The 144,179-nt window shown below is 48.6% G+C and overlaps 1 protein-coding gene and 1 long non-coding RNA gene across 2 annotated transcripts; one reads left to right on the plus strand and one right to left on the minus strand.

Annotated features, from left to right (window-relative positions):
* Positions 1–45,375: 45,375 nt before the first annotated feature.
* Positions 45,376–119,339, minus strand: LOC144110839 (uncharacterized). Its single transcript, XR_013309933.1, has 4 exons — positions 119,202–119,339; positions 49,563–49,621; positions 46,835–46,933; positions 45,376–45,491 (listed from the first exon to the last, which is right to left on the minus strand). It is a non-coding gene; the product is annotated as an uncharacterized LOC144110839 (long non-coding RNA).
* LOC144110817 (uncharacterized) lies at positions 64,072–67,813 on the plus strand. Its single transcript, XM_077643910.1, has 3 exons — positions 64,072–65,389; positions 66,131–66,388; positions 67,761–67,813. Exons 1-3 carry the CDS (start codon positions 64,072–64,074, stop codon positions 67,811–67,813), a joined length of 1,629 nt encoding a protein of 542 aa, XP_077500036.1.
* Positions 119,340–144,179: the final 24,840 nt, after the last annotated feature.

Consider the following 144,179-nt stretch of genomic DNA (forward strand, 5'->3'; position numbering starts at 1 on the left):
ATCCCACCGGCGGCATGGTTGTTTTTTCTGCTGCTTTATAAGTTATTTATGTTCATTGGGTGTAAGCGAACCCTCGACCATAGCGGCGGACGTAGCACGTCCTGTAATACCGCGAGTGTGACGTGGAACGTAATCTAACGGCGAGGGCGAAAACTGCGAGAAATTCCACGTCACACTCGCGGTATTACAGGACGCGCTACGTCCGCCGCTATGGTCAAGGGTTCGCTTACACCCAATGAACATAAATACCCACGAGAGCAGCAGATTGGACAGCCGTCGCCGTAGCTCAGTTGGTAAGAGCACCGGACGGGATATTCGAAGGTCGTTGGTTCGGATCCCACCTGCGGTATGGTTGTTTTTTCTGCTGCTTTATAAGTAATTTTCTTTAAGCGATTTATTAATCTAAGTACTATAATATCCCCCTGGTAAGCACAACACATAAAAAAACATTATCTATGCACCTTGGTTTCGGTGACTGTTAGCTCCCTTCATAACTTTGTCAAACGGGCCCCTCATTTCATTTAACTTATCTCCTAATAGCTTAACGAGGGTCTCGGTTCTGGCAGTCTTGATGCCATAGGTACCTTCAGAGGGCTCTCGCACAGTTTACGCCCTCGCCGTTAGATGACGTTCCACGTTACACTCGCGGTATTACAGGACGTGCTACGTTCGCCGCTATGGTCGAGGGTGCCGTTGTTGAACACTCTCAAGGTTCGCTTACACCCAATGAACATAAATACCCACGAGAGCAGCAGATTGGACCGCCGTCGCCGTAGCTCAGTTGGTAAGATCACCGGACACGATATTCAGAGGTCGTGGGTTCGGATCCCACCGGCGCCATGGTTGTTTTTTCTTCTGCATTATAAGTAATTTTCTTTAAGCGATTTATTAATCTAAGTACTATAATATCCCACTGGTAAGCACAACACATAAAAAAACATTCCCCTGTGCACCTTCGTTTCGGTGACTGTTAGCTCCCTTCACAACTTTGTCAAACTGGCCCCTCATTTCATTTATCTGCTAATATATATATATATATATATATATATATATATATATATATATATATATATATATATATATATATATATATATATATATATATATATATATATATATATATATATATATATATATATATATATAAGAGGTAGACGAAGTGCAGCTGTGATTCTCGAGTGACGCCTGTGAGTGTGTTCGTCGTGCCGCCCTCCGACCAACGCCTAACGACCTGCAGTTCGAATAAACACCTTTACACTTGGTGGAGGTGCCTCGGTTCCCGTCCCGGTCTTCATCCTGGAACATCGAAGCGGAACGCTTCTCGTTCCCGCAACCATGCCAGAAGGTCCGCGCGAAGCATAGCAGCCCGTCCCTGCCACCGTCCTCTGTTCCGAGGTGCATCGCCAGCGTGACCCTTCTCCATTTAGTGGCACCGACGACCAGGACGTCAACGATTGGCTGGCCTCCTACGAGCGAGTCAGCACTTACAATCGGTGGGACGATTCCATTAAACTTAGCAACGTCCTCTTCTACGTAACGGACGCTGCCAACCTTTGGTTTCGCAACCATGAGGCTGATCTTCGCACATGGTCCTCCTTTAAAACGAGCTTCGCCGACGTTTTTGGCCGCCCCGCCGTCCGGAAACTACGCGCCGAGCAACGTCTTCGAGCTCGAGCTCTGCTCCCTGCCGAGACATTCACTAGTTACATCGAAGATATCGTTGACTTGTGCAAGCGTGTCAACCCGTCCATGACCGACGCTGATAGTCACCCACATCCTTAAAGGGATCGCCGATGACGATTTTCAGATGCTCCTGGCGAATAACCCCAGCTCCGTCGCTAGCGTCATCCAGCTGTGCCAAAGTTGCGACGAACTCCGAAAGCAACGTGCAACTACGCTGCAGTCCGGCGCGCCTGCAGAGGGTCTCGCTGGCTTGGCCCTCGGTGGCTCGTCTTCTGAGCAGTCCCTGTTCATGCAGCAGGTTAAACACTTCGTTGGCGAAGAAGTCGCTCGCCAGCTTTCTCTGCTGCATCACATTCCCGCCCTCCGCCCGACTTGGCGCCATCCCTCGCGCCCACTATCCGCCGTGCTATTCAAGAGCAGGTTGCTGCAGTTCAGCCACCCAGCTCCCCGCCTCCCCCTGTGGCATCCCCGCTCACCTATGCTGAAGCAGTCGCCAGTCCACGGCGCTCGCCCACCGCTGCCGCCTACCGCAGCAGCCCGGCCTTTTATGCTCCGCCGCCGTCCATGCCATCGCCGCCAGCCCAGTATCGTCGACCCCGCCGACACCCTTCGAACCCTTGGCGTACCGGCGGCAATCGACCAATATGCTACTCATGCGGCGTCCCGGGCCACGTCGCACGTCTTTGCCGTCCGCGATCTCCTCGTTCTGGGGATGCCGTGCGCACGTTCCGCTACGATTCCGAGCCGCCCTTGCATAATATCTCTTCTGGCACATCTACGCTTCGCTCCCAGTACCCTACTCACCGCTCGCCTTCACCTCGACGACGTTCCATCTCTCCGATGCTCCGCCGCCCGGACCCCCTCCCAGAGGAAAACTGAATGCCGCAGTTCCGGAGGCAAGAACTACGTGTTTTTCGAACTCGACAAGTCCTCCGTTTCCTTCTGCTAACGTCATTGAGGTGTCTGTTGAAGGCGTCCCCGTTCTCGCGCTCGTCGACACGGGTGCTTCCGTGTCAGTAATTAGTGATTCCCTTCGCCGCAAGCTTCGTAAAGTGACAACGCCGCTGTCTGACTTTTCACTGCATTCAGCGCATCCACCCCAACGCAGCCTGCACGGTCCGCGTTTCTATTAACGACGTGCCTATACAATCGAGTTTGTTGTGCTCGGCGCCTGCTCTCACGATGTCATCCTCGGCTGCGACTTCCTCTCGACCCCCCGAGCAGTGATTGATTGTGCCCGTGCTGAACTTGAGCTCTCTCCCGTGTGTAATGTGTCATTGTGCGACATACCTGTGCGCTCCGCTAAGCTTCTAGTAGCCGCCGACGCCGACATACCTCCCTTCTGTTCTGCCCTCGTCCCGCTCCGCCCTGACTCTTCCCTCAGCAGCCCTGTTCTTTTCACACCCACCGCAACTGCCACCCGCCATCAGCGCCTTTTGATTCCATTCGCCGTTCCCACGATTTCCGACGGCCACTGCGCCATCTGTGTCACCAACCCATTTTCATGTCCGTCGTCTGTTATTAGCGGCGAATGCCTAGGCTTTAATGAAGAACTGGATCCTGCTCTTGCGTCCGAGTTCTCCGATACCCGTGCCTGTCTCCCAGTTACTGCCTTAGGCCGTTGTGCGACTGCGCCCAATCCGCTTCCCTCCGACGTCTTTCATCACGCCATGGCTTCCGACCTTCCGTCCGCTTACCTTGACCAGATCTTGGTACTTCTCAACCGTTTTCGGAACTCTTTCGACCTTTCCCAGCCCTCCTTGGGGCGCGTGTTGGCCGTCTCTCACCCAATTGACACTGGTACGCACGCCCCCTTGCGCCAGCGATCATACCGCGTCTCGTCGAGTGAGCGCCGCGTCATCCGTGACAATGTTGACGACATGCTCCAGCGCGGCATTATACAGCCCTCTCACAGCCCTTCGGCCTCTCCTGTTGTCTTAGTGACGGAAAAAGATGGGTCAGTCAGGTTCTGTGTGGACTACCACCGTCTCAACAAGATCACTCGCAAGGATGTTTATCCTCTACCCCGAATCGACGACGCACTGGATTGCTTGCAGGGAGCGGAATATCGACTTTCGCTCCGGCTACTGGCAAGTGCTGATGGCTGCCGCTGACCGGCCGAAAACCGCTTTCGTCACACCAGATGGCTTGTATGAATTCAATGTGATGCCATTCGGCCTCTGCAATGCTCCAGCTACATTCGAGAGAATGATGGATAATATTCTCAGCGGCCTCAAATGGGAAACTTGTCCTTGTTACCTGGATGACATTGTCGTTTTTTCCAAAGATTTTCCTTCCCATCTGCAGCGCCTCCAGCGCGTACTCACGTGCCTTACTGACGCCGGGCTACAGCTCAACTTGAAGAAATGTTACTTCGGTGCTGCGCCGCTGACAATATTATGTCATGTCATCTCCAAGGACGGCGTTCTTCCTGACCCTGCCAAACTTCGCGCCGTCACTGACTTCCCCAAACCGACCACCATAAAAGAATTTCCCAGTTTTATAGGCTTATGCTCTTATTTTCGCCGCTTCATCCGCAATTTAGCCTGTATCATTGCCCCTTTAACGCAGCTTCTTGCCGGCAACCCGAACGTCTCGTCTTGGTCACCGGCCTGCGATACAGCGTTTAGCACTTTACGTCGCCTGCTGGTCTCTCTTCCCATCCTTCGCCATTTTGATCCCGCCTGTCCGACATCAATTCACACTGATGCGAGCGGTGTGGGTTTGGGCGCAGTTCTTGCCCAGCGAAAGCCTGGGTATCCGGAATATGTTGTCGCTTACGCCAGCCGCGACCTCACCAAGACGGAATCGAACTATTCTGTCACAGAAAAAGAAGGTCTTGCCAAAATTTGGGCGATTGCCAAGTTCCGACCTTACATTTACAGCCGCCCCTTCTATGTCGTCACAGACCATCATGTGCTCTGCTGGCTATCTTCCCTCAAAGATCCTTCTGGCCTACTCGCCCTCTGGGCTTTACGTCTCCAAGAGGTTGATATTCACGTATTTTATCGCTATGGCCGGAAGCAGTCGGACGCCGATACTCTTTCCCGTTCACCGCTCCCATGCGATTCAGCCTCTGCCCTCGTCTGTGCTTACGATTTCTCGCCGTTCGACGTCCATGATATGCTCTCCGAACAACTCAAGGATCCTTGGATCACCTCGCTGCTCACCTTCCTGAACAATTCCTCACCGCATTCTTCGTCCCGGACCCTTCGCCGCCAAGCCCACCACTTCGCCGTTTGTGGTGGCCTCCTATACCGCCGTAACTACCTCTCCGACCGGCGGAAGTGGCTGTTGGTGATCTCTCGACACCTCCGCGCTGCCATCTGCGCCTCTTTCCACCCCCTCGACAATGCGGCCACGCTGGGTACGGAAAACATATGCTCGCGTTCGTCTGCGATATTACTGGCGAGGTATGTACTGCTACATACGTCAGAAATATCGGCCTTGCACCGCCTGCCAACGTCGCAAGAAACCTCGTCACCCCACCGCCGCTCCTTCGCAGCCGTTACCTTGCCCTGACCGTCCCTTTGACCGCGTCGGCATTGATCTTTATGGCCCGCTTCCAACTACATCGGCTAAAAATCGCTGGGTCATCGTGGCCGTTGACCGCCTAACACGTTACGTCGAAACGTCGGCTCTCAAATCTGCTACCGCAAACGATGTCGCTCGCTTAATTCTACACCGTCTTGTTCTTCGACATGGTGCCCCGAAAAAACTCCTAAGTGACCGCGGTCGCTTTTTTCTCTCAGACGCTGTCGAGGCGCTGCTAAAGCAATGCCAAATCGTTCATCGCTGCACCAGCGCCTATCACCCCCAGACCAACGGCATGACTGAGCGGTTCAATCGCACACTCAGTGACATGCTCGCCATGTACGTTGACACCGCCCACTCGAACTGGGACCAAGTGCTCCCTTTCGTCACGTGCGCGTATAATACGGCTACGCAGACAACGTCGGGGTTTTCTCTTTTCTTTCTCTTTTATGGCTGGCAGCCCACGTCTACCATGGACACCATCCTTCCTTATCGCCCTGAGCTTTCCGAGACCACGTCACTTTCCGAAGCTCAACTGCAGTATGTCGAAGAGTGCCGGCAACTCGCCCGCTCTTTCACCACAGAGCTCCAATGGAATGAGAAGCACCGTCGGGATTCCTCGGACCCTCAGGCGTCATACCCATCTGGCGCCCTCGTTTGGCTCTGGGTGCCTTCCTCCAATCCCAGCTTCGCCACAAAACTGCTTTCTCGCTATCACGGACCTTACCGCGTGGTGCAACAAACTTCTCTCGTGAACTACATCTTTGAGCCGCTCGCCCCCCCTCTGCGTACCACCGTCGCCGGAGGCGCGAAACTGTGCACGTCGAGCGCCTCAAGCCTTATTATCATCCTCCGATGCTTTACTCCCCGTAAGTCGCCAGGATGGCTCTTTTTTGGCGAGGAAGAAACTGCAATGGGACCGACTGGCAGGAGTTCAAGCAGCGCAGAGAAGAGGTAGACGAAGTGCAGCTGTGATTCTCGAGTGACGCCTGTCAGTGTGTTCGTCGTCCCGCCCTCCGACCAACACCTACCGACCTGCGGTTGGAATAAACACCTTTACAATATATTTATATATATATTTGTACCTTGCCGATTGTTACTGGTTAGCAAATCAGGTGTTTGGATCTTAACGAACCTCTTCACTATGGAAACCCATAAGGTGATATCAATAAAATGAGAAGTTTGAGCTTGTGGCACACGCAGTTAACCTTATGACAATAGGTCTACCTTTTAACATCTTACAGACGCAGCACATTGCATGCGAGCAGCGTTTTCTGCCGATATATTTCCGTGCCTTTTCTGTTTGCATTCACAAGTTAACAAAGGTTGCTATCTTTGCATGGACGCCATCATTGAAAGTCCAGCACCTAGAAACAGTGCCTCTGAAATTGAAACAAGTAGTAAGAGCAAATAAATAACTCTTCTTGCACTTAGAACCTTGTCGTTCGTAGACACGCTATAACTAAGCATTCCACTTTATTCATTTATACGTACAGGGGTGGTCAAAAGTTTCCAGGCAACAGGGTCCTCTTTTGAACTGTGTACTCGTGAAATTGCGAAAACCCCCGAAGCTCTGAATCTCAGTACAGGGAAGGAGAAATATTATTCTCACTTCTGAGAGCTTTGATAGCTTTATAGACATCCTAAGTGTCAGGATACAGTGCTGAAAACAGACCCTGTGACTTCATAACTTTTGACCAACCCTGTTCATGGTGAGTCCAGAGGTGTTAGGCCACTAATTCTGCCTTTGAGCAGTGCAGTCGGGCATATACAACCGACTTAAATTTGAAATTCTCTAAGGCGGTACGACATGTGTCGTTTTAACTTGTAAAGAGCACAATACTTTCACAGCTGTCGCAAGTGCCATAAGGAACTGCTGAATACTACACCCTCGCGCCTGGGAGCTTTTGGCGCACCCTGTACATGATTCCCAAAAGACACGATCGCCTCAGAAACATCACTGTAGTGCAAACCATGCAATCGAAATCTCATCACACTAGAAGCAAGCCGGATTTTAAGACCAAACGCCACTCCATTATTTGGCAATGAAAGCGTGGTTGGTTCAAGAGGGATTGCCTTCCAATAGTAATAATAATTGGTTTCTGTGGAAACGAAATGGCGGTGTATCTGTCTCATATATCGGCGGACACCTGAACCGCGCCGTAAGGGAAGGGATAAAGGAGGGAGTGAAAGAAGAAAGGAAGAAAGAGGTGCTGTCGGAGGGCTCCGGAATAATTTCGGCCACCTGGGGATCTTTAACGGGCACTGACATCGCACAGCACACGGGCGCCTTAGCTTTTTCCTCCATAAAAACGCAGCCGCCGCGGTCGGTTTCGCATCCGGGTGCTCCGGATCAGTAGAGTCAGTTTTCTTGACAAAAATAGCGGCCGTCCTAGACTGTAGATGGTGTCTCTAGGCGGAGCTTGTCTTTTATTCCACTCCATTATTTGGCAAAGAAAGCTTGGTTGGTTCATGAGGGAGTGTCTTCCGAGAGCGCATAGCGGAACTTCACGCCGCCATGACCCTTATCAACGAGCCCTCTATACCATCTGTTTTAACTGCATGTGTGCACAGGAAATCTCATATTGGCAAAATATATTATCGCATTAATAAAGGGATGATGCCAAAATAGTAGTTATCACTAGCTTCTCTGTTTGCAGTTTGGTTATAATCACAAGGCCTCTAATAGACCCTCACATGAAGAGGTAGTGAGTCAGTGCGTGTTGGTGCAAATTGGCTGACATCGACACGGATTATCAATAATCGCTTCTCATTCAAACCGCAGCTCACATATTTTGAATCAAAACAGGCCATGTTTCATTGCACTTTTACTGCATATGCACTCCTCTGATCCATTATTCATAGCAGGACGTATACGAACCATTTTCTTAATCATGACTTCATGAACAGTGCCATGGTTGGGAGCCAATACATGCTGACAAAAAATAAATACCAACCAGCCGGTATTATCCCTGTTCAGAAAACTATTACATCATTGACCGGCAACATCGGAAAGGCTTCTGGTTTTCCTAATTAAACAAAGATTTGACCTTTATCTTTATTGAAAGAGTGCTGAGGGTGGTGCTGGTGAAAACTGCAATGAACACAAGGGAGTTTAGGACATGCAGGTCCCTGGGCCGCCGCACAGACAACTCCACTCAAATGTTCATGTCCCGGAGGCTCATGACGCTGGCAGCCCAGCCTGTGGCGATGGCTTGCTTGGCCGGGCCCTTGGAGCGCAGTAGGGTCTCCCAACCCTCCCAAGTGGTGAGGTGCTCCTGGCCACGAAGGGGGATCCGCCGGGCATAGGAAAAGGATATGATCGAGAGTGGCTTTGGGGTGGTGGCAGAGGATACAGAAGGGGTTTGTGTGGACTTGGTGATAGCGCGAGCGTATATAATGGGAGGGAAAGATGCGTGTTTGGAGCCGCCTCCAAAGTGTCTGTCGAAGGAGGGTTGGGGTGGGGGTTAGAGCCGACGTTCGGCTTTGCAGGCCTGCGGAAGTTCTCTGAATGAATGCATTCGCTCCCGTGAAACCCTAGATCGGAGGCTGCCGGTGCGCGGTTGAGAGGACTTCTGGCTGAAGCGTTGTCAATCTCGTTATTTTTGGCTAAACTGTGAAGCAAGGCGCTCGTCTGCTGAGCTGGAGTACCCGGATGCGAACCCGAACGTGGCGGTCGCGTTTCGATGGAGGCGAAACTCAAAGGCGCCCATGTGCTGTCCGATGTCAGTGCACGTTAAAGATCTTCTTGTGGTCGCAATTTTTCCGGAGTCCTCCACTATGGCACCTCTTTCTCCTTTTCTTCCCTAACACTTCATTTATGCCTTAATTGCGGCGCGGATAATGTGCACACTGAGATATGTGAGACAGTTACTGCGCCATTTACTTTCCTAGAAAGCCAGCTTTGATTTTCATAATCGATAGTAGTTGCCGCCATGGTATACGCTCGCTACTGGGCATGCAGTATGCAGTCTGCGGCCGTCATCGCCATTTTGTTTTAGATGGCGTCGGGAACGAAAAATGAACGCGGTTCTTTAGGAAGGAGGCGACATTCAGCGAAACGGCATTTTCCTGCTGTAAAAGCACTGATTGATGGACTTCATCTACTATTTTTCTCCGTGCTTCGGCGAATGTGATCATCAAAAGATTTCCTGCACTCACTGCAATGGAGCAATGATAAAGAAAAAAATTCTTAATTCTGAAAAGCTAAATAAGGCGCCTTACTTCACTTTCTGGATTAAACAACCCAGCGAGAGAAATCGGTTGGAAACGAACTACTCCATCTCTTCAGCAATAATGGCCATCTCGGGCCACAATGTGCCTTTGAAAAAACGTATTTATATTAGATATCCGTCCTATAGAAAGTGATTTATGGATTGTTTTCCTACACCGATAATTGGCGTGGCCTTGAAGTTATTTGAATTTCTTTTATGAATACGAATGAATTTGAAGATTGAGCGCGTTAAGGATAGAAGAAATCTCCAAAATATCAGGTAATTTGCCAGCTGAGTTGCATCCACCTCCTTTCAGCTTCAAAGTGACGCTCTAGAAGTGTATCGTTCGTTTAGCTGCCATTTCAAAGTTCTTAAGACAAAAAAATTCGTTATGACGAAACAAAAAAATGGATAATGAAAAGAAGCGTTGTAGCATTCCGTGCGATTGAGAATACGATTGAGAATCCCGCCTCGTGGGTATGTGCCATATACCTGGGGTGAAGAAGAAGAATTTTCTGTTGGACAGACCGTGATTATTCACGTGGCAGTGGCGCGTGCCTGCTACAGGAACAGCAGAAGAAGAGGTGCCGCGCAACCGCCGCGGAAGATTAGGCCCCGACGGCTCTGCTCTGCTGGGAACGATCGGCTAAGTTTCGGGTGTCTGATTGTGGCATTTTCTCTCCGCGTCTTTGCGCGGTAAGGCCGTAAGCCCGGACTATGTCCACCCAGTCTCCCGGCCAGGGGAGTTCCCTCTGGTCGGCTTCTCTGTCAACTGATCTCCTACCGTTGGAAGCTTTTTTGCGCAGTGGTGTCGGCAGTATCCCTGTCGCGCTGGCGCCTAAGGATGGTGGTGCTATCAGGATGAACAACCCTGGTGCTGTTCGGGCTGCTCTCCAGTCGACGACTTCTCATTATGAGTCAATCTCAGAGGTTCGCCAGTTTGGACGCGGTGGGATTCTGTGCAGATCGGCAGACCTCGCCTGTGTAAGAGATTTACTAAACTCCTCATCCTTTGCCTCCCTTCGGATAAGTTCTTTCATCCCTTCTCATCTGGCGTGCACGAAAGGTATTGTACGAGGTGTAGACTCTTCCCTCTCTCCGGCAGAGACTCTTGAGCTTCTGTCGGCTGCAGGTGTTGTTGCTGTGCACCGCTGTAGCCGGGATGTAAACAACGTGCGGATGCCCACTGAATCAGTGATTGCTACCTTTGCCGGCACTTCCTGCCCATCTGAAATCAAGGCATGGCCTCTAATTTTTCGGGTAGACCCATTATCATCTCGGCCTCTGCAGTGTAACAACTGCTGGCGTTATGGACATAGCGCTGGCGGTTGCAAATCCAACTTGAGGTGTTGCAACTGTGGGGATGGTCATGCAACAAGCACCTGCACTGAGAAGAATGAGAAGTGTTGCCTTTGCGGTGGTGCGCACTCTGCAAACAACTCAAATTGTCCCTCTCGAGCTCAGGAAATTCAAATTCTGGAAATAATTGACAGGAAACGCCGTTCGCGCCGTGACGCAATTTCAGAGGTCAAAGAACGTGCCCGCGGTTATGCCGGTGTGACCGCTCGGCAAGGTGGCATGCTAGACTCAACGCTGTCCCAGGCAATTGCGGCTGCTGTGGAGGCTTCGATGTCTAAAATGGTAGAAAAGATTGTCGCAAGTGTGTCGGAGTGCTTTACAAATGTTCTAGCGACTCAGATTACACATGCCGTGCAGGCTAGTTTGGCACCTCTTTCGACAACAATTCCCTTTCCTCTTATCCGGTCTCAAATTCCAGTAGCATCACAACCCCAGGAACAAACTTCTGTCACTTCCGCTGTACCTACCTCGGGTACTTCGAGGGATGTTGATATAATGTGTGATTCCGAGATGGTGGAGCCTGATGCGCGGCTTCTTAAGCGCAGTGGGTCCCCCATGTCTCATTCGTTGTCTTCTCAGGGCACCCAGCCCAAATCAAAGAAGAAGCAGCTTGGCACTAAACCCAAGGATACCATTTTGGAGCAGGCAGTTGCTGCTGCTAGACTTTCGCAACCATAGCGTCGTTGCGAGTTCTGCAGTGGAACTGTCGCTCTATTCTTTCCGCTTCCACAGATTTACACTGCCTTTCTACTCAGCTTAATCCGGATGTCATAATTCTGCAAGAAACGTGGCTTTCAACCGAAAAACATTTTATTATCAAAAATTACCGGTCATCTCGCCTAGACCGCCAGTCAAGAGGCGGGGGTTTACTAACTTTAGTCTCTTCAAAATTTTGCCACAGGGCTGTGGTATCTTTTCAACAAATGTCTCCTGACTGTGAGATTTTGGCAATAGACTTTGTACTTCCTGGGTGCTCTCCATTTTCAATAGCAAATTGTTATATCCCCAATGAAGTCCAGGATGTTAGACCTCTGGATTTTTTATTCGTAAACTGTAAAAACCCAGTTCTCGTGGCTGGGGACTTCAATTCTCACCATGTGTCTTGGGGTTTTAGGACTAATTCATGCGGCAAGCGCCTTTGGGACTGGGTTTCTGATCACAACCTGATGTGCTTAAATTCAGGATCGGCCACTTATCTTCGCTCACACACTCAATCTGTTTTAGATCTCACGTTCATTAGTCCTGGAATTGGCGTAACGAATTGGTCGACAGTTGATAGCGGCACTTCAAGTGATCATATACCTATTCATTTTGATATCATATGTCGTGTTACTCCGGCGTCTTCTCAGTTGCGGTCACATGTAAATTATGACAGATTTCAGACGGCGTTGCGCTCTGCCCTTGCTCCAGTGTCTAACATCGCCGAGGTCCACCAGTCAGCAAGCATATGTCTGGCTATTGAGGAAAGCCGTAAATAGTCGGAGTTCCTTGTGAGGTCAGTAAAAGCGAATTCTTCTAACTGGTGGAATGCGGACTGTACAAGAGATTACAGGCGGAGGAAGGCAGCATGGAAAAAGCTTCTTCATAACCAATGTCCGAATAACTGGAGTGATTATAAATTTATTGCAGCCACCTTTAAACGCACAGTTTCTCGCGCAAAGGAAAAATATGACTCAGAACACTTCGATTATCTTTCAAAGGCGGGCAACCGACGTGCACTATTCGGTTTTCTGCGGTCTAGGAAACAGCTCATGTCCTCTCATAATTTGCAGTCATTAGTTCTGTCACCTGTAGAAGCTATCCAGGCGGTTGAATTAATAGCCACAGGCCTGCAAAAGCGGTTCTCGTCTTTACTACCTATGCGACCATTGTTGTTTGCACCAGTCGTACCAAATGATAATGCCTCACAAGTAAATCTATCAGAGCTTTCACAAGTTGTCCAGAGATTGCCAGCTGCTGCTCCTGGCCCTGATGGTGTTACCACAAAGATGCTCAAGATTTTATTTGAAGAGTCTTCCAACTCCTTATTGCACCTAATAAACTACTCTCTCAAACACGCTTGGATACCTTCTGAGTGGAAGCTGTCCAAGGTGATCCCATTACTTAAAAATCAGGGTGGAGGCTATGAATTGGATAATATTAGGCCAATTTCTTTAACATCAAACGTGGTAAAGTTGATAGAAAGGTTGTTACTAATTCGGGTGTCAGCCATTGTGCACCGCAAAAGTATACTCAGCCCGTGCCAACTCGGTTTCCGGCCACGGTGTTCGATATGGAATGTACATGCTGACCTTGAGAGCAGAATTCTCCTTGCTCGTCGTCAACGCCTGGTCGCGGCTTTGGTTTCGTTAGATGTCGCCAAAGCTTACGACAGTGTAGAACACTCCATCCTGATACATAGGCTACAGTCTCTTCAATTTCCAGATTATATAGTTGCATGGATATCTGCATTTCTTCATAACAGGGAATTCTTTTGCGTCCATAATGGTGTTCATTCAGAGAGGTATAGACAAACGCGAGGTGTACCGCAAGGAGCTGTTCTTTCTCCTGTGCTCTTTAATATTCTGTTAAGCTCAATTCCTCTCCACCGCCATGTACGCACTTACGTCTATGCGGACGACATTGCGTTTTTTGCTGCTGCGCCGGATATACATTCTCTGTATGGTCTGTTGCAGTCATATTTGAATACACTTGAGCACTGGTTGAGCGCATTACACCTGAAGTTAAATATTGGCAAGTGTGCTACTCTTGTTTTCCCTCTCTTCACTCCTGTAGTGGTCTCTCTCACTTGCCAGTTAAAAACAATACCGCAGGTTCAATCCCTAAAATACCTAGGGGTCATTTATGACAACAAACTCACCTGGCGACCTCACATTGACCATGTCGCGGCGAAAGGGGCTCGTGCCGTAGGTATGTTACGGAGATTATGTCATCACCGGTACGGCATGCGCAGAGATGCGCTATTAATGATCTACATAATGTATGTCAGGCCAATTTTAGAATTTGGATCAGTGTTGTTTTCAGGCTCGGCTACATATAAACTTCGCCCTCTCGTCCTTTTAGAGAGGGAAGCACTTCGCATGTGCCTCGGCCTTCCAAACTTTGTGGCCATTAATGTGCTGTACCTTGAAGCCCGCATTCCGTCTCTCTTATCACGACTTCAATTTTTAACTGTGCAAACTTACCTCAGGATCTATGAATCCCATTTCCACCGTTCCCAAAGCATTTTCTGTTCTCAGCCGACCTCCTTTTTTGGTGTCCCCTGGTCTCGTTTCAATTCCCCTCAGGTAGTGTTTGTGCAAAGATTACTTCAGCCTTTAGATGTAAACATTTATGATATCCTTCCTGCGCTTCGGAATGGGCCCACTATACACATTGTTTTTGACGACATATTCCCGAAAAATGCAAAACTTTTGCCACCGAGTATTCTAAATGGCCTTCTAGAAGATCATCTGAGGACCCTACCAACCGATATAGCAATAGCCACTGATGCATCGCAATGCAATGAAAAAGCAGGTGTGGGAATATTTTGCTCCCATTTAGACTGGTCCTTTTCTCTGCGCCTTCCAGATTTCATCCCTATTTTTCAAGCAGAGTTTCTAGCAGTTGTACTTGCTCTACGCAAGCTAGACCCCTCTATTACAGCAGTTGCAGTAATTACTGATTCTTTATCTTTGTGTTCGTCCCTCGCTGCACAGGTTGACGGTCCAATTTTATAAACTTTCTTATCCCTACTTCCTCCGCATTTGAGCCTTGTTCATATAGTATGGGTTCCCGGCCACAGCAGTGTGACAGTAAATGAGATTGCTGATAATCTAGCAAAGGCTTCCCTCTGCGGCCCCGTGTTGCCAATCATCCCGGCTACAGCCTACATTACAGCATCTAGATTTCGGCGACGTGCGTTTTTAAGCACGCAAGACACATCTCTTTTAACATCGGCGGAATATGAGCACCTTAAATATTACTGGAACAGGAAAATTTGTTGCTCTCGGCAGCTTGAAGTATCACTGACGAGGCTACGCTGCCGCATCCCCCCTCTAAATTTCTATTTACACAAGTCGGGTTTGGCGCTCTCTCCCCTTTGTGCATTTTGCCGTGAGCCAGAATCTATTGAACATTTTTGGCTGTATTGTCGCCGATTCAACTCACTGAGAAAAAGGTTGCTGGAGGAGCCCTTGCAGCATCTTGGCCTTAGTTTGAGCATCATCCGTGAAGTCCATCCCCCGTTTTATTCAATCCCCTGCATCGTAGCCAGCCGAAGCCATGTCCGATGAGCCACCCATTCCCGGAAGGTCGAGTCCAAAAGTTCACCAACGTAAGAGTGGCCTTAGTAAAACACGTTGCGGGGCTAGTTGGTTATGCATATTCTGCCCGCCCTGTCAGCGCCCGTCCTGTCATGTCTTCTGTGTATTCGTCCTAAAAGTTAGCGCTGCTTAAATTTTAACGAAAGAGTAAGAGTGGCCGAACAGTTGGAAGGTACGACGTGTTTATTTTCAGCCCGCGCGGGCAAAAGATTCGATCCCGCAAATAGCTGTCAGAATACCCGACCCTAAGAAAAGCTCGCCGACAATTTCCCAGTCCGAGGTTTGTGCTGCCAGCGAGTCGTATAGTCGCCAGGCAGGACCAGTGACGCGAGCGGCGGCTCGGGATCGGGCTTCGAGTGCGTCCAACTCCAACGACGCTCCGAACGAACCCAAGGCAACCAGTGGGCCAACGAACGGGCCTTGCAGCGCCGGTGAGTCGGCGCCGTCGTCGTCTCGTGGCTTGAGATCGGCAGGCCAGCATTAGTATCAAGCCACCGAGTCTGCTGTGCCTTCCGGGGGCCCCCAAGAGCAGTAGCCTGGAAGCAGCCGCAGGGGGGGGGGGGGGGGACAATCTGGAGCATTGCAGCAGTTGATGGCGACGGGAACGCTGACATCGGCGAGCGAGTGCCGGCGAGAGGACTGAAGGAACATGCGACAGCAACGAGAAGGCGCAGCGGCCGTCATGGTTCGCAACAGATTGTGTTTTGATCTTTTCGCAGGCAAAGAAGATTTATTGCTTAGTTGATTGATAGATTGATTGAAAGATTGATTGATACAATTTTTATCTCGACCAGAAAAAGGCGCCTCCTTCCCCGCCCCCGGAACCCAGGCCTGGGAAGGCGGGAGTCGTGCGCCCGCGGATTGGAGGCTGGCAGGCAGCTTTAGGATTGTTGCGGCCTATTTCGCCAGATGGATGGCGCGTCGCTGGATAGTAGGATCCGCGCTTTGCAGCAAGGTACCTAAGGCTGCTTTACTTACTGTATATTGTCCCCCCCCCCCCTGGGGATTGTGGCCAGCCCCAAATTATGTAGGCGGGAGTTCCTCTCACCCCGCAGTGTTTGAACTGATCGTTACCCTAAGCTATGGCAGCACGTGACACGCCCAGACCATCTCACGCCGCAACATAGAAAGTGCGGAGGAAGTTGCAACAGCGCTCGCTTGTGTAGGAACGGAAGCCACGTTTACAATTAGCGATAGCAAAACCACCGTCCAAAATTTTGGAAAGGGCAGGGTGTCACTGGAAGCGGTCGAAATCCTCACACAAAAACGCTGAATAGGAAAATTCAGTTAGTTTCGACACTCGCGCACGCTGCCGTCGCTGATTGATGAGGCGGCTCACGACGCTAGCTAACTTCCGGGTAGCCGTCAGACCCCCCACAATGGGCATACAACGAGCGCAAGCAAAACTGCGATGAAATCATCGACCATTATAAATTCGGACGTAGACTGGAACCCCCGCTAGATATTCGCCTAATTAATACACATGCTGTCTCGCGCAGGCGGCTCCAATGTAATATTTCCTGCCAACGCATATGTAGTTCTCCTTGCCTAGGACGCTGGAGAGTGCGGGAAGGCGTCGAATCAGGCAGATGCTTCCCAAACGCCTTCCAGTGTATCCAGCATATTATGATTCACATACAATTGAGTACTCAATTAACATCTTAACCACACATGAGCGACAGAAGCAGCCACAACGCTCTAAAGGCTTTCGCCTAACCTCACTTAAGTCAGCAAAGTGGCCCCCTGTATTTTTTGCTAATCCGCTATCCTTGTGTAAATGTTCATTTATAACGTTACTGATTCAATTGCACGTGTGTAAATAAACTTTTGTAGCGAAACCTACACTATGCTAGCCAGCGGCAAAACTCCGTTAAGCGTCACTAGTGTACTGGGCATTTGCTACTAGTTGCACCGAGCCGCAAGAGTTCCCCCGCTGTGCCGCGCTGCGCCTTTCCTCAAAATCCAGCTTTCAGTCCTCTTTCTTCTCTTCTTCTTTCCCTCCCTCCTATCTCTTCCTTTACGGCGCGTTTCGAGTCACCACCGAGGTATTTGAGGCAGTTACAGCGTCCATTCCTTTCCTCAATAACCAAACAAAACAAGTGAGCCGCCGGCGTTCATTGGCGTTGCCAACGTTGTAGAGGCCGTTCATTTTCACCAGTGGAAAGACACACAACTAGCTCCCTCTGGTCCCTTCATTGTTAGAAGGGAATGGCTCCCTGGGTTGCGCCCTGGGTCAGTGGGAACCTCAATCTCGCTTTCATGCACGTGGCACTGGTGTCCAACTGCAGAAACCTGCTTTTATTGCGTTCCGCACAATAAATGGGCAGGTCACCCATCCCTATCCTTTTGGACTACATTACCTGAGTCTTGCTTAAGGAAGTGCCACTCTCCATAAACTGGAAGACCGACTTGGTCAACTTCATTCTTAAAGCTGGCAAGGCGATCAACACGGAAAGCCTTTATCCGATCTCTCTGACTGCCTGTGCGGGAAAACTCACGAAGACGATGGTATCCGACAGGTTGTCCGAGTTCATGCTATCTCAGCACCTTTTCACAGACACCATGTTAAGGTTTCCCCACACAGATCTGCACAGGTTGTCGTGCTGCAACTCAGTCAGGTTGTCCTCGACCCCGTCGAATGCCCCCACAATGACAAGGTCGTACTCGCCTTCGTTTTGAACGGAGCATTCGACAACGTTACCCACAAGATCATTCTCAACCATCTGTTTCAAACTGCGGCGGTGTGGCTGAGTGGTTAGGGCGCTCGGCTACTGATCCGGAGTTCTCGGGTTCTGTCAAAATCCCTCCTCTGTCAAGCGAAAACGAAGCAGAAGAGCTCGCTTGACCTTGTCATAGTCTACCGCATCCGCTCCCGGCATGCGGCCAAAAACGCTCAACGCCTCTCCCGCAAGGCACGTGCTAAGGGCAGTAGCCCACTGGTCTCGCGGCCACTTCTGCGCCTCTGCGACTCGTTTGAACCGTGTCAGGTAGGCGTACTAGTCATCCGTTTTATCGTTAAACGGCGCCTTTAGCTTATGTGGATTGACGACCGTGAAACGCGATGTTGGTTCCCTTTGAACCGAAGCGGAATCTGAACCAGCGCTCCCGCCACCATCGCCTCTCGCGTGGAGAATTTGTAGTTCAGCATTCAGTTCGAGCATTCGACGAGCGGAGCGCGCCTTGTCCCTTTCTTCCTCCTCGAGCAGCCGCTGCTCTTCTTCTTTCATGCGCTCGCGGTGCAACTGTTCCGCTTTTTCCCTGCGCTGCTCTTCTTTCATTTGCTCGCGCTGTTTCGCGCGCTCATCTCAGAGGAATTCCTGGAGGGCGACCTCCTCGAAGCCTAGCTGCTTCCCGAAAGCAATTATTTTTTCTGAATCCGCCATTGCACCAACGGTTCTTTGTTCTCAGTTCTGACAGTACATGAGATATTACTTGAACGCTATGCCTCGCGGTCACGGCCAATCGTGGTCAGCAAGTCCTGTCGCGGACGCCAGTTTGTCAAGATATCGTGGGCGGCTGTGGTGTTGGTTGGCGCCGAAGTTACAATTAATCGGGCCAACCTGCCCACCACTGCACTCTCCGTAATTTCGGAGAGGAGGAGCGACAAACTTCTTCACCCCGCGTGTGAAAGATTGTGATTCGACTGCTGACCGGCGATAGGGGCCACGCCTGATTAGTCGCTGACCGGAGGCATGAGGCGTAGGCAAGTTCCGTAGCGAATTAATTTGATTAGGCAAACAAAAACCAAGTATTACAATATGCCCGACAAGGGAGCGCCGTACACTGACGTGACGCAAATAACACAAGCACCAATTGAACACGTTAACACAACAATTAAAACAAAGAAACATCAGGGCGATTGCTATACAAAAATGTTACGAGACGGAAATACAGTACAAAGGATTACAACCAGAAACACAGAAAGCAAAAATACAAAGATAAAAGAGTTGAAGTGAGTGGTGAGAAACAATGGATTAGCTGCGGAGTGGCAAGGTCCGGTCGCAGGTAGCGTCGGGCTGCGGTTTCTCGTCGCGGGGCTGATGTGGGCTTGCGCATACGGGCGAACTTGGGCCTCGCGTCTTCGGGACCACCGTTTCTGCGCTCTACTTGTCAGATCCCCGTCTAGGCTCCTTGCCGACCACTTCCCTGGCTGACCTCACTCACGACTGCACGCATCGAAATCTCCAGACCAACTGCCAGCGCGCGGTGTTCCCGTCGGCCCCTTCGCATGGCAAAGATTGAAAAAAAAAAACAACACGGGGAAAAAAAGTCTCTTAAGGAGCCACGCACAGAGGATTGCAGCTCCCAAGAAGAAAAAAAGAACACATGAAGGAATCTCGAAACAATTCGGCACAATGCATTAATCCCACGAGGAATCATTGGGAGCCGCGAACAGTGCCGGGGCATTCAATACGCTTCTGCTGTTCCCAACACGTGCAAGCGCTTGCCACCTGTATGGCAACAATGCTAGGAGGGGGTTAAGTAGTTTTGAGAGACCCCTGCAGCGCTATGGTGAGAATGCCGTTCCCCGGCGGGGGAAGGGGAAAAAGTCGTCGACGCCGCTCCGCGACTTGTTTCTGGGAAACAAAGGTCAAAGCTGTACAGGGCAGGCATGAACATTGTGACAGCACCTGACAGAGAAAAGACAGTATTCGTTACACACGATGGCCTCCACGAGTTCAATGTGATGCCGTTCGGTCGGTGCAACGCACCCGCCACATTCGAAAGGATGATCGATAACATCTTGTGGAAGTTCAAGTGACAGATATGGCTCTGCTACTTGGACGACATTGTTGTCTTTTTCGCAGATTTCACTACGCACCTCGCACGCTTACGACAGGTTTTGAGTTGCCTGACTGAGGCCGGCCTGCAGCTGAATCACAAGAAGTGCAACTTCGCCGCTCGGAAGTTGATCATCTTGGGGCACATCGTCTCCAAGGAAGGCATTCTTCCTTACCCGGCCAAGCTCCGTGCTGTGGCGCAATTTCCTATTCCTCTGTCGCTCAAGCAACTTCGAAGCTTCATAGGTTTGTGTTCCTATTTCCGGCGTTTCGTACGCACTTTCGCATCGATCATTGCGCCACTGACGAAGCTACTTGGCGGAAAAAATGACATGTCTGGCTGGTCGGCCAAGTGCGACAAAGCGTTCACTACCCTGCGCCATCTTTTTACTTCGCCGCCAATACTCCGACACTATGAACCAACAGCACCTACCGGGGTCAATACGGATGCGAGTGGGGTTGGCCTCGGAGCTGTCTTGGCTGAGCGAAAAGATGGGTTTGAAGTATACGTAATTCCGTATGCGAGTCGCGTGCTCACCAAAACTGAATGCAACTATTCCGTCACGGATAAGGAATGTTTAGCTTTTGTATGGGCAATAACGAATTTCCGGCCCTATCCGTACGGTCGCCGGTTTGACGTCGTCACAGACCACCATGCGCTCTGCTGGTTATCGTCTATTAAAGATCCATCCGGTCGCCTCGCTCGATGGGCTCTTCGCCTTCAAGAGTTTGACATTCGCGTCATCTACCGTTCCGGCCGTAAGCACATGGACGCCGATGCTTTGTCTAGGTCTCCCATTCCCAGCAACGCTTACTGCTCCTCGATGACAGATCTCGTTCTTTCGTCTCTTACCATCGCTGATATGCATGCGGAGCTGTTGAAAGACCCGTGCCTTGCTTCCCTAATAGACGCCGTGTCTTCGTCACAAAACGTTGCGCCTTCAAGAACATTACGGTGTCAAGCTCCGCACTTTGCCCTCCGGAATGACCTTCAATACCGCCGCAACTACATACCTGATTGTGGGCGGTGGCTTCTCGCGATTCCCCGCTATTTACGATCTCAAATTTGCGCCTCTTACCACAACGACCATCAGTGTGCGGACACTGGTGTGCTGAAAAAATTAAAAAAGACTTTCTCCGCGCTACTATTGGCGCGGCATGTACGACTACTTTCGGAAATACGTCCGATCGTGCTTAGTTGACCTTTACGGCGCGCTTACCTGTACGGTCTCTGGGAACCGCTGGATTATTGTCGGCGTCGACCACCTCACCCGATATGCCGAGACAGCCGCCCATCGTGCTGCTACTGCCCACGAAGTTGCGATGTTCCTGCTGCGTCATTTTGTCCTTCGCCGTGTAGAGGCCGCGAGTGGAGTAATGGCGCAGTATCTGTCTCATATATATATCGTTGGACTCCTGATACGCGCCGTAAGAGAAGGAATAAAGGTGAGCCTGAGAGAAGAAATGAAGAAAGAGGTGCCGTAGTGGAGCGCTCCGGAATAAATTCGACCAGCTGGGGATCTTTAACGTGCGCTGACATCGCACAGCGCACGGGCGCCTTAGCGTTAAGCCTCCATCGAAACGCAGCCGCCGCGGTCGGGTTCGAACATGGGCGCTCCGGATCCTGGACGGTAATGATTGAACTCGCGTATCTAAGAGAAAGCAACCAGTCCAAATACTGTGTAGGCAGCATAGAGACAACTGAGTGTTATTTTACCTATCGTCGGGCAGTGTTTATTTCTGTCAAAACAGTTGAATAATTAAACCATGTGTCTCTAAGAATATTTCTTTAATGATTAACATTTTATTCAGAACAACAAACACGACAGCATGCGTAACCAGCGGAGAACTGCAGCTGTCGCAACATATATCCTGGCATAGCTGAGCTAAGCCACCGCCATTTTTTTACAGTTTGATTATGAAGCGACGGTGACGAAGAATTTTGCAGTCCACCAAGTCCACGATGCTTCGGCCATTCAGTGATAAGCGCATCGACTGCTGCGCCAGAGTACACGCGATCAATCCAGTCGGCTGAGGCAGCTTTTTACGGAGCCGAAACGCAAAGGGGCTTGTGTGCGTGCGATGTCAGTGGACGTTAAAGACCTCCAGATGAACGAAATTATTCCTGAGGCCTTTACAACGGCACCTCCTTCCTTTCTTTGTTCCTCCTTTATCCCTTTACTTACGGCTCATTTCGGGTGTCCACCCAACACAATTGAGACAGTTACTGCGTCATTTTTTCTTCAAAAATGTAGATTGTAAATTAAATGTTGGGGAAAGGAAATGGAGCAGTATCTCTCATCTCAGCGGGAACATAAACCGCGCCGTAAAAGAATGGATAAAGGAGGAACAGACAGAAGAAAGCAACAACGAGGTGCCGCACTGGAGGGTTCCGAAATAATTTCGAGAACCTGGGGATATTTAACGTGCACTGACTAATTATTCTTTTCATTTTTCCCGTGTTTTTATGGAGGCAAAACGCTAAGGCGCCCGTGTGCTGTGCGATGTCAGTGCACTTTAATGATCCCCAGGTGGTCGAAATTACTCCGGAGCCCTCTTCTACGGCACCTCTTTCTTCCTTCTTTCACTCCCTTCTTTATCACTTCCCTTATTACATCGCGGTTCAGGTGTCCGCCGAAATAAGAGACAGATACTGCGCCTTTTCCTATCCCTAAAAACCAATTATTATTAATTGTTATTCTTGCAGTGTAATGAAAATTATAGTTTATAGGAAAGACAAGGCGCCGGTGTTCTCTGCGATTAAAGATACACGGGTGATCTAAATTATTTCAGAGCCCTCGCTACGCTACGGCCCGACCGCGGCGGCTGCGTTTTTATGGAGGCAAAACGCTATGGCGCCCGTGTGCTGTGCGATATTAGTGCACGTTAAAGATCCCTATGTGGTCGAAGTTATTCCGGAGCCCTCCACTCCTTCACCGCTATCTTCCTTTCGTCTTTCACTCCCTCCTTTATCCCTTCCTTTACGGCGCGGTTCAGGTGTCCAACGACTTATGAGACAAATACTGTGCCATTTCCTTTTCCCCAAAACCAATTATTGTTATTATTATTATCATTGCTACGCTACGGCAACTATCTATTTCTTCTTTCACTACCACTCTTCTACTTTCGGTCGCGGTGCGGTTGGGGTGCCCACCGAGATAAGACATTTCTTGCACCGTTTTCTTTCCTCTGACAACCCATTTTTCAAAGGCCAATTTTCATTGTACAGCATACGCGTTTTTTTTGTTGTGTCCTCAACAGGGTAAAGCAAAACGAAGAGTAAGAAAAATATCTCTGCTTCGCCTAAATCTCAACTTCTATTTTCACATTGATTAAAACTTCGATGCAACGCACCCAGTACACAATCAGCGTTGAAAGCAAGCAAGAGTTTCACTTAGACGTTAAGTTTGTGTAGCAGAAGGCTCTTACTAGACCACTGATGTTTTGTGCGCTGAATGCAACAGCTAGCGGTACCTAACCAAGTATGCACCGGATCCATTCGCAGTGTATTGCACCTGGTAATCACGAGCGCGATTTCTTTGATTGTCTCGTCCAGGTATATTATGTGCTCCACAAACACGAGCTTTACCACCTTGTTTTCTGATAGTCTCGCCAAGATATATTATGTGCACCGTGTACCCTTGTTTGTACACAATGATTGCTGGTCTGGCGGTCAAACTTCTCTTTTTGTATTTAATAAGTGGATGTAGCTAGTCAGCCCGTGTTGATATGTTCATGAACATTGTTAAGTTCACCTTGAAAATATGGGGCTATAATTCACCTTTACTCAGATATCGACAAGTTTTCACGTGACATCATATCCTGCTGTATTACACGTCATCGCATATAATCATTGCCGCTAATTAGTGGCCCTAAAAACAAATGTCATTTGCGCACACTGCTGCGTGATGGGCTTGTAGGTGGTGGTAGTGTTTTTTTTTATTAAAATAATTGTCACGTTTAATCCGTGCCTTCGCTTGCATAGCTAGGGTTAGCTGAGCTAAGCCGCAGCCAATTTTTTTCTTGGTAGCGAACCTGTTTTTCTACGTCACTACACACAATATACCAATCTGAATTTCCCAACACCGCCGATGCCGGATTTTCCTCCGATCGAGACCGTTAACGCTTTTGCTTTAATGGGTAATGCCTTGCTACTCAGCGCCTTGATGTCTTCTAAAATCAAGAAGTGCTGATATCTGTCGTATTTCATGCAATAGACAGGCGTAAATGTATTTCCTTTGTTTTCTTAATGCTGTTTACTAGTAGTGACAAGTAGATCCGCCTTAGCGTTTTTCCACCATAAAACACGCAGCGCGGTCGGCTGCGTTTTTTATGAAGGAAAAGCGCTAAGGCGCCCGTGTGCTGTGCGATGTCAGTGCACGGTAAATATCCCCAGGTGGTCGAAATTATTCCGGAGCACTCCACTACGGCACCTCTTTCCTCCTTTCTTCCTTTCTTTTTTCTTCTTGACGTTCTCTCTGTGAGGCAGCGCTCTGCATCCCTCATCGTAATCAAGCTGCCTGTCAGGTAGTGACGCGTCATAGAGCGCGCCGTTCGTGGCGCTGCTCACTGTGGAGCCGCTGCAGGTGTTGGTTTTAAAAGGATCCATAAAGAGCGCGTTGCAGCGTGTTGGCATTGTAACGCAAGGCTGCGGCGACTTGTTCGAATCATGTTTGGCTTTTAACTGCAACGCTGAAACATTCCGGGAGAGGCACTAAATCTGCTTGGCAGAAATATGAAATAAGAGGCTAAAGGTCGTTAGTAGTACGTTTTACTCTATTGATTTCCTATTCAATCATATTTAGTAAGGAAAATGGGAGAATGAAATAAAGGAATTATATATGTTCCCGAGAAGGCATCTTTCGAAACTCCCAAGTAGAAGAAGCTTTCAAGTCGTAGCTCTACTTTTTTTGCAGGCTGAGCTGTCATGGTTACGACAACTAAATAAAGGTTTTTCTTTGTGCCTGGCAGACTGCAGCTATGATTGTTCTAAGAAGCGAAAAGAACTCCAGCCGCAAATGCATGGTGAAGCAGCTGATACCGAAGCATTTCAGACGTTCTGCTTGGTGTGACCAGAACCAGGCGCTAGAATAACGATGCAAAACTAAAACAAGCGCTTGAACGAAAGGAGGCCGATAAATTTGAAATGAAGTCCGCTTGAGTACGTCTTCAGGCGCAGTCATCATAAACGACGAACCACAAGACAGCGTTTCTTCGGCGCAGCATCAGTGTTTATTCTGCCGTCGTGGTCGCTTCAAGACGCAGGAGGGGGCGATCAAACACACGAGGGCGTAGGAACTGGTTGTCCAGATGGGCTTCAGGTGTGTTTTGTTTCGTTTACAGTTGTTATGCTACGCTCGCGCACGAGATGCTTTGTCCTCGAGCGTACAAATGTGCTTGCGCTACAATGCATATTTCTTATGTCTGTAAATAAGTGTCAATGCAAGCAATTACCCGTATCTAGAAATGCAAATCGCTATAAACACAGAGTTGTAATGTATATAGCAGCAGACACATGCAAAGTGTTGTATAGGCTATTGTTGTAAAGAGTTGTAAATATATGTAAATATATGCACGTGAATGCCCCCGTCTTTTCTACAAACGAGCTTAAAATTTCGCCCTCTTCGCACAAGACTGAAAGCAGCCGTGCTTTCCATCATTAACAGGTGCCATTTTAGTGCTGCTGCGAGGACACCTAGTCAGCATCGCGGACCACACCAGTTATCCGTGCAAAACAATTTTCGTTAATCATTGTGCCACGAAACGAACAAACGTTACAACTTACAACGCTCTATTCGTCTGGCAAGGAACAGCATCCAGTAGTGGTAGGCGGAGCGAACGACGTGGATTAAGCGCCGTGGAATAATCGAGAACTACGCAAGGGGCACGAAGCAGGAATCTGACAGACACGTCTTGTAGGTCTGTAATGTAGAAGTGGAACAGGTAACGCCAGCACCGCGCGACCGTTGGCTAGCATGATGCAAGCCGTCGAACCATCTGAGTAGCGCAGCATGGTAGCGCCGCAGTGCGGCGACTAACTGAAGTGAGGAGTACCGACGGGTCTCATTGCGGCTGGCATTGTAAAAATAGAAGAGGCGCTGCCAGACATTATTTTTTTAATCTTTACCGTGTACTCACATCGCACAGCACGCGGACGCCTTTTGCGTTTCGATAATTATCGAAACGCGGCCGCCACGTGATGTGTCTCCTCGACCCTGCCGCAACTTCCAACTCTAAATTCGTCGTCTGTGTGCTGGCATTCTTCCTTATTCAGCTGCACCTCGTCCTCCATGTCGGCACCATCGCCTTGTTCACGCCACCCAGATCCATCGAACCAACTCCTAGTGGCCACAACTTATGCTCAGCTGGACGATGGACTTACTTGACGTTTTAGTGCCGCTCACTGGCTTTTTCTTAGAGCGTGTACTTTTTTTACTTTCTCTGAAGATTCAAAGTGCAGATTGCTTCCTCCTGTTTCGAGATAGTCACCTTGATCTTGATACATACATATAGAATAGCACTAGCGCTCCCACTTACCGCGCCCCGCTACTGCGCACGCGGAGATCGCCCTAGGAAGCCACAGGGCGCCACGTTTTCGCCAACAGCGTGCAAACATGCCGCGTCAGGACCAATCGCCGTGTTGGTACTGAGGGGCGCAGTACGTGCTCTGCTTAAAGTGCGCAAGCACTTCCCTGCTCATTAAGACTAAAACTTTGGGGTGAATCATATAAACGTTAGCGAATCATGACGGGCGCGCCTGATGCCGCATATGCAGATCATTGCCCAAACGCCGATGAAGACGTGGCGCCGGTGGAAGACGAAGTTTCGCCGCGCTGCACGAGATCGCTTGGTTTTTGGGCTGGCCGTCGGCGCTGCCCGCTGTCCTGCTCGCCGGTTTGTGTCGCCCGCCGTGAACTCTCCCCTGAGCTATTTGCGTACAAACCCCCTTTCACTTGGTGGAGGTGCAGGGCGCTGTGGCTGTAGCGAGGTGCTGTGACAGTGCCCTCTACGTACGCTGCCGTGGCTGCGTGGCCTCGGCCTGTGGCGTTTTCACCAAGTCCGCCTGTCCTGCGTCCGGCACCGGTCCCTCCAGCGGCCCCGCTTCAGTCTCCCTCTTCGCCACATTACAACCCTTGGCGCACACCGGACAATCGTCCTATATGCTTTTCGTGTGGTTGCCCCGGCCACGTGGCCCGCCACTGTCGTCGCCGCATGGTCGCCAGTCCACCGTTTGCGACTTCTCACCCCAGCTCACCTCAGCTGTTTCGGGCTGCTTAACCTCCGGAAGCGTACGCCAGCGACCAGCGTCCGTATACGACCCGTCGATCCCCGTCCCCACGTCGCCGTTCACTGTCGCCAATGCGCCGTCGCCCTACGTCCGCTGACGAGGGAAACTTAGTTCCGCAGTTCCAGAGGCAAGAACTTCGTGCTCTTCGAACAGTTCGTCTCATCGTTCTCCCACGAACATTCTAGTGGTGTCTGTCGACGGTCTGTGTCCACGCTTGTCGACATGGGTGCTGCTGTGTCAGAGATTGATGAGAGACTGTGCCGTCGCCTATGGGAAGTGACGACGCCATTTTCTAGTTTGTCGCTTCGCACATAACCCGAAGAGAGGATCGCACCTTTGGCCACATGCACTGCGTGGGTTGTCATCGCTGACATTTTGTAGTGTCGAATTCTTGGTCTTGCCGTCTTTTTCCCGCGACGTGATTCTCGGGTGGGACTTCTTGTCAAAAAATAACGCCATGATCGATTGCGCCCGCGCTGAGGTAAAATTTTCTGCATTGTGAGACGAACTGGCCGACGGCCTCCATTTCGTGTGTCCGCAGAAGCTCACCGTCACTGAAGACGTCCATATCGATTAGGAGGCTTCAGCTCTTGTATCCCTCTCGTGCCCTGCCACGCCGGCCGTCACCGTTTTATTTGCGCCGTCTTCTTCCTTTCTCCACTGCATAAACCTTGCCGCTGCCGTCTGCTGTTCTCGATGTTCACGGAGGTCTCACGAAGATGCTTATCAACAATCCATCTTCTTGCCCGCTTACCCTGCTACGTGGCGAATCTCCTGGTTCAATTCAGCCTGCCCACATTCTCTCTGACCTGGATGCCCCCATTACCTCCCGCAGTTCTTCCATCAACGCTCTTCATTCCGATTCGGCACCTGATCCATTGCCCGACGCCGCTTTCCAAGCCGCCATCGACGACGCTCTTCCTTGCGCCCACCGGACGCAGATCTCAGCCCTTCTGCACGCGTTTCGCTCCGCTTTCGATGTCGCCCACACTCCTCTTGGCCGGACTTCCACCGTCGGTCATCGCACAGAGACCGGTTCTCACCCGCCTTTTCGACAGCGGCCATTTCGTGTGTCGACAGCAGAGCGCCGCGAGATTAGTGAGCAAGTTGAGGACATGCTACACCGTGGTGTCATCCGTCCGACTCACAGCCCTTGGTCTTCTCCGGTGGTACTTGTAAAGAAGAAAGATGGCTCAATCCGATTTGGTGTCGACTACCGCCGCCTAACAAAATTGCCCACAAAGGCAATTACCCTCCACCCCTCATCAACGACGCTCTTGATTGCCTCGAAGGCGCTGAGTACTTTTCTTCCCTTGACGTACGTTCCGGCTACTGGCAAGTTCCGATGTCTGCACCAGTCAAGATATCGTGGGCGGCTGTGGTGTTGGTTGGCGCCGAAGTTACCGTTAATCGGGCCAACCTGCCCACCACTGCACTCTCCGTAAGTTTGGAGGAGGAGGAGCGACAAACTTCTCCACCCCGCGTGCGAAAGATCGTGATTCGTCTGCTGACCGGTGATAGGGGCCACGCCTGATTAGTCGTTGACTTTAGGCATGAGGCGAAGGCAAGTTCCGTAGCGAATTAATTTAATTAGGCAAACAACAGCCAAGTATTACAATATGCCCGACAAGGTAGCGCCGTACACTGACGTGATGGAAATAACACAAGCACCAATTGAACACGTTAACACAACAATTAAAATAACGAAACATCAGGGCGATTGCTATACAAAAATGTTACGAGACGGAAATACAGTACAAAGGATTACAACCAGAAACACAGAAAGCAAAAATACAAAGATAAAAGAGTTGAAGTGAGTGGTGAGAAACGATGGCTTAGCTGCAGAGTTGCAAGGTCCGGTCGCAGGGAGCGTCGGGCTGCGGTTGCTTGACGCGGAGCTGATGGGGGCTTGCGGATACGGGCGAACTTGGGCCTCGCGTCTTCGGGACCACCTTTGCTGCGCTCTACGCGTCAGATCTCCGCCTAGGCTCCTTGCCGACCACTTCCCTGGCTGACCTCACTCACGACCGCACGCACCGAAATCTCCAGACCAACTGCCAGTGCGCGGCGTTCCCGCCGCCCCCTTCACATGGGAAAGAATGAAAAAAAAACACGGGAAAAAAAGACTCTTCAGGAGCCACGCACAGAGGAATGCAGCTCCCAAAAAGAAAAAAGAACACATGAAGGAATGTGGAAAGAATTCGGCACAATGCCTTAATCCCGCGAGGAGTCATTGGGGGCCGCGAACAGTGCCGGGGCATTCAATCCGCTTCTGCTGTTCCCAACACGTGCAAGCGCTTGCCACCTGTATGGCAACAATGCTAGGAGGGGTGGGAGTAGTTTTGAGTGACCCCTGCAGCGCTATGGTGAGAATGCCGTTCCCCGGCGGGGGAGGAGGAATAAGTCGTCGACGCCACTCCGCGACATGTTTCTGGGAAACAAAGGTCAACGCTGGACAGGGCAGTCATAAACTTTGTTGCACAACCACCACGAAAAGAATGATATTCTCAATAACATTCACAAACAAAACACAAATTTCGTGCATGCACACACGCTCCTGGCGGACAAGCCACCTCAGATGAAAGACGCGCACGTCACAGTCACCAGATCGCACCACTTCGTCGTATCACCAGTTTTTCATGAAGGCTCGCAGGATAGCGCTCCGACATACGCCTCACGCACTGCCACACCTCACGCAGTCACGTCCCAGTTAGTCAAAAGAGTTCCACTGAAACACGAAGACACGCAAACATCTTGCGTTGCATAACATTTCAAAACACTACCAACAATGCACAAAATAACAGAAAAGAAATTTCTAGCTAAGGGTGAAACTGGGCAGTCGCAACGCGTTTAGTTAAGCCCATGGCTATTCACACCCGGCTGAGGTAGTCTGCGCCGACGTTATCTTTTCCCTTAATGCTCTCGACCCCGAAGTCGTACTCCTGTGGGAGGAGCGCCCAGCGAAGCAGCCGTGAATTCATAAACTGAGCCTCGTTCAGATATTTCAGTGGCTGATGATCTGTGTGGACGGTGAATCGTTTGCCGTAGAGGTAGAAATTGAAGCGCTTGATAGCCCATACAATGGCCAAGCACTCATTCTCAACTGCGGCATAAGCCTTCTCTCTGGGAAGTAGCTTGTGACTCGCGTACGCGACGGGATGCAGAAGTCCGTCCTTTTCCTGCAACAGTACTGCCCCAACCCCTTGATCTGAGGCGTCGGTACGGATTACAAATGGCTTGCTGAAATCCGCAACCTGTAGGATGGGTGCCTCTGAGAGCAGTTGTTTCAGGCTGTTAAAGGGTTAAAGGCTTTTCTTCGTTATCTCCCCACCTACTGCAATTTGGTGCGAGTTTTTTGGTCAGGTCTGTCAGAGGTGCGGCAACAGTTGCGTAACTCGGGATGAATTCACGATAGTATCCCGCTAGGCCCAAAACGGCTCGTACTTGGCGTTTGATTATCGGTCGTGGAGCTTGGAGGATCCTGTTCAGTGTTTATTCCATCGGGCCAAGGGTCCCCTTTCCAATCATGTGACCGAGAAAACACAGTGGATCGACGCCGAGTTCGCATTTCTTCGGGTGTATGGTCATCCCGGCTTCCCGGATTCACGTGAGAACCGGTTCCAGTGCATTGACATGGTCCTCCCACGACTCGGTCGCTACGAGCAGGTCGTCGTAGTAATTACAGACGTTGTCTATCCCGTCTAGGAGCTTCCTCATCAGTTTAGCAAAGACGGCTGGGGCGGTCTTGATGCCGAAAGGTATGTTCCTGAATTGGTAAAGGCCACTGGGAGCCGAAAACGCCGTCTTCTCTCTTGAGTGATCATCCAGGGGGACCTGCCAATAGCCCTTCGCGAGGTCCATCTTAGAGAAGAACTTTTTGCCTCCCACCTCCGCGATGAGGCAGTGGGCGCGGGGGATCTGTTCGGCGTCGGCGACCAGTACCTCACTTAATCTCCTGAAATCTACGCAAAAGCGGTTCGAACCGTCGGGCTTCTTTATCAGGACCGTTGGGGCATTATACGGTGAGCGTGAGTTCTCGATCACGCCCATCCGCAGCATCGCGGCAACCTCCCTCTCAACTTCCTGACGCACTGCGAAGGGAAGCGGGTACTGGTTGACCTGGATGGGCTTGTTGGTGGTAGTGGTCAAGTCGCACACGGCCCACGTGATGTATCCGGGCCGATCGGAAAACAGCTCCTTCTGTCGAGAAATGAGGGACCGCAGCTCCTGCGCCTGTGGTGGGGTCAGTTTCATGGACGCCGCGACATCGCGGTGGTCGGCTTGTTCCCCGAGAGCCCACACCAGCGCCCCATCGTCTATATTGGAGGCTACCGCCGCAACCACCGGCACGTGAGAGTCGGTTTCAGGGCTCGGCTCAAGTATTTCTTCAGCATATTGACATGGAATGTTTTTGGGTTGCCCTCAACATCTACCACGTAGTCGACTTCTCCCTTTTTCCCTTTAACCACATAGGGGCCCTTCCATTTCTTCGTGAGCTTATTGTGCTCGGTGGGGAGCAGTAAGAGCACCTGGTATCCAACCTGTAATGCCCTCGATTTAGACCCGCGGTCCTAATACCGCTTGTATCGCTCACCTGCCTCTTCTAGAGCCTCATGTGCCATCTGACAGGTCGTTTCTAGCCTCTCTCGCAGGTCAATCACATACTGGTTGGCCGTCTTGGTCTCCTCTTCCAGTTTGTTCCCCGTCCACAATTCCTTCAGTATAGCGAGGGGGCCTCGCACGTTCCGCCCGTACAAAAGCTCGAACGGGGAGAACCCAGTGCTTGCCTGGGGGACCTCCCTGTAGGCGAACAAAAGCGGCTCGATAAACCGATCCCACTCCTTGGGCTGTTCTGTGCACATGCGGCGCAGCATCTTCTTCAGCGTCCCGTTGAGCCTTTCCACGAGGCCGTTGGCCATCGGGTGGTAGGGCGAGGTGGTCTGCAGGCGAAGAGACAGCAGACGGCCCACTTCTGCCATGAGTTCAGAGGTGAAATTCGACCCTCGGTCGCTCAACATCTCCGGAACACCCACTCGGGCGAAAATTTGTAAGGGACCTCGGCCACCCGCTCGGTCTCGATGCTGGGCAGGGCGACAGCCTCTGGGAACCGGGTCGCATAGTCGACTAGCGTCATGATGTAGCGATTCCCCTTCCGACTTGTGGCTTGAGGGGCCAAATAATATCGATAGCCACCCGGCGAAACGGTGTGTCAGCCAGAGGCATTTTCTCAAGGGGCATCTTTTTGACTGATCCCCGTGGGGCTGTCTTCTGGCACGTGTCGCACGACGCCACAAACCGACTAGCGTAACCATGCATGCCGGGCCAGAATAAATCATCCACAATGCGGTCACAAGTCTTTTTGTGCCCTAAATGACCTGCAATCAGCCCGCAGTGCGCGAGGCGGAGAACCTTGTTTCGGTGCTGAAAGGGGACAACCAGCTGTAAAGTACCTGAGCCTGACTCTGGTAGGAACTGACGATAGAGCATGTCATCTCTTAGTAGAAAGGTGTACGAGCCCCCTCCCTCTCACCGGACCTTTCTCTCTTCCCTCTGCATCTGAAAACAACGCCGGAGGGTCTCATCCGCTTGTTGGCCTCGGCTAATCTGCGTCGGGGTGACTTCTACCATCACGGTTGGTACTCGTAACTTGCGGAACGTCTCCGACGATTGCTGCCTGGACTGTTGACGGTTGGTCACGGTCGCCGCGGGTGCGGGCTCGTCCGGGGTACTTGGCTGTCCCTGTACGGGATCCGATGCACCCGCTTCGGCCCCTTCGACACTCAGGGCTATTCCCCTCCAAGTCGCGTCGGGCTCGGACGGATGCCTGGCGCCGTCGATATTCCCGAGAATTAGGTCAAAGAGTGGCGATTCCATACATCCGGCCAGCACCTCTACCCTATAGTAAGGTGTGTCAACTTGAATTCGCGCCTCTGGTAGCGTACTGACCGAGCAGTCCACCAGGTACACGGCTCGGTGTCGGCCAGTAAGTTAGGACTTTGTTACAAGGTCTCGGTGGACAATAACGATGTTACACCCCGTGTCTCTCAACACCGTTATCCTCTGCCCAGCAATGATGCCACTGGGAGGAACTGGCCATCTTTCAGCTCTAGATAGCCGTTTTGAATGCAGACCGACACGTCCTTTGCTCCAGGGCGTGCCCGGTTGCCCTGCTCAGGATTTCTCCGGTTCTCCTTGCAATGCGTCGCGACGTGCCCCGGTCGCGCGCAAATGTAGCAGCGTGGTGTGGATGATACTGCCCCGGGTAGCGATTTTCTCTGGTGGCCCTTGCGGCCAGCGTCGGAGGACTTGTCTACGGGCCGGTCCTCACGTTTCAATTCACGCCGGCCAAAGTATGTCGACCCCCTAGCAGTGAAATAGTTATCTGTCCTTTGTAGCAGGTCATTCTGATCGCCCGCCGTTTTCTCCTTCAGGAAGGTAGCCATCGACGGCGTGCAGTTCTCTAGAAACTGCTCCCTCAAAAGGAGGCTCTTGATACCCTCGTAGGTCTGCTTGCATGAAGAGAGCTGTACCCACCGCTCCCTGCAATTATCTAATCGGCAGAGGAACTGGGACGTTGTTTCGTGCTCGTGGGGGACTTCAGTCCGGAACTTCTGTCACAATCCCTCCTCCGTCAAGTGGAAACGAAGACGAAGAGCTCGCTTGACCTTGTCATAGTCTACCGCATCCGCTCCCGGCATGCGGCCAAAAACGCTCAACGCCTCTCCCGCAAGGCACGTTCACACGAAGGTAAGCACACGCCACATGTTTTTATACAGCGAATGGCGCGTCACGCGATTTCCTGCAGTTGCGAAAGTGCCGTCAGCTCTGCAATGCAGCGTCACGTGACTTGATAGTTTCGATGTGTAGTAGTAGTAGTAGTAGAAAACATTTATTCCAAAAAGGTAGGATAGAGAGGCGAAAATACAGATTTTGGGTGGAGTCCTTATTTCAGGACCCCAATGTCCACCGCTGTTGCTCTTGCTTGGGATATCAGCTTTCGCTGCGTCGCCAAGTCAGAGCTGAGCAGGGCAGACTCCCACTGTTCCTCGGAGTGATGTTTGTCTAGTTCGGGGGGCTTGGGACAGGATCAGCCCCATGTTACATGATATGTTGTTGGAATTCCGCCACACCAGGGGCAGATGCTGTCATATCTGTCGGGGAAGATGATGTGGTACTTGTGTGATGTGGTACTTGTGTAGCTGCAGGCGAGGCGTAGATGTCGCGTGGCATAACGTCCGAGAGAACATTTTAAGGGGAAAGCCTTTCTTGGCTCCTTCCTGGCGTGGACGGAAGTTGTACACGGAAGGTGTGGACTGCAGTCGTCCGCACGAGCTGTCAATCATAAGTTTGGAGGTAAATAAAACAAAAATGTAAAAGTTGATTAAGCAGGAGTTCTTAAGCAACGTGCATGTAATGAATTAAACCAGAAATTGAAAAATAAAAACAAAAAGTAAAAGTAGGTTAAAATGAAAATATGAATGAAAAATAGAAATAAGCTGTAAATAAATATAAAAACAGGGAAACAAAAACGATTACAGAACTCACACAATGTGAAAAATTAAGGTAGAATGAGGACAGGGAAAGGCTTCCGCATTTGCACTCTTAGGCAGATTTATTTTTTCTGGCGGGAGAGTCACTGACGTCTGAACCAACCAGCGACTGCGTCCTTGTTCCCATCTCACGGGAAAATACGCATTGCTTCATTTTGTCCAAGAGAGCTATGGCGTGCTTTCTTTCGCATGTCAGGATGAAACAAGCTGTTCACCTTATTTAGCCATCTGAGACACGATAGCCATCCGCGCAGATATTAGACAACTTTTCCATACCGCGTGCCGTGCTACAGTTATCGGAGTATTGTGAGTCCGCGCGTCGTCAGTGCGCATGCGCAGATCTGGCGCCCTTCATACCCCGCAGAAGTGGACAGTTGACAGCCGTGCGGTGCGGACGCTTGTTTCGGTGCTCTTCGGATTACGGGTGGTGACCGGGACCTGGCGGACGGACGACTGCGAGAGCGCCGTGACTACGACTAATCGATGAGTTCTTTAATATTTTGAGAGCTTAGATCTAGGCTAGTTAGGTGAAGTGCTCGCGAAAGAGCAGGTCAGTGACCTAACGGCCAGGCCTTTTCCGGCCGACAGCTATAGATTTGCAGGGCTCATTTGTGAGTTAACTGGTTTAGACAGTTAGACAGGTAGTTAGTATTCGTTTCTAGGTGATTTGCTTTTGCGGTAGGCAGAATTTTATTTGAGCACGTGGTTGCAAGTGTTTTTTTCTTTTCTAGCATTTTGTGGTCGTAATAATAGAGTGCTGCTAAGATGGTCAAGCAAATGAAGATTATATGCAAGGAGTGTGAGGCGTCGGTGAATTTGAAAGAGATGCGGTTCGAATCTGTAGAGGAGGCCGAAGGCGCGGATTTTATGTGCAAATGTTGCGTATTAAGTGCACGCCTGGACAGGACTGACGAAGCGAACACCAGCCTGGCGCTACGTATGGATGCCCTAGAAAAAGAGCTGCAGGTAGAGAGGGCAGATAAGCGCAAACTCCAAGAGCAGCTTAGTGAATTGTTGGACGGAAAAATGCCTGACACCGCCAAGCAAAGCCACATTGGCGGACATTCCAGCGCCAGCCACGTGGATGGGGCCTGCGCTGGCATGGACAGCGATAAGGAATTAGGTAAGGCGGGTTCAGACAAGAACAGCTACGCACAGGTGGCAGCTAGGAAGTCTGGAGGAGATGGAGAGAAGGGGAACAAGCTAACTTCCAGGAATCAGGCAGCAGTCACAGATAACAGGTGGCGTAATAATCCGGAAGTTATGATGGAGGAAGGGAATACCGAAGTGCTTATCGGTGGTGACTCAAACATGAGTATGTGCAAAAGAACTATTATGGAGCTTGTAAATGGTTATAAGCGGGTAGCAGTCGGGGCATTCCCAGGCAGGAAGATGGACACAGTACTGGGAGAGACAAAAAACGAACTTTTTAAGAATGTTGCAGCGCGCAATTTTGTAGTGAAAGCGGCGGGACTAAATGATGTCCTGAATGGTGAAGCCACAAAAGTAGTGGAAAGATTAGCGGAGGGAGTTGATGTTTTAAGGGTGATAGCACAGCAAGTCCCGATCGGGGTGCGCACAGTGCCGGAAGTGCAAAGACGGAACGGAGAAATTGCCAAGGACGTTGTGGCTGTTAATCGGGAGATAAGAAAGTTAAGCCAGGAGAAAGGCTTTGAAGTGGCAGACATAAACAGGGAAGTGCATGGAGCAGGCTTTAGCGGAGGCTTTACATGAGATGGCATCCACTTTAATGGAAGGCTAGGAGCCGAGATCGGGTGGCGCCTGGGAGGCCGGGCAGTAGCTTTATTAGGGGGCCCACTGCGGCTCTGGGCACAGGGGCAGGTAGAACCAAAGTAGTAATTGGAGCAATGGAGGCTGAAGACATTAAAATGACCACTAATAGGTCCAGAAAGAAAACTACAGAAAAGAAATTTAACACCAGGATCCGGCACCTGAAGGTAGCAGGTCTTTCACCAAGCAACCCTGCTTCATACATTGCCTGGACGCAGGGACCGTACCATGGTTCTCTACTGAACTTCATCAAGTCAGGCAACCTTTTTACATTCATTTAATCTCTACTACATCATTCATCACACCGTCACCCATCATTGATGCCCTGGGGCAATAAATTTCGCTTAAAAAACACCAGGATCAGGTACATAAACATGCAAGGCCGTTGAAAGAGAGCGAAGTGGTTAGATATAGAACAGCAGTTGAAGGACGAAAAAGTAGGTGCATACGCGCTATGCGAGACACATCTCAGGGATCTAGAAGACCCACAATATATTGATGGCTACGTCTGGGAAGGGAGCAAGAGAACAACAACAGAGAGGAAGGGAGAAGCAGTAGGCATGCTGATACATCAAGGAACAAATTGACAAAGAATAAAGTCAACTTGCAAAGAACATGTCTGGGTATCGGGTACAATTGCCGGTAAAAGGACATGGCTAGGAGTAGTTTATTTAGGGACAGGGGACAAATGCAGGCAAGAGAACACGGATCTAGTTAAGTGTCTCAATGACGATATAAAGCAGTTTGGAGAAGGCGCCAATATTATTCTGTTGGGGGACATGAATGGCCACATCGAGGATCTGGATGGATACACAGATTATAACGGGAAGTTGATGCTAGACTTCTGTGAGCGACACAACCTAGTTATTTTAAATGGAGAAACTAAGTGTGAGGGACAAATCACGTGGGAATCCCGTAACAGGCAAACGACCATTGACTACTGCTTAATCTCGCAAGGGATCTGTAGCAAGCTCGCAATGATGGAAATAGACGAAGAGGGGAAGTACAGCCTCGGTAGTGAGCATAAGCGTATTAGACTACAGTTTGGAGCCCTGCTCAAAAGAGAAATGGAGTTGGGGTCAAAAAGAGTACGCAAAATTAAATGACTAACAAATAGCGCAAATTGCGGCGTGCGTAGAGGAAGCAATAGAGACACATCAAATGGAAAAGTGAGATTATATTAAGTTAGAACTACTCATTAGTACAAAAATAAAACAAATAAAAGGAGTAAACCGCTGGAGAGGAAAAAGGAAGCCACGAAGTTGCTGGAATAAAGAAATTAGGGAGGCCATCGAAAAACGACGGTTGGCATCACGGGAAAACACAGAAGCAAAGTGGGCGCAGTTATCCGAAGAGTAAATAGGCCAAAAATAGGTATCTTGTCGAAAAAAGAAAGAGCCAGGGCAGGTACTCGTCCAGGCTAAAATAAATCAGTCCTCTGATCGCTGGCAGGCTGAAGTTCGCGATGCAACTAAAAGGGGGCCAAGAAAATTTTGGAACCATATAAGCTGGCTGGGCAAAGCGAATCACAGAAAGCAGGAAGAGATTCACGATGCCTAGGGAAAATGTTTAGAGGGAGATGACGCTGTGAGCTACATTTCATCAGTTATAGCTGAGTCATTTGTAGAAAGACGATAGAGTACTCACCCAAATTGAGGGAGCAACACAGGACAGCACAATAGAAAACAGGGTGTAACTGACGAATCTTAACTGGAAAAAGGCGGAAGCAAATATTCCAAGATGTACGTCCGCGGGGATCGAAGAAATTCCAATCAAGGTAATTAATGAACTTGGCCCAAGCGGCAAGGAAACGATGATAAATGTATTGGAGGCAGTCAAACAAATCAACAAATTCCGCACAGCTGGAAACAGAGTAAAATGAATTTGATTTGTAAAGAGAAAGGCAATAAGACGAACATAAAATCCTTCCGACCGATTACAATAACATCAGTTACATACAGGCTGGCGATGCAGGCGGTGAATATAAAAATGTACAGTCATGGGTAGAAAGTAATAGAATACTCGGAGAACATCAGAACGGGTTCAAAAGTGGTAGGCGCTTACATGATTGCTTCTTCATGCTTACCCAGTGCGTACAAATAGCTAAGGCGGAAAACAGACCTCTGTATTTAGCCTTCCTGGACATAAGCGGTGCATACGACAACATGCACAGGGAACTCCTGTGGAACATATTAAAAGGTGAAGGTGTCGGTCATGAGGTAATCAATTTTATACTGAAAATATACCGAGAAAATGAAGGTGAAATAACATGGGAAGGACTTAAGAGTACAACAACTGTCCAGGTACACGAATGATTAAGGCAAGGTTGTACTCTATCCCCGCTGCTGTTTATGCTTTATATGATCAGTATGGAAAGAAGACTACAAGGAAGCAATCTAGGTTATGATCTGTCATACACATTAGGCGGAAAGGTTGTTGAGCAACGACTACCGGGTTTAATGTGCGCGGACGATATTGTAATGTTAGCAGATAGCAAGGAAGATTTGCAAAATTTGGTGAATTGCTGTGGAGACGAAGGAGACCGTCTAGGTTTCAGTTTTAGCGCAACTAAGTCATGTGTGATGGTTTTGGACGGCACAACTGATCAGGAGCTTACAATACACGGCCATGAAATACCCAAAGTGGCTGAATACAAATATCTCGGGGTATAGGTAAACAAAGGGCATATGCACACGGAAAAGCACGAACAGTCTCTCATAGCAAAAGGGCAAAGAGATGCCGGGATAATGAAACATAGGGCATTATGGGGGTACAACAGGTATGACGTCCTCAGAGGTATTTGGAAAGGAATAATGGTACCGGGGATTACTTTCGGGAATGCGGTTCTATGCTTAAGGGCTGAAGTTCAGTCGTGATTGGAAGTAAATCAGAGAACTGTTGGAAGATTAGCACTAGGTACCCACGGGAAAACCACAAACGAGGCAGTACAGGGGGATATGGGCTGGGCAACTTTCGAAGCACGGGAAGCTCAGAGTAAAGTACTATACGAAGAACGTCTGAGGAAATTGGACGATAACAGGTGGGCAGCTAAGGTATTTAAATACCTGTACAGAAAGAGCGTTGACACACAGTGGCGGAAACGAAATAGAAAGCTGGTCAGTAAGTTTGCCAGAGACGAGGAAGGAGAAAGAGTATTCAAAGAGAGGTGAAAAATATCCATGGTAAAAATTGGGTAGATTCAATGGAAAAGAAGCATAGTGTAGAACTATATCGATGCTGGAAAAGGCAGATCAGGAAGGAAACGTTTTATGATAACTCAAGAGATAGTGCACTCCTCTCTGAAGCTAGGTCAGGGTGTCTTAGAACGCGCAGCTACAAAAAGAATTTTAACGAAGAAGATGACACATGTGCTGGGTGTGATAAATCTGTAGAAAGAATAGAACACCTCATCCCTAAATGTGATAGTATTCATCCCGTTGTCGATGCAGGCACAGTCAGTCTTCCTGAGGCCTTAGGGTTTAGAGATAACAATAGTCATGTAAATAAATCTGCGGTGGAAATTAGGAAAAAGCGATTGGAGGATTGGTGGCACAAAAGCAGAGCTGACATAAGTTTTAAAGTGTAGGAAGACGTATTTTAAAGAAAATGGCGAATTTTATTAACAAATTAAAGCAGAGTTAAACAAAAATAATGGAAAAAACTGAGCATAGGGGCAACTACCAGTACTCCGTTTCAAAGGACACGCTCCTACCTTCCATCCTTCCATCGAGCTAGTGTTCCTGTATATGCTCCAGCAGGGAGCATATATGCTCCCTGCGGAAGCATATACAGGAACACTACCCGCAGCTGCGCGCGCGCCTGCCGCACCAATAAGCGTGTCCACACTGGCGATGGGCAGGCTGCGGAACATCAACACAGTGTGCTAAAGGTGTCCAATAGTTTCCAAATTCGACGGTCGCTACATCCACTGCGGAGGCACCGAGTATGAAAGACAGGATTTCCGCGTCTCTCGTCCGCGGGGAATTTAAAGTTGGCAATGAAACTCTGATTGAGCCTGGAAGGTAGCTGCGCAATCTCGAGAAATGGAGAATTCTTTCAACGTGAATGCGCTCATTCGAAATAAAACTAGCCACCTCTCGCGCCAGAATATACCAAAATCCGCTTACCGGCGGTTTTGAGCAAGAACGAGTAAACAATAAGAACCGTCGCGGTTCTGCATCCTATTCAACAGTGGATCACACGCTTATGAACGAAAAGAGAGGTGGGCAAAAAATTGGCCACAGCCACCTAATTCTTCTTACGTGTATGCATTAGGAAGCTCTATTGTCCCGCGGGTAAATTTTTTTTTCTGGGCCTCCTGTTCGTGCCTCTGCAGCATTGCTTCCGCTTCACGCTGTAGCAACTGCGGATCGTTATTTTCACGACGTTGCCGGATTGCATCCGCTCCACGTTCCCGCAACTCGACGCTGCCCGCACGCTTCTGTTGCTTCATGTCCACTTCTCTCTTGCGTATTTCAACGCCTCAATCGTTCGAAACAAGATTACCGCGCTCGTACCGTGGCGGGGATCGTGTGTGTTGCAGCCCGCCTCTGCAGCTGTCGCGCAGCACTTCTCGGCCACAGTGCTTGGAGCCGGTAGCGTACCTTCGTGGGCGCCCACGTCTTCCTGTCGCCGTAGACGCGGTCGCAATTCGCAGGTCGCAGACGTTGATGTCGTCGCCATTACATCACACTGCACCGCACACACACCGTCGACAAGGGAATCTGAGGAGAGAGTGATGCGCGCGCGGCTGCGAAACCCTTCGCAACTAAGTTTTAACTAAGCTAGAGGAAGATGTAGAAGTGAGAAATTATGACTCCTTAGTGATCGGTGGTGATTTTAATTTGCCCGAAATTAATTGGTTGCAAAATGCAACAATACCTAATGTGTCTAGTGCGTAAGCAAAAGAATTGATGAAGTTATACAACTCATTTGCGCTATCGCAGTTGGTGTGCCAACCTACTCGGGGAAGCAATGTGTTAGACTTACTTTTTACTAATTTGCCTTTGGATACGCAACCTGTGCTGATCTTGCCAGGCATAAGTGACCATAACGCTGTTTTGTGCAAGCTGAAATTGGAGTACAATAAAGTCGCTAATAGCGCAGGTAGACGGATATACAGCTATCGAAAGGCACAAGTCGATGAAATCTCGTTGGCACTCGACTCGTATTACGACGTATTTGAAACATTTTCAGAGTCGCTTAACGTAGACGAATTGTGGTGTTTACTTAAAAAGAAGATTTTTGAGTTGCGTGACCAATTCGTCCCGGCATGGGTACTGACGGCAAGGCGGGCTAGAAGTAAGCCGTGGTTCACGAGGGAAGTTCGTAGAGCACTGGGGAAAAAAATCAAGTATACAAGGCGTACAGGAAGAAGCCGACACCCCAGAAAAAGCAACAATTGCAAAAAGCCACAAATGAGGCGAATTCCGCAATATCACACGCGAAAGGTATTTTTTATGCTTCTTTTCATTCTAAGTTAAAAAGCAACCCTAGAGAATTCTGGCAGTTTATCAAGAAGAATAGAAAAGACGAAGTGTCAATTCCTGTGCTCGAACACAGTGGGTCTCTTGTGCATGATAGTCTAGATAAGGCAGAATGTTTTAGCTCGTTCTTCGGTTCTGTTTTTTCTGCGCGTGCAACAAATACTGATTCAATATTTCACTACGGGCTTATCGGAGGGGAACCAATGAATGACATCGTATTCGACAGGACGGGTATTCAACTACAACTTGAACGTTTAAGTACCACTAGTGCCAGCGGTCCCGATGGCTTGCCGAACTATCTGCTTTCCGCTTGTGCAGACCCGTTGTCTAAATACCTTTATGTGCTCTTTACCAAATCCTTGACATGCGGAATGTTGCCTATAGACTAGAAAATTGCCAATGTTGTTCCTATTCCGAAGTCAGGACCTCGAAAATCTGCGTTTAATTATCGACCGGTGTCCTTGACTAGCGTACCTTGCAAGATCCTTGAGCATGTACTTTTTAGCAATATCATGACTCACTTAAATGTGTTTTCCTTGTTGATCTCTCAGCAACACGCATTTCGAAGTGGTTTTTCTTGTATTACTCAGCTTACAGAATTAACTCACGACCTAGCATCCACTCTTGACAAAGGGGGCTGTGTAAATAGCATCTTTTTAGATTTCAGGAAGGCTTTTGACCTAGTGCCCCATTCTTTACTACTTGAAAAATTATCGTGGTACAACATAAATAAAATGGTTTTTGAATGGATAAAAGAATACTTAAATTGTAGGACACAACGCCTAGTCGTTGGAGGTAGGCTGTCGCATGGTGTTGATGTGGCATCGGGGGTGCCCCAAGGTTCAGTTTTGGGTCCGCTATTGTTTTTGTTATACATGAATGACATTACCGTTGGCATATCATCTTTCATCCGATTGTTTGCGGACGACTGCGTTCTGTATCGCGTTATGAAAGATCCTGATGATTATAATGAACTACAGAAGGATTTAGACAAGGTTGCAGAGTGGTGTGATAAATGGGGCATGAGTATAAATCTTGATAAAACTGTGCAGATGTGCTTCACGAGACAAAGGTCACCAAATGTATATACATATAGCATTAACGGGACAAATCTTGCATCCGTGTGCGAATATAAATACCTTGGGGTGTACTTGACCCCTCAACTATGCTGGCACCGTCATGTTAACTATATAATTGCTAAGGCGTATAGAGTTCTTGCTATGCTACGTAGAAATGCGAAGTGCTTTCCTTTAGAAACAAGGAACCTGCTTTGCAGGACTAACATAAGACCAATACTGGAATATGCTTGTACTATCTGGGACCCGTGGACTGCGACAGACATAAAGAAACTAGAAAGAGTACAAAGCTTAGCAGCCCGTTTCGTGGTTCAAAACTATACTCGGTATTTTAGCGCATCCCAAGCAAAGGAAACATTAGGCTGGAATACACTTCAAAATCGTAGAAAAGCATTCAGATTAAAATTTTTGCACAATATATATCATTCTAAAACCGGCCTCAATCGTGATAGCTACATAAGGCCACCGGAGTACACTTCTGGCAGGCGCGATCACCCACTTAAGATTAAAGAATATAGATGCAGAACGGAGCTTTTTAGGATGCCATTTTTTCCTAAGACGGTCAGTGAGTGGAACAGGTTGCCCGGCGATGTTGTATCGCTATCTTCAAATGATGCCTTTGCTTCAGCAGTATGACTTGCATTTTTTTTCTTCTTTGTTCCTTCTTTTTGTTGTGACGGCGATTTGCCCTGATCTGTATCTTTCATGTATTCTATATAAACTGCTGTTTGTCAATGATATATGTACTTCTCCCCCCCCCCCACTGTAATGCCAAACTGGCGCTGTGGGTACTGTGATAAATAAATAAATAAATAAATAAAAAAGACACTATGACTTCAATCGCGTGAACGCAGGCGCGACTAAGACATGCAGCAAGTAGTCTGATGCTAGCATCTGCTGCCTCCGACGCACAGCCCCTTTCCGGTACTTTTCCACTCGACGCATGCTTTGCGCTAAGTATTTCTCTTCCGACGTCACATGCCGTCCAATTTCCCTCTAGAGTTCAACAGCATTTCGACTGCGACGCCCTCTCCGGTAATGTTTCCTCGCTGCGAAGCTGCTCCAGTGGCTTCCCTCTCCACTTCTGCCCAGGTGTACTACATAGCCGCCTCTTTGTCATACAGCTACCCAAGAACCTTCGCGCTCGCTGGCCGACACGACGCGCGCGGTCAACACAAAGCCAAGTCAGTGGGTGATTTCTACCGTACCGACGAACGCGCAACACACGTGGACGCGGCAAGGCAAGGCGCAACCTCCTACGTGGTCAATGCAACCACGCCGCAATCTACCCTTATCTCCGCCGCCATGGTGCCCCCCCCCCCCCCCCCCACAGCAGCGGAAGAGGAAGCAATAGCGCTGGCCATCGCTGACCGCCGTACGCGCAGAGCCCTCAGGGACTCAATACGAGCAATGCTAATTACTCGGCCGGCTGCATCTGCATTCCTGCCGCACGCATCCTGCGCGGCCGGACTCCCGACCGCAAAATCACCCAATGAATGTACCCGCCCACGCGGGCAACTCTGGATACGAAGGGGCCGAGTGACTTGCATGCAGGGATTAACTATCCGGACACCTATAGCGCCACGGATTCAGGTGCCCTCGCTAAAGCCCACCACGCTTTTGCCGGTCCCTGCCGAAAATTTCCATACAACGGAGAAAACGGATCCATACGTACGGAATTATGGAACTACGGACTCCACAATGTACGGATATCCACATTCATCCGTACATGACGGATTCTTATGGACCTCCACCTGTTATGGACTCCGTACAGTTTAACTGAACGGACTCCAAAGCAGTCCGTAAGCGGTGGACTCCACATATTTGTGCGGACTCCGCACTACCATGTGGAGGGCGATTCAGCCCGGATTACAATTGCACACTGTCGGAATGCAACAGCATTCACGCAGCTTTTAGCAATATGAGGCAGCTATACAGTTCTATATTCGTATTGATTATTATTTGCAGAAGTAAAAATTCACAGTGAGACTGAAATATGTACAGTATATAGCAAAATTTTGTGGGATGCAGATTCGAGAAAAAAAAATTATTTCTCTATTGTCTCAATATGGAGGCAGCTGGTATTTTTGCAAATGGAGCACGCATGTTCCCTCATAATCCAATGATTTTGATTGCCTTGCTTCGCCTAAAGAAATACTTTTCTGCAAACCCACATCATGCAAACTTTTCTCCATATATGACTCTACATGTATGTGCTGATATGCATGAACAGCACTCACTACCAGTGTAAGTGCTGCTAAAATGTGCAGCTAAGCAAAGTACTTTAAATATCTTTAATTCATATATGTAGCCACTCAATTTTTCCGCACTTTCAGCATGTCGCCAAGGGATCTATTTATGCTGCGCAAGCGCTCCTCCCTCGTTTTGCTGCTGGGATGCTTTTCCATGTGCATCTCGAAGGCCGCTGAAAACAGTAAAAATAACTGAGTACACAAAGTTTTGGAAATTGATGCAATCTATGTGCTTTTTATGGTACTGAAAGATGAAAAAAATGGGCCCTTAAAATTACTTTCTACTATATTCATTCAGACTGTTCCTTGCACCATATGTTTTGAAAGGGTCACAAGTGTCGTCACCATTGCAGAGAAAGTTATTTCCCTATGGTTAGTTACAGGTTTGTACCTACAATTATAGAATCCTCAAATAAACTTCGTATTATATGCAACTCCAAGGACCAAGTGTTAATGCATTATAGTCTCCAAATATGCGAATGAGAAAACAGTAACATGCAGAGAAATACTTTACAATGAATAACCCTACTTCGGAGAGCTTTGAGTTTTTCGGGCGTAAGAGCCCGCCTCTCGGTAGCTCAGGAACTCCCTCTTTGTGCAGGAAACGGTGGCAGGGCCTACTGGTTATGCTCCTATTATAGAGCTCCTTCATACCCCATAGAGCCTTTGCCATTTCCCGTACAAAGAGAGAGTCCTTGGGCTGTGTCTGCAGGTAAGCCCATTTCCCTCTAGGGAGGGTCACCCCACAGGCCAAGTGCACCTAAAAAAAATTTTGAAGTAAGGTACGTCAGACACACTAAGAAAAAGCGCATCATCAAATAAAATATTGGTTACTGATAATCAACAAAAACTGTTTTAATCTTCATACAGTGCTAATGCTAACCATAGTGCATGCAGCAGCTGGGCTACGATAAGGAATAAGAGGAAGTTATGAATTGTAGACCACAACCGTTCCGAAGCCTGAGGAAATGCAGGCCATCAGTGCAGCCCTAAGAATTTCCATTTTTTAATCTTGTTTACAGTTCCTCATCAGAACAGGTACAAAGTGCCTGTCACTATGACTGCTTTCGAGCTTCTTTTACGGGTGATACGCTCATAAAAGTTCTATACAAGCACATCTCTCTTGTGAGCCATCTCCAGTTAACCCCCTAAACGAAATCAAGCGAAATATTTCTAATTCTCTGTTAGCTAGCCATAGAAGACAATGCAACAAAGTTCTTGCCACAAACAACCATTTTTCAGGCTTGCTTTCACTTCAACAAAATTTTCGTTCAGTGGAGCTGGGCTTGAAAATTCATTTTATTATAACATAGGCATAATTAACTCTAACTGTAGTAACTTTTCGTACATCCACACCACTAACAACAACATATAAAATTAATGGGTGACAATTATCAGACCTGAATGTTCTTTCCAAGCTCTTCCTGACTGTCTGGCTTTGTTAATTCACCTGATGGCCTGAACCTTATTCCATTCATTAAAGCTGTGAGTAAAAATGAAAGTCTCCATTCTGTACCTCCTCGTTTTCTCTACCGCCATTCTGTGTGTCGCCTCCTCTTGGGGCCCCTTGCCGCTCTTGGGTGATTACCGATGAAGTGGGCACATAAATCTGCGCCTGCAAAAATAAAATTGTCATTTCAGTTCCCAATTATTGTGCACAGGTATTAATCAAGAACTCTGCAAGTAAAGTGCACTATTATCATTTATTTAAATTTTAATTAAAGTTGATCACAGTGTTAGGTTATTTGCTATGCAAGAGAGTTACGTGACAGCACCTTTGCAATAAGCAGGCATGAGGGTTTCATATTGAGTAAAGAATGATAAGGTAGTAGTCTAATACCCCTGCCACACTTACAAATTTCACCTCAGTTTATTTTCATAAAGATCCCAAATGGGGTGTTACATAAAGGGTGGGATAATGGTGCACCAGTGACAGCAGTCATAAACAATGATGGGCAAGTTATGGCAGCGATATGATTGGGAAGGCCGTCTACAGTCAATTGCTGTTCGACAAAATAATGAGTTGGTAAAGACGTTGGCACCGGCACACAGGTGCAGAACTTGGAAGAGGGTGATCGATGCGATGGGATCTGCGTGGTGGTGGTGCACAGATGTAGGGTTCTTGTCTTTAATGTCACTAAAATATGTCATTCGGTCTCTTTTGGTCCTACATGGTAAAAAATAATGTCATTTGCAAATTATGGTAATGACAATTGGTAAAAAAAGTCTAATTAAAAGACATCAGCGCCCTTAAAATCTGCCTGAAGTTGTTGCGTACTGTTTCAAAAGCTATTAAGAACATTTCTGGGCAATATTAAGGCTTCTAATATTATTTCTGGCAATTCTGCAGCACTTAAGTTTAGCCATCAAAATCCAAGCCAAGGACAGAGTCCACCGCAAATCTGAAAAATGTAAACAAACAAAATGGCCAGCATGACACGGTGGAGCGCAGATTGTTGAAATAACTTCCAAAAAAGTGAAGTGCTCAGTTACAGCTTTAAGTACTTCCCAGCCAAACGAACATCGAATGCCAGCCAACAATCTACAAAAATGTCCCCATACAGAACTCGAGCATTGCTATTAGAATAACTTTTGAATTCTTAGTAATAACCACTGCTGTAACAAATGTATTTTTTAGGAGATGCCAGCTATCCATCTCATAATTCTGTGTGGAGTAATTAAAAGGGTATACGTGCATCTTCTCAGGAAAACTAGTTACTAAGATAGATTACTCTATTCAAGCCCGTGACCAGCCAAAACAGAAAAAAAACCTTGCATGACTGCATATGTGGCTATTAAATACACAGCTCCTCATATGAAACCACTGGAGAAACAGAAAGGTGAAGAGCAAAACTGTCAGGATGACAATGAGTTTCATTGTAAACCACAAGGCAGTGCATGGATGACGCGAACGATAAGAAAGACTGGAAAATTTTAATGATATTCGAGAAGTAACAGATCAAGAGCAAAATCAATTATCCCACACAAGGCATTAACACACCTTGCATGGGGAGTGCAGCCCAGGAATAATAACTAATAAGAGGATTTTTCACCACTGCAGTGAAAGACAGGACATATTTGACAGGGCACAAAGAATGTCCTGCCTAATGGCAAATTAAATTTGGAAAGTGATACGCTACATGCCATCCTGCTTTCTAAAAACGCAACAAAAAATAATCAACACCAACCAAAAGAATGACGAACTAGATATTTCAGCTACCACACAGGAGCTTTGTTCACAATGAGGGCTGAACGAAGAACGAACACATTGCTCCGCACCAACCGTGCACGCGGCAGTCTTGCAGCAGACAACGGCACTGTCGGTTTATGACATAGCTCAGGCTGCTTCAATATGGCTGTTGCTGTCACGGGGAGGGGCTTAGAGATGATAGCTTTAATTGAAATTGCCACTTCAAATGCGCAAGTACAGCTCTGCATCTTTTTTAGGCATGCATAACACCGTTGTGGCTAGTACCTGCAATGTAAAACCACAATTTGTTGGTAGACCATGTCATGACCCCTTTAAGACGTCGACTCTACCTTTTGCCCTCACTGTGAACAAAGCTGCAGCGTGGAAGGCGAAATGTAGTTGTCTTCGCTCTTTTGGTCGGCATCATTTATTTTTTGTCATGCATCATCCCGACCAGATGGGTTTCCGTCAAACTGTTGACTTCAATATTCTAAAAACACACTGCCAATGTATGTTTCCACGAACTATAGTTAGGGCCAGTAGTTTTCTTTCGTGAAAAATAGTGATTTAAATAAGAACTTGTTTCCCAACACAATCAGACTTACTTATAACAGCCATATAGTTATAATGAACACACAGTTTTGATAAAACAACGAAAATATTACTGAGGGCAAATGGGCTGATCTTCTACCCGTCACACTGGAAGACTTGTCATACTAGCTGAACAACATTCAGTGCACCAAATACCATTACCTCTCTTTTGGCACTACAAAGTAATAATGGTCGTTAACTGTATATATCATGTGTGCCACTCACTTGCACTGGTAGCCCCTGCTGTGCTGGGCTCGGACTGCTGGAGGCAGCAGCCTCTACTGCAGTTGATGCAGCTGCAGCCAGCTCTGCCAGCCCTTCACCTGGCACGTCACGTGCCCCAAGGGATTCTGAGCCTAGCTCAGGCTCCCTACACACCTACACACAAATTTTGCACACCTACAAGACAAATTGAAACCGCCCTTGTATATGCCAGTATTGAATCTCACTACACTTCACATACCTGTTGCTGTTCACTGCAATGGCAGGTTTTTCTTTTCTTCAGGTGTTCTTGCACCTCTCCTGCACGATAAAAGCACTTGTATTCATGCCAGATAGCTTCAACACCCCGTCACAAGTGAAAACCCAATAGTGATGAAAACAAAACCGCAAAATCTGGAGACAAAAAATGCGATTTGTGCAACTTGTTAAACTGAGTGTTCACATAATGAATGCTTCTCAATTTCTGCCATTACAGATGGCCTTTGTAATCTTTTTTTTGCACCCATAAGCAGAGACACTGTACATTCCGCTTGTGTGCAACATAAGAAACAAGCCTGTTTCTAATCAAAAAAAAAATCCAAGGCCATGAAAATAACATTTTTTCAAGCCAGTAAGTTTTCTGCTTATTTTTATCCAATTTCATACTTCAATATACATTGTATCGCATACCAATGCACTCAGCAAGACTGCATAACTGGGGTGTATAGCAGGGGAGGTGTGAAAACCAGCCAGGCAAAACTGGCCCTTGAATGCATGAATGACCTGACAAGGAAACAGAGCAGCTTAAGGTCTTCAAACCTTTTTACAAATTAACTATTGCGACTGCGCATTTCACACATCACAGGGCTTTATTTTTCTTTGAGCTCAGTTCGAGATTAAGCTCACATAGGAGAGAAATCTCTGTAGAGCATAAAAATATGGCTGCTCATTGCGTTGGTAGTGTGCATGATCAGCTTCATTATACTGAATTAACTCTCAAGATGTCTGAACTCAAGTTGCTGTCCTAAAGGATGCCACATTAATCCCAGAGCACTTAACACTGTGCCAAAATTTATTTTCATCTGCTGTACTGTGCTTTTTTTTACTTCTGTGCTTATGTCACCTGCCTATAGAAAAGAAATACCCACATCAAGACTGCATGCAGTTCCCAATTACTTTATTTTAAACATTGCAAGAATTGCAGCACAGCATGGGCAATTAAAATTCATTTCAGGAGCATTCACTTTATTTAGAGTAAATATAAACATGTTGAAACTGCACCTTTCATGAATGAGAGAGTTCTCTTCCTGACACTCGTCTCTTTTAGGGTACTTGTGTGTAAACATAGCAACCCTATCTTTTTAGACAGGTGCGACGAAGAGAAAAAATTTTGTAATGTAAAGTTCGAAATCGCAACCTTATACAGAGCGACATTGTCAAATCCCTCAATGGTGAGAGGCGCCACTCGGCTCTTCAAGGTGCCGAGTGAGTGTCATGCATTTTATCGAGCAAAATCACTGTCATGCTCTTATACTCATGAATCACCATACACAATCCTACATGAGATCCTACATCGCCAACTTAACCAAGTGTCCACACATGCTGTTCATACTTCCAAGCTGCCTCCCCGCTAGCGTGGTGCCAGCACCCTAGATGGCAGCTCTTGATTTTGCCCTAGTGACATTCATGTGCAAGCAGGCTACTCCTCTCAATGTTGAGTGTACTGCACTTTTCACACCTCCCTTTCTAAGCACACCTTAGCATATCTGTTTGACCAGTGGGGTGAATGACTAATTACGACACAGTGCTATTCGTGAAGCTCCAATTCAACAAGCAGTCTTAAGGGCGACCCACATGGAGCATTTTTCTTGCAAAAAACTGGCGTCCGGCGGGGCGGCCGTTCGCCGCTGATCAAGCCGGGCTAGATATGTCCGCCCGGCAGTCAGCCGCTCGCCGGAAGCAGCCAACGTGGGCTATCAGCGCGGACCAATCAGGGCGCGACCGCGTCCGACTTCCACCCGCTTCTACAACATGGCCGCACCTGCCGAAGCGGCCTCTCGCTTCACCACGAACTCGTCGTTACCGCTACACTGTGCCTCACGTTCACGGCAAACAAAAGTCGCACGAAGCTTTCGCTTTGTCCGAAGATGCCTGCAGCACAAAATTTTTGCGATGAAACGCGCCAGATTTTCAGAATTCTGGATTTGCAAAGCTGCTAGGCTTAGCCACTACACGTCGGTTGATGTCAGGAAGTGCAAGAGGTTCAAATAGGTTAACTATTTTGGTTCAGTAAGGGGTCACAAAGAATATTTCGTCCTCTTTGTCATCATGGAATCAATAGCCTAATTGTAAATGCACAGCTGTTCTTTTCAGCATTTTACTAAGCATATGGAATCACGCCGTTTCTAAATCCTTGCAGCAGCGGTCTGGTGGCAGCCACCCATTTTCCGCCGCTTGTGGTGCTGCACGGCGGAAGAGCGTTGGCCTTCTGCAGTGCAAGTCCGCTCCATGTGGGTCCCCCTTTAAAAACGTGCAATGAATTAGACCTCAGGCAAAGACAATGCCAGCACCAAACGTGACGCCCGTTTGGAAATGAGGCAAAATAGATGTGTCATGTTATCTTGATTGCATCATCATTGGCTGGAAGCCGTCACTCATTCTTCTGTGCACTACACACCACCACTCATTCCACTATACACCTGCACTCATACACTACTCAAAAAGATAAAACGGAATTTCTCACAGCAAATGCCGCCACAACGTTTTGAATTTTACCCACCAGAAAGTCAGCAATGAAAATATTATCAAGACCCTGAGGCAAACAACTCAATTTCACAAGGCTCACCACCTCATTTATGATACGGCATCTTAGTCAAAGCATGCATTGCCCCTGCCTAATGTTCTCTAAAAGCCCAAATACATGCTTGCTAAGAATAGTTGCTATAAACGTGGAACTAACAGCAGCCACGCTGACAAAGAAACACCTCAGCAAACACTGTTGGCACTGCATCTCTCATGCACCAATTTTGTTCTTGAGATGCAAACAGTTATGTGCCTCACCAATTCCTTTTATGACCACTTCTTGCAGGTCATAGTTTCATTGGCGATCCTGTGACCGCTTTTTCCTAAGGGACCTAATTTCCAATTGTTGGTTTTCTATTTCTTTTTTTTTCATCCAGTGCCCTCTTCTCCAAGAAGTCTTCATCTAAAGAAGAGCTTTCTTCAAGAGAAAAGCTCAGCTTTTTGTGGCAAGCCTCCTTTTTTTGCGCCTTTTTTGTTTTTGGCTCATAACCTGCTGAAATGAAAAGGAACATATACATCTTATTACTATCATTCTAAAGCACATTCATGGGCAAATTTCCAGTCCCATAAAAAACTAACTTCTATGAATGAGATAAAATGGAAGAATAACCATAATTATGGTGCTATTTCTTGCTTTCAGCACACATACCATGGGGCCCACTAGAAGTAGTTTCCAAACAGCATAACCAACTTGCAAGTAGTCTGCAATTGTCTGACTACAAAAAACAAGAAGTGTTGCCCAACCAACTCTGTGCATCATCCTACGCAAGGCTTTTATGCGAATGAGGTGAAGAAAATTTCTGCGACCATTTTGACTCCACATGGTTGCATCTCGACAAAACAGATAATAACATTTCAATGTCATAAACTCATTATCAACCAGTGAAGAATTTCAATTTGTGGATGATTTTGCTATCACGAAGCAAATCAACAGGTGATGTCACTATATTTAAACACATAACTGCCTTTTAATGTCACTATTAAAGAGAAACCAGATGGGAACACTAAGTTGTGATAGATTGATAGATTAACATCTCAGAATGATGACAAAGAGTATCGTGGAGCTGCCATAAAAAAAACGTAAACCAATAAGCTCCTGCCTGTACCACTAAAGTATCACAGGCTTAACCCAATCGTAATATAAATGAAAAGGCCCGAAGGCAATGTTGTGCTTTTGCCACCCGAAGGTGGGAAAATAAAAAAATGGGGTAATGCTACTAAGCGACCCACAGCCGGGGGAGCGGGCCCGGGGAGACTCCCCTGATCTCCCCTGGGACGTAGCGGAGGGGGTGGGACATAGGTTGTGGGAATGGGACTGAGGGAAGGGTTATGGGTAATGTGATGGGAATGGGGACAGCGAGATATTGACCCTCATTTTATCATCGCTCGACTCCTGTCTGGCCAGGACAGGGAGGGCGTCAATGTTGTCCAATGGTGCGGCTCCACTCACGGGATGCCCGACCACCCAACGACGCAATAGCTCCGACTCGGAGACAGGGAATCCTAACCCGGGGCAGCTGCCTCGGGCTCCTCCACGACTTTCAGGGGTCCGGTTCGGACTTGCGTAACGCTGCCCTGCTACTAACCGTCAAGTGTTTTTCGCGGCTTTTCAGACTCCGGAAGTATGTGTGGTGGATCCAGCCAATGGAATTAGACTCCCGGGGACCCACCTGTGCTTCCAACCAACCAACCTTGCACTTATTTCCTCCCCTGGCTTGCTCCACACCTACTGAGGAGGGAGTGTTCAGGGCCGGGCTGACCGGGCCACAAACCAAGAACCTGGCCGAGGGTGAGATAACCCGGGCCTACTCCACCGCTACTCCACAACATCGACGGTTTTCGCATCGGTCGTACTAAGGTCCCCCTTACCTCGGCGTCCCGCGCTCTAGCCTCACGGCCCCGCGGTCAGCCATCCCTGGCTGCTTCCCCGAGGACATCGTTCCCAAGGAGCCCTTCTGCTGGAAACCCCCGCGCGGACCTGGCCTCTCCGTGGCCAGAAACCGACGCGCCAGCCGGTAGCCACGCACGCCCCCGCGTGCAGAGGCCTTTTGATTTTCGAGCACTTTTTGAGCCCAATTCCGTGAGTCCAACCTGATTATGAAACCAGGCCTGCCTCCGCACAGGCATCGGACCTCACGTGCGCGACTGGCCCACTCAGTCCCTTGGGAATCGCTGCCACTCCCATGGGGTTTTGCATCCCCAGAGGACGGGCCCCGGCCAGCCCATCCCCACCGCTGGCGTTGCACCGGAACAAAGCCTAGTAGCCGAAACTACACCGACCCGTATCCGGTGGCAGGGGGGCCACGGGCAGGCCGCACAGTCGGATTTCCCCCCCTCAGGATGATGACAGTCAGAAAATTGCCTCCAAGTGAAGCACCTGTGGTAACACCCCATGCAGATTCAAGAAACTGAAGCTCGTGGCGTGTGTGCTTCGCCAGCAATAATTGGTTGAGTGGTTCGACGCACGGCCAAGCAGTCAAGAATGTGAAATACATTATAAAAACAGCGCAAACCAGATGATGGACAGAAAGATGAGACAGGAATGTCACTACAGAGACTTTTACCTTGCATTCTGTGCATCCACCCTGTGCAGCCATGCTATGAGCATGTTTAGAATGGTATGCTTGCAACAGATTTACACTCCGTTTTGTTTGCTTGGCAGACAGTCAATGGGTTCAGTTCTCGGTTAAGCCTTTGAACTGGCTTCTTTCCGCGCGCTTGTGGCATCCTCAAATTATAAAATGTATTGTTTTCTCCTGTACGGGCATGCTATGAAAGATAAAATCCTCACCATTGAAAAGGTGGTACGTATGCATAAACAACCAAACTCGCGAGTCTGATGAACCAGCGCCGGTGTCCCTCGAGTACTTCAATTAGGCAGTTTCCTGAACATGCTTGGTCAAATCATTATGCTCACTCTCATGAAATGTGGACAGGTAACATTAAATGAAAAAAATAAAAGATGCTGTACTGACTGCCTCATTTGTAGTTAAATACCTGAACCGAGCATTCAGAGAAAGGTCAGCGTGTTTTGGCAGAGCTGAAATGCCACAGTCTCGTCTGCACAAGGACATATGAAATGACAGGCACCATGCCGGGATAGTGCTGGCAGGTAGGCGAGAGCCAGCTGGTAGCCGCAAGAGTCATTTGTAATAATGCGCTCTATGTTCCTGCCATACTTAGCAGGCAGACCTCAGTCAACGAGGGTTTTCTTTCCCCACAGTCGTCACTGGATTACTAGCTCTCCCATCCCTCAGAATCGTAAACCAGCTTAGTTTTTTTTAACCTCCACAACAATGCTTTCGGCCATGTTTCCGGCCATCTGAAGTGGCGCCTCCGACTAGCCAAACACCATAATGCTGAATTCCCATTTCGGGGTGCAGTAGTGACATCTGTTATGTGATTTCGCAGACCATTTGAATGCAGGAATATTTTATATGTGGTTTTTTTGGCAACACAGCAGACTTGCGCACAGAAGAAACTTTGGTAATGTTCCCGAGACACTAACTAACCAGTCTAGCTTAAAGGGGCCATGATATGGTCGTTCTTCATATTGCAGTTTTGTGCTTCAGTAACTAATACAAAAGCTTATGATTCAGTTTCCGAAATTTGGCTGCCCCGCACATGTTGTATATTCCAAAAAATGCGATCGAATTGAGAACGAGAAACTGCTCCCACCGGCATCGACCGTAATACTGAATGCGCTCGTGACGTCACAAGGGCATACATGGAGCATCGTCGTCTGCTCTCGTTGCTGCATTGTGCGCAGCGAGGTCCCTTGTCCCTTTATTTCCGCGGGCGATCGAAGTAGCCGTCATCTCCTATATATGTGTGACTGCTGCCGCAAAAGCGTTAATAATTGTAACGCAGTTATTCTTCGGTATAGGGTCCGGTTACACTAGGCCGATGCTACGGCGATCGGTTGGCTGGTCGGTGTGCAAATGCCATCGCTGACGCACTAGTCTGTCAAGCTATACCGACGACGACGCCAGCAGGACCAACGACCCCGTATCGCAGTAATGTAAAAAGAGTGAACGTAGTAGGAACTGGCAGAGTGTGGTGGGGGCTAGTTGATATGACATATTTTAATAAACTTAAGAACTTTAAAACTTATTGGACCTGATGCTAGCCACGGCGACATACGCGCGATGTTCGTGCACGAGCGAAGATGTGCTTTTATTCGGTGCCTGCGCATAGAACCTATCGGCGAGGCAAGCGACACGGACAGAAAACGCCGCACGACGGTGCCACTCATCGCCGTCGCCTAAGCTTGTGCGGCCGAGCGAAAGCTTCACACCCGGTGAATAGACGGCCCGAAAGACAGCGCCTGTGTACCTTATCCACATCGAAAAAAGCAAACCGAGCGGCTGCATTTCATAACTTCACACTTTATTACTAATCAGTAAGGAACTTTGCCATAATTTTGAATTTCGGTCAACGGTGGACCGCCGGCCCCTTTCGTGACGAGGCCTACCGAGTACGGACGATTCGTGTGTGCTATTTCGTCGATTGCGGAGAGTGAATTCGAGAGTTTTAGCACCTTAAATAGCTGTTGAGCTTAGCTTTGGCTACAGTGCCCTCAAAGCGACGACTGCCTACATCGCAGGGTGCGAGTACAATAAAGGGGAAGTGTCGATATGTGACCCGGTGTTCACAGCATGTGCTGAAGGCAGCCGGCAGCAGCAGTCGGCGTCGACTGTGGACAACAAATCTGGTAGTTTTCATTATTTCAAGTAATGTCCAAACTTATCTTTAGCTAAAGCGCTTTAAAATCAAATACTGATGACATAAGAGGAAGCAGATGCATTCAGCGGGAAGCGCCGGTCCTATGCGAGGCGTTTCCAAGCAGGCGATATAGCATCAGCGGTGCTTATTGCAGTGTTATCATAGTGTGTAGACGAGGAAAGCTACAATTTGCGAGCAATACTACGTAATATTTAAGATAAGGAGAGCCCACTTTGAGTTTTATGCCAAGCAGTACTGTTTGCGCAAAGCTATGTAAACAATCCCAGCGCGGGGCTACAGTTGTCGTGATCGTCGCATTCCTGGGTCACAATGCGCACGCACAGTAAACGCTAAATGATGTACTATCATTTTCAAGCACTCATCTAGACGGCGGCGACCATTCATCGGTGTGGGCAGTGAAAACATTCGAGTCGCGTAGGGTTTTGCAAGCGGCTTTGTTCCTGCAAAAGGCTTCTATGAGCCGAAGGGAATGTATGTTACAAATGCACACATGAAGTGGGAAGTCGTCTCATGCGGCACTTTTCTCTGCTCCTTTCGTGCCTCAAGGTTACTCCAGTGCCACCTTGTGATAGTTTGAGTTTAATTATCAAGCCGATGAATAGCGGACAAGAAACTGCTATCCAGCTACAAAACGACGCCGCTTTCACGGCGCACATCGGCGAAGGCATGCAATGCACGGCACGTGCCGCTTTTCGCATACAAAAGCACTCGACTGCTCAAAAGAAACCACACTCATAACATAAAAATAACTTGTTTATGAGCGTAAATAATAAGCAGGGGTCCATCGATTTCTGTTTCCTCAACACTCAGAAAAGGGGTGCCAAAAGTAAGTCTGCTTTCCTAAGGATTTCTCAGCTAGCGTACTAAGCTGACGGCTTCCGAAAAGAAAACACTAAAAATGTATTTTATTTGGATAAGCTAAAAAAAAAGAAAAGTTTTCGAGCGACCGCTGTCTATGACGTGCATGCAAGCACCTCAACAGCGCGCAGCAGACAACGCGGGGTGCGCATGCCCTTCTAACGTCAGCGATCAGAGGTTGTTGCCACACCAGCAAGCAGTTCGCAGAGGAAACAGAAAAAAAATCGTTTTCAAAATATTTGCCGCACAGAATCAACTGAAAGTTGGGGGAATTTTAAATAAAAGTTGAGAATTAAATGCGGTAAGCAGGGTATGCGTGAAAATAGGCTGTCAAGGCCCCTTTAACTTAGTATTCCCATTCAGCGTCTCTTTACAGACAGCTTGTGCACACTGAGTATAACTCTATTATTTTCCCTGAATTCTCAAATAATTACTGGTCTTCCAAATGTAATCTGCAGCAAGAGTTGAACTCACAGATTACTGTTACATACAAGGTCTTTAATGGTCAAGGATTGATAAAACTGCCAAAGCTAGCACTAGTCTGTCGGCCAGGCTTCAGGTACCCGATTTTTTCTTAGGCTACAAAGGACAATAATATCAGGAAGGCCTGATAAGCCTCCCACCGAGGTTTGACTGGAGCCCATTACAATAAATTACGAATACTGATCATACACAGGCTGCTTCCTTTCCTTTGCGCATCTCCCCACTCGCTTGTACTTCAATCTTTCAATCCACAATGGAGCACACAGCTAAAATAGGCAAGAAAATACATAAGATGCTCTACGAAATATTCGAAAGCAAAGAACAGAGGAAAGAGCTGCTGCTAATGACACTGTTCCTGATGCAAGGTCGGCGTTGGCCAAACCGTGCCATGCTACAAAGTTGTTTCGTTTAATGAAAGTGACTGTTTACTCAAAGTGGGAAGCCCCCGGCCAGAGGAAAGCTTTTACCCACTGTATCAACAACAGGTTCTCGGCATCACTAAGAATTGAATGCCACACTTCCCACATGTGAAGCAGATGCTCCAACAACTTGGCCACTGAAGTATTGCAAATTGACAGACGGATACTTGAGCACTTTGCTGAGCAGCTTCATGAGCAGCTTCATCAAACACATGCTTCGGCCACCGAATCCTTCGCTTGTCCAGTTTTTTTGCCAGTTCTTCTGCCGTTGCTGCATTATAGACATCTCAATTAAACATAATACTCATGAATCAATACAACATATGAACAAAGCAGTGTACAATTAGCAGAACAATTTCAAATATAATTGTCAGCCGTGGATTTTTGTAATACATGCTGGAGCAGCTTGCCATTCTATACATGAGTGATGCAAGGTTAATCTCTACCTTGAAGAAATAATTTGTGCCTATTAAGAGCTGTCCAACACCAGAATTGTGCATGCTTGAAGTGGTAATTAACATGACAAAGCTGTGATTATTAATAACGTAGTGCATTTTGCATACAGGTCACAATAAGTCTGCACAACAGACAAACAGTTTTCATGCTGCTGGAAGTTGTGCTGATCACAGATCACAATGTTCTTGAGTGCATGCATAGACTGATGAGATACTAAGCCTCATCATGGTGTTCTTAAAACTTCTGCAGGCACAGGCATATAGGAGGTATTCACGTGACGCCATCCACAAGGGGTGCTAGCATCTGGCGCGGCATTCACCATGTTCACAGTCAAGTTCACTGCCACAGCAGCCAGCCGCAGCATTGAACTGCTTGCAAGTTAAATGTCGCTCGCGTCTCATAGTAGACAATTTCTGTCTGACGTGGAAACACATTTGACAGAGTGGATACAGAGTGGTGCTCAATGAAAAAAGGAGCATTTTGACAGGACAAAGAAAGGAGAGGACATGAAGGGTGCTACATTTAAAACTGAATGAAAATGAACACCGAAAAAACATCCCATCACTAAGCAACGACATGCATGCACAAATCTTCAAAGAATGCAAAAAAATGACAATGATAACCTAGCAATCAGCCAGCAAAAGAAAATGGAAAGGACAGAAATAGAAAAAAAAGAAAAAGGAGCAAAAGCTCATGAAGGCTGAACCATGAACTGCATGAAACAGAAAATAGTGGACACCCTAAAAAGATTCCACTTAGTGAAAACAAACTTATACGACCGAGGAGGCGCAGGTGTGGTATGTGACGTGCAGGACAGCTGCTGCAAGTTGAATTCACTAATGTCGAGGCTTGTCTTGTGCATGGCTTGAGTTTTCGACAGGTCAAAAAATTAAATCGTACAAATCTCTGAAATCATACAAATATTTGACAAAAAGACGTGCGTGAGACTGCAGAGGACTGGAGTGCCACTTTTTTAAGGGGTAAGTAATTTGCAACGTGCCAGCTCAGTTAGCTAGTAGCTAGCTTGTAATCTCTATCTACTGAAAGTAACATGCCAATGCTCAAGCTAGCGGAATCGCTGCACATGGCATTGCTGTGAACCTAGATTCCAGGCCATGTGCATTTGAAGCAGCTTTATGTTGCTACAATCAAAACTGCAAAACATTCTCGCTAGGTCTGCTGTTCATGCTGTGAGCACATTACAGTTTTTGCTTCACTGTTCTGTCACATAAATAAGGCACGTATTATACTTTGACTTTCTGCTGAAACAGCATATGTTAAGCTTCAACAGATTTTGGACTACAGCTGATGGAAATAAGATTTTCTGTGCTGCTAAGTTTTGTAATTGGAGCTGGTAATCATGCGCTCTTTATCAATGTTGTGTCCCGTGTGAGTAGGAGACAGGACTAACCGACACAAAAAAGCTTCAAGTCGTGTACATTCTTACGTGTAACACAGCTTGCTAATTTGGCTCTCTAGTTGCAGTACAAGCTAGGGCGGCTGCCTAAAAGCAACACTGAAAGGCAGTAGTGTGGCTTGATGGGCTTGCTCATTAATAGTTTTGAAAAACACAGCAGCGCAGCAGAAGACAAAATAGCGCCCGTGGTGTTTGTCTCTGTTCTTTGTGTTTTCATCTTCTGCTGCTCAACAGTGTTTTTCAAGACTGGGGGGCAGTGCGGCTATACCACGGCAAAGAAGAATTCTGCTGCAAAGTTCATGTACAAAGAGTATTACACATAGAAAGTGGACGTTGATGCATTTGAAAACTTGCAAAATGTTCGGATGGATCACTAACAGGTGCCTCACGGTATATTTGACACTGTGCGAACTGGCACAAAACGGCCCCAAACAATGCACGCTAGCCGCAGCGACGCTCGACCGCTTGGTAGCACTGCTTCAGTGAATACCTTCTATAAGGAGTATGCACGAAAGACGGCAGCGTGATGCTATGTGTTGAGCAGCCATCTTGTATTCATTAGCCGATGCCCACTACACTCGCAGCAGCCGCTACAGCAACATGCTGTGCTGATGTGCTACAAGTAGCCTAACTGTTAGCAAGGAGAATGGCTTCATTTTTTACATATTATGCAGTGACACTATCTGAATGTGATAGACGACTTTATGGAGCGAAAACAAAAACAACTCGGATGGACCTTTTCACACTGCAGGCAAGCGTCTGCGTCCAGGACATAGGCTTGTGTCATGCATGTGACATCCAATAGTTCTTGATGTTAGAAAAAAAGCTTCATTACTCAAAAGCAACTGAAGTTGTGGAAGGCGCTGAGGCCTACTACTTGTAATGAGCGGCTGGGTGCGCGAGCTGTCAGTGAAGGAAGTGTCAGCTGACCTCGTAGTGATGATAACAAAGGCTAGGAGGCTTCTTTTGCACCTTAACATGATCTGATCGTACATTTTATTTGCAGGTAAATCGTGTGCAAAGACAGAACCAGGCTCTGCTAACTGCAAGGGTGGTGGCCAAGAGCGGAGGCGATGTAATCGCTGCACACTGCACCTGCATGACAGGGAATGGCAAAGCCTGTTACCATATTGCTGCATCTTTTTCTTCATTGAGCATGGCGTGTGTGCGCACCGAGAGTGTTCTTGCATTGACAGCGCGAACACCTGGCTTCCAGCCCACATATGAAAAGTGGAAGTCACATTCGATGCACGCCATACTCGATGAAGAAAAGGGTGCAGCAATATGTTAACAGGATTTGCCATTCCCTGTTATGCAGGTGCAGTGTGCAGCGATTACATCGCCTCCGCTATTGGCCACCACCCACGCAGTTAGCAGAGCCTGGTTCTGGCTTTGCACATGGTCTACCTGCGAATAAAATACACAATCAGCCCAAGTTAAGGTGGAAAAGAAGCCGCCTCACTTTTGTTACCATGAATATGGTGTCAGCCGACGCTTCTTTCACTGACGGCTCGTGCACCCAGTCGCTCATTACAAGTTGTAGGCCTCAGCGCCTTCCACAACTTCAGTTGCTTATGAGTAATGAGGCTTTTTCTTAACATTCAGAATTAGTGAATGCCTGAAGTAACCACGCATGGCCACAAGTCAATGTCCTGGATGCAATTGCTTGCCCGCAGTGCGAAAGGGTCCAGCTGTTTGTTTTCTCCTCATAACGTTGCCTATCATATTTGGATAGAGTTGCTGTGTAATCTCCAGGAACCAAAGCCATTCTCTTTGCAAACAGTTAGGCTACTTGAGCACGTCACTTACAAGTAGGGGTTCGACATTTCAGATAAAACCAAAATAAACCGATAAAAGTATGCCGATTTCAGTTTTCGAAAAACGTCAGTATTCTCGGCATGCAAGGCACAGTTAGCTGGCTGTTGAATGCGAGTTACACTCTGCCAAAGCTGAAATTAAGTAAGCAGGAAGCCAGGGGCATGATGCAACAATGACGTTGATCCCTTTCTCCTTGCCCATGGGGGACGAAATTTCCTCAATGCGTTCTGCATAGCAGTGGGTTTGAGACCCCTGCTAGAAGTGAAGGGAGGACAGGAACATAGAATATTTGTTTGTTAGTGGTATCTGACTATGTGCGCTTGTTGTCACAATATGGTTTATGGTTTATTAAGGTTTAACATCCCAAAGCGACTCAGGCTATGAGAGACGCCGTAGTGAAGGGCTCCGAAAATTTCGACCACCTGGGTTCTTTACCGTGCACTGACATCGCACAGCACACGGGCCTCTAGAATTTCGCCTCCATGGAAATTCGACCACCGCGGCCAGGATCGAACCCGCGTCTTTCGGGCCAGCAGCCGAGCACCATAACCACTCAGCCGACGCGGCGGCTTGTGTTGTCACAATACGTGCAGTGCGCCCTCCCTGATGTGTTAGCTTGTCCACTCACGCATGTTATATCTATGAGTATCGTAAGTAATCATGGCTCAACACTGCACATTTGTTGATCACGTGTTTCTTCTTATGTCTCTAGAGTAGACGAGTACAATACGCTGACTCAGCAACGTGCGCAGTCGGGTGGGAATGACTACCGGAAAGTTGAAGCCGCGCAAGACCTGCAAGCAAAGCTGTACCCCGATAGCGACTTATGATGAAGTGACAAAACCGCTGTCATCACGAATGCTAGCGACAGTCTGTTGCGGGTTTTCTCCAGAAAAAGCCCTGCTCAACGAAATTGCGAGGGCAAACAGCTTAGCATTTCCTGGTCTCTCCAGTTCTTGTCACGCCCGCCTGCACTCGCGAGGGGTACCCTCAAAGGCAGCTGTACCGCATGCACTAGCGTCACGCGCGCTGCGATAGTTTATAAATTCGCACACCTCCTACAAGCGTAGCAACGCGACTGCGTTCCGGATTTCTTAGTGTGGACAAAAATACTGTTGCCACTTAACAGCCAGTTCTTCTATATCGCCAGGATAATAATCTTCATCACCGTCATCCGGAGCGTCGTTGTCTCGCCAGTAGACCAACTTGTTTTTCGCCAACTCCTTTCTAGATTTTGGGCAATAATCTTTAATTAGGCTGACTGGCACGACGGCCTTTTCACCGTCTTTATACAGCACGTATGCGAGCAACGGATCCATAATAAAAAAATATTTTCGTAGGCTAACAAAGCAGCGCAGCTAGGGACCCCAAAAAATTGCACCTAATACCTAACACAGCTACGATGGCTAGAAGCTTTGGATACTTTTGGCTTGTTATGGCCATGCTTTGAAAAGGCAATTTTTTCTAGCGCGCAGGCGGAGCATATTTTAATGAATACTTATAAACTTTACAGTTCTTTTTTGGGTAGAATAAAGCCGACTGCAGGTACCGAGTGGACTTCAAATTGCTACAGTGTTTTGCACAGCGCATTTCGCGGTTGTATCCGGAGGGCGAAAGTCAAGACAATCAAGACTTCAAGAGTCAAGGCCTGTCAAGACCGATAGAGCAGTGGTCACTTTGTTGTCACCTTTTGCTGCTATTTTGTTCATTTTCTCCCATTATAGTTTGGTATTTTTTGCCTGTCTGTTTCATTTAGTTTTTCTTAGACTACTATGGATGGGGATGTGACCAAGAAACGACGGAAGCGTTATTTCTACAAAGACGAACCGTTTGTTGTCCCGAAGACCACACTTTACAGGAGGCAGCAAGAAGTGCGGCTTCGCACTCAGCATTGTGCCTCATCGACGTCAGCTGCCTCAGCTGCCAACGACGGAGATGTCAACGGCGGAGGCATTGTGGGCGATTTGCTGAACCTTCCAAGTGGCGAGCAACCAGCAGCAGAACAAGCGGCGCAGCCAGCCTCGCCTACTTTGAGTGCCCACGATGAGCAGGCAGGCGGCAGCTCGTATGCCGATGACGAAGATTTGTTCCAAACAGACGACTCTGACCGGCTTGGCGAAACACACGAAGACCGCAGTTCTATGTCGGGAGAAACCGAAAACGGCGGCGGCGAACGCGAGTTTCTGGCATCGGACTTTGTCGAGCTTGAGGCAGCAATACTTCCCGGCTCCACAACGACAAAGGCAGCCGCGATCATAATGATAATGGCGTTTGTCGTCACTCATGGCCTCACTTGGGAGGCCCTGAATGATCTGCTGCGCCTCATAGATGGTCTGTTTGGCTGTAAAGGTGATGCACTTCCTCGGTCAAAGTTTGTGTTCCGAAAGCTTTGGTCGTCGCGCATGGAAAGGCTGGTGAAGCGGTTTTTTTATTGTGACACCTGTGGCAGTGTGCTTGTGTCAGTGCCCGGAATGTCATCAACGAGGTGCCCGGACTGCGACGTTAGCACGGAACTTTGTGTTCTAAAAGCTAGGGGACATTTTTTCATCATTTTAGATATGAAAGAACAGATGAAATGTTTGCTTGCAAAATCAAAGGCTGCATTGTTTGAAAGACGTGTGAACTTAAAGGCAGTCATTCAGCAAGGAGAAGCCGCACTGTTGCAGGACATCACAAGTGAATCTATGGCCGAGGAGTTGAGGAAGAGCGGCAAAATTGGCTGGATGGATCTTACCATCACTATCAACACAGATGGAAGCCCCGTATTCAAGTCATCGTCATCATCTGTGTGGCCAATCCAGTTTTTGATTAACGAGCTGCCACCTTGCGACAGGCTAAAGAACTGCTTGATAGGTGGGCTGTGGTTCGGCCAGCCCCCGTACATGAGAACCTTCTTAACCAAATTTGTTGAAGAGATCAATCAGTTTGGCAAGATCACTTGGAAGGCAGGTCATACATTGCTGTCATCAGGACTTCGTGTACTGTGCTGCTGCGTGGATGCGCCAGCCCGAGCATCTGTGATCAACATGGTCCAGTTTAATGGTCTCTTCGGCTGCCCTTGGTGCTACAATTTTGCCGAGTTTCACGAAGGTATGGTTGATCAAATTTGTCATTGCATCTGGCTGAACACTTGTGCATGTATGTTAACTTTGTGGATATGCTTAATAATTTCATATCTTAATTTTGAACAGCTTGTAATATGCCCTGAAATGCATTTAGGGTGTTCTGTCTGAGCTAGCTATGACCAAAAAATGGATAAGTTGAAGCGGTGTTCAAATACTGCTAAGGAAAAACGTTGCATTTGCAGCGGTCAGTTTGTATCAAAGTTGTCAGTGCACTTTTTGAAAGCTCTGGCTGCTGCAAAATTTGCCATTAGAAACATGTGATATAGATGATGTGCCACACTTATCCGTGACAGCAGATATGAGGTGCAAAGTATTGAAGGCGGGCCTAAAATTCCCCACCTAGACACATAATGCGAATGTCACGTGAGTGACTTATACCCAGCAAGAGTACTGTCATAAGCAAAAGTAAGGGCTTTCAGTCTGCATTCCAAACCAAGCTGCACTGTATACATGTGGGTGCTACCTGACGAAGTCCTCCTAGTGTCAAGATTGGCACACTGCGACGTTTTCAACAATATGAGCGTTTCGTCAGGCAGCGCCAGCATGCAGCGTGGCATATGGTTCGCACCATGGACAGTTGGATCGATTACTTTTGCTCATAATAGTTTAGTGCATAAAACATATGCAGGCATTGCTTAATTCCTGTAGGTTCTGCTTTCTGCAGGCAAATAATCGAGCATGAACACTATTTCTCTCCTTTCAACAGGGGCCCAAAGGTACATGAGTGTTACAGTCGGTGAGGAGCGGACCCCAGGGGAGATGTCGAAAGACATGGAGTTTGCGGAGAAGATCAAAGATGCTGTGAATGGGCTTAAAGGGCAGTCACCACTGAATAACCTGAAACACTTTAACATTGTGTTTGGCCACACAGTGGAGTATATGCATTGTGTGCTCATTGGGGTCGCGAAATGCCTTACTGACCAGTGGTTTGATTCAGCAAACTCTCAGCAACCGTTCTACATTGGTAAGTAGCGGAGAAAGTAAAAAGGCTACACTTTTACACATTATGGCACTAAGTAACCTTAAAAATTTTTCTAATACTCTGTACTACATTGCTGAAGGGTACTACATTGACCAAATTAAGCATAGGAGAAAATAGATAACAAAGGTTGTTGCTGGCTGGTACTCCTTAACCCTTTTTGGTCATACCTCGGGCATCACCCGACAGTGGAAAAGTGTGCGTGTGGTTGGTATAGTCCGGCATGGTTCGGCACAGGGCTGTAAATAAATGTTTATAACCAAGTCATGATGTGGCACTCCCTTTCATTGCGAGGAGCTGGAAAGACCAGAAGAATGCTGACCATTGCAGGAGTCAGTGGGGAAGCTATACCTGACCAGAAAGAGTTAATTAACTGTTGCCGTTTAGTTCAGCTGCGGACATGATGGAGCTTATCTTTGATTTTCAAGTTGCAGTGCTCATTCAGCTGGCTCCTCAAACAAGGTGTGGTCCTATGTCCTGCTATCAAAATTAGACATGAAAAATAACTAACTTACGAAAAAGCACTAAGGGACTTATGAGCATGAGGAGGTTCATAGTTTCACAAACATAAGAAAGAACAGTCTGGCATGCTTGAGTGTTCAGAAAGTTGGGTAAGCTGCATTTGTGCACCTCGAAAAAAGGAACCTGGGTAAGATTTGCATGACAGCCACGCAGTGCCACTGAACGCCAGTAGGGGTTCATATTATTTGCATTGGTTGTAAGCAATCACCAACAGCTTGCAGAATGCAACTTTGGCAAAAATTTCAATTTCTTAGCATCTTGTTTATATCACTTGAAGTTTAATGCTGCACCTTCTAATTTAAACATTTCTGGCTGCATGCAAAAACAGCAGTGCAATTAATTTCTCTATCTGATATTGCATTCCATATACATCAAAATTGGCTTTTGAGGAAAGGAAATGGCGCAGAAACTATGGGAGTGAAAGAATAGATGAAAGAGGGCTCCTAGTGTAGGGCTGGGGAATAATTTCGACCACCTGGGGATCTTTAACGTGCACTGATGTCGCACAACACACGGCCCGTTTTTGCATTTCACCTCCATCGATGCAAAACGTGGCATCTGTGGTTGGATTCGAACATGGGAACTCCGGCTCAGTAGCCGAGCACCCTAGCCACTGAGACACCACGGCGGGTCTCCATAAACTTATGGCATTGGATCCAGAAAAAATTCATTTATAGAGCTTGAATTATGAGTCAAAACAAAGTGGTGTCATAATTTTCACCTTGGAATTGTGAGCTGTGCGACATAACATCTTGGTATGTTGTGCCATGCTGGAACGTAACCTAATCCACCGCCGTTCATGTTGGTTCACTTATGTCCTAATTCTGCGTAACAGCAGCCAATGCCATCTTCTCAGCCAGTTTGTGTGAATTTGTCTGCAGCATGTGAAGACAAAGGCAGAGATTTTTTGTTCTGTTACCCTTCTCAATGTTTTGTATGCAACGTAAGTGCCTGACGTCATTTCAGTGCCCTTTTTTTACATGATGTCCTGCTGCTATGTTGAAATTTAATGCTTAAAAGGGCCCAAAAAATTTGTGCATGCAGCTTCAGCTGCTATGGTTAGAAAGCTGCTTTTTAGAATAGAACAGTAAACAGTGATAAGCCATTGCCCTTGTGACGTGGACACCAGCGCCAAGTACACAACATTTTTATTTGTGCAGGGCGCCCCGTAACCATGGCCAAAGGGGACGGAAGGCTGCTGGCAATAAAGCCACCTCATTCATTCACCTGTCTGCCACGTTCGCTCGAGGACAAGTGCCACTGGAAAGCCAGCGAATGGCGGCATTGGTTGCTTTTTTATGCCCTGCCCTGCTGCTTGGGCATACTACCTTAGAGCTACCTGAACCACTTTGCATTGCTGGTTGAAGCCAATTCACCCTACTGCTGGAAGAGTTGACATTGCAGCAAATCAATCATGCAGATGAGGCCCAGCTGTATAATGCAGTATTTGAAGCTAGGCACCAAAAGTACTTATTGGTAGTTCAGGGAAAAAATGTGTCATCTCAAAGCAAGGAGAGCCTTGTGCTTATGGTCTGCAGGTGTTTGTCATGAACAGTTTATTGTGGTTTGTAGTATTTGTGCTGCTTCTGATTCTTTTATTCTTTGCTCTATAGATTGTGTCATTTTTGAATATTTCACTAAAGTGGTGCCAGTGCAGGACGTACTAATGTAGTCTTATATAGCTTATGGACGAACCTGCAAATGAGACTTGATTCAAATTCGTGACGACTTGAGTGGAAAGGACTTTGCGGTCACTGCATGAAACACATGGCAATCTCACCTAGGGATATGCGAGAGAAAACTTCCTACATATCATTGCAGTTATCATCTGATAACAACTGATGGTGGTGATATCTACATTTAATTTTGTGTTGTTTTCTAGTTCATAAGAGTTCCCATTGCATTTTTATTAGGCTGCTTAAATCTATACAGGCCTACTTCATTTGTCACTCAGTGTCCCTTTAAAAGTTGAGTGTTTGCATGTTGTTGCCCACTTGAGGGGTACTGAAAGATTAATTAAATAGTCTCTTTGCTGAAAAAAGCGCATTTTTGTTAGCTATTGAGAGCTACAGCCTCTAGTCTTGTGTGTGCTGTGCTTAGTGGTGGTCTTTCTCTAAGAGTTGATGTGGCAGCCCTCTGCAGCTGCTCAGTTTTTTTAGCAGCATTCAGGATTGTCTATCTTAGGGTGCCTCAATGACTAGCGCTGCTTTCAGCGTGCAGTCAGTCCAGTCTATTGACCACGATACTCTACATTTCTCTTACTTTTTTGACAATCAGGATTAGTAGTTTCCAGCTGCAGTTGCATATTCTCTAAAGAATGCCATTTAGACAGCTTTTTGTTCACCATTAGAGGTTCCCCTCTCTCTCTCTGTGTTCTCCTCTCTGTTAATTGTTCTATGGCCATCCATAATTCGTTCACATTCTGCAGACACATTCTGTACACACATTCTGTTCAAGCCAAGCATGAGCCAAGTAATGCTATGCTTAAAAGGACGCTTAGAAGCTCATGGTTTCATGAGCGCCGCATAGCAGTGGGCTCAATCCTTTTTTTCCAAAGTTATCTCATGTTTGTTTTTATTATTAAATACTGTGTTTCTGTTTCAAGCCTGACTCGGCCGTATGGGCTTGCATTTCCTGTAGTATGTTCCCGCAGTGTTCAACATCCCTTCTCTGGTTATCAGCTTATTCTAGAAAGTACTTATCAGTTGTCCTCTTGTGGTTCACGTAATTACTTTCTTTATCTGATATTACTAATGGAACGCACCTAAATTACACGTTACATTTTTGGTATCACTAGATATTTTTACAGTGAGATGTTGGTACTATCTTGGTGCAGGCCGACTACTAGAGGACTTCGTGTCACGGATGCCAGCACTGTATGGAGCGCGGCTGATGACATTCAACGTCCACCAGCTTCTCCACCTCGCGAAGGCTGCTAAGAACTTCGGGCCACTGTGGGCACATTCGGCATTTGTTTTTGAAACTGGGAATGGTAGGGTGCTTAAAGCAATAACATCAGCAAATGGGGCACCTGACCAGGTCATTGAAAGAATGATTATGCTGCAGCAAGTGGATTTGGCTATGGCACTTTGCACTGTTCTGGAGCAAGCCAGAAATTTCATATGCACAATGCTGGGGCACCCACTCACTCTGAATGCAACACGTGTGGGTAACTCTTATATGTTTGGAGCTTGTGACCCATTTCCCGTGCTTTCAACAGAAGAAAGAAACAGCCTTATGCTGAGCTTTGGGTACGCTCCTTCTCTTGAGGAGCATTTTCGGTTTAGTTTCCGCTCCACTGTGCTGCACAGCACAATGTATGAGAGGGCAAAGAAGAGCAACAGTACAGCTATTTGCACAACAGAGAATGATTTCTTTGTTATAAACCGCATTTTTCAGGTTACCGAAAATGAAACCAGAGAATGCATTTTGTTGTGCACTAGGGTTGTTTGCATGGAAAGCCAGCACAAGCTACCTCCGCACATCATGGAATGCTTTCGATCTGTTTCAGGTGTTATTACTGTATTGAAACTGAAAGATATCCATGCGCCATGTGTGTTGATTGAATTTGCGGAAGAAGAGGGGCTGTACATTTGCAGGCTGCCAAACTTCATTGAGCGTGATTAAAGGCACAGTAAAGAAGAATCTGAACTCGTCTTTTTACCACGGGAACTCTATCTACACATTCCGGGCATTGTTAAAAACTTCGAATTATTGTCCTGTGCGGCCGATTGCCCTAATTAAACCGGATTAAACGTCCTGGCTCCCACCATCTTTTTTTCTTAACTCAACACGGCAGGTAGGAGGAGTCAACCAAACAGTCGGGCAGTCCCATGGCGGCTTGCCGCTCTGCCATTGGCGGAGTGACACGTGAACCAAAACGTCCACATGCATTTTTATTTCTATGGGCATAATCTGTGCCTGTATTGTCTGTGACTGAAGCTTTTTATTCACAGAAACTTAAAAATAAGCGAAAGTGAAGCCGCCACTGGGCTGGCTAAAGGCACTCCACACGTTGGTTGACTCCGCTTACCTATTGCGTTGAGTTCAAGCAAAAGGCGGGAGCCGGGATGTTTAATCCGGTATAGTTAGGGCAATTAGCCACACAGGACAATAATTCGAAGTTTCCAAGAACGCCCGGATTGTGTAGATTGAGTTCCCACAGTAAAAATAGTGCACCTTTAACAGCGCACGGTGAAAATTTAAAGTAAACTGTACAGCACGGTCGAACGTTCCAAAGCAATACCTGGGCTATGAGAGGTGCTGTACAGTGTAATCCACTTATAATGATACCAGATATAACGATATATCGCTTATAACGATCAAATTCTTTAGATTTCTCAATTCTCCCATTGCTACTATATGAAAATAAACCGTATATAACGATAGAATTATTGGTGAAATAGCAGATACAATGATAGGATTCTAGCCACCCAGATGGTATTTACAGTCAAACTTTGTCTGAAAGCTTGATAAAAAACAAAATCCTTTGAAGTGAACGAGGTAAAAACTCTCCGAACGGACCGGCATGGCGAAATCCGTGGGGGAGCGTTGCCTACGGCCTTGAGAACCAAGCACTATCGTTGACACAATAGCTGGAGGGAGGAGCTTGCTTGGCCGCTGGCGCGCAACATTGACTAAAATATTAGTTTCCGCCCAATGTGGTTGAGAATTTACTTTTTTTAAGTGTTCCCTTTTCTTGCACGTTCCCCGTTTTGCGCTGTCTGCATCACAGTCCTTGGCAGTGCAGCAAGATGCTCTATGATGATTATGCCGATAACATTGCTGCCTGTTTATCTTTTGACGGGAGCTCCGGAGGGGGTGGGGTGGCTCGCTCGGCTAACTTGGCAGAGTGCCAAGACGCTGTGCGCCCTTACATTTACGGGGTAATGCCTACATGCATGGGGGAATACATGGATGTGTTTTTTTTTTGCCAGTCCAGATATAACGTTAATCGGTTATAACCATCAAATTTTCTGGTTTTCTATATGTCGTCATAAGTGGATTGCATTGAAGTAAAGGGCACCAGAATTATTCAGACAGCATAGTTTTCTTTAACACGTGCTGACAACGCACAGCACACAGCTTTTTGCACTCCACCTTCATTGGAATACGGCTGCTATCAGATGACCAGGGGATCAGTAGCTGAATGCCACACAGAACCACTGTGGTAGATTGACTATTACAGTGGAGAGGACTCGCCAAAAGATAAATATTTTATTATTTAGGAATGACTAAACATATTCGAGATGCTTCTATCACTAGGGAATTTTCTAAGTGAACTGCGCAGCAAGTAAACTGCTTATGTGGGTGTGCTATTATGAAGGAACGACATTAATTTCGCAGCTCTGGTGTCCTGAAATATGTGCAAAGTTGTTCATTTTCCTGCCGCTGGGACTGAACTTTCAGCCTCATGCTGAGTAGCAGAATATCACTCCCACCGAGGCTGTGCAACGTGTAATGCAAAATGTACCCTAGTACAAATCTGGGGAGGGGACACTCTTGGTTTCATTTTGATCTCAATCTGTGCCAGTTTGAGTGAGGAGGAAGTATAGCACGGCTATCTTTCTCACTTCATCCCAGGAGAGAGTACAAAGTGTGAGAAATTGCAGGGGGGGGGGGGGAGTGCACTATGCACACATATTAGAGTTGGTGTTGAAATGTGTAGTGTTAAGTTTTGAAATGACTTATTTGAAATGTTACACAGGTCCACATTTCCACTACAAGAGCTCTGGAAGCCTTGCAAGTGTGCCTAAATTTGAGAGTTCATTGCTGTAGAAAACCTGAAGGACCTGTTGTGCATTACGCAACCTATTGTATGTGACGCTGTGGACAAGGCAGGGGGCGTTCTTAACGTCCCTATTACAAAAGAGCTGAGGACTGCTGTATCATCTGCCCGGCAGCAGTATGCTGCATATCTGGAAGCAGTAAAAAAGAAGCAATGTGACGATGTCAGGGAATCAAAGAGGCGCTGCATCGACGAAGAGATCGATGCATTAAAAAAAAAGACACTCCAGGCAACAATAGCTGACCTCCAGGCTTCAGTGGATACGTATGCTGAAAAGGCAGAATTAAGCAGCTAACGATCTGAAGTACGTGGTCAGATCAAATAGTCTGAGGAAGGCTGCACGAAGCAAGACTGAGGAACTGTGTAGCATCAGCCAGAAGATTCAGGAAAAGCGGCAGGTGCTCCCCTGAAGTTGCTATTTGCCGTTTTGCAGAACGGATTGCTGTTCGACATATTGGTGCAATGCACTGCAGCGTGTTTTTCAAAGACGGAACATATATTATGTAGGTTTAGTGCAATACAAGCTGTTCCTTGAAATGTTTTTTTCTCTCGACTTTGTTCAGTAAAATTGGTACCTGGTATTGCAAACTGCCGCATGTAGCATTGTGTTGAGTCCTTCAAAATACTCCAACTAGGCCTTGGAATTCCTTCAATATCCTTGAATTTGCCCATTTTCGAGTCTGTACGAACCTTGTGAACTGTTTTGCATTTTTCAAGAGCAGTTTTACTGCATTGATATTGTGACCTGAATTTAGCCTTTCCTTGGGTACATGTTTTTAGGTGACATGCCAGTATTTGTTTCATGCTTCATTTAATGGTCAGTACATTGCAACGCTCTTGTTTGGTGGTGACAGTGGGCGGTCAGAGAAAAAAAATTGTCTGTGAGCTAAGGGGCAAGCCCATACATACGCTTTGAAGAACTGAACTCATACCAGCAAGTGCGCTGTGCAGTCATTGATTATCAGAATTCCTTGAGCTCTCAGCTGTAGTCAGTGGCAGAAATGTTGCTATAAGGCTTGCTGCTCAGAGAATGACACGCGAAATAGTGATCACTTCCAAGCCATTTCTATTACACGTATTGCAGAAGAAGGTGATGCACAATTTACCGAAGACTTGAAATGGCGTATATCTGTGCTGCAGTCCTGTATTGTAGTTCTGTTTTCATTTCTTGGTTACTTTTCATAGCAGCTACATTAAATCAAATTTTCCTCACTTTTTGTGTTATCCAGTAAATTATTTGTTGCTGAAGTGTGATATATATGTATTTAAAAAGTACATGTGATTACCTTTTCTTCTCTTATTCTTATTATCAAGTATCTAAAATGTTACCTCAATTTCACTCAGTAACAAGAAATGACCTATGCGTTCTGCCGGATCAGAGATGAATGACTGTTATATATATATATATATATATATATATATATATATATATATATATATATATATATATATATATATATATATATATATATGTAATATACATGTACCATAACATATATGTGATGATGATGATATGTATCTATTGTAAATATATGTATTTAGTTTCTTTGGCGCGCATTTCCTTGAGCACTGCATGGTCGGCTCGGCTACTTATGATTTTCAGCAGTTTTATTTGCAGCTCCTAAACCGCATTGTAAACATGAGAAATATTGGTTCTGAAGTGCATATATCAGTTGCATTCAATAAACCGATCATTATGTGTATGAGTATACATTGCAAGTATATGCTTCCCTTGTGTTACTTAATTGTGGTTTATGGGGTGCTTAATGAGCCATATATGAGAGATGCCATAGAGAAGGCCTCCGGAAATTTCGACCACCTGGGATTCTTTAACATCCACTGACATATAGCACAGTGCACGAGCCTCTAGCATTTTGCCTCCATCGAAATGCGACCGCCGCAGCTGGGACCAAACCCGCGTCTTTCGGGTCAGCAGTCAAGCGCCTTAACCACTGCACCACCGCAGCGGCTATAAAATTAAATTGATTATATCTGGTACTAATATACTCCCACTGGAGGCTGTGGTCATTGTGCATACCTGGTCGTATGCCTTTTGCAGGAATTGCAAGCTTCAATTGTGTTCTCAACCCACTTCCACACTGTCCATGAGTTTCCATACATAATTGACAGACTCCGCGTAGAGTAGATTTTATGGACTCCTGTGGTCCACAAAGTCTCTCCATAACACCCATCCATAAAAGTCCATCACCCGTAAAGTCATTGTCCACATGTGTCCGCCACCACCCCACGCACTCCGCAAAATCCATAACTTTCCACAAACAGTTTTGTGGAAAAATATGTGGACTCTATAAGTCCATACAGCATCCATATAAATTTTTGTGGAAATATGTGGAATCCATAAGTTTTCCACAAGGCTTCTTACGGAAATTTTCGGCAGGGGTATCACTAATTTTCATAAAGAGACGAGACACTCTTTACCGCCTCGACCGAGCACAGACCGCTCTGCTCCGCAGATTGCAGACACACTCAATTCTTAGACACTCTGGGCTACCACTTATCGCCGGTGACGAATACGAGCCCACATACACAAAGTGAAACCAGGGATAGCCCGCCGCTCAGACGCCTATAGTTTGGGGATGGGAAAATATCCTGCCCCACGGGCCCTCCTGACAGCATCCTCTGATGAAAGCTGGGACCCACTGCTCACCCAGCCCGACAAGATCACTCAAATTGCGCTCATTTCGTGGGCCCATGACTTCGCCTCCACCTGGGGCCACACGGGACCCGCCTGCCCTAATTCCCGGCACCTGTGGCAACTAAAGTTGTCTCTCTGTTTCTCCACTTCTTGCCATCTCCATGGCTCTCCGATTTTTTGTGCCGTGATGCACACTACGGGCTTTGAAGTAATGCGACATATAAAGCTTTCGCATTCAAATAAAGTGCATAAATAGTAACACATGGATATATTAGAGCTCATTAAAGGGCTTTCTACCCACGACTTGCACTACTACTGTTCGGGGTCGACGTCGCTCGTACCTTGTCATTCCACCATGAACAACTTCAGAGTCCTTTTGATATAGTAGGTGAAATTATCTGGTACGAGGCGAAATAGCGGCGAAAACTTTTTCACTCAGTCCACGGTGGTAAAGGGATGTCCAAACAGACTCGGTGCAGCTGGCTGGCATTCTGCGTGGCGTCGACGTCGATTGTGGTGTCAATCGTCGGTGCGCTACCCCTCTTAAATGCGCAGCCGGGCATGAGATCAAGGTTCTTTGGGCACTGCACACTCTAAGCAGAAAGGTGCAAAAATGGAGTAAGCGGTCCTCTAGTGCACTCCGTTCTTTGGATTTGAGTGCGCTAGATTACAGATGACTCTCTTTAACCTCCATATGGGCGTATTCGTGTAAAGAGTGGAATGCAGGGCCCGTATTCCGAGTTGGTGTCATAATAAAGAGCGTCATAATCTACCGCAGCGGATATACCTGATTGGTCGAAACAGTGGAAGCGGATGGCGTGGTTTGGCTGCAGCGAAAAGGGTCGAAGAAATCGGATGGTAACGTCAGACATAGCGTACGCTCCTCTAGCAGCAGATGCCCAAGGACAGTCAACATTCCTGTGAGTTTTGAAGCGGAGCATGTCGCTTCAAAGTGAACTCGTCGGTGTTACTGCGTTTTTCCTTACGTGAACTTGCTATAAACTGGGTACTGGTCTTTCGCTTCCCCTTATCTTGCTTATAACAAATTGAATGGACGATAATTTTGGGCTCTGTTTTATTTCGCTGGGCGATTCGGTAGCTGCTAGGTCTAACCAGCACCGGTTAGTTGTAGCAATTGTTCTCTTCATTGAAACCGGATGGCGCCGCAACCACCTGAGCTACTTCGTCTGCTTATGTTGAATGGTGTAAAACCTGCATTTTCTGTTCTAGCGCTCTCTTTTACCTGTTGAAGCGTCCTGCTTCATGATCGTGTGTAATATCCGCCAGCGTGAAACCGCTCATGTGCACGGATGGTCAGTCGGCAGCGGCGCACTGCCACACTGACGCGTTTGACATGCCAGAAGTGGTTTTTCGGCGTCCTTTACGGTTCTCGATAGCCGCGGTGGTGTGGCTCTGCATTGAGCTCGCGAGTTAGCTTGCTGGTTAGTTTCGAGGCGCCATGCAGTGTGGGCATGCCTGCGCTTCGTACCATGGCGAACTTAGGAAAACTTCGTCTGCGAAGTCTCCGAACGCATCTGTAAAGAGAAACACGGCAACGCGATCTTATAGCTCATACGTCTTATTTATTGGCGGCAGATAGATTAAAAACCCATCAGCGGCATCTCGCGGTTCTTGCAGTTCCTGCATAAAAGTAATGACAAAAATAAATTATCGTCTGCACAACCGTACGATACGAGCGCCGACTTACGTTCAGCGATGTTGCAGACGGCAATTCGTCTCGGCGTCTTGGTTCAGCACGGCAGGGAGCGCGCATTGTGCAGCGAGTGCACACAAATTTGCCTCTTCGTTCGCTTTTATCCTCAAGATAAATGTAAAACGCAGTGTTCAGCGAACATGCTAGCTGCCTGTACGAAGTGTCCTTGTTAAGGTGCCTTCACATCGCTCTTGTGAAAATCTCGCCTGCCGCGTAAACATGTCCTCTGTAGCCAACGAACTGAATTCACGCCATCCGAGGAGGCCTCGGACGCCCAGTCGCCACCTGGTTGCGTGGCATGCAGCAAATGTCAAGGAGTTATTCCTGGACCTGAACTGCGCACCGAGGCTAGGCCTAGCGCCTCCGGTGACATGCTGGCGGGGGTAGCTCCGTCTGCGCCGATACCCTCGGTGGCACTCCCGCCAGTACAACGGCTCACTGATCATATGCCGGACCTCCGAAATCGTGCCTTTGTTTCATCGGATACTGCGCCTGCCCCTGCCTTCTCCAGATGTACAACAGTTCGTGAGTGATTTACCCTCTGGACGGAATGCAGGTACGGCTGCTCAGCCTGCACTTCCGGATCGATCTCTACCAGTACTGAATTCACGCCATCAAAGGGGGCCTCGGACGCCCTGTCGCCACCTGGTTTCGTAGCATGCAGCAAATGTCACGGAGGTTTGAGACGCCAAGCCCTCCAATGGACCTGTCATCAGCCCTGCCAATCGGGCCGCCGGCCCTCCGCTCTTCTCAAAAGCGCCCTTCGGAACACACTGCAACAGGTTCCTCTTCGGCCAGTGGCGGCTCACAAGGCAAACGTTCCTGCCTAACCACAGACCGCCCAGTTGTGTCTACCCACGGCTAAGTGAGTTACAAAGCCGCTATCAATGCTCTGGCAACGAAAAGCCGTACAGATATACCGACCAATATTCTGCAGGCAAATCTGAATGCACGTCTCGAAATGAAAGGTTTGCGCGGGTTTATGGCCAGAAAGAAGTCCAATACCATTGCTGTGTGGCTGCCGACCTCGGCTTCCGTAGAATGTATGCAAACGCTACTCTGCATTACAGTTACCAGCGAGGCCTCGTTGCCCGTACAGGTGTAACTAGATGGATCCGCCTTGCAACGTTGTGTTGTCTGCAAAATCGATGTTAATGAAGACCAGGCCGCCCTTCAGCGTGAGCTTTATTGTCCAACCCACCGAGTGATCCAGCACGTTATATGGGAAAAGGGCGCTCTCGCATCGTCACCGTGGAAGGCCCACCAACACCACCAGCCGGCTTGTACTACTATGGCTGTATTTTACTGCCGCGGCCATACAAACCAATCGCTTTCTACTGCGACAGTCGCTTGAGACCTGGCCATATGCGCAGATCCTGCCCTTTGACAACTCAAGTGAAACCTGCGCCGTTAGGCGCTGCTGCGTACAGATGTGGTATCTACAAAATTGACGACCACGACATCACACCGCCCACTTGCCCCACAGAGCAGAAGGCAACACAAAAGATTCGTCTTGGGTACTCTAAGCAAATGACTGAGAATGTGAATACACCCCTTGTGCAGACCTCCAGCCGGTTTGCAGCTTTCCAGTTGGATGGCGACGAGTGGCCCGAACATGCAGTGCTGCACACGCATGAAACTGTTACCCCGCAGACTTATAGCGATAAAGAGCGTAAGGACCGCCGGCATCAGCAGACTAAAAAACAGCGTAGCATCCCTGAACCTCTCAATGATGACTTATAGCATTTGATGACCAAATAGCACATCTTTTGGCTGAGGTCTCAAGGGTCCGACAACACCGTGAACTCCTTGCGTGCCGTAGGCATCCAGTGGGATCTGTTACGGCACTAGAAATCATGAATCAGCAACTAGCATGTCCCGCCCATAAACTTCGTTCAACGCTCCTCCCAGAGTACCTGATACAATGCCAGATTACGCTACAGCATCCCTGCTCCGTTTAATGGTTACCCAGTTATTTAACCTGACATCTATTTTCTTGCAACGCTTGGACAACTAACCGAAGATCGCGCGCTCTGGCTTTTCTGGTGTGCTCCAGTGGAACTGTAGAGGCCTCTCCACTAAAGGGGGAGAGCTCAAAACCCGCCTTTTCTTGCACAAGCTCCAAGTGTGGGCGATGCTAGTACAGGAGACCAATGTCTTAGCAGTAATTCCGGGCTTCAGTGCTTATGTGTTTCGTTCGATGAACGACCATCGTGTGCACACTGATTCTTCTCCAGGAAAGGCGGTGGTGTACGTTGGCACGCGTTTCTCTCACGTACGCCTCCCTCTGGAAACCTGGTGCACCGCGTATCAGGAGGCAGTTGCAGTTGCTGTTAAATTACCCAAGGCAACTGTTGTGGTGGTATCTTACAACGTAAGACCAGCGGGTGGCGCTCCCTCCCGTATTAATCTGGATTGGCTATTGCCTGTGCGTAGGAAATACCCCTGGTGTCCGATTTTAGTCGGAGGTGACTGCAGCGCCCCACACCCAGACTCGGGTTGCCCTACTTCGAACCCCCACGGCAGGCGTGTGCGGGATGCCTTCGCGGTTGCGTTCTTTATTCTTCAAAACCACCCACGTTCAGCAACGCAGGCTATGCGTGACAGTTACAGTACCACATATGCCCCGGATCTGACGTGGTGGTCTGGCCCCCGCACTCCCTCGTGGCCCCTTGATCCTTACTTTTGGGGGAGTGACCACCACCCTATCACCATCGGTGTCCACCCATCACGTGCTCGCCAACTGGGATTGTTCCGTACTATTCTCCGGGATCTGCCTGCGGAGTCGTCACCATCGCTTGCTGACCGCATACAATGTGCGTTAAACAGGGCTAACACCTCCTCCTGGGCAGAAATCCATCGACCGGTTCCAGATATAGGTCTGCTAAACTCGCGGGCTGCTCTCCGAGAGACCGATCTTGCAGCCTCACGTCATCCCACCTTAGCACAGGCATGTATATGACTGAACTATATTAATGCTAAGGCTCGCAGATACGAACGCGATCGATCACGAAGGCAGTGAATTGCGTGGTGCGAGCAGTTTTCTCCGAAATCGTGGAATACATCTTTCTGGCGACGCAGCTGGCATCGCATGGTTCGAAGCTAACTTGTCTCCGAATGATATCGCCAGAGAAGCGGAACGGAAATTCTTTCCAAAATATGACATCTTGCCGCCCTTAGATAGAGCTTCTAACTTGCAGAGATTCCAGCGTACGTAGATAAACTGCCATCAGCACCAGATGCCGAGAGTATTGCGTCTCCTTTTACGATGCCTGAGTTGCCTGCACCAGTAGATGAGGCTAAACGAAAGACATCGCCCCGTCCGGATGCCATTCCTTATTAGGTGTACAAGAACATGAGTTGTGCTTTCCTCCCTCTACTTGTCGACACCAATAACACAGTATGGCTAAAGGGCTCTGTTCCTGAGACCTGGACATTGACCACTGTGTCCCAATTCAAACGCAGGGTAGCCGCCGACGGATCTTGGAAACTTCCGGCCTGTTTCGCGAACATCAACACTGTGCAAGATGACAGAGAAAATGTTAGCCACACAACTGGTTTATACCACCCCACCCAAATTGGCTTCCGTCCTATCACCGCCACTAAAGATGGTTTGGCTGTCTTGGCGTCGCAAGTTCTGTCACCATCTCGCAGCCACAGTGTACGTAACGCCCTCGCCATAGATACGAAAAGGCTTACGATAATATATGCGCTGCTGCCATTTTGTATTCTATTCACATGCCGCATATCCCTCGTCGAGTATGCAATTTAATAAAATTCTTCCTTGCAGGCAGACTATTTGCAATACGCCTCAGTGGGGATTCCATAAGATCGTTTGTACCTGTTCTCGGTGTATCCCAAGTCTCCGTACTGTCACCAACGCTGTTCAATATTGCCCTCATTCTTCTTGCACGGCGCTTACATGATATTCCTGACGTTAGGTTCTTACTGTACGCCGATGATTTCACGGTATGGAGCACTCACCATGACCTGCTAACTCAAGTGGCGGCCCTACAGCCAGCTTTAGATATTACCGCTAATTACGCTACGCCTGTCAGCCTCCAGCTTTCCGTGAGAGAAAATACGTTCACATCAGTGGTCAACCGCTGGGGACGCCGTAAATTTGCTGCCACGCCAATCCGTCTCCAACTTTGTTGAACCCCACTTCAAGAATCTTCGACATTGAAAATTCTGCGTTTTTCGATACATCAGTCCGGAACGGTTACTGCCTGACTTTTTCAGGCTGAAAACCAGGTGTTGCAGAATTTGGGCCTAATCAGACGTATTGCTCCGAAAACCGGAGGCGCTCGCTCCCATGTCGCACCACATTTGGTGAAAGCTGTTCTGCAACCGCGCCTCTTTTACGAACCACAGTTCCAACACTTAACCAGAGCTCAGTGGGATCGTCTGGAAGCCGCCAATCGAGAGGCTATGAGAGCTATTGCATTCCACGCATCACACCGGTCGTAATACTTCAAGAAAATGCTCAGCTTAATGCCCTTGACGAGCTTGTGCAGCACCGCCGTGATACTCGTAGCCTTAAGGTCAACCTTTTGCTTTCGCCAGGAGCACTCCAGACCTTTGCTTCATTACACGCCATACTATTGCCGCCACCGTCAGTTCTTCCTCCATGACACTTTGTGCAGCTGAGCGACAACAAACCTACCGATCTGCTTCGCCCAACCTCACCTTGTGCGGCATCGTCCCTTCGCGAGCGAATCGCGGAACAAGAGTCACCTACCCCGCGGCTCAATTATTACATATTTTGATGCCAGTATCCACGGCTGCGTAACAACGACTGGAGTTTACTGTTCCTGCAAGCCTGTATTGAACAATTAGGATGGCCAGGTTTCGATTCGTGGAACCCCCTCCTTCCTTCTGTGCTGAGCTGGTTGCTATACAAGACGCGCTTCGCTCTGTAGTCGCAGTTACCTTGCTCCCTACAGCCCACATTATCATCCGCAATGACACCGTTCAGGCAACTCATCTAGTGCGACGCGTCAGCCGCAGCCCAGAAATCTTCCAGAATGTACATAGCCTGGCGGCTCGCAGCCCGCTAGCCATTCGAATTGAGTGGGTCCCACGTGACCTACTCAATTCACAATGCTCTGCAGATTCTGCAGCTCGCTTGCCGACCCTACTTACATCAGTGGCCCAATTCCTCAGTATGAATGATGCTATCCTCCTTCTCACATAAAAGGAACGCCTCCGGCGCCGCACACGTGCTCTCGTCCCTCCGTGTGCGAGTACCCTCTCCCGCGGTCTTACCCATGCAGACGAGTTTGTGCTCCGAAGGATCCGGGTCGGGGTTGCCCTCACTCCTGCCGTAACTCGGACGTGGCCTCAATTTCGCCACTTATATCCCCGCCCAAGGTGTCCAGTCTGCAACTCGCAAGACACTGAGGCTGACATTCACAACCAGCTGTGGGCTTGCCCGGCGCTGAAGCCGACCAGAATTCGCTACCGGGCAGCAGCGGGTCTCTAGCCAGACAACCTCTCCTCATATATTGCTTGGACGCAGGGGCCACATCAACACTCCCCACACGCATTCATTGGATCGGCCTACCTTTTCTCATTCATTTAACGCCCACCAACTTTTTCTTTCCTTTCTCTTTCTTTCCCAACTCCCTTAAGCCAAGAGGCAATAGACAACGCCATCAAAAAAAAAGCTAGCTACCTTTTATTTACCATCGGCGACCGATGGCTGTAACGGGCGGTTTCTGTAACTCAAAAAACATGCGTATTTCGCACAATATTTTCTTTAGGTACACCTCCGGTGTTTACAGTACAGAAAAGGGTGTTTGAAGTATTGTTTCTATTTGGGCAACTAAATTTGTGGATGAATGTTTTTTCTGTTGCATTGGCCTCGTTCTATTTGTCGATAAAGAGCAATAGCGACGCTGGACGTTTCGCTGCACCCACTACAACGCAGTGACATCCTGCCTCTGCTCAGTTTTAACCGAACCGGCTTCAGCTTCCGGCGTTTCGACCAATCAGGTGCGGCCGCTGCGGCAGATTATGACGCTTTTTCTTATGAGAAAAACTCGGAATACGGCCCCAGGCATGCAGGCGACAACGCCGAGGTTGTCCCCGTCGGTAACGTCGTGCAACACTGCGTCGAGCGTTGTTATCGAGGCCTCCCTTCGGTGTAGGATGTGATAGGGTTGCCTCTTTAACTGTGGTTTGTAGGCGAAGGCAAAGTAGGGCAAGATAGCGTCCGATGGTCTGTGTTCGGTGTCAACGTACATCGAGTGTACTCACATGCAGTTATTTTCCATTTTACACCCGTCAGGGTGCCATTGCGATGTCTACGGGAAGTGAGAGGTACAGCCGTCTAATTGGGTTTTATACAATCAGCGTATTTTATCTCGCAAGAGTGGATTGTAAATGAAGCTACTTATTTGCGTGCAAGAAGCAATAAAAATATAAATGAAATACATTTACGCCTGCCAACCACCATGAAATATGATCGCGGTCAATAATTGATTTGAGAAGACGTCAAAGCGCTGACTAACATCGCATTGCCTTTTCCTTACATTAAATGACATCACCCATCATCACTGCAACTCCCGTGTATCCCTACAACCCTCTCACAAGTTTCTCTCCAACCTCGACAGAGCACGTGGCGCCATTTACAGGCGCCCACACTTTCATCTCCTGCCCGCCTTGCCCTCATTCACCCCGGTGTCCTCTCACCGGAATGCACGCTTAGCAGCTACCCCCGACCAGATTATGCTCACATTCTTTATTCATGTAAGGCACTTTCAGCACCTGCCTCCAGGCCCTTAAACCGTCTGCAGCTGTGGGAGGCTGCTTTGGAAAGCACGGAGCCGTATATTCAACTACGGCTTACGACCTAGGAAGCGGAAGTCACCGCTAGGCATAACATGGAGGCCACGACCGCCAGTCGGAAGGCCACCCATGGATCGGCAGCATCATAATTTTCTCTTCTTTTTGGCCTTCGCTAAATTAAGTTCTTCACCACCACCTATTACAGCAAAAAGCGCTAATGGCCGTTCGGAGAATCCTCTCTTCCTGCCCCCTCACCTCTTTCATTTCAATTCTCCATTCTGCCTCCTATCCTTGATTTCCGCTGCCCCAGCTCAGGTGCTTCAGTATCGATGGCAGATGCCGGGGCTAGCAAAAGTCTTTTCCTTCCTGTTTATAATTATTTTAATAAAACCACTACCACCACAACCGTTTGGAGAAAAGCCGTGCATGGGCGCGACTGGGAAATAAAGATTCGTTGAATGGGTGTAGTGGCGCAGGAAAGCAGGTTCACTGCGAAGAAAAAAATGTCTGCGGATTAGCTCCGATAACCCAAGTTATGCAAGAGAAAGCAAGGATTACACATGAAGTCCCTTCCTAAGGTTTTCGGGCCGAAGCACAGTCTGGCATATAGACGGAGCATGCGGGTCGTTGTGCATTCCGCACTGCGAGAACTCACTTCCAGCGGCTCGCCAGTCTCCGCCTCGGCTGCTAACATCACACAGTACACGAGCCTCTAGAATTTCGCCTTCGTAGAAATTCGACCTCCGCGGCCGGGGTCGAACCCGCGTCTTTCGCGCCAGCAGACGAGTGCCATAACCGCTCAGCCACCGCGGCAGCCCAATGAGGATGTTCGTTCAGGCTTATGTAGCTATAGCAAGCCATAGCTACACACGCGCATTAAATACAAAAAGGAAAGTTTATTTGACCGCCAGGCCAGAAATCAATGCGTGCCGAAAAGGGCACATGGGAGCACAATTTATAATTAGCGGAGACGATTAGTTGCAAAACAAAATGGTAGCGAACACCAACACAAGCTCTTAAGCTCGTGTTTATGCAGAAACAAACTGTAGCCGAAATTCCTGCGAAGATGACAACACCGCAATAGGAGCCGGTGTTTACTTGATTAGGTACTGCTAGCTAATGCATTCGGCGCAAATAAATTTATTGGTCCAGTAAGAGGCTCCTGCTCAACGAATTCAACATCTAAGTAGAACTATTGCTTGCTTTCAAAGCTGACTGTGTTCTGGCGGCGTTGCATCGAAGTTTTAATCAATGTCAAGTTAGAATCTGAAATTTAGGCGAAGCGGAGATATTAGTTTTACTCTTCATTTTGCTTTACGCTGTTGACGAAGAACAACAAAAAAGAAAACGTTTTTTGTACAACGAAAGCTGGCCTTTAAAAATAGGCTGTTTGAGGAAAGGAAACGGTGCAGAAACTGCCTCATCTCTGTGGACACGCCAAACGCACCGCAGAAGAAAGGAGGTATAATAATAATAATAATAATAATAATAATATTAATTGGTTTTTTGGGGAAAGGAAATGGCGCAGTATCTGTCTCATATATCGTTGGACACCTGAACCGCCCCGTAAGGGAAGGGATAAAGGAGGGAGTGAAAGAAGAAAGGAAGAATAGGTGCCGTTGTGGAGGGCTCCGGAATAATTCCGACCCACTGGGAATCTTTAACGTGCACTGACATCGCACAGCACACGGGCGCCTTAGCGTTTTTCCTCCATAAAAACGCAGCCGCCGCGGTCGGGTTCGAACCCGGGTACTCCGGATCAGTAGTCGAGCGCCCTAACCACTGAGCCACCGCGGCGGGGCAAGGAGGAAAGTGGTTGTGAAAGAAATAAAGAGCTACCGTAGTGGAGGGCTCCGGAATAAACTAGACCGCCTATGGAGCTTTAACGTGCACTGCCATCGAATAGCACGCGAGCACTTTTCGAGTTCCGGCTCCATCAAAACACTGCCTCAGCCGACTGGATTGATCGCGTGCACTATGGCTGCTGTTGCTGTTGCTGATAGAAAGAAAGAAAATGAAATGCATGGGCCTGCCTATTGACTCAAGCTGAGCCACGCTTGCTGCCGCGTGCTGAAAGTATGAGAGTTAAAGGATAGGAGAGCAAAGATAGAAACAAAGACCTATATGAAGCAGGGCATACTACCTGACTCCATCAAGGCGCTATTGTGGCCGCAGGGCAGTGCGCGCACTCGTGAGCGAACTTTGGTGAGCCTCTGTGCATTCCTCGAACACACGGGCTTGACGTCCCGTCTGTTCTCTGTCAGGTAGTTACACGCAGTGACCGAACGCTCCGCGAGTTCTACCTTGAAAGATTAATAACTGGACGCCCCACTCCAGTTGTAACCAACACAGTGCTGTGCGCGTGTGTGATTCAATTCCTCTAAAATGAACTAATCACGCGCACAACCTGGACACATTTCTTATTGTGTAAATAGTTTGTACATATTACTTCACCCCTATCCTCTCTTCCTGTCCCCTCACATCTTTCATTTCATTTCTCCATTCTGGCTGCTATCCTTTATTACCGCTGCCCCAGCTCAGGTGCTTCAGTATCGATGGCAGCTGCCGGGGCTAGCAATAATCTTTTCCTTCCTTTTTACTATTATTTTTAATAAAACCACTACCACCAGAAACAAAGGCACGCGCTAATATGCCCCGGACCGAACCCGGAGTCAGTGCAATACCGGGCCGACCTGTGCCAGAGTGCACTCTGGCGCAGCAGTCGAGTTCCCTTAGCACTGAGGGGCCGAAGCTTCGTGGACTTGATGGACTGCAAAATTGTTCGTCACCCTCGCCTCATATTCACACTGTAAAACATTGTGTCTGCCTCTGACATCGTCACATTAACTCTCAGTTGTTAAGACATGTTGATTGCTGTATAATAGCATTTAAATTAAGGAGCAATAGACTTATAGCGAAAATTCTCAACTGCTACGTGAGTGAAATAATCCTGAGCTTAACATGCGAAAGTTGCATTCCTTCACACTGAAACCTGCACTCTTCCAAACCAGTGAACCTGAAAGTCTACAATGCATTGAGCAAATCTAGGTGGTTCACCAGAATGAAAAGAAATTTTCTTTATGGCAAATTTTGCTGCCGAGAACAAGACGCCAGATGCATGGAAAATTCACTGGTTTAGTGCCTGCATTCAGCTGTTCCGTGTGTTACACCTAAGAGGCTGGCTCTTAGGTGATTCTAGAAATTATAGTGAAGAAAATGCACCTCTTTGACTCTGATCTTTCCACGATATTAATGCGATAAGAAAAAATGCGTTTTTGTTGCCGTAGTTTTAGCCGAGCGAGAGCACTGAAGAAAGGGCATACAAAAGAAATAAAGATGCACGCGGCATACGAAATGAAATTTTCGTGAACATTGCGAGCGATAACTTTTTATGGACGTCCGGCCTGGGCGGGGCGGGCACATTTTGAGAAGCTGCCGAAAGTGTCCCATCATTAGCTGAGGGTTCAAGTATAGGAATATGTTCAAATTATTCCACGTGTGAATTGAATTCTTCTTTAACGGAATTAAACATTTCCGAATCGTAAAACAATACCGCCTACCACGAGGGTACGAACACCATTTCGTCCGTAATAATGCTCTGGGTTTCGGCACTGGCCGTCAGCATCATCAGTTTTGTTTTGTTCAAAACTTCAATGCGGCTCCCCCCTTGCATTAAGGAGCGCGAAACTGGCGCTAAGCGCTGAAAACACATTACAGGTTATAAAAGATTTCAAGATCGATTTCGTATACCACTGATAGAGGGATAAGCGGAACAAAAGAACCTGTCGATACCAAAGTAGCGCAGCTTGCATCAGCAAATATACCATGGTCATACAAAGTATTCAGTAAGCTAATCGTTGAAAAGTTTGAGCAGCCACACTGTCGTTGACCAATGAAGGTGACTGTCCTTCCTAACTGTGAAGCTTGTAACGTTCTACAAAGCTCCAGAGGTTGGAACGCCGTCGGCAACAAAATGGCATCGGCAAGACTTCTACGCTCTTATCAAGAGATCCCTATCCAGCAATGAAGTGGATTTTCTGCATATGTGAACGGCGAAGTGAGGAAATAGTTTTGGAATATCTTACCGATTGGTTTGACAAAACCATGAATTAAACCAAAGAGACATTGACGTAAGACTGCGAAAACTATAAGCAATTAGTTTTTCATACTAGTGGACAAAAAATTTGCATACGCAGTTTTGCTTAGAGCATGCATGTTACGGATTATGGTTAATGAAGGTTTAACGTACCAAAGCGACTCAGGCTCTGATATACGCCGTAGTGAAAGCCTCCGGAAGTTTTGACCACCTGGGTTTCTTTAACGTGCACTGACATTGCACAGTACACCGGCTCCTGGAATGTGCCCTCCATCAAAATGCTACCGCCACTGCCGAGATCGAATCCGCGTCTTTCGGATCAGCAGCCGTGCGCCATAACCACTGAGCTTCCGGGTCCGCAAGGTGGAAGGTGGTCCTTCAAATTACTTCAAAGAAGCATGAAGTTTGTTCTATAGCCACGGAAGGGCTCAGAATTTTACTTTTAGAAACGGAACATGAATGCATTTTCTTAGGGCAGATAGTCGCTGATTATGACCACGGGATCGAAATAACAGGAGAATAAACGCCACTTAGCAGGCACACACCGCTCATGAATAGCACATTTCCAATACTCTTCAAGAAGAAAGCATTAAAAACTTATCTTGCCCGTTCTTACCTGTGAAGCGGAAACCTTGCCTATGCTTACGAAAAGCCTTGGAATTAAGTTGCGTACAGCACTGCGGACTATAGAAATAACATGATATATGCAACTTTTAGACATAGGAAGAGAGGACAAATGGCCAAAGAACAAACTGGACTAAAAGAAAGAGTATTTGGAATCAAGAACAAATGTAAATTGCAAGCAAATATGATGTGAAGGCAGACAATCGATGGTCATAAGTGGTAGCAATATATCGTAGGAGGAACCAAGAAAAACATATGGCAGAAAATCAGATGGGCAGATGAGATTAAGTTGATTCCGGGGATAAGGTGGCCGAACCTGTCAAAGGACACGATTAGCTTGAGGGATGCGGGAGAAGTCGTTGTCCTGAACTGGGAGTCGTAATGCTGATTTGCAAGATTGTGATGATCAGAGAGATAATATAGAGCACGCGGCCTCATATGGGACTCCAAGAGAAGTATGTGCCACTCAGGTGTGCAAGCAGATGCAAGCTTCCTTTATATATATATATATATATATATATATATATATATATATGTAAGTACAGTATTACGACAAACGCGACAGTTCGTTTTAAAGGTTTATTGTGCCAACAGTTTCGGGAATGGTCTGCCCTGACGAAGGGAATACCATTCCCGAAACTGTTGGCACAATAAACCTTTAAAACGAACTGTCGCGTTTGTCGTAATACTGTACTTACACTTGTAAACTGGCGCATTGGAACCCCTACAGGATATATATATATATATATATATATATATATATATATATATATATATATATATATATATATATATATATATATATATATATATATATATATATATATATATATATATATATACATATATATATATATATATATATATATATATATATATATATATATATATATATATATATATATATATATATACAAGAATTCTGTGTGTGGTGTGGGCGTATGCGTGTGTGAAGGAAGCCAACAGCTTCCTTCGTGGGACACGAAATTCGGAGATCGTGGGTTCGCATCCCACCGGCGGCACGGTTCCTTTTTCAGCTGCTTCATAATTAATTTTCTTTAAGAGACAGATTTCCGGACTTATTGTCATCCCACCATTCAGCACTACGTATTATAAAAAATAGAAACATTCTCCTATGCACTTCGGTTTCGATGACTGTTGGCTTCCTCCATTTGTTTGTCGTGCGAGCCCCTCATATCCCTTCTCTTGTTTATATATATATATATATATATATATATATATATATATATATATATATATATATATATATATATATATATATATATATTATTTATTTCGATACCCTAAAGGCCCAATGCGGGCATTACATAGGGGGGGATTCATCAAAGAAAACTTGACAAATATACAATAATATATATATATATATATATATATATATATATATATATATATATAGAGAGAGAGAGAGAGAGAGAGAGAGATTTGTTCCTGAATTGATCTTGAACGGGAGTCCCAACAGCTGTGTGCTTAACAGTCACGTCCGCCACTATATATATATATATATATATATATATATATATATATATATATATATATATATATATATATATATATATATATATATATATATATATATATATATATATATATATATATATATATATATATATGTACGTGCGTGTGTGTGTGTGTGCCAGTGTATGGTATATGCTATATGCTATATAGTTATATGCTATACAGTATATATAATGTTTAAGTCCGATTATCCCCATTCCCAATTTCAAAAGCGCGAGCTGTTACGCATCCCGTTTCTCGGTTTCTTGGAGTCTGCTACCACCTTTCTGAGTAAAACGACACCTCATCGTAAATCGATTCTAAGAATCCAATTGGTCATTGATTAATGACGTCATATCGCCGGACACCTGAACCACGCAGAGAGGAAATGGATAAAGTAAGGAGTTAAAAAAGAAGGGAAGAAAGAGGTGCCCTAGGGGAGGGCTCCGGAATAATTTCGACCACCTATGCATCTTTTAACGTGCACTGATATCACACAGCACACGGGCGCTTGTGCGTTTGCCTTTATCGAAGCGCTGCCGCCATGATCGGGTTGGGACCCGGGAACTCCAGATCAGTAGCCGAGCGCTCGGCTACTGATCCGGAGTTCTCGGGTTCGAACCCGACCGCGGCGGCTGCGTTTTTATGAAGGAAAAACGCTAAGGCGCCCGTGTGCTGTGCGATGTCAGTGCACGTTAAAGATCCCCAGGTGGTCGAAATTATTCCGGAGCCCTCCACTACGGCAACTCTCTCCTCCTTTCTTCTTTCACTCCCTCCTTTACCCTTCCCTTACGGCGCGGTTCAGGTGTCCAACGATATACGAGACAAATACTGCGCCATTTCCTTTCCCCCCAAAACCAATTTAAAGAAAAAAGCCGAGCGCCCAAACCACTCAGCCACCGCAGCGGATAAACGCTCACTCCTCAGCACACAGTCACTCCAATCTGTTATCGGTAAAGATAATAATAATAATGGGTTGTTCGGTAAAGGAAATGGCGCAGTATTGGTCTCACATCTCGGCGGACACCTGAACCGCGCCGCAAGAGAAGGTGTTAAGGAGGTACTGAGAGAAGAAAGGAAGAGGTGCAGTAGGGGAGGGCTCCCGAATAATTTCGACCACCTGGAAATCTTTAGCGTGCACGAACTTTTTCTGGGGCCCTCCACTACGACACCTCCTTCTTCCCTTCTATCATATTATGGCTGCGTTTTTGTGTCGTTGTCGTAAGCAAAAAACACCAGTCTAACAATTGAACGAAAACAGCGCATCTCCTTTGAAATCAGGGATACAGCATAGAGCTCAATTACACTTCAATTGTCTCTGGTATTACTTTTTGTAGAGCCATGTGTTTGAATTTTCATGTGATGTCGGAATATGTCTTTGGAAGTCGATTTACAATTTGCTGTCCAACCACCTTCACAGCTTGGATAGAGCCCACATTTTTTTGTAGCGAAAGCTACACTGGGCTACCAGTCGAGCTTTTCGCTGTGAGTCAGTGGAGATAGTTTTGGGAATGCGCTGTTACCATGGAAACCGGAGAAGAGCAGCAGGTGCGGTGTGCTTCCCCCGTCGCCGGGCGCCCACTCCACCGTCGGTGCCGCGCTTGACGTCATGCGGATGAGCACTTGTGCGCATGTGCCGATACCATGGTAAGCAGAGATATCTCACAGGTGCACCGCGCGCTTCATCGCCGCTTTGCTGCACGCCGCTCTATCACCCGAAATGCGCATCGTATGAGCAGCATTGCTTATTAAAGGCAGGGAAGTAATGGGCGGCTCTATCACAGGGTTTGATATGTATGCAGAGAAGGAGAGTGCAGCGGCTGCTAAACGGCGATATAGGCAAGAGAAGATTAACTCTTCCGTTCCTGAGGATGTCGCTGGCACTTGGCTAATCAGCAAAGAGAGAATGGGCGAAGAAAGTTAAGAGAGCAGCGCAGACGCCCTAAGAGAGAAAGGAACGGATTGACAAACGGAGACGCCAGACTGCCGAGCGTAATAGGTGGCGCAGGGCCGCCGAGATTGAGCCCAATGTCTCTCATTGCTAAACATACAGGGAACACAACAAGCTCACCCAAGGAAACGTACCTCTCGCCAGGTATATCCTGGCGCAGCCGGAATAAGATACTGCCAATTTCTTGGCCGTATAGTGTACCGGACCTCATCCTCCGTCACTCGTACACTTCTCTTGCGGCGTGGTTGAGGTGTCCATCGAGAAGCATGGTAGTTGCTGGCGCTTCGTATCCTCAAAGACACATTTCTTCTCGTTAAACCGCCTGCAGACTAGCTTATGATTCTTGAAACTGGCCAAACTCGAGGAGGTGACCGCAGGGCAGCTGAACTCTGGGCCCTAAAAGTAATAGCGGGCTTAATTATTTTGATTTTCTTTCCTTTCCATGCGTTCCAACTGTAATAGAATGAAACAATAGAAAAAATAAAACACACTGCAAGTAGCAGGTACGAATGTAAAGCAAGCGCTTCTACAGCCACCGACGCACAACTCCGCTACTGCAAGCCCTGACGAATAGCGTACAAAGCTATCTTCAGTAAGCTGTGAAACTCACTATGGAGATAGAAAAGAGAACCGTGCAATACGCTCGGCGTAAGCTGTCTGCACTCAACTTAAGTAATCCATTACTCTGTTAATGAGCCTGAAACTTTCAACATAAAGCGTAATGTTCTGATAACGAGCAGATTGTAATATCACATCATAGTGACCAAAAGAAAATAAACCGAAATTAATGGTTTTGTTTGGTTTATGAGGATTTAATGTCCCAAAGAGACTCAGGCTATGAGGAACGCCGTAGTGGAGGCCTCCGGAAATTTCGACCATTGGAGTTCTTTAACGTGCACTGACATCGCACAGTACACGGGCCTCTAGGATTTCGCCTCCATCGAAATTCGACCGCCGCGGGAGGGATCGAACCCGCGTCTTTCGGGCCAGCAGCGGAGCACCATAACCACACAGGTGCCGCGGCGGCCCAACTCGAAATTAATCTTGAAGAAAGGAAACGGACCCTAATTGCCTAACGTCGCGGTGTTGAGCAGACAGGGGAAGGGCACTGAGCATCTCTTTATGACATATGTATGATGGAAGCCGACAGCCACCAAAAACAAGGAGCGTCATCATTATTATCTTCAGCCTGACTACACCCACTGCAGAGCAAAGGCATCTCCCATGTCTTTCCAATTAACCCTGTCCTCTGCAAGCGGTGGCCACCGTATCCCCACAAACTTCGTAATTCATCCGCCCTCCTTACTTCCGGCCATCCCCCGCTACGCTCACCTAATCTTGGAGTCCAATCCGTTACCCTTAAGGACCAGCGGTTAGTTTTGTTTCGCCTTACATTCCTTGCCCACTTCCATTTTTCCTCTTGATTTGGACTAGAATGTCCTTAACCCTCGTTTGTTCTTTCACCCACTCCGCCCGCTTCCGGTCTCTTAACCATCTTGATGTTAAGCTATCATTTTTCTTTCAATGGCTTGCTGTGCTGGCCTTAATTTAAGCTGAACCCCCTTAGTGAGCATCCACGTTTCTGCATCGTAGGTGAGCACCGCTAAGATATAGCTGGTGTATACTTTTTTCTTTTAGGATATTGGTGAACTGCCATTCAAGACCCACCCACATTCTTCTTCTTTTTTCCTTCTCATGTTCAGGATCAGCGGCCTATACCTGCACTAAGTATTCTTTTATCACTTCCAGCACCTTGCTACCAAATGTGAAGGGGAATGTTTCTGTCTTTTTTTAATTTCTGCTGTTCATCAACTGGAGAATATGATCTTCAGGCTTAAAGAATATTGACTCAGAGAGCACAGCACGCGAAATTCGCAGGTTGTGGGTTCGGACCACGCAGGCGCAATGTGGTTATTTTTCATTCTGCTGCCTAAGCAATTACCGTTAGGCTATAAAATAATTGCCTATTGATATCCAGTTGCTCCTCACCACAATATCAAAAGAAGGGCTGTGGCCCAACTCGGCTGAACCTCGTTATACGGAGCGAAAGGCAAACGAACCAGTGAGCGATGTCGGCGCGGCGCTGGAAGCATCCGCTGCCCTTTAAGTGCGAAAGCGTCTCTAGGATCTTGATTGGTGTCAGGGAGGCTATAGAAGGGGCCTTCTAGCCACTGTATTGGCGTCATCGGAAGCTGTGGACAAAGATGGTCTAGTGAAAATAATGGTCTAGTGAAAGCAGACATGTCTCAGAAACGTATCTTCGAGATATGTATTGAGGCGTGCATAAAGTAGTAATCAGCATCTAATCTACATATGTACATTTCCGGTAAATTTCATCCGGGCTTGGAGTGCAGTCTCAGCGCCATCATGCGGCACCCACTGAAAGCCCCCTACTCCACAAGCCACTCCCCCCCTCCCCCCTTGCAATATACGTCGCTGCTGCAGCAGATGCATGCACATAGGTACGTAGGTGACATGATGGAGGCGATATGGCGGGCGCACATGAGGAGGAAGGACACGCAGTGAGAGAAATGCTTCCGCATTTCTGCACCTAATCACACATACGTGTACTCCTGTAATTTTCCGTTTAAGACACTTTTGTTGCCTGTGCCTCTGCTTCTCCAGACATACCTCCTGTTCTTCATCGGTGTCATCAACTCGACAAGATCGCTTTCTCGACTTATCTCTAGCCAACGAGGCTTCGTGACGTCTCTGTCGTGGGGATTGCTAGAAGCAGCCCGCTTCCTCCAATGCTCAGTGGAAGAACTAGTTCCGGCGCCCGGTTCTGGCTCCATACCTCTTCGCTCTCTGTTGTTGCGACTGAAGGATGGAAGAGCAGGAAAGTGCGCAGAGCCATACCCACTGGCTCAGGCTGAGCCACAATCGCTGCCATGTGCAGACAGGGGAGAATTCAAAGATGACAGAGGAAATATATAAAAAAAACAGGCGCGCGTCGCAACAACCTCGTCCAACGAAGCGACAACGCGGGCTGTTACAGACCCGTAGTGGTGGCTCAGTTGCTAGCGCGCTCGGCTACTGATCCGCAGTACCCGGGTTTGAACCCGACCGCGGCGAGCGCGTTTCGATGGAGGAGAAACTCAATGGCACCCATTTGATGTGCGATGTCAGTGCACGTTAAAGATCCCCAGGTGGTAGCAATTATTCCGGAGCACTCCACTACTGCACCTCTTCCTTTCTCCGCCTAGCCCCTCCCTTGCGGCATGGTTCACGTGACAGCCGAGATCTGAAACTGATACAGCGCCATTTCCTTTCACTAAATATCAATTTTTCAAAACGCAAAAGTGCGCCCGGGTTCGAACTCGACCACGGCGGCAGCGTTTCGATGGATGCGAAACGCGAAGGTGCTCGTGTGCTTTGTGATGTCAGTGCACGTTCAGGATCCCCGGGAGGCCGAAATTTCAATGCAAAAGTATTTGATTGTTACGGAGGGTGTTTCGTGTCAGAAAAAAATTTCTCCTCATGTGTACTTCTTTCTGTGAAACTAAATATGCAAAACTTTTATTATCTTATTGCATGATGAGATCTTGTTGTGTGGGAAATTTGATTGAAGAATAATAGTGCACTAAATAATTAGAAACTTTCAATACACACCGCGTTGGAGTTCTCCAGGGAATGCATGCGCACGTTCAATGAGCTGAAGTAGGCCTTTCGAGCAGAGAGACAGGTTTACCCTCGACGCCTCACTTGACAATTACACCCAAACCTAATGGCGCCACCTCCAGACACGAAACCTTCCCATCCACTTATATTACGTCCCGCTACCATCAAACCCTCACAGACCCATCTTGCATTTTCTGATCCACTGCAGCACCCCACAGAAACCTTCTCCACATTCTATTCCAATGTCCGGTGGATCCTCCCCCACAGGGCATGCAGCCCCTTAGCAGCTGGGAGGATTGGGAAACACCACTACCCACTAAGGCCCGGTCCGACAGAACAATACCACGTACCACGCTTCCCACGTCATGGACTCTACGAATGTGAATGTTCAAGTGCTTTGGCACCGTGGGGGTTCAGGGGCCTGCATGATGCAAGCTTCTCTCTATCAATAAATGTTTTCACCACCACACAGACGGACACGTCAAGTGCAGCTGGATGCACATTCCCGCTTAAAGAGGACAATTTGTGAAGGCAGATTGAAATAATGATGCATAGCGGTGGGTCTGGTCAATTGCCTTCAAGAAAGTTTCACTCAGTTGGCATCAGGAAATTGTACGAACATGGCATGTGTGAGAAAATAAAAAGAAAGACGATTGCTTCAATGGCATTATGACTGACCGAACTAGTCGGTACACCTTCGTTTTCCCGTTGCAGCATTAGTTTTAAAACTGCCGCCACGCGCCAATCACTCATTATTGTGCTTTAGTTTCGGGAGGGGTGCCCAAAGATTTAATGTGGTGCGTTGTGTTCCCATAGATTTTAGAATCCTCTTCTGTTGCACTTTTCCGGCTACGGTATCCAGCCCTATCTCCCTTTGTTGGACCCGTTAGGCATTTCTGAGTCTTGCCTTCCCCAAGCATGCTGCGTTTAGAGCGGAACGCTCGGCCATACAGTGTAATCCTGATAAGCCTTATTGGAAGTGCACTCTCCGTGGATTTTAATTATTGAGCGATGCAGACTACCTTACAGTTTCAGAACGAAAGCTTTGTTAGGGTTGCACAAGCTATTTTGTAAAGTCGTAATGAGTTATGCGTATCGGGCTACGAAGTGATACGCGTAATGCTATTGATGTTGAAGTGTGCACCGTGAAGCGAAAAATTACTGCGCCACTCCTTCCCTGGAAATTCCCTGGCAGCTCACTTCCTTCGTTCAGACCCTTAGGCCGCCGTCTAGACGGGCAGCAATCTTGCTACTCTCTTTCTGTTCGACAATAAACGTTTTCCGGTCCTATCAGCCTAAGCATCGTTAACGCTCTCCCTCCAAGTAAATAGCGCCAAGGCACCTGGCTCTCCCCCCCCCAACTAAAGGCAGGCCCTACGATGAAGTTAGAGCCCGGGTAGTCGAGCTCAGTAGATGCGCGCCTAACTACTGAGACCCGGCGGCAGTCGAATACCAAAGCTACTATATTCATTTACAGCCACATTCTATGAGCGGCGGGCTTCGAAAGCCTCGGGACTTTCCTCTGGAACTGCCATATTCGGTAGCTGTTGCTTGAACGAGTTTGAAAAAATGTTTCTGCGTGTGCGTTGGCGTTGTCACCGAAGTTATGTTTCTCAGATCGCATAAGCTCAATCTCGCTCATAACGTCAGTTAGAGTCATCCATGAAGCTTTCAAAAAACGCCTCTTCGAAGGATCCGAGCGGAACGTACGAGCTGCACATGGACCTCGTGAATCTTGACTTAAGACGTAGTTAAACGCCTCCTGAACCTCTCAGAGACCCTCGCTGGCTTTGAGGGTTCCTTATTTTAGCACACGCTGCCCTTGAAGACCTTCCAGGCGGCGTCAACGCACAAGCCGCTCTGGCGGTGCATGGTTAGTCAGGGCGTCACGTCAGCGTAGCAGACGGATAAGAGCGCCACTTCCCAGCCAGGCGATCCACCAGACGATCATTACTTCAATTGATCGTTAAACCTCGACGAGAGCACGAAAAGCAACCTCGCTAATGATGACCAAGTTCCGCCTGCGGGAACCCAACCCACCCGTCTATGACCCCCTCAAACCAATCCACCGTCTATAACACAACGCAAGCTTCTGCCGCTGCCAAAAAGTTACTTCAAGATCGTAATATATATAATACGGCCGAAGAAAGGCCTCCTTGTCAAAACTTTTACCAACCATAAAGTAATCCCAGTTGTATCTCAAGCCTGTGGAATTGAAACTGACGATTTTAAATTCCTGGCTCGTCTGCGGCCAGGATCTGGCATCTCTATAATCAGAGTCCCTGGCTAGGATGTAGGCGAATTACTAAATAAAATCGCTCAAATCATGGCCGACGGCATGAAATGCCTCCGTACCTGGCGAGACGAGACAGTCTCCAGAGGAGTCATACACGACTGCACCGCAGCAGCCCGGCAAACAGGCTCATGGCCCGCCTCAAATTTTGAACTTGCAAGCCCGCATGCTCCTTATATCACGCTCAGCTCGGCGACACCTCCAAAGTTGCGTCTGTTACTACTGGGTAGAAACAGCCTGCTACACCTACAAACCCATATGACCAGTCTGCTAGGTATCCCAAAGCATCGGACCCTGGTAAGAGGTGTGTCCTTCTCTTTACGCAAGATCTGCCGCAACTGTGGCACGAAGAACCCATGCAATGAAGTGAAGTAGCAGTCACTGACCATAGTCGAAAAAAGAAAGACGTTTCGAAACCCGTACGGGTTTCTTGTTCACAGTGAGCAGGACAAGAGCGGTGGCGAATTTATATCCGGAGAATGTGGCGTAAAGATTGGGCGTAGATGCCTGGCATGGGGCCAGCGTTCTTGTTTAATGTTGCTTGTGATGTTTGGATGAATAGCGATTCCAGCAGAAGGCGCGTCGTCAGCTTTCTTTCCTTAGATAAGATGGAGGCATTGCCCCAGTCAATCTGGTGGCCAGTGTCGTGTGCATGACCCGCCAGCGCATTTGTGGCATGCTTTTTGTTTTTCACATCACGTTGGTGGTCCTTTATGCGTCTTGAGAACTTCCCTGTCTCACCGATGTAGGCATGATTGCAGTTCAGGCATGGTATTTTGTAGACGACTCCTGGAAACTGCTCATTTGGTAGTCGGTCTTTCACATTCTTTAGCTGATTCCGCAGCTTGCTGACAGGCATGTGGGCCACGCGTAAGTCGTATTTTGAGAACACACGAGACAACGCTTCGCTGATACCAGGCATGTATGGAATGCCTGCTCGTGTTCGATACGTCCTACAATCAGTGGTAGCTGGATGTGCAGCTCGTTCTTGTAGCTTTGATATGAGGCGGCTCGGATAACCGTTGGCTGACAGTTCTTCGTGCACTCTTTTTAACTCCTTTTCTTGATCTTCTCGGCTTTTGCGGATACGTGTCGCACGTTTGGTCAGTGATGTGACGACGGAGGCTTTGTGCGCAACTGGATGATTTGAATGAAAATTCAAGTACTGGGCTGTGTGCGTAGGCTTTCTGTACACAGAGAACGAAAGGCGATTGTCCCTCCGCTCGACCAGGACATCCAAGAAGGGAAGGCGGTTTTCTTGCTCAAACTCGGCCGTGAACTTCAAGCTTGGTTCGACACTGTTTAGTTCATGTAGAAACCACGACGCGTCCTCTTTCCTTAATATGCAAAAACAGTCGTCGACATACCGGTAGAAGACCTTGGGTGCTGGAGTGAAAGCATTCAATACCTTGTCCTCTAGTGCTTCCATGACGAGGTTTGCTGTGGTGACCGATATGGAAGCGCCCATCGCAGTGCCTTGGGTCTGTCTGTAGAACTTTGAATTAAAGGAAAAATACGTATTGCTTAGGCAGAACCGTAGCAGTGTGCTCAGCTCTGGAACGTCGAAGGGCGTACGACTTGCCAGATTGCGGTCCTTCTCCAACGCTTCCTCGCACGTGGAAACGGCTAGGTCAACCGGGACACTGGTGAAGAGTGCCGTGACGTCGAAGGAGACCATTACGTCCTCTGCGTCCAATTCCAAGTCATGCAGTTTCTGAACAAAATTTGAACAGTTCCCGATGTACGTCCTAGTCTTTCCGGATAAAGGGCTGAACACTTCGTGGAGGTACCCCGAAAGTCGATACAGTGGCGATTTTGTGAAGTCCACTATCGGGCGTAGGGGGACTCCAGGCTTGTGGATCTTCGGAAGACTGTATATAGCAGGAGCCGAACCATTTGTGCATAGGAGGCGGTATTAAAGTTTCTTGTTATCCGGGGGCACGAGCTTAAATAGGCCCGCCAGCAGTTCTTGCAATTTTGTTTGCAATCTGGCCGTAGGATCACGTGGTACAGACAAGTAGGTGCCGTCGTTCAGTAAACCGATCATCTTGTCATTGTATTCACTGCGGTTGAGCAGGACGGTAGCATTCCCTTTGTCTGCCGGTAAGATGGCAATCTCCGGGTTCCTTCTGAGGTCGCGTATGGCTCGTTTCTCAGCCACAGAGAAGAGGGGCTTATGCCGCCACTTCGAGAGAACGCCAATGGCGCGAGTGCGGGCTTCATCTCGGACGTTCATAGGTAGCAGGCTTTCGACTATGGTCAGTGACTGCTACTTCACTTCATTGCATCACCATGCCTGACCAGACGGATTTCCGTCGAACTCTTGACTACGAAGAACCCATACGTGCACTACACCTGCTCCTCACGCTGCGCAGCCTGCAAAGACACCAAAAACGTATTAATCCCGACGCTCGCCGTCAACAGCAGAGCCCCTTCCGAATCAAACCGGGAACTGCCAAAAAAAAAACAGACAATCCACCCGGCCACACCAAGCCATCTCAAAACCTTAGCAGAGCCGACAATCGAGCCCACGAGACCGGTGGTACAGTTGGGATCAATAAACCTCATCGTGCTCCCTGTCGAGGTCCTGTTCCTACTCGAGATCTTGGGCGGAACTACAGCATCCCGATGAACTATCCTCCACACTGTCAAAGTGTACAGGGAAGATAAGGAAACACACGAAAAAGGCACCGCCGAACACCGACGCTCCAGTGAGCTGGTCGCTCCTGGCGTCCCTCACCCCTCAAGCACATTAAATTTTCCGAACCAGAAAAGAACAACACACACGTTAATGAAAAAAGGCCGCCACTGTCTAGAAGACGTTGAAGTAACGAGCGCTAGCTTTATTGGCCAAGCGTAAACCGAGTCTTTCCGCATCCAGCGGGGCCAGTGAAGAAAACCCTAAGCGTTTCGAGGAAGTAACATAAATTTCTTCTAGCGCAGCGATCGACGCCTAGCGCTATCTATGGCATGGTAGCATCGACAGAATGCGGAGCACTAATCCGTTTGTCTTCCTTGTGCAGCTATGTGGCCTTCTTGGATATTTCATCGTTGGCTGTCCGGACATCAGCGTGCTGAACCTCTCTGCGCATGTCCATCTTTCAATGCATCAAGACATCGATGAAGAAATACGCCCACCAGCATTGGAATCTTGGCATCCGTATCATCATTCTTCGGCAACACGTTCTGATTGCCAGGAACCTGGACTGCACGGGGCATCACTGTGCACTCAAGCTATAAAAGGGACTCACGCTCGTTTTGCAACCACTGGGCATGGTAGCATCGACAGAATGCGGAGCACTAATCCGTTTGTCTTCCTTGTGCAGGTGAGCACAAAGTATGGAAAATGTTTTCGTTCTAATGACCTATTCCTGTTGGTGCTGCCGTGCCCTCGGCTTTGTTGCTTGCTACAGGTTTTCACATTTTGTCTGAGGAAATTATTGTTGTTAGCCGGTGACATTGAATCGAACCCAGGCCCTGACATGACCCGAATTTTACAACAGCTTAATGATATTGCAGTTGACATAAAAGACATGAAAGAGAACAGATTAGTGAACATAGAGAACAAATTAGATGTCCTGTCCAGGCTTGAGAACCAAGTAATGTCCTGCCATGAACAGGTTAGTTGTATGAGTACAACGATTGAAAGGCTTGAAGCAAGACTTGAGCAGCTTGAAAATTATAGCAGGAGGTCAAATTTGATCATATATGGCATCCAAGAAACTGAAGAGGAAACAAATGAAACGCTTGAAGAAACCGTGAACAAAGATATTTTTCATGATATTTTAGGACTCGACCCTATCCCTATTGAGCGGATACATAGGTTAGGTAAACCGGCAATTGAGAAAACACGTCCTGTAATCCTAAAACTTTTAGACAGTAGGCATAAAACTGTGATAGTCAAAAACGGAAAGAAACTAAAGGGAAAAGAATATTCAATTGGCGAAGACTTTTCAAAGAACGTTCGTGAACTAAGAAAGAAACTATGGGATAGCGCGAAGCCGAACCGAGATAAAAAAGAAAGATTTTCCTTGGTGTTTGATAAGTTATATATCAATAATATTCTTACGTTTGGGACTACGAAAAAAATGATAAAGTGAAGGTTCAAAAAAACGACGGTATCGGCGCAAGTCGGCCCGTGACGCGAAGTTGTACGCAGTTGCGAAACCGCTCACCGATAAAGTGAGTGGTTCATATACCTCAGCTTCTTTCTTCACTAAGACAGATAGCTTGTCTTGCCATAGTAACACGGGCCAATCTAGTATAAAAAGCTTGAGAATAGTTAACATTAACGCACGCAGCGTTGCAAACAAGAAAGACTCGCTTGAACTTAAACTGCTTAAGTTCGACCCACACATATCAGTCCTGACGGAAACTTGTGTGACATTCCTTGTATGCTACGAGGTGCATTCCTTGTGTGTGCTGCGAGGTTCCGCGTTCCACGGCGCGGCGTAGACGGAGACCCAGATGACAGCGGCATCATCAATTACCCAGCCATGCACTTTCAGTGACGACCAGAACGAAGGGACCCGCCGCCGTGACAGCGGCATCATCAATTACCCAGCCATGCTCTTTGAGTGACGACCAGAACAACCGGACCCGCCGCCGCCGCCGCGGGGAAACAGGCTTTATCCTCCCCAATTTGCGTGGCCGTTCCAGGTGCGGCCCTCCCGGGCACATTCCAGGACAAGGGAGCTGTCAGCGGGCCAGAGCGCGCCGTACCACAGCCGACGCTATGCGCTACCGCGAAGACAACATTCTTTCCCTCCTTCCCCTTTCGACGTGGGCTTATCGCCGGTAAGGCACCCACAGCTTCCCGCCGTGCCTCGTGAACAAAAGCGCATTCCCAGAAGGGCCGTGACGGACACCTGTCATGGCGGACAGGCAGTACTCGCCAAGAATGTGGAAAGACAGGCGCTAGTGAATTAGCTCCGAAGAGAGAGCCTGTGTATACTCTCACTTGAGAGAGAGTGGTGGCGTTTTTGTTGTTTATTTAGTTTGTATTGTTAACAGACTCTGGGTTCGAGGCTAAGCCCAACCCAAGGGGTTGTCCCCATCTCGCATGTTATTTTGGATTGGAGAATTGATGCTTTGGGCGGGCCACTGGAAATGACCGCCCTTAGTCCTTTGTTAATCAAGTGCTTAAAAGCACATGTAAACGGATGCAGTCCAGTCTGAGCTGAGGACGACATCGTTCGCCAAGAGGGCCTTCAGCGCCGAAGCCCGACGGCGTGCAGCTTCTCCAGCAACCGCTCGAGCCCAACTCCGGAGCCACTCCATCGCCCCCATGAAGTCGTCGGCACGTAAGCTCGGACGCCCCAGCCTCTGATGTATAATCTTAATCATGTGTAATTATTGAATATACCTGTTTGTTTAAACTGAGCCATACGGTGTCTCTTTGCCTCTCCGTCCCGTGTGGACCTGCGCATTATGGGGGTCATCACACTGGTGTCAGAAGTGGGGTCTCAAAAGCAAATGTCCTCTGAATGCTGCGACATTCATGACTTCAAAATTGTAATCAAAAGGGAATCACGGGACTGATTGTGGGACTTTTACCCCCATTTGAGAGGCTTGAGGCACCGGAGGGCTTGAAAAAAAAATGTCTTTATCTGAGGGAGCTCCCACTCCACAGCCGTCGCTCGGAGCAAGCATGCTGGCATTAGGAAGCGTCATTCCGACGTTTACGGGAGATAAGACAGGGGTTCCAATCTGCGATTTCTTTTCCATGCTAGAAGAGATTGGGAAAATGGGGGGATGGTCCGATGCTCAAATGCTGGGAATGGCGAGGTGTAAGATGGCAGGAGCTGCTCATGATTTTGCATGGCGAGACGAAAAAGTAAAATCCACAAAATCATTTGCGGAATTTAAGAAGCTCGCGTTTGAGCATTTTGACACTGAACCACGTCACGTGCGAGTACAGAGGTTCCGTGACGCCGGACAGATGGTAAGGGAGGACGTGCGAACGTTTGCGTCCCGGCTTCAGCGCTTAGCGCGCGATACGTTAAGCAGGGAGGAGGAAGGAGACCAGCTAAGGAAGAAATACGCGGAGGATCTACTTAAAGAGGAAATGACCGCTTTGTTCGTGGCTGGTCTGCAAGACCCCGTGCGCCGGTTCGTGCTCTCGCGCAAGCCGAGCAATTTCGACCAAGCCGTGGAGGCCGCATTGGATGAGGAACAAAATGAGGCGTTAACGACAGCCGCAGCGAGAGTACGCGTCATAGAGAGAGCGGTGCTCAACCCTGAGGTTGCTCTCTTGACAGAGCGGTTAGATCGCTTAGAACAGCTGCTATCTCAGCAGGTAGAATGCCAGGTTGAAGAGCGCGCTCAACAGCGCCCATTCGCTGGAAACCGGAGACCGCCACAAAGCTACAGGCGCGGTATGCGAGATTTTGAAGAAATCGTATGCTTCGCTTGCCAGGGTCGCGGACACATCGCCAGGTTCTGCCAAAACGTGCGCCGTGGGGAGCCACAAAGAGAAGCAGGCGAGACACGCCCTAAGCAAGCCTACAGCGGGGCTCCAGATACCGAGACAAAAAACTAGATAGTCCTCCCCAGCCTGAGGAGCGTGGGGAGGGAGCAGTAGATGATGAGGTGGTGGTAGTTTGTGTGGCCGACGAGGCATGCCCTGTTGTGCGTTGCAAGTTAAATGGTTGTTGTATGGAATTGTTGATAGATACGGGGTCAAAGGTGACATTGCTTAAGGAGAGCAGTTTTAACACGCTTCGAAGGAAGGGGGACCGCGAGGTGTTGGAAGCGTCTGGTGGTATGGCAACCAAATTTGTAGGCATAACGGGGGATCCTCTTGGCATAAGTGGACTCTACCGGTTACACTTCTCTCTCGGCGGAATTGCATTGGAGCACCCCTGCTACGTATGCCCGGACACGGTGTCTCTGCCAAACGGAGTGTCAGGTATATTAGGGCAGGATTTTTTGAGAAAAGGGAAGGTAGTAGTCTCATTCTCTGAGGAAGAGGTTAATTCGGGCGGCTCAAAAGTTCCGTTTTTGAACAGGAGAGGGGCTGAGATTCGCATTACCGATATTGACACCCGTCAAACAGTGGGATCATTGGAGAAGGTATATTCGCGGGTTGCCGTCCGGCTGGTCGAGGAGGCGGTCGTCCTTCCTTGGTCGGAGCACATTTTGTACGCGTTTGTGCCTTCATATGTAGAGAGCGGCGCCGTGGGAGTGCTTGAGCCGGTCGACTCTCTCAGCAATGGCCTGAAGGCAGCCGCGTGCCTCGTGACAGTTAATGACGCCCACAGAGTGCCCCTACGGGTGGTTAACTGTAGCCAGCAGCCACTGAGCCTTCCCAAGAACAAAACATTGGCTTTCTTAACCTCTGCGATAGAGCAACGTGAGCCCACCGATACGGTACTCGCAACTGTAGAGCATGCTAGTCCTTCGGCTGCTCCAAAGGTGTCGTTCGATCTTTCTCACGTAAAATCCAGGGAGAGGGAGGCTCTGGCTGGTTTGCTGAACGACTACTCGGAGGTATTCGCCGCGTCCAACCTGGATTTGGGCTGCTGCGGCGTTATAAAGCACAGGATAGAAACCGGCACTTCATCGCCCGTTTACCAGCGTGCGTACAGGATTCCTTACTCCCAACGTGAGGAGATGGAGCGGCAGGTGCAGGACCTGATTGATCGCGGCATTGTCGAACACTCAAAGTCACCCTGGGGAGCACCAGCACTATTGGTGGAAAAGCCAGATGGCTCGTATCGATTGGTAGTGGACTACCGCAAACTAAATGCCGTAACTCGCATCGATCCATACCCCATCCCCAATATACAGGAGACGCTTTCTCAGCTGGGCTCTGCCAGGTACTTCACGGTAGTGGACATGGCGGCGGGATTCTGGCAGATAGCAATGGATCCGGCAGATGCCGAGAAAACGGCATTCAACACGCCCTCAGGGCACTATGAATGGAAAAGGATGCCGATGGGTCTGGCCAACAGACCTGCTGTCTGGCAGAGAACCGCTGATGTTATCCTAGCAGGTCTTCTGGGGAGGCTGTGCTTCGTGTATATGGATGACATTATCATATACAGTGACAGTTTTGAGAACCATTTGCGCGATATTGAGCAGGTTTTGGTGCGACTAAGAGGAGCGGGTCTCAAGCTGAAGCCCTCTAAGTGCCAATTCCTCAAAAACGAGGTGAAATACCTCGGGCACGTTGTTTCAGCTGACGGCGTGCGACCGGACCCTGAGAAACTAAGGTGTGGCTCGGATTTTCCATCCCCGACTAGCGTCCGCCAGGTCCGGCAGTTTCTCGGCCTGATCGGTTACTACCGAAGGCACATAGAGGAGTTCACCAAGCTCGCTAAGCCGCTCACCGCCTTAACAGCCAAAAATGTCGCCTTTCGCTGGGACGAAAACGCGGAGAATGCTTTTGGGGCCCTGAAAAGGAAGCTAATGAGTGCACCGCTGTTGCGCCACCCGGATTTTAATTTGCCCTTCGTTATGGCCACAGATGCGTCAAAGTTCGCAGTGGGTGCCGTGCTATCTCAGGTTATCGAGGGCAAAGAACATCCCGTTGCTTTTGCTAGCCGACAGCTGAGCCCCACAGAGCAAAAGTACGGAGCTACAGAAAGGGAGTGCCTCGCCGTTGTCTGGGCAGTAAAGCACTTCAGATGCTACCTTTACGGCCGCAAATTCAAGCTAGTCACAGACTGCCATCCTCTGAAATGGGTGATGAGTGTCAGGGACCCTAGTTCGCGACTCGCTAGATGGAATCTACACCTGCAGGAATACTGCTTTGAAGTTGAGCACAAGTCAGGAAAGACGCATCTGAATGCTGATGCACTCAGCCGCACAGCTGCCGTGGCAGCTATAGATGAGTTTGTCCCCGTAGTCGACCCCGCCGAATTACGCACAGAGCAGTGCAAAGATCCGGACCTGAAGCGAATAATCGAAAGCTTAGAGGACGACCCGTCTCACCCCGAACAGCTAGGTTATTTCATTGGCAAAGACGGCACCCTGTGTCGGCGCACGAGGCCAACCAGGAAAGGGAGACTAGAGAAAACCGCTTGGGAGAGAGTCGTCATACCTCGGTCGTGGACAGAAAGGGTTCTTCGCGCGTTTCACGATGCGCCATGCGCCGGTCATTTTGGCGTAGCGAAGACACGCAGGCGTGTGGAGCGTTTGTACTTTTGGAGTGGCATGCGACAGGATGTTAGAGACTACTGTTCGAAGTGTCATTCCTGTCGCGAAAGAGAAACACCCAAGGGACGAAGACCAGCTCCAATTCAGCCGTTCCCTGAGGTTTCGGCTCCCTTCGAGCGGACAGGTATGGACATAATGGGCCCATTGCCCACGACCACTTCCGGAAACAAGTACATTTTAGTATTTGTCGATCACCTTTCAAAATACGCGGAAGCGGTAGCACTCCCAGATCAGAAGGCAGACACGGTTGCAAGAGCATTTGTCGAACAGATCGTGCTCCGACATGGACCCCCGAGGCAACTCTTGACAGATCGGGGAACGAACTTCGTGTCGCAGCTAATTAGGAGAGTTTGCGAGCTGCTTAAGATCGCTAAGAAGCAGACAACACCGTACCATCCGGCTTGCAACGGCGCGGTGGAGCGACTGAAGCAAACCATGGCCGGGTTCCTGTCGCATTTTGTTTCGCGCGACCAGCGGGACTGGGACTTGTGGCTCCCGTATGCAATGTTTGCCTACAATTCCGCAGCACACGAGAGCACGGGCGAATCGCCATTCTTTCTTCTCTACGGCCGAGACCCGGACCAGCCTTGTGAAGTGCCAGAGGGCCCCCGTCGTGTCCCATACGCTTCACTGGACGACTATAAGGTTGAGCTAGAATCGCGCTTGCAAGTGGCGAGGGACATCGCAAAGGAGGCCTTAAAGAAAGCGGTGAAGCGCAGGAAGGAGGTGCACGATCGCAGTGCTAGAGACGCGCCGTTTAATGTGGGGGACAGCGTGTACATTGAAAACTGCCAAAGGCAGATTGGGCTAGCTCGTAAGTTCCAGACGAAGTGGAGAGGACCGTGCGAGGTTGTCGAGAAGCTTTCTCCGGTAAACTTCAGAGTCCGAGACGTAAACCGGCGCTTGATAAGGATACACGCAAATCGCCTCAAGTCGGCACCGGTTCAGTATTCACGAAATGAGGAAAGGGAAAGCGCGGATTTTGATGGGGACAGAAGTGAAGCGGAGCGCGCAGATAGTTCGCAAGAAACGCCCTCTCCTGCATTTGTTCGGCAGGCGCCAGAGGTGACGGCCAGAATGCCACCGGATTTACTTCATGCATTGCTAGAAGAAGAAGCGCGCGAGGTTGCCGCGCAGATAACGCCAGGAGAGGCTCCTGCCACGAGCCCTCGCGAGTCCCAAAGCAGACAAAGGGGCACAGACTTAGTATGACTCATGAAGGCCGATATCCGCTGCGAAATCGGAAAGCTAAGTCGGACTAATGGCGTAAACAGAGCGGAGTTGTGAACTGGTTACAATTGTGTAATGGCGCAGCTCATAACATTGCTATATGCGTATGTGTTAAGTTATCGGAGTTAATAGTTAAACCTTTCTGTCATTAAGTAACACCTTCACAGGAGAGCATGCGGAGCGCATGCAGAACCTGCCCTACTTCCTTTCGTTATCTATATTTTTGTCTGTGCCGTGATCGTGCTAGAAGTGGGAGCTTCTTTATAACTGTGGTAAATTTATTTCGTCCAGTTTGGACTAGAAAGGAGAGGCTTGGGTGCTGAGTTTCATGTTTATCTGTAAAAGAAGATCAGTGCTGCCCCTGGAGACGCCAGTTATGACAGCGGAGGCATTGGTGTTGTGCAGTGGTGTTGAGTGCAGCGAAAAGTGTTTTGTCGGACGCACTGTGCGAGGCGATTCAGAAAGACAAGGGGAGCTGCAGGGACTCAAATGTTCGGAGAACATTCTTCTGGAGGGTGAGCGAGTGTGACATTCCTTGTGTGCTACGAGGTGCATTCCTTGTGTGTGCTGCGAGGTTCCGCGTTCCACGGCGCGGCGTAGACGGAGACCCAGATGACAGCGGCATCATCAATTACCCAGCCATGCACTTTGAGTGACGACCAGAACGAAGGGACCCGCCGCCGTGACAGCGGCATCATCAATTACCCAGTCATGCTCTTTGAGTGACGACCAGAACAACCGGACCCGCCGCCGCCGCCGCGGGGAAACAGGTTTTATCCTCCCCAATTTGCGCGGCCGTTCCAGGTGCGGCCCTCCCGGGCACATTCCAGGACAAGGGAGCTGTCAGCGGGCCAGAGCGCGCCGTACCACAGCCGACGCTATGCGCTACCGCGAAGACAACATTCTTTCCCTCCTTCCCCTTTCGACGTGGGCTATCGCCGGGAAGGCACCCACAGCTTCCCGCCGTGCCTCGTGAACAAAAGCGCATTCCCAGAAGGGCCGTGACGGACACCTGTCTTGGCGGACAGGCAGTACTCGCCAAGAATGTGGAAAGACAGGCGCTAGTGAATTAGCTCCGAAGAGAGAGCCTGTGTATACTCTCACTTGAGAGAGAGTGGTGGCGTTTTTGTTGTTTATTTAGTTTGTATTGTTAACAGACTCTGGGTTCGAGGCTAAGCCCAACCCAAGGGGTTGTCCCCATCTCGCATGTTATTTTGGATTGGAGAATTGATGCTTTGGGCGGGCCACTGGAAATGACCGCCCTTAGTCCTTTGTTAATCAAGTGCTTAAAAGCACATGTAAACGGATGCAGTCCAGTCTGAGCTGAGGACGACATCGTTCGCCAAGAGGGCCTTCAGCGCCGAAGCCCGACGGCGTGCAGCTTCTGCCAGCAACCGCTCGAGCCCAACTCCGGAGCCACTCCATCGCCCCCATGAAGTCGTCGGCACGTAAGCTCGGACGCCCCAGCCTCTGATGTATAATCTTAATCATGTGTAATTATTGAATATACCTGTTTGTTTAAACTGAGCCATACGGTGTCTCTTTGCCTCTCCGTCCCGTGTGGACCTGCGCATTATGGGGGTCATCACACGTGGTTACATGACGACTTAGCAGATGACCTGGTATTTCCTCCTCATTATAAAGTCGTTCGCAAGGACAGGACCTCAAGGGGTGGCGGAGTAGCCATTCTCTTAAAAGACTCTGTAGAATGCGACCTTGTATATGATGTTCCAGACCTTGAATGCCTTTGCATAAAAAATTTCTTGCTGGGGTCATTCTTTCATCCTGTATGCTTGCTACAGGCCACCAGATGCCACACCCGACTATCTTATTAAGCTACAACATCACCTGTCTCATTTCCGAAAAAAGAAAATACTGTTAATAGGTGACTTCAATCTGCCAGATGTGTGCTGGGACCGCTTACAAGGCGGTGCTAAATCTGGGAGCAGCGCAGACGTTCTGTTTGATGTCATGCTTACTTATGATCTAGCTCAAATTGTAAATCAACCTACTCGTGTACAAGGTACATCTTCCTCTATACTAGACCTAGTTTTTGCTAACCGTCAATATTCTATGCATACTGTATCGGTCGAAACAGGCATTTCAGACCATCACCTCGTAAGCGTATCGATATATTTAGTTAAGTCCCCATACCACAACAAAAAAGCCAGTCACGTACGATGTTTCAAGGATTATTCTAGGGCTGATGATGCCGCAGTGATTGAACATATGGAAACTTGTTTATCGAGCTTCGATGATAATAATGATGTCTGCTAGCTGTGGGAGCGATTCGTCGAAATGTGTCAATATTGTCTGAATGCCTTCGTTCCAAATAAACGCAAAAAAGTTCACAAACGCACATCTTGGATGACGCGGAAGATTATTCAACTGAAGCGAAAACTAAAAAGATCTAAGAAAAAAAAACACCAGTTAAGTCAGATTGAAACGCTTAAAAATAATCTTGAACGTGCGGTTCGTGAGTCAAAAGACTTGTACTTTAACACAACGTTACCCAGTTTTGTTAAAAATGACCCAAGTACATTTTGGAACTTCCTGAGTGACAGCAAGAAACATATCTCAAAAATAACAGCGGAGGGAGAGACATTGACTGATCCGATTGACATTGCACGCCATTTTAATTCTTTTTTTCAGAGCGTATTCTCTGAAGCAGGTGTTAAAACTGTACAAAGCGCGTCATATTTTCCTGTATCGGAGGTTGACTTAGCCTCCCTGGTGTATTTGCTTTGCTTTTAGAACTGAAACCTAAAACTTCTTCTGGTCTTGATAATTTACCAAATGTATTTTTGCGACGCTATGTCGAAATAATTGCGAAGTTTCTTTTTGTGTTGTTTAAAAAATCTCTGCTGTCATCAAAACTTCCGGTTGAATGGAAGACTGCTCGAGTTATTCCCACCTTTAAAAAAGGAGACTGCACATTAATACAAAATTACCGTCCTATTTCTTTAACTACCGCATGCTGTAAAATGCTCGAACATATTATTGCTAAACATATTAACAAATTTCTTGAAGAACACTCCATATTAAGCGACTTTCAGCATGGGTTTAGAAAGGGCTATTCTACAATAACACAATTAGTTACAATAGTACACACTTTTGCTAACACACTGGATATGAATGGTCAAATAGACACCATATTTATGGATTTTAGCAAAGCATTTGATAAAGTTCACCACGGAAAACTCATTCAAAAACTAAAAAACATTAATCTTCCAGACATTTTAATATCCTGGATTCAAGATTACCTCACGAATAGAGTGCAATTTGTTTCAGTTGATGGGTGCAGTTCCAGTTGTCTACCAGTCACCTCTGGGGTGCCCCAAGGAAGCGTCTTGGGGCCTTTGCGTTTTCAGATTTACATCAACGATATTTTTAATGTGGTTACTCCAGGAACTCATATTCGCTTGTTTGCTGATGATTGTGTCGTTTTTCGTCAAATTACGTGTACTAACGATCAAAACGAACTTGACCAGTGTCTTCGAAATGTTCTTGATTGGTGCAGTGAGTTTTCCATGTTTCTTAACACTGAAAAAACAGTTTCGATGCAAATAACACATAAAAAGAACCCAATTACCCACGTGTATACACTCGGATCATCAACACTAAAGCAGGTTAATAGCTACAAATATCTAGGTGTAACAATCACAAGTAGTCTTTCCTGGAACTCGCATATAGATAACATATGCTCCTCTGCATTTAAAAAGCTTTGTTTTCTGAGGCATAAACTAAGAAATTCACCTTCTCATGTAAAACTGCTAACGTATAACGCTTACATCAGGCCAAAGCTTGAGTATGCTTCGGTTGTTTGGGACCCATTCACTAAACTTAACATATATAAATTAGAAAGGGTTCAAAGAAAAGCTGTTAGGTTTATCTATTCCAAATTTAAAATCACCGACTCCCCCACTGACCTCATGGCGGCTAACAATATTGAAACACTTGAAACGCGAAGAGGAAAATATCGCCTTGAGTTTCTTTATTCTTTACTTAACCATAAGTTTGCTTTGGATCCTTCCCAGTACATATCCCCCTTAACCACACGTTATACCCGACATCATCACATTCACTCATTGACACCGTATTTTGCGAAAACTGACTGTTTTAAATATTCGTTTTTTCCGCGGACAATATTCGATTGGAACCATGTTATGACATTGTAATAGTTTGCAAAATTTGTCTCCTCATTTTTATGTATATTTCTTTTCATTGTGTTCTGTATCTTTTGAGTTTTAAGAATAAATGCCTGTCCTGCTTGGACCCTGAAAAGGGTCTGCAGTATGTACTAAATAAAAAATAAATAAAACAATAAATAAAATTTCCATGCACGCCTACCGGTTGTCGAGTTATAGCACCTCAAGATACGTCCCAAACAGAATATGCTTCGTTTGGGGAGTAAAGTTTGGCCTAAAATTCGGCTCGCGGGGCGATACGGTAAGGCTTCAATTAGTAATTGCATGTATACAATGTTTAACTGATATTTTTTTGTGGTTTTATTTTTATACCATAGCCCATAGGGTTTTATTTGCGTGCCAAATTCACTGCACAACTTTTTCCGGATGGGTTCCTCTTGTTGTCGAACTATATATATAGTTGAACGAATGTGTATATCTGATACAGGTCCCATTGAGACCCAAGATATTAACCTATTTTTTAAGTACGGCGGAGTGCTAGAAGTACTCTGGCACGGGTCGGCCCGGTGTTGCACTGCCCCGGGATCGCCTAGGTGCATACTAGCGCGGGTCTTTTCTTTCCATCTTTGCTCTCTTATCTTTACTCTCCTACTTTCAGCACGTGGCAGCGATTGTGGCTCGGCTTGAGCCATTAGGCAAGCCCGTGCACTGTCCATTTCATTCTTCCTGTCAGAAACAGCAGCAGCAGTAGCGAATGTATCATATAAGTTTCTTGAGGCAATAAAATGAAATAGACTAACGTCCTCTTCCGCATACCCGTCATAGGATATTTTTCGGGAGCAGGGGGTGAGAAGAAAAAGAGATGGGAGGGAAGAGCCAATTTTAATCGCCGCCATCTTGGATTCGAGAAACCGAAACTATGCCGTCATTTCGTCCCCTGACGTCATCCTCACATAGTTCCACCTCTGTCCGCCATAACGAATCGTGACGTCATCACTGGCACGCGGCAGGTGGTTGTTTCTACAATGTTCTTGTAGATGGCGCTACAAGTCTCAATGAGAGATGTGCTGGACCTTCCCATTGCAGCGTCTAATGGAAGACTACTCGGCCTTGGTATGACGAACACATATCAAGAGGTTAAATTAACCCATATCACTAGTCAAACACAGCGATTGGCGCAAGCCGAATCAAGTTGACGACTTTTAACCCACCTCCATATCCAACACAGCAACCCAGCACAAGAACGATCCTGAATCCCGGAATTATGGCGTCGAGCCCTTTACGTCAGTCTTGTGCCAGGAAATGTAACTTCGGCGGACCATCAAGGCCATCGCACAGCCCGCGCGGATGCCATAAATCGGCATTACCAATCTGGAGTCTTCTATGTAGATGCTATCAGACCACACCACTGGAGCTGGTACACAGCGGACATAATACATAACCACATCATTGACGGGCTCACGTTCCGCGCCCCGGACATCGTACACGCTGAAGAAATAGGTAAAACATTGGCTCCAGCTAAATAAAATCTACATACATTATCGTGGGCTCGTATGACGCGTGCCGAAACATATTACAGGGTTATGCACCCTATCTGGCCACGGACATCTATCAAAGAATCTGATCCTCCACACAAACATTTGGGGTGTGCACTGGCTCACCAGAGGGTCAAAGGGAACGAAGCTGCGGACGCAGCGGCCCGCGCGCTTAAGAACAGGACGTTCCCAGGCCCCACACTGGTCAACAACTTCGTCAACCACCACACCCATGACTTTTAAAGAAAGACTTACCAACTACTGTTTAAAACATCGACACTACCTGTCCCTGGGCAGAAGTCTCAGCAGATCATAAGAACGAATTCTAATCTGTATTTTCACTAGCAGTTATATAAACCTTGCGATCCTAAAATTATTATAGCGTGAGCTCTTCCTCATTGCGTTTCGAGATTTCTTGGGGTTTGCTACAAACCTTGATCACAGCAGCATCTTTGGCAGCAACTACTCATCACGTTTCGAGATTTCGTGAGACCTCCTACAACCCTGAGATCAAAGCGCAATCTTTGGTTTCAACTAGAAAACAGCGCATTTCCCATTGATACTCGCAGCGCCATCTACAATAGCATTGCGCAAACAACGACCTGCCGCGCGGCAATGATGACGCCATGGTCCAATATGGTGGATAGAGGCGGAACTCTGTGAGTATGACGCCAGGGGGCAAAATGGCGACATGGTTTTCGTTTCCCAAATCCTAGGTGGCGGTCATAAAAATTGGTTGTGCCGCTCATCACTTCCCTCCCCCTTACCAAAAAATGTCCTAAACAAAGAAGTTTATTACTATCAAAGATACAAAAGAGCACTTTGAACGGGAACAAAATTCCAAGAGTGTACTTGAATACAATTGTACACTGACAGCCCAGTTTGGCTCTCTATTGAAAAAGATCATGAAAAGGGGAGAGCCCTCACAACTTCAAATTCAGGGGCACATACAAAAAATTACATTGGAGTCTCATGTGCAACCCAGACAATATGAAACAAAACGGGAAGGGGGGGGGGGAGGCTAGTAGACTAAAGTCCTCATTTTTAGCCTGCCGTTGGTGATTACAAAGAATCGTGTGTGCCAGCGCCGTAGAAACAGCATCTGACCATCTATTGCTAACTGGCCAGACAAGTATCCCCAGATGACGAGGCACAGGTTCCGCAGCGCTGGGTACATAGCCTCAGCGGGGGTTCGACGAGCCTCCGCGGGGCAACGCCGACGCGGCAAAACAAACATAGTGCCTGCCACCACTAAACTAGCAAAGAGGCCTCGTTGACGCCTGGCCCCTCGACAGACACGCACGTGAAACATGCGCTGCACGAGGCGCCATATCGATCTTGCAACAACGCACTCATAAAACACATGTTGCGGTGTTTCCTGCGCGCCGCAGTTGGCGCACTGCTCGTTGGGGACGACGACCCAACTGTCCAGGCGCTGGCGTGTTGGAAGGACGCCCCAGCGCCTCTGCCACTCAAAATCGTCCTGAGCGAGGCGGCTGCAACAGACCACCTCGCTCACACGAGAGGCAGGCGCTTCAAAGATGTTGATATCGGGCGCGTCGGTCTCCAAGGCCGACTTTAAGCCCGCCACTGCCCTGCAGTAGGAAAACGGCCCCTGAGCTTCCGGACTCGAGTACTGGAGGGGCGAAAAGACGCGGCGCGCGGAACCCATCCCATAAAGCATGAGCAGGTGGCCTGGGTACCACCCCATTCCAAAAGACTGGACACAAGTCTAGCTCCCAGGACCCGAGCAACTGTGGGGACGAATGGGAGCCCCAGGCCTCCCCTACTGACGGGCCGTTCTAGGAAGTGGCGAGCGACAAGTGCGGGGCTACCGCCCCAAACAAAAGTGCCAATAAGGGACGCGAGCCGCCCAGCTATACGGCGCGGCATGGTTGTGACGCGCGTGTCGTAAAAGGCGAGTGCGCAAACTCGCGTCTTGACAGTCGTTATCTTCGAGTGCAACGAAAGGTTGTGGGGCGCGGCTTCCGCGAGAACCCGCGTCGCACACGACAGTACCTCCTCCCAGGCGCGGGGCGAGACTCCACCTGGCTCGAACAAGAGCCCCAGAACTCGCAAGGTATACACGAAGGGCACCGCCGCGGGCAGGGGATCCCGAAAGGAGCCAAAGGCGAGAGCACTGCCTTTGGTCGGGTGAAGCTCGGCCGCTGCGAGGGAAGCGTATTGCTCAAAAATCCGCAGGAAAGGCAGGAAGCTGTCCGCGTCCCTGGCAAAGATGGAAATGTCCGCGCAGGCGGAGACAACAGCAGACTCCTGACCAACCATGGGGAAGCCACGAATGCGCCTGTCCAACACAGCCCTCCGTAAGAGCGGGTCGAGTGACAGCACAAAGAGGACAGGCGAAAGCGGACACCCCTGCCGCCCTCCCCGCGTCACCGTGAACTCGCCGGCAATTGTGCCGTTCATAAAAAGCTGGCTTCTATTCCGCTGCATAGCAGTTCAACGGCTTGAACGAAATCTGCCGGCAGCCCAAAGCAGCGCAGCACCGCAAAAACGTATGCGTGCTCCACGCTGTCAAACGCTTTGGCCTGATCGAGCGGCACAGACTCCGCTGACCCGTTTCGCACACTGTAAGAAATACATCCCGCGTTAACGTAAGCGAGGCGAAGACAGATCGCCTCAGAACAGCCCACGATTGGAGGGGGCTGACTAGATTGCCCTAAAACGCCGGCAACCGTCTGGCTAGTAGCGTGGCAACCAGCTTGTAGTCACTGTTGAGGAGAGTGATGGGCCTCCAGGACCCGGGCTGCTATGGTGGCATGCCTTCCTCTAACAGCAATACCATCCTACCCACACTAAAAGAGGCTAGCTTCTGCCACGACACCAAAATGACGTTTACCAGTCGGGGCAGCAAGCTCCCGAGGATGTAAAAAAAGGCAGAGTAAATGTCTGCCACTAAACCGTCCGGTCCTGGAGCGGTGGACTGGTTCATCGCCCGCAAGGCTTCGAGAACTTCCTTCAACGTTGCCGGGGCGCAAAGTGCGCCGCAGACCTCGTCTGAAAGCTGGGGAAGCGAACCGCACAAAGCCGCGACCGCTCCTTCAAAGTCCTCCTGAGCTGACATACCGCGTGTTTAAATGAGCGCCCCAAAGTGCGACGCGAAAACACGCTGAATCTCGGAAGGCGCCGACGAAGTCGCGCCGTCTTCGAGAGACACCTCCTCGATGCGCGGCGGTCGCGCGTTCTTCTGACTAAGGGAGCGTGCGTAACCTATGTCGGCGACGTCATCTAGCGGCAGTTGACAGCCACCCGCCAAACGCGATGCACGCGCGCTTTGCTCCAAGACGCGGTAATAGCGCACGCGCAGTATCGAGATATTCGCGCATGGCAAAAGTCAGTTCTCCGCCCTCATTGACGATGCGCATACGGCGCATGATGTCGTTGAGCGCGCCGGTCAGACGGACAGACGGACATGGCGGGCTTTCGCCCCACGCATCAACACATCCCTCCACGAAGCTTTCAAAGCGTCCCACATTTCGGGAGTAAAGTCTCTATCCGCATCAACTGAAGCCGTCAACACAGCCCGAATATCCGCCAGGCACATGACATCGTGTAAAACGGAAACATTCATGCGCCACGTGAGGGGGCCGGTGATGCGAGCGGGTGTAGCCCGCAGACACGCAGAGCGGGAAGTGGTCACTTAGTTTACGTGTTTCCGGCGGGAACGGCACTACGGCGCATTCTAACAAACTCTGCACCAGAGCGGAGGGAAGGTAGACGCGATCTGTCCTATTCGCGCTCTGACCCTGGACACGCGCGGCGGCAAAGACATCGCCATAGAGAGCGACCCATGCGTCCTGGAGACTGAGCTGGCGAACGAGTTGGCCCAGCTCTTCCGCATAGTAGTTAGAGGCACCGTGGGGCGGCCTCGTGATATCACGCAACCAGTCAAGGGCACAATTGAAATCCCCGAGCAAGATATGAGGCACATCATCGAGAATGTACGACGCGATCGACCGGAATAAATTGTTTGTCAGGCTACACGCTGCTGGCGCGTGAATGTTAACAAAACAAACCCTCCAGCCGTCCAAAAACACATCTACGGTGATGACGTGACCATCAATGCCAAAAGTGCAATGTGCACTGGACCTGAACGCCTGTGAGAGGAAGATCACGCGCACGCCACAACACTGCGAGTCCGTTAACGAAAAGAAGGCATCGACATTAAGGCCCGGGATACATGGAACGTTTTTTCCGACGATGTTCGCGCGGCAGAAAACGTCGTGGCGGCTCGACGCCCGGACGGAGATACATAGAGCGAAAAAGCGGCAGCCCACCGCCGCGTATCTCAGCGCGAAAGCAATGTGATCAACAAGTGGAAAATACCATTGAGCGCGGAGCTCTTTGAGAGCAGCGACGCTGACTCCTTATTCAGAATAACGAAATTGTTCATTTAGACACCACTCTACTGATTGCAGCACGCGTGCATAGACAGCTACAAGGTTTTGCGTGCTCGAACGCATGTGGTCGCGTACCTTTCGATGCCCGCTCAGCCGTGGCTACCATCGGCTGCGGTTTTCTTTTCTTCGGCACCTTCCCTTCAGGGAGGAAAAGTTGTCATTTCGATCCAAGATTCGTTCATGTTCTCCAAAAAAAGTGACATTTCATGTCTCGTGAAGCGTTTATTTCCACGATAAGAACATTTCCATGCAATAAACACAGCAGTGCTCGTCGTCCATGGCGGCCATGTTGGCGGCGGCGGCGGCCAAACCGGAAGAGCGGTCTTTCTGCGCTGCTATTGGCTTGCTTCCGCTGCCGCTTCTGATCTCTCCGGACGCCGCGCGTCAATATCTTGCGGGGCCAGATGGGCGGCGGCGAGCGTTTTTTTCGAGGGCGGGTGTCAAATGCGCGCCGTCGGGCGGAAATCGCCCAGTAAACGCTCCATGTATCTCGGCAACGAAAATTCAGAGCGTCGGCAGGAATACGAAAGTTGCATTCGTGCAAAAACAAAACATCTCCCCAATGCGCCCGCGCAAGGTGCAGCATCTCCCGCTGCATGTCAGGATAGCGAAAGCATTGCGCGTTAAAGGAAGCAAATGAAACGATGCCATCATAAAGACAAAAGAGAAATCCCGAACAACAAAACAAAACTGAGGAACTTAAAAACAAAGGAAAGCACGACGGACTCACGGAAAAGTTCATCGGGCAAAATCTGCTGGCGTGACCAAACATCGGCGTGGGGGCAGCTCTCGGGGCGGCGGCGTAACTCCGCGCTGGGGCTCCGGCGGTCGGCTCTCCGGCGGCAGCAGGCTGGCGACGATGTGGTTATCGCTGCGGGCCGCAGAAAAGTCCGTGCGGCACACGCGGCTGTGCAATCACATACACAGTCACACGCGCACGCACATACTCCACAGCGCACGCACAGTTTACCGTTCGCCAAACGCGCTGACGAAGCCAGCACGCCGATAAGATAGCGGCGCTGGGCGAGCGCCGAAAAGGCGGCGCCCGAGACGCCACCGAGCAGGAGAGGAGAGGAGGGCCGTTAAGGCACTAAGTGCAGAGCGAGGGAGCCGTGGCGGAAACTAAATGTTTCCAGTGACGCCCATCAATGCATCACCGGAAAGACGAGAGCTGGCGCTTGGGATCCTCCAGCTCCAGGACCTTCCGAACGCCCGTACGCACAGCCTTTGCGGCGCACGGGGGCTGCGGAGGCAGGGCGACCGGGATATGCGGGGCGCGCGACCCGCTCGCGCTACCGCTGCCCTTAACCGGCGTGTGCACGCGTCATCGCTGGGAGAGGTCGAGGCGGGCGACTCGGTGCCCGTCTTCGTGCCTTGGAGTTGCGCCGCCGTTGGCCCGTCGAAGAAGAAGGCCTCCAATCTTAGAGGTCTGTCAAAGGACGGCTCGCTCAGAGATGCGTCAGAGTCGGCCGAAGCGGACTTCTTGGCGTCGGAGCCGCCCTCCGACTGCTCCGCCGCGGACTCGGATGACGAGGAGCTTGTCAGCTCCTTCCCCGCCTGGTCGTCAGCAGGGCTGGCCACGGCGTCGTTCTGCTGGACAGAAGGCTCGGTCGAGCTCGCCGCCACCTACTCCGTTGCGCCGCTGGAAACAGCGCTAGCCGCCTGCGTGGACTGCGCCAGTCCGTGTTGATCGGCAGGCTCCTGGGGCGCCCTGGCAGCCGCAGACGCCACAGCCGCCGCGTAGGAACGCGGCCGGACGCAGTCGGGCTTGGGATGGGTACCACCGCAGCGCTTGCACACGGGTCTACAATCCGCTCCTACGTGCCCGTAAGCGCCGCACCGGCCAGAGCACACCTACTTGCAGGCAGCACCGAAGTGGCCCTCTCCCCCGCAGCGGGAACAGACGCGCCTCATGCCGCGGTACTTGTTGATGGCTCGAGTCCCGGACACCGTCAGGAAGTTGTGTGGAGACTTCATCTCCAACTTGACGAGGTGCATCCCGTTCTCGATGCTGTTGTCGCTCAGCAAGTAATTCTCGGTTACCACCCGGACTTTCCTTACGGCGTGAATTCCGCGACCAGGTCTGCGTCACAGACGAACGGGGAATACGGTACACCGTCATTTGGACAACTGGAACTCCCATCTGTTCCAGCGGCACTTCTTTCCCGGCGATCAGAAGGCTCCCTTTTGCCAACATCTTCGCTACCTGCGCCATGGAAGCCACGGCTGCGCACTTTGTGCTTGTTGTGTTTCTGGCGTTTCCAGCGGCGCGTAAGTTTGCAGCGCGCTTCCCAGAGGTGGAGGAGGTGGTTGTATGAGTCCGTTACCACCTCTGTGAGCTGTATGTGCCTTTCTTGGGAGCGAAGGTGCGATATGACTGACCGGGACCAGCGGGTCCAGTTCGTGTAGCCCTCCTCTGTGATGTTCGTTTTGGCGTCGGATGGGAAATTTTCGCGAAAGGTGGTCCATTTGCGGATGCGTGCATGTGTGGTGGGGGCGCTTTAAAGGGCGTGTATAAACAGATGTGTTGTGTTAAGGTGAGGTCCGGGCATGTGTCTCGGGTCACCTAGTTGCCTGCGCGGGTAGGAAATGCCGGGTCTGTGTGGAGGGTGAGCCCCAGTGTCGATGCGAACTCCGCCAGCATGCGTCCGCGTAATTCCTCCTTACGATAGCCCCATAGATGGCTAGGGGCGTTGACGTCGCCCACAATCAGCAGTGGGTCACGACTCGCCTCTTTAAGTGCACGGCCTCTAAGTGATACAGATACTGCACCATTTCGTTTTTCCAGAAAACAATTTTCATTTTTCACAGACAATAAGGCGCTAATTTTTTTTCAGGACATGAAAAGGTGCAATATAACAAGCTTACTTCTACTGGATACTCCCTTTGCCTTCTTGAAAACTTTTCATGTTTTCATGTCGACCACGTACCCGCCGCGGTAGCTCAGTGATTAGGGCGCTCAGCTGCTGATCCGGAGTTCCGTGGTTCTACCGCGACCGCGGTGGCTGCGTTTTTATGGAGGCAAAACGCTAAGGCGCCCGTGTCCTGTGCGATGTCAGTGCATGTTAAAAATCCCCGGGCGGTCGCAGTTATCCCGGAGCCCTCCCTTACGGCACCTCTTTTTCTACCACTCACTCCTTTATCCCTTCCCTTACAGCGCGGTTCAGGTGTCAACGATATATGAGACAGATGCAGCGCCATTTCCTTTCGCCCAAAACCAATTATTACTTAAGTCGACCACGTTACCCGCCGCGCTGGCTCAGAGTTTAGGACGCTCGGCTACTGATGGGGAGTGCTCAGGTTTGAACCCGACCGCGGCGGCAGCTTTTCGATGGAGGTGAAACGCAAAGGCGCCCGTGTGCTGTGCGGTGTCAGGAGGTCGAAGTTATTCCGGAGCCCTCTACTACGGTGCCTCTTTCTTCCTTTCTTCTTTCAGCCCTACCTGTATCCCTAGCCAGACGGCGCGGTTCAGGTGTCCGCCGAGATGTGAGACAGACACTGCGCCACTTCCTTTCCCGAAAAACAAATTTTGAATTTTATTCTGAACACGAGATCCGCCACGGTGGCTCAGTGGTTAAGGCACTCGCCTACTGGGCCAGACTACCCAAGTTCGAACCCCACCGCGGCGACCGTGTTTTGATGGAGGGGAAACGCAAAAGGCACCCATGTACTGCGCGATGTGTGTGCACTTTAAAGATCTCCAGGCGGTCGAAATTATTCCGGACAGCTCCACTACGTCACCGCTTTTTTTAACACGATAGCGCTAAAGGCCCTGTATCGCGTTGGCCGTTGGCACGACGTTTGCACAGCGGCGTTCGCCGTGAGCGAGCCATTCCGAAAGTATTAATAAATAAAGCAGAGTAGTAGATAGGCCGAGTTACGGGAATCGAATTAGCGCCTCTGGAGTGCGAGATGACCACGCTAACCACTTCGCCACGCCAGCTCAATGGCTTGGAATGAACAAAGGTTCGCCTAGTGAATACGGTGTTGTTTTGTTGTGAAACCAACATTACGCCAGCCAGCCACCATTCCAGCTCGTCGCGCACTTCTGCCGTATGCCGTGGCCGATGAACGACCTTGAGTCGCAGTTGCCTAGCAACACCGCAGCCACGCTCCAACAGACGGCGCCGCCGTCGACGCCGCTGCCGTCCCCTCGCTCCACTAGATGTGCTCCACTGGAATAGAGGAGGAGGAGGTGTCACCTCGCTGAGGTATATATATATATATATATATATATATATATATATATATATATATGCGCTTCGCCTCAGTGGAATCTAGTCGGTATTGAGAGCGCGAAAGAGGCAACAACGAAAGATAGATGCGAGGAAGAGAGAACTCGCTCAAGAGACGCCAGAAGAACGCGCCGCACGACTCGAGAAGCGTCGTAGCGAAGATGGGGCTAGAAGAAGTCGTGCCACGTCCCGGACTGACTCTTCAACTGCGAAGAGACTGGTTTGAGTTCTCGAGAGCGTCGGAATGAGACTCTGCGTAGACGACGTGCCGGGGAAACTAAGCTTTCGCAATTCGTAGGGTTAACCAGAGCTAAATCGCAGTCAATTTTTCCTTCACTTACGGTCCTCTGTACAGTGGCTTATAAGGGGCCCCTTCTAGGCCGCTAGTCTGGTTGTCCAATGAGAAATGTCAGGCAGGCGTCATTTCCTTTCCTTAAAACCAATTTTCATTTCATATTCCTTCTCTTACGGCCCGGTTCGGGTGTCACCAAGATAAGTGAGACAGCCGTCTTTTCCTTAAATTGTCCAACGGGCCACGCTTCGCACCGAGCGGGCGATGGCTTTGCGTGGACCCCTTGGCAACGAGAACATGGAGCGACCAGAACATGGAGACGACCACCCGCCCAGCGAGACCTCATCGTTCAATGGGGATGAGTCAACGATTGTTGACGGTGACGAGTCAGTGGCTGATATGGCTGACGTAGACAACGAGGGCTTCAAGTTGGTGAGTCATCGCAAGCAACGAACGGTCGGGATCCCGGTAGTGGTTGAGCCCACAGAGAAAGGGGTTGATTTAAGAGAGAAGATTCCCATCTTACTTTTCGCGGCCATTTAATCATTGCTGGGATCAGCTCTCATTCGTAGTCGGTTCACCATGCACGGGGCTCTTCGGCAGGAGGTCTCGACGGAAGAGCATGTTGACCAGCTACTGCAGAGCTCTCAGATTTTTGGCATCAAAGTTAACGCGCGGTTGCCCCATTCCTACATGAAGAACACCTGTGTTATTAAGGGTGTGCCAAAGTGGTATTCAGAACGCTACCTACTTGATTATTTGAAACCACAATGTGTTCTGCACGTGAAGCGACTTGTGCGTCGTGTGGAGTCGTCAGGAAATGAATGGGCTGCGAAACGTACCAACCCTATCGTGTTGACATTCGCTCCCAACTCACAGCGCACTGAAAATTTTGATCTGAGTTTTACAAAACACGTAGTTGCTGACTTCACTGAAGCTCCACCACGGTGTTTTAGATGCCATCGTTTTGGGAACGTGGCCAAAGTTTGCACAATCGATTGACGCTGTAAGCGGTGCGGAAGCGACCATGACTTTAAAAACCGGAAGGCTGATTTTGCTTGCGCCAGTTGCGGTGGTGACCATCCAGCGAGTTTCGGAGGCTGCCCCTTCCATGTGAGCGCTCTGCAGCGTCGAATATCCTTTATTGCTGGTTCGAAAACCCAACCGACTGAGACGCCTGTCTCAGGATTGGACGAGTTTCCAGTGTTGAAGCCTTACGTTGTTGCGTTACCCAACATCGTTCCTGAGAGACCTGAGTCCAGCAAGATGCAAAGGTCCGTTGCTTGCGAGTCGATTGTTCGACCTCCAGCAAAAAGTGTCCATGTTCTTGAGCGACCGGATCACAGCCAGACGCGACGGCAAGGGGGACCCTAATTAGCACAAGTGACAGAAGAAACAGCTCCTGGAGCCAAAAGTGTGTCCCCGTCGGCAGCTTTTGTAGAGGTTGTAATTGAATGCGTTGCACAAATTAAGAAGCTCAAAAATAAAGGTATCTATGACCTTTTTCGTGTTTTGTTTGTCGCCCTGCGTTCACATGTTCCAGCGATGGCGCCTGCTAACCTGAAGAATTTCCTACAGCTGGTGCTTTCTTTTGAGTCCCTAATTACCACCTTCTCAGCGAACTTCTTTGCGATATAATATAGATGGGGCCAACCCTCATGGATATAATATGCACCGAAAAGTGCCGTTTATATTGCAAAGAAACTGCGCCGGTTAGCTCAAGTTAATCTATTCTTGAAAGCGAGTTGTGTTCCAGTACTGGCCCTGTCAGAAGCTGGCGTGCCAAGCGGGAGATGTTTGGCTGGATATGTCACCCATAAAACCGGCAGCATAAAGTCATTTCCTGCGGCAAGTGCCGCGCTTTACACAAGAAGAGAAATTCCGCTTGTTTCTCTAAGCGTTGCCGATCTTTGCACGGATGACATTGAGGTAGGGGCTGTGAGAATACAGCTCGGCTCTCGAACCGTTGCTATTGCATCCGTGTACGTGTCCCCGCGGAAGAAGGCAGCATTGGATTTGTTTCTACAGCAGCTCTGCGACTGCTGCTGAGCTCTTCGAATGATCCGCGGTGATTTTAACGCCCATCATGCCGTCTGGGGTGAGAGGAACACGGATTTCCGTGGATGCACTCGTAGACGTTATTGACTGTTTGGACCTGTGTGTTGCAAATGAAGGAAGGCTAACTTTATTCCGGCCTCCAGTCTCAGCGACAGCTATAGACCTGACTCTGCATTCACTTGACGTCCGCGTGAGGTCGTCAACAGCGCCTTACTCCATGGGAAGTGGTCACTATCCGTTTTTTTTTGTGTTTGCTGCCGACATTAGTGTGCATGGTCCTAAAATATGCAATGCGGTCAACTGGGACAAATACAGAGAGCACCTAGAACGTGTTTCCGGTGATGTTATTGACATAATAATTTCCATTAGGCTGGCAGCAACTACGGCGGTCAAGTTACCTGATCATTTTCCTGCCCCGGATTTAAGATTAAGGAACCCTTGCGCAGCGTGAAGAACGGAGCGCCAACTCATGCGGAAGAAGGACGACAGGCACTTGAAGGCCGCCTTCAACGAGCAGAATTCTGCCATTCGACGGCGCACGAACAACCTCCACAGGTTGTAATGCGCCTCATTTTGCGCTAGTTTGACTGTGTTCTCACATATGACGAGAATATGGCGAGTTATTGGGAGCCTTGCTGGAGAATCTCGCCCTTCGAAGCCTTGAGAAGCTCTTGCAATACGCAAGGAAAATACGATTGCGTTCTTGGTAGGGGAATATTCAGACGCACTCGTGCGTCCTAATTCTGGAAAAGATATACATACACCACCTGCTTTCTCCAGGTGTATAATGAACGTCCAGTTCGCGCTTCGTGAGCTTCAGACTGTGCTCAGTGGCCTGCGGAGCCAGTTTGCACCAGGTCCCGACCGCATCACCAATCAAATGCTGAATAATCAGCCCTTGGAACTCAGGAAGGAGCTCCTCAACTTCATCAATCGGGTTTGGGAGACTGGCGATGTATCTCCGTCATGAAAGGTGGCGCATATAGTCCTAGTACTGAACCCTGGCAAAGACATGACGGACCTTGCCTCGTATCGCCCTGTGTCATTGACCTCCTGTGTAGCTAAGTTGATGAGGAAGCTGGTAAATGAACGCTTATCGTGGCGGCTTGATGACAGCAAGGCACTGCCAACATGTATGACAGGATTCCGCCGAGGTCTCAGTGCCCAAGATAGCATTTTGACTTGGTGAATCGCATTGAACACCAGACAGCTTTCGGCCTTTCCACCTTAGCCATTTTTCTTGACGTTTCGAAAGTTTACGACAACGTGCTTCAGAGCTCAATTATAAACAGTTTCCAAGGCTTAGGCATACAGGGCCATATGTTAAGATTCATTTACAAGTTTATAAGTGATTGCGAGGTTCGTGTACGGTTAGGGAGTACCTTAAAGGGACACTGAGGAGAAATTGAAGTTGGGTTGTATCGATAGAATAGCAGCTCCTGATCACAAAAACGCCACTCTTACTGAAAACAAAGCTCTTGTAATGTAGAAAATAGCAAGAACCAAAATTCGGGTGTCGCCGCCACAGGCAAATCTCGCAAGTACAAGCGTGATGACTTCCTAGGACAAGAGGCGCCACCTTGGAGGAATTTTTCTTACTTCATGGCAACCACGAATCTCTCAGGCTGTCAAAGGAAGGTTGCGCACCGCACCGCTAGCTGGCAGAAATCACGGGGTCTGGGTTTACGTCACGTATCACGTCACTCCGTTCTGAGACGTCATAAGAGTTGCAGTGGACACATAAGAGTTCCCTGAGTTTGAATCAGAGCGGCGGGAAAAACTTTTTCATCTTCCAATCCAAATTTCTTTGAAATAAATGCATCTTTCCCGCCCGGACAAGCGGCAACAAAGCCATGAAATGCCGAACTATCAGATTTTGCTAACAAAAAATAAATGATAGAGTTCTCCTCAGTGTCCCTTTAAGCACCGAAAGGGTTCTATCACGAGGTGTACCTCAATGAAGTGTTCTTTCCCCACGCTCTTTAACGTCGTAATGGCTGGCCTTCCCGATTCGTTGCCAAAAATTGCAGGCAAGTGCGTATGTCAATATATGCTGACGACATCTGTGTTTGGATTACTGGCTACCAACACAATCGATTAGCCCTGATAGCTCGACAGGCTCTGCTTTCGTCACAAGCTTACCTTCAAGGTGTAGGGTTGTCTCTGTCAGTGGACAAATCCGGATTTGTTCTGTTTCCAGGTGTAGGAAAATGTCAAGCGCGGTTGAAGATACACCTCGGTTACTCTTGCAGCCGTCAATTTAGCCACACGTGTTTCCTGGGCGTCATTACTGACTCCCGTCTACAGGGGCCAAAAGCTGTAAACGCGATTGTTTCATCTACATCTTCGCGTCTCAGTGTGATCCGTAGAATTGCACGTGAGCAATGCGGAAACCATCCTTCTTCATTGGTCAAACTTCATGAAGCGCTGGTGATCAGTCAAATAAAGTATGAATTACCCTTAATTTCCCCCTCGGCATCACAGCTTGAACGTGCCGAAGTTGTCCAGAGAAAGGGCCTAAGAAGAGCCATTGGAGTTTCTCAGGCGGCTGCGAATGAGGCAGTACTTCATAAGTCTCTATCGAAACCTCTTAACCTTGTCGCTTCTCAGAGACTACTAATGAATCTTCGCCGCCAAGGAGAGAAGGTAGCTGGGCGATCACTTCTGTTATGCAGCGGCTAATGTTTTATAGCTATGCATCGGCTAATAATAATATTAATTTGTTTTTGGCGATAAAAAATGGCGAAGTATCTGTCTCATATATCGGCGGACACCTGAACCGCACCGTAAGGGAAGGGATATAGGAGGCAGCGAAAGGAAAAAGGTAGAAAAAGATGCCGTAGTGGACGGCTCCGGAATGATTTCGACCACCTGGGGATATTTAACGTGCACGGACATCGCACAGCACAGGGTCGCCTTAGCGTTTCGCCTCCATCGAAACGCCGCCGTCGCGGGCGGGTTCGAACCCGGAAACACCAGATCGGTAGCCGAGCGCCCTACCTATTGCGCCAACGGGGCGGGTAAAAACGAATTTTCTTTTTTCTGTAAGAGATAGCGTCCCTAAACTGCGAAAAATACTCCAGATTGGGTACCTCCGCCCAATTCCGGCAACGTCATGTAATGGAGCACGATGTCTTAAAACAGGCTCCAAATGCACGCCGACGTGGACCACATCCCCCCCCCCCCCCCCCCCCCCCGTCCATGATTGGATTTCGAGCAAATCTCTCGACTCAGGACTTTAATTACCAGATACAGCAAGACAATCTAGATCCAAAGCGCATTAGAGCCACGCGTACCGCCCTGGGACTCGATGCGAGCAAGACATTTGATATATGTCACACACTTCCATCCCCTCTCACCTGTCACTGATGAACGTAGGCAAACGGACATACGACTACTCCGCCACCTTTCTGAACGAGCGCACGGCTATGCGGTATTTGGGAGACAAAAGTAGCAACAAAATTACGCCAGGCACCAGAGGAACCCCGCAAGGCCGCTGTACTTTTTCCTTTCTCTCTTTAACATTACTATGAGTGGCCTCCGGCGTCTGTTAGATGCCATCCCACATAAACATCATTCTCTATACGCCGACGAGATCGACATATGAACCAGCTCCGCATTCGATGGAGAGGTTGCATAGCCATTATAGCGAACTATCGCCACGGTGCACTCTTTCGTGCCCGGGAATGATCCTTTGTGTTCACCGGGTAAATCGGAACTCTTAGTTATCAGGAAGAAACAATCCTCACTGGCAGCACCCGAAGCTCGGGAACCTATCGAGTTGCACACTGAGAACCAAACGATACCCCAGTAGCCATGATCTGAATTTTCGGCATGTTGATTCAGGATAAATTTCAAGATAACTGCGGTAACCCGCATTGGAGTAATGATAAAGCATTGACGCCCCCTCGGCACTCATCGTGCGTCTTTGTTTCTTTGCCGACGAGTTTCTGGAGACTGAGGAGGCTTCTTCCGATGTTGTCGGTGGACTTCACCTTACACAGCACGTTTCAAACGCTTCCCTTCGCTATTTCGTTTTTGACGCTCCTTCGGATGCTTTCGCTTCAAATGTGGTCTGGACGTTGACGCTGCATTATGCGACGACACAGACGGCTTAAACATGATGTCACACGCCCACACAACGCGCAGTTGAGCACCACGGTATCAGCACGCAAACACAGCACCTGCATGCGGCACCGGCGAGAGAGCGACTGGTGTGGTGGTGGCGTACAAGCGGCGCGACGAAGCAGAAGGGGCCTCATACTCATTTCAAGTTATTTTTTTGGTGCGCCGTCGCTCTGTGTGTCCGACGTGATTGTGACGTCACTTCAGCAAGCCTCCAAGGGCGCAGGAACGAAGAGTCGAAGCGGATGGGTCGTACACTCATTTCATGTTTGGTGTGGCATCGCTCCGCGCCACACCGTCACACAATTAGTTCCCCCTTAATTCACGCCTAACGCTTTTCATTATTAATTAATTCCTTCGATTTTGTTTAACTGCGCATTTTCCCTCGCTTCATCTCAGTATTCATTTCCAGTGTTGAAATTTGGCGCCACGATATGGATCCGGTCCCAATTCCGGGCATGTGGTCGCACACTTCCTGCGTTTTCAAATTTGGCGCCACATTTGGTCTGGAAACGCCTACTTTTTGGACATTTTTGGCTGTAATTAATTATTAATCTGATTTCTGAAATTTTTGCCTGCACAGACTCCTCACTTACCCTCTTTCGATTACGACCCCTCGTTTCACTATACCTCTTCTGAGTTGCCTACAAATGCTGCAGAATTGTTTTTGCGTACAGGACCTTGTCACCACAGCATAAAGCTTTCGCCTTAATAGTCGCAACACGGAAGCGATCCGCTGGCTACGCGTCACAGCGCAGGGGCATGACGAAGAGCCGCTTGAAAGCATAATTAAGACAGCATATATCAAGGCGGCCCTTTGCCCGGCACACGCTAAGTCACATCGGCTGCTGCAGTTGGGAATTTTTAACACGCTCGCTAAGCTGATCGAAGCCCATAAAACGGTACAAGTGACCCGCTTGTCACGCACTCATGCGGGAGGCGTAATTATTGACTAATTCTACATCCACCGCGCCGCGGAGGTATGTCCAACATCACATTTATCAGGCGACATTAGCAGTAGACTAGTCGTTCATCCAGAAGCCAGGAACATGCTCCCAGGCAGACACGACGCCAGCAAGAAAGCTAGATCGCAGGCCCTTGAGAAACAGTACGAGAACGAACAAGAAGCAGTGTACGTTGATTCAGCTCAGCGCATCAAATGCGGAACATACGTGGTATATATGGCCACTCAAAAGCCAGCCCTCGTTAACGCCACAACCTTTCACGCTCGCTTTATACGGGAGGCAGAGGAACTATATCTATAGCTCAGGCAATCGCGAATTCTTACAACAAAATTATTCTAAGAGACTATAAGAGCGCCATTGAAAATTTCGCCAAAAACTTGGTAACCGCGCTAGCTATGAGAATTCTGCGCAACCTAACTCTCGATCACAACATTCTCGTATGGTCTCACTAGGGTAACTCCGAAAACTAGAGGGTCGACCGTCTAGCAAGAGGTTTAACTACCGGGGGACAGGAGACCTCCCGGGAACAGACACCCCCGCCGGCGCAACTCGCTCGTAAGCGGAGATAGCAAACAATTAGTGCTAGCTAAGATGCAGATATCCCGCCCCTCACCCAGATCTGGAGAGGGCGCATGCACGGCACTTTGACGCCTGCAATCAAAGGCAATTCTTCGCCCCTACCTATTATACATATTCACAAACGGTGAATATGAGCCTGCATGCCCGCACTGCGGTGACCGGGCGCACGGCACGAAGACCATATACAGTATTGTGCGTTTTTATCGCTGACACTTTCAAAAATTTCCCCGCCTCAACCGCTGGCTCGTTTGCGGTGAAACTGCACACAGAGCTTGCGTATTATGGTAACTTTTGTATCGTAGCAAGTTTGACAACGGTACTTACTTAGTTCAGGCGCACATGATGCGAAAACGTAAGCAGTGAGCAACACAGAATTAATAAATATTAACATAGTATGATGGTGAACAAAACACATTGCATCAAACGAAAGTACCACCGGAAAAAATTACCTTTGATACAAAGACAGTGCACTGTAAATCAAATCAAAGGCAATGTATAAACATGGCATGAGGTCACTAAAGGGAACACACACACAAACAGCATAACACGAAAATAGGAGATGCTACGCTAAGTGAAAACTCAATCTATATTGAGCCAGTGCTGATTAGTAATCTTTTGATGTCTTTTTTAAATGTGGTCTTAAGGAGATCAAACATGACGCTTAAAGATGGGTTATTGAGAACGACTGGAATCTGGTAATCGAGCTTTTGTTTGCCGTAATTTGTTTCTTCTTTTAGGAACCAAGTTTTTGTGTTGCCGAAGGGGGTATTTGGAAGGAGGGTGGCTTGGAGAAAAGGAATACAAACGAATACGATAGATGTACTGTAACAGGCGAAATATGTAATCATGGTTTTATAGAAATGAAATTAAACATGGTTTGATGTAAGCATTGTTTGATAGAAATGGAGATGAAAACAGAAATAAGCATTAAATAAATATAAAAACAGGCAAACAAAGTTTACAGAACTACCACAAAATGAAAATTTAAGATAGAATGAGGACAGCGAAAGGCTTTCGCATTTGCGCTTATCGGCAGGCTTATCTTTTCTTCCGGGAGTGTCACGGACGCCTGAACCAACCAGGCACTGCGTCCTTGTTCCCATCTCACGGAAAAATACGCATTGCTCCATTTTGTCCATGGGAGCAATGGTGTGCTTTCTTTCGCATGTCGGGATAAAACAAGCTGTTTATGTTATTGAGCCATCTGAGAAACGATGACCGCACGCACAGATATTAAACACCATCACCCTACCGTGTACCCTACCATTGGCGGAGTACCGTGAGTCCGTGCGTCGTCAGTGTGCATGCGCAGATCGCGTGGAGGGCGACAGATGGCGCCACGCACCTGCCAACTGCGCGCGCGCCCCTGTGGCATCTGCACCAATCAGCGCGGCCACACTGGTGATGGGTGGGCTTCCGAACAGTAACACGGTATGCTAAAGGTGTCCAATAGTTTGCGAGTTCCACTGTCGCTCGACTCGCTGCGCAGACACCGACTACGAAAGACAGGATTTCCGCGTCTCTCCTCCACGGGGAACTTAAAGTTGGCAAAGAAAGTCCAATTGAGCTTCAAAGGTAACTGCGCAAACTCGAGCAATGTAGAAGTCTTTGAACGGGGCTGCGGTCATTGTGGATTAAACTATCGACCTGTCGCGTCAGGAAATGTTAGAGCCTCGTAAGGCCGATTCACATGACGCTCCGTTCGCCCGCGGCCCACGCATCACGTGTTCATGTGCTACTAAAAACTGGCCTGTGATCCGATTACTTGAATCGGATGCCAGGGACCAAAAGAGCAGACGATGCGCTAGGTTGCCACTGTTACGAGATTATTTTAAAGTGTTTGGCAGCGCTGGTCAAACTTGTTTTTCCTCCACACCCATGACTGCGATTGAATGGTGCAGGTGCGGCCCTTTGTCAAATTCCACTGGCCCGTGTTGTCTTGCTAGCCCAGTCGATCGGTTTGTCATGGCACTGAACGTTGCGCAGCTTGTCAAAACAGCGCGCCAGCTCAACGCCACTCAGCGAATTGCGGCAGCCGAAGTACTGGCAAGAGCGGTGGTTGCCAGAGCTAGCGCCCGTATCTTCGCAGGCCACCTCTAATTCCCTCGAGAGGAGAAGCACTTGAACTACCTTGGTTGTCCACTCCGCGGGCCGACAGCACGCCTCTCAATTTTGTGACGCACGAACATGTGATGCGAGGGCCGCGGGCGAACGGTCCGCCGTGTGAATCTGCCTGTACCGGCAGCTTCGAGCAAGAACAATCAAGCATCGAGAACCTTCACAGGATTGCGTCCTATTCTAGAAGAATCGATCTCATGCTTATCAACGCAAGGAAAGGTGGGCGAAAAAATTCGTGACATACTCTTAAAACTGTTTACGAGGATAAATTCGAAAGCCTTATTGTCACGCCGGTGAAAAGTTTCAGAAAGCTGTATGGCACGGGAGTGCGCCAAAGCCAGATTTCGTGCTCCTGCAGCGCTGCTGCCGCTTCGCGCTATCGCAACCGCGGATCCTTTTCACGACGTGGCCGGATTGCCTCCGCTTAACGTTTTATCAACTCGATGTTGGCCGCACGCTTCTGTCGCTACATGTCCGCTTCGCGCTTGCGCAGTTCAACGTCTTCATTCCGCTTCAACCGTTTTACGCGCTCTTACCGTAGCTAGCGGTGATCGTCGATGTTGTAGCCGGCCTCTGCAGCCGTCGTACAGCATTTATCGGCTCCCGTGCCTTGGAGTAGGTAGCGTACCTTCGTGGGCTCCCTAGTATTCGTGGTGACGTAGACGCGGTCGCATCGCAGGTCGCAGACGTTGACGTCGTCGCCGTTCCATCACACTGCATCACACACCATTAACACGGGAGTCTGAAAAGACAACGACGCACGCGAAGGGGCGAAACCCTTCGCAGAGACATTTATGACTCTTATCGCGTGAGGGCGCGACTAAGTCGTATGGCGAGTGGTCTGATACTGCCGTTTGCTGCCTCCAACGCTCCGCCTATTCCGGTACTGTTCCACTCAACGCATGTTGCTCGCTATTTCTCTTCCGACGCCATCTGCATTCCCATTTCCCTGTAGCACTCAAAAGCCCTTCCGACTGCGACGCCCTCTACAATAATGTTTCCTCGCTCGGAAGCTTCTCTAGTCACTCCCCTCTCCACTTGTGGCCAGGTGTACTACATAGCCGCTTCGTTGTCAAACCGCTACCCAAGAACATGCTCCCTGACCGACACGACGCACGAAGTCAATATCACTGGGTGATTTACATCGTGCCGAAGAACACGCAACACACTGCAGACGCAGCAGGGAAAGATACAACAACCTACGTGGTCCGTGCAAACCCGCCGCAATCTACTTTTATCTGCGCCTCCACAGTGCGTGCCCCCTCCCCCACCGCAGCGGAAGAGACAGGGATACCGCTGGCCATCGCTGACCGCCGTACGCGCACAGTCCTCAGTGACTCAATGCGAGCAATCCTAAATTACTCGGCAGGCTGCATCTGCCTTCTCGCCGCACGCATCCATCGCGGCTGCATTCCCGACGACAAAAGTAACCTCATCTGTGTACCGGCCCACACGGGCTACTCTGGAAACGAAGAGGCCGAGCGACTTGGCCAGGGATTAACAATCCGGGCAGATAGCCCCACGGACCAAGGCGCCCTCGCTGAAGCCCCCAGACTTTTGCCGACATGAGCAATTTTCATAAAGAGACGAGACGCCGTTTTCCACCTCGACCGAGCACATACCGCCCTGCTCAATTCTTACAAACTCACGGCTATCACTAGACACCGATGGGGAATACGAGCCCACATGCCGAAAATGCAACGAGGGATAGCCCGCCGTTCAGGCGCACATCTTTTGGGGATGGGAAAATATCCTGCCCTCCGGCCAGCTTCCTCTGCGGAAAGCTGGGACCTACCCCTCACGCATCCAGACAAGGCCACTCAAATTTCACCGATTTCGGGGGCCAAGAACGTCGGATCCGCCTGGTGGACCCACCTGTCCTAATTCCTGACACCTGTGCCAACTAAAGTAGTCTCTCTCACGGTCTCTTTCTCCACATCTTGCCATCTTCATGGCTCTACGATTTTTTTGTGCCGCGATGCACACTACAGGCTTTGAATGAATGGGACATATAAAGCTTTCTCCTTGAAATAAACTGCAATAATAGAAACACGTGGCTATATTAGCGCTCACAAAATGGCTTTCTACACACGACATCCACCACTACTCTTCAGGGTCGACGTCGCACCTACCTTGTCACATCATCACGAACAACTTCACAGTCCTGTTGACATTGTTGGCGAATGATCTTGTACGACGCGAAGTAGCGACGAAAACTTTTTCACTCCTACCATGGTGGGGAATTGGTGATAATAATAAAAATAATAATTGGATTTGGGGGAAAGGAAATGACGCAGAATCTGTCTCATATATTTTTGGACACATGAACCGCGCCGTAACGGAAGGGATAAAGGAGAGAGTAGTAGTGGTTTTATTAAAAATAATAGTAAAAAGGAAGGAAAAGATTTTTGCTAGCCCCGGCATCTGCCATCGATACTGAAGCACCTGAGCTGGGGCAGCGGAAATAAAGGACAGCAGGCAGAATGGAGAAATGAAATGAAAGAGGTGAGGGGACAGGAATAGAGGACAGGGGGAGAAGTAAGATAAAGGAGAGAGTGAAATAAGAAAGGAAGAAAGTCCAAACACAGTCTCGGTGTAGCTGGCTTGTATTCTCCGTGGCGTCGACGTCGATTGTGGTGTCAACCGTCGGTGCGCTATTCGCCTTGAATGCGCAGCCGGACCCGCCGCGGTGGCTCAGTGGTTAGGGCGCTTGGCTACTGATCCGGAGTTCCCTTGTTCGAAGCCTACCGCGGCAGCTACATTTTTGTGGAGGCAAAACGCTAAGGCGCGCGTGTGCTGTTCGATGTCAGTGCACGTTAAAGATCCCCATATGATCAGGTCATTAGTGACTTAATCATTAAAGCACCGCTGTCGGCTGAGCAGAAAACCGAACTACACCAACTCTTACAAGAGTTTCAAGGTCAGTTCTCTGAGAGGCCTGGTAGGACTTCTGTCCTTACTCATGATATAGAACTTACCTCCCCAGAGCCAGTACGATCCAAGGCGTACCGGGTGTCACCCCGCCAGCGCGATATTATGGAGGCTGAGGTAAAGAAAATGCTACAGCTCGGTGTTATTGAGGCGGGTGAGAGTGATTATACCTCCCCTTTGATTTATTTGAGGTACCGGGCAAGGAACCTCGTCCTTGCGTCGACTACCGCAGGCTTAATTCCATCACTAAGGATCAAATTTATCCGATCCCTAACATCGAGGAGCGCCTTGAGAAAGTTAGTAGCGCTCAGTTTATTTCCACCCTAGATCTTGTCAGGGGTTATTGGCAGGTTCCACTTACAGAAGAGGCTAGTAGGTATGCGGCGTTCATTTCACCAATGGGAACATTCCGTCCTAAAGTTTTGAGTTTTGGTTTGAAGAACGCGCCATACTGCTTTTCAAGCCTCATGGACAAAGTGTTGCGGGGACAGGAAGAATTCGCTTTACCGTATTTAGACGACGTAGCGATATTCTCCGCATCCTGGTCTGAGCATATGGCACACTTGCGGGCAGTGCTAACCCGCCTGCGCGAAGCGGGCTTGACAGTCAAGGCTCCCAAGTGCCAATTAGCACAGGCCGAGGTTGTCTACCTCGGTCACGTGATTGGACAGGGTCGTCGCCGCCCCTCTGAAATAAAGGTGGCCGCTGTGCGAGACTTCCCGCAACCGCGCACAAAGACCGATATTCGGTCGTTCTTAGGTGTCGCCGGCTACTATCAGAGGTACATCCCCAGGTACTCCGATATCGCGGCTCCCCTGACGGATGCTCTAAGAAAAATAGAGCCCCAAACAGTCGTCTGGGGCGAGACAAAGGAAAGAGCTTTTAGCGCCCTAAAGAGCGCCCTAACAAGCCAGCCTGTGCTATGATCGCCAGACTACACAAAAGGGTTCGTTGTTCAGTGCGATGCTAGTGAGCGAGGCATGGGCGTTGTACTGTGCCAACGGGAAAGTGGAGAAGTGGAACACCCCGTCCTGTATGCTAGTCGTAAGCTGACCTGTCGTGAGCAGGCGTACAGCGCCACCGAGAAAGAGTGTGCGTGTCTCGTGTGGGCCGTTCAGAAATTGTCATGCTACCTAGCCGGCTCGAGGTTTATCATTGAGACGGATCACTGCCCTCTCCAATGGCTGCAGACCATCTCTCCCAAAAATGGCCGCCTCCTGCGCTGGAGCCTCGCTTTGCAACAATATTCCTTTGAGGTGCGTTACAAAAAGGGGAGTCTCAACGGTAACGCCGATGGCTTAAGTCGAAGCCCCTAACGTAGGAATGCGCCTCAAAGTTGTTTGTTACTGATGTTTGCTTCCTGAGGCAGGATTTTTAACATATTGCTTTTGTTAAGTGTTTCAATGTGATTATGTGCTTTCTAGTGCAATTTTCCAATTTGTGGACGCGTTCTGAGTGCTGCTTGACTATTGTAAGGAACTAGGCAGTAGTATAAAAGGGGAAAGAGCCTGGCAGAGCTTAGTGAGGGTTGTCTCGTGCTTGCTGACTGAGCGGTTGCGTTTCGGCGTAGTTCTAACGCTTGCTGGGAACGAGCACAAAAATGGCAACTCTCCCGAAGTCACTTTGCAGTGACCTGTGTGAACATGAACCTGTGAACGAGGTCTTCTCTGCGCGCTGCGCTCAAGCAACGTCGAGGGACGACCGGTTTCGATTACGAGCATCATCGAGCGACATCCCTCCGGACAGCGGATGCGGTCCCCTGACCATCGGGATCTCCTTCTCCCGGCGCGGCGGTCTGTTACGTTTCGCCTACGACGCGCGGTATAGCCGGCGCGGATGCAACGGACGTCGGGGCTTCGTTCAAAGTGGCGGTCATTTTTGACCCGTTCGTCGCTGCCGCAACGCCTCCCGCCAAGCGCGTCCAGGCAGGTTTCAATGCCACGTGTCTTCGTGTATGCGTGTGTGTGTGTGCATGTTGGTGCCCACGCTTGTCAAAGCGCGGCAGCCGGGGAGAGGAGCTCCCCAACTGGGAGGCGAGGAGGTCTGACCGGCGCCGGCCCGGCGGACGCGCACGTCACGTCGGAACATGTCCGAGCGTCGCCGTATCGGGCGCCTCATCCCGAGCCGTTCCTTGCCCTCGACTCCGTGGGTATAAAAGCAGCTGCTCCGGACGCCAAAGAGAGACTTCGATTTCTTCCTTCGAGTAACGTGGTCGCCCTGACCGGCTGCTCTTTTGCGATGCCAGAATAAACAAGTTGTTCTGTTGCCAGTCGACTCATCCTTTGCCGGGACCTTCGGATGTTTCCAGCTGTGCCCCAGGCCGCCAGGCCAACGCTACCCTTGGTGCTTGCAAACCATTTGCAACACTGGCTTGTATTCTCCGTGGCGTCGCCGTCCATTGTGCTGTCAACAGTCGGTGCGCTATTCGCCTTGAATGCGCAGCAGGACCCGCCGCGGTGGCTCAGTGGTTCGGGCGCTTGGCTACTGATCCGGAGTTCCATTGATCGAGCCCTACCGCGGCGGCTGCATTTTTGTGGAGGCGAAACGCTAAGGCGCGTGTGTGCTGTTCGATGTCAGTGCACGTTAAAGATCCCCAGATGATTGAAATTATTTTGGAGCCCTCCACTACGGGCACCTATTTCTTTTTGTTATTTCACTCCCTCCTTTCTCTTTTCCCTTACGCCGCGGTTCAGGTGTCCAACGATATATGATAGAGATACTGGGCCATTTCCTTTCCCTGAAAACTAACCAACCACCGAGGTTCTTCTGCGCACTGCACACTCTAAACAGAAATGTGCAAAAATGTAGTGAGGTGTCCTCTATCACACTCCCTTTTCGCTAGATTACAGCTGACTAATTTTTTCTTCCATATGGGCGTATTTTTGTACAATAGAAAGCGTCATAATCTACCGCAGAAGCTACACCTGATTGGTCGAAATGCCGGAAGCGGATGTGGTGGTTGGGATGCAGCTAAAAGGGTCAGAGAAATCAGATGGTGACGTACCACAGATAGCGTACGCTCCTCTAGCAGCAGATGCCCACGGACAGCCAACATGGCGGCGCGCTCTGAAGCGGAGCCTGTCCCTTCATAGTGAACTCGTCGGTGTTAATGCGTTTTTCGGCACGTGAACAGGCTATAAACAGGGTACTGGTCTTTCGCTTCCCCTTATCATGCCTACAGCAAATTGGATGGACGATATTTTTGGCTGTTTTTTATTTCGCTTGGTGATTCGGTAGCTGCTAGGTCTAACGAGCACCGGTTTGTTGTAGAAATTGTTCTCTTCATTAAAACCGAATGGCGCAACTATCACCGGCGTTGTTTCGTCTGCGTATGTTGAATGATGTAACATATAGCGTGATGACCCGCAAAATACTTGCGTTTACTGCGCGCAAGTGCGCATTTCCTATTGCAGAGCTCTCTATAAGCTGTTGCGGCCTCCTGCGTCATGATCGTGTGTAATGTGGGCCAGCGTCAAACCGCTCATGTGCACGGAAGGTCAGTCGCCTGTGGCGCGCTGCTACCCCGACGCGTTTGACATGCCAGAGGTGGTCTTTCGGCGTCCTTTGCGGTTCTCGATAGCCGCGGCGGTGTGGCTCTGCATTGAGCTCGCGAGTTAGCATTCAGGTTAGTTTCGAGGCGTCATGCAGTGTGGGCATGCCTGCGCTTCGTACCATGGCGAACTTATGATAACTTCGTCTGCGAAGTCTCGGAACGCATCTGTAAAGAGAAACACGGCAATACGATCTTTTAGCTCATACGTCTTATTTATTGGCGGCAGATAAATTAAACACCCATCAGCGGCATCTCGCGGTTCTTGCAGTGCCTGCATAAAAGTAATGGCAAAAATAAATTATCGTCTGCACAACCGTCCGATAAGAGCGCCGACTTACGTTCAGCGATGTTGCGGACGATAATTCGTCACGGCGCCTTGGTTTTGCACGGCACAGAGCCCACATTGTGGAGCGAGTGAGTGGACACAAATTTTCCTCTCCGCTCGCTTTTATCATCACGATAAATGTAAAACGCAGTGTTATGCGAACAAGCTAGCTGCCTTTTATTGGCAATGTAGAACGGGTGATCAGACTCGGCCCGACATCTGCGAGTACGCACCCTCGAGGACGTCGGTTCCGGCTGACTAGCTTCGCCCATAGAGACACTGGATAGGCAGCGCGAAGCCGCCGCGACGACGGTGGAGCGCGCGACTGCAGCTGCTGCGAGTCACGTGGTTCGTCACGTGTTTACTTACGCAACTGCGCTTTTTCTGTTCAAGGTCATTTGTGCAGACGAAGTGAAATCGGCGCCGCTAGGCTAGTACCGTATTACGGAACTCGCTCTGACCACTCTACAATTGAGAGTGCTCTAAAATGCCCGCTCCTATTGGTTGCCGGTGCCATTTTGAAAAGTTGCGTCACGAGAAGCTGCAGTGACGTCGCGTACGAGAAAAAAACATGAATTTGCACTCTTAATTATGCCCGCGGCTTTAGATTGTTTTTTGCGAGCGCGAAGAGTCGGTCTACAGAGTTTAACAGGGAAAATGCGGCGACGGCGTCTGCTATGTACTGGTGGCTGAGGCGGCAACGTCGGCGCCAGCAACGACGAAGGACGGTGTACGAGGACCCGTATGACTTGCTGGAGGAGCTGTTCCGCCACTTATTTCGAGTGGATATGGAGAAGGTGGAGTGGCAGTGCGTCGAACTTGCCGCCGAACAGCGAAGCGTACGGACAAACGCTTTGTCGGTGCGGCGGCAGGTGCTGTGCGCTCTCCGGTTTTTGCCTCCGGGGGCTTGCAAGTGTGTGTCGGCAACGAGCAGACCGTCGGCCTCACACAACCGACGGTGAGCAAGTGCGTGCGGCGTGTGGCTGAGGACATATGCAAAGTCGGCGCACAGATGGCATGGGTGCTTTTCCCTGTGCACCCCGAGGAAAAGGCGGCAGCGAAGGCGACCTTCCTTCCCCGCGGCACCATCCCCGGCGTCGTCGGCTGCGTCGACGGCACGCTGATTGCCATCAAAGCGCCGCGGAGAGACCCAGAAAACCGGGCAGCATTCTGGAGCCGCAAAGGATACAACGCGGCGAACACCATTATCGTGAGTAGACTGGTTTTCTTACCGCATGTGTTCGAAAGGCACGACTTCGGCAATGGCAGTTCACGAATAAGTTTGTCTGCCTGTGCTGATGTATCGTATTTATTTTTTGTATTTACTGTTAGTACCGGAGCAGCGGCACAAGACACATTGTTAAAAAGTTAATCATATTTCAAGCCTAAAACACCAAGGCAAAAGAGATGTGCACATCGCTAGTGTTGTGTAGGATACCAGGGTGCATGATTAGGCTAGAAGGCTGTGCTTACTGAGGTACCCCTTAGTCATGAGTCTTCTGAATGCCTATGAATTCTGGTTCAGCATTCTGGTTTTGGGCTGCTTGGTATGAATAATTTATTACATAAACAAAACACTTCACTGCAAATTTTGGTCATGCAGGAGACAGTGGATATCCACTGGAGCCGTGGCTGCTCACACCAGTGTCAGGGCATCTTGGTGCAAACACTGCTGAAGGGCTTTACAACGCAGCACATGCCTCAATGCGATGTGCTGTGCAATGGAACGCTGCATTGGTTTTTTGAAAAGCCGCTTCCGGTACCTTCAAAGATACCGGACACTCCACTACGAGTCGGAGCGGGCGGTGGTCATCACTGCAGAGTGTGCTGCGTTGCACAACATCTGTCTAAAGGAAGCCCTGGCAGCAGACGAAGACACCACTACCGATGACCCTGGCAACAATGGGCCACCTCTGCTTGCCGGGTACTTCGCGGGGACAGGATCCCGCATGACCTACCTGCGTGGTAGAGCCATGCGAGACCCTATCATTTCCTTCTTTGGCACAACTCGTCCGCAGAGGCAAGCACACCTGCAGATGGTGCGGCGACAGCGGCAGCGGCAACAACAGCGGCAACAACTGTAGTAGCACCACCGACAATGAGCCGTCTGGCAGCTGAACTCATTGGGATTATCTACTGAACCTTGGCCAATACACCTGCGTGGGTATGGGCCATCCTTAATAAGGAGAAGAAGAAGATGAAGGAACTGTGGCTGCAATGACTCATCGTGCTGGCGTGGCGAGTTGTCGCAGCCACTCTAGCTACTAGCAGTGCCATTACCTTGTGTTAGTGCGTGAGCCCCTGTGTGATAGCATGCCCCCGGCCACAGGTAGCCACATTCCAGCTTTTCTAAAATACTTTTTCTCACGTGTGCTTGAAAGTCTCCAGTGGCAAGATATTGTTACAGGTTCTATTTACAAATAATATTTACAAGGCAGGTCGAGAGGAGCCTGGTGCGCCGGCGGCAGGATACTTGACTTTCTCTTCTACTTGACTACTCTTCTACTTCTTCTACTTCTGCTTCCAGCCGCCGCACGTCTTCTTTATTCCTCAGAGCCCATGCGCTGCACGTGACAATATTAAGTGCACATACCAGCTGCTGCTAAACCAAGTATTCACCAGTATGTCTTTCAGTGCATCAGCATGCTTGCCGGACAGCTACTGCACTTTCTCCTTCTCAAGTCGAAATACACGCCGTAATCGCTTTTCCAACAAGTGAAATGCATCCTTGTACACCGTCTTTCGTCGTTGCTTACGTCGACCTGACCATTTAGCCATACAGTTCCTTGCGGTCACTGCGTGTTTGATGAATGTCCAGGAGGAAAAGTAATGCGGAGACCGCAAGGCACCATAAAGCGTTTGTTTTTGCACCACATTTATTCATTGGCCGCAATAATTTTTTTGCCAGAGCTGTTCATGCCAGTTTCCCAATTGTAACACACAGCAGGGAAGCAAACTCATGTAGCATCAACATTGATTCGCATATGCCTTGTCGAGAGCGGCGCAGAGATTGCACAAGAACAGTTGTATCTTACACTGTGGCCAAACGGGCAAGTTGGCTGTACATTTTTAAGGGCGAACAGTGCAAGGACATAGCCGGAAAGCAGAGTAAACACACGACAAGCGCTCGTGCTATGTTTTCTTTGCTTTTCGCTAAGCCTTACGCGCTGTTTTTCCTTAAAAAAAGCTTCATCTTGACTGCAAACTTGAATACTAGTAATTACAGGTTTGACATGTTGTGCATACTTGTAGGCCCGATGTAGCCCAGGTTTTCACTTCGCTGAAACACGTTACATAACTGTTGGAATGCACAGCAAGTGCTACACAAGACATTGCTCTTCGTTGATTTTACTAGACTAAAAAACCATGTTACGTGTATAAGACACACAGTATCACAGACGATGATGTCAACATGACTTTGAAGTCGTAAAGGTACCCACCCATGAACGAGAGCCATTAACACTGTTGCATCAAACCTTTAAAGGCAGAGCTCAACCGTCCCCCAAATATTTTTCGCCTGCATCCAACACCAGTTCAGAATTGACTTTGGACGAATGCTGGCAAGCCTCATTTTTCCTCGAGTCTCTTGAGGATAGAAAATGTTACATTGCACACAAAAGACACAGCACGGAAAAGCAGGAAAATTAATGCAAAGAACAAACGATTCAGGAACATGCGAACAAACTTAACAAGCACAAAAGCGATGTGTTCAAAATTTAATCAAAATCCCCATAATATAACGGCCCTCATAGCGACAGTCACTTGAGAACACGTTGCCCCACATATTGCATTTGCAAATGAAAGAACACAAGCACTAGATATGGCACTTTGTGCAGCTACCACAGCTGCAGTTAAAAAATTGAATGAAATGGAAAACTATAACAGTTTATGAGGCTTCCACACCTGACGGAGCTTAAGATGCATAACTGGAAGAAAATAAAGTGTGTGAAGCGTCTGGGCCTGCAGAGCTTACAAGAAATAAAAAAATGATGCTATATGACGTGGCAGAGGTGATCTTGAACATATACATAAACGGAAAGTTGACAAAGAAGAAAATAACCTATATAGAAACAAACATAAAACAGCACTTCAGAAAGAAAAACTAAAATGGTGCGTCTCTGCAACTGGCAGAGAAGCCAACAATGTAAATAAATACACACACACAAAACGCTAATTTTAAAATGCAAACTAAAATGGTTCAATGTGCCTGCACATGACAGAAAAGTAAATAATGTTCTGGAATAAATATAAACATACGAAGCTGTTCTTTTATAATTATAAATACACGAAAATAATCCAAATAAAAATGAACAATTCAATGCGGTGCACGTGGCTCAAGCTGCTTTTGTAAGATCAGCGTAAGTAGGTTCACGTTCCGGATGAGCAGCTCTTGCTGCCCATTTGATGCCCGCACAGCCTCTGCCACCTCCCGTATGGCCTGCATGTAAACCAGCTCCAATTACAATTTATTAGTGACAATCAATATTGAGATTTTGCTTACGTTTTATATAAAAGGTCAGGTGCTGA

The sequence above is a fragment of the Amblyomma americanum genome, chromosome 11 (genome assembly GCF_052857255.1).
Source record: "Amblyomma americanum isolate KBUSLIRL-KWMA chromosome 11, ASM5285725v1, whole genome shotgun sequence".
NCBI classification, from domain to species: Eukaryota; Metazoa; Arthropoda; class Arachnida; order Ixodida; family Ixodidae; genus Amblyomma; species Amblyomma americanum.

Excerpts from the sequence above, each read along its gene's own strand:
- LOC144110817 (XM_077643910.1), top strand. The coding sequence starts at position 64,072 with ATGGATGGGGATGTGACCAAGAAACGACGGAAGCGTTATTTCTACAAA. Across the intron at positions 65,390-66,130 it reads TTTTGCCGAGTTTCACGAAG|GGGCCCAAAGGTACATGAGT; the intron begins GTATGGTTGATC and ends TCCTTTCAACAG. Across the intron at positions 66,389-67,760 it reads TCAGCAACCGTTCTACATTG|CAGCCAATGCCATCTTCTCA; the intron begins GTAAGTAGCGGA and ends TCTGCGTAACAG.